This window comes from Chelonia mydas, chromosome 24 (assembly GCF_015237465.2).
Source record: "Chelonia mydas isolate rCheMyd1 chromosome 24, rCheMyd1.pri.v2, whole genome shotgun sequence".
Classification (NCBI taxonomy): Eukaryota; Metazoa; Chordata; order Testudines; family Cheloniidae; genus Chelonia; species Chelonia mydas.
This window is the reverse complement of record NC_051264.2, coordinates 15,315,096-15,456,637: the sequence shown is the minus strand read 5'-3', so window position 1 is coordinate 15,456,637 and position 141,542 is coordinate 15,315,096. Positions and strand designations below refer to the sequence as shown.

The window sequence follows — 141,542 nt, the reverse complement described above, 5'->3', positions numbered from 1 at the left end:
TCTCGGATTCAGAGAAGAGGCCCTGAATTTAAACACCTGACAGACCCTAGCAAATGTTGGGGAAGTTATTGTACCTTTGAGCTCCGCTCTAGCTCAACTCCCAGATCTGGGCTGGAGCAGAAAACCCTGAGGTAGGTTCTCCAGCCTGGGCTGGGCACAGAGCTAGCCATAAAGCTTTTGATAGAAAAAAGCTTTTTCTGTTGGAAAAGGCCGTTTAGTCAAAATCAAAATGTTTGGTGGGGACATGTTGGTTTTGACAGGGGAAAGTCTAAATGGATTATTTTGATCTTATTCCAGGGGCTATTCCTGGCCTGCTGGCTGAGTCCCTGTCTGTGCCTCAGTTTCCCTCATGTATGGTCGGGGTATTGATACTGAGGCGCTTGGAGATCTACAGATGAAAAACACCAGCTAGAGGGGAAGGATGGCCCAGTGATTGTTGGGCACTTGTCTGTGACTTGGGAAACTCAGGCAATTCTCTACTACAGTACAGACTTCTTGTATGGGTTGGGGCAAGTCACTTTAGGCACCTAGCTTCCCTTGAAATCAGTGACGTTGCCTGAGTCTGCAGAGAGCCTGAGCCAATTGCTCTGAAATCAATGGAAGTTAAGTGCTTTGAATTTCTGGGCTTCAGTTTCTCCATCTGTAGAATGGGGGTAATAGCCCTGCCCTATCCCCAGACGTGGTGGGAGGATAAAGACATTAATGAAGCCTGACGCGCTTTGAGCTCTACTAATGAAAAGCACTGCGTAAGAGCTAGATATCATTTATTGTTCCTGCTTTAATGGAGCTGGGCTACGTCAAGCGAGATGGGATCTGATCCCCACGGCCTTATTTTTACAAGAAATGGTAACTTGCAGCTTGGTCTGGAGTCATCTGAGCAGCTGATTCTCCTCCGGCTATGACAGCATGCAGATGGTCTTCAGGATGGTTTTGTTATACTCCTTGGAGGCTGGCTTGAACTCGCTCACCAGAGCCTTGAGCTCCTGAATCTTGTCTTCCAGTTGGTCTCTCTCTATGGCACCCAGGATCGCGCTGAGAATCAGGTCGACACCCACGCCCAGTAACATGCCAGCCACGGCGCCGATCACAGAGGCACCAACCTTGGCCAAGATCATGGTCGTTTGGCTCAGGACTCTGGTCACCACCTGCGATAACGCCAGCTTGATGAAGATCCCCATGGCCACTGTCCCAGTGAGCCCACTCACCACCGTGGCCACAGAGCGCAGAATCTGCATCTTCTTGGCATCTGGCTCCTGGAAATCGTGAAGCTTTCGGTAGAGATCTGGCTCCAGGTTGCTCTTCAACCTTGCGTCGATGGCCTGCAGAATGTCTTGGATGGACCTGATGGCTGAGAGGAGCAAGTCGCAGTTGTCCCGGATGGTGCCCTTCATGTTCATCTTAATGGGGTGCAACTTGCAATGACAGTGTTCGTTTAAGGCTCCAATCAGCTCGTTGGTGGTATCAAAATTGAGCTCTATGCAGTTGATCAGCTCCTGGTGTAACCGCACCACCGTCTCCCGCCGCTCTGGGTTGCTAGGGTACAGGATATCGCTCCAGGACATTCTTGAGAGAGCTGCCAGGACAGGAAGAAGACGGAGGCGTTAGCCAGCACTCCCCACTGCGCCCCCACCCCTCCAATCACAGACTTAACTAATGCAGAGACTCAGCTGCCATTAAAACAAAAAAGTCTCCAGGGCTCCAATCCCCAAAGGTCTTTAGGTGCCTAATTCCCTGTCAACCCGTGGGAGTTCTGCACCTAAACACCTTGGAGGTTCTAGGGCAGAAGGACTTGGCCAGTGGGCCCCCGCCCCCCAAAGCTCCCCACCTTACCAAATCACGTGGCCTTAGGAGGAAAGTGCAGCGAGGAGCCAGCCAGAGCCTCGGCTGGGAGAGGGAGAATCTGCCCAAGTAAGTTCGGGACTCTCAGCCCCACTCCCCAGCAGACCCTAAATTGCCAGAGATCCCCCTCACCCCAGCAGTGTCCCAGCTACTGCCCCAGACACCCTCAATTCTCCTCCTACATGTTACCTCCCCACATTCCCCAGACCTCTGTCCCAGCCCCCCGCCACCCCCAACACCTTCCAGCACCCCGAGTCCATCCACCCCAGAAGCACGGCAGCATGCCCCATCTACCCGGCCACCCCCTGCCCCAGCCATGGAGTTGCCCAGTACTCGGCATTGCATGACTTGCTCCCTCCCCTCTGCCGCCCGGGGGACCCTGCCGTGGGTCAGAAGCTGCAGTTTCTGGCTGTCTGCAAATTAGCCCATGAAGTAATTTGCACAAAATGCCAGGCCTGGAGCTGTGCGCAGCTGGGCAGCTTCAAGAGGCACCTGGGAATAGTTTCATTTTTCACCTCCTCCCCAGAGCTGGGTGCAGTCTCCAGTCAGGGTCTCCCGGCTATCCGGAGGGGATCCCACCTCCCGGCTCCTACTCGCTATTCACCAGTTTCCCCAGCCCAGGGTGGCTCTTGCCTGCCTAGCCACAGCGTTCCCTGGGGGGCTCACGGGAGGCTGGAACCACCAGGACACCTGGGTCCTTCCTAGAATTGCAGCTCACCAGGGTCCCCCCTTGGAAAGCAGAACTCCCCGCCCCATCGGTTACAGTCGGGACACCCCCCCCCCCCAGCCTGTGGGGGACTGATATTCTTTATCCCTAGACGTGGCACCTTGCCAGGGGCTGCATGAAACCCCCATTGTTAGAAGGGGCTCAGTTCACCTAGCGATCCGGGGGGCTCTCAGGGCACTACCCCTGCTCCCATGCGTGTCTCCTCTGCCCTGTCCGGTGGGGCGAGTTACCTGCTCGCTGGGTGCCTGGGAAGCTGACGAGCCGTTCACCTGGGCAGATCAACTCAGCTCCGCGGGCAGCAGCCTGGGCTCTCCAGAGAGGATCCCTTTGCTGTGATGCTGCAGCTCCCCGGCCGCTCTGTGCACAGCAGAGCAGGGACTCTCACCTTTATAGGAGAGCTGATCCTTGCTTTCACTTTCCCAGTCCTCCTCCCCACATTCCCGGAGCCCAGCTATGGTCAGGAGCACGCTGCCAGCAGACGTCACATTGTCCTTAAAGGGGCTGCTACTGGGGCTCAGCTGGTTGCTTAGTGCCTTCTGACTTCCAGTTCCCCATGTGGTTTCCAGGAAGCCGAGTCTGGCTGGTTTCCAAGTCCTGGTTTTCTTCTCAGTCACCAGGGGCGGAAAGATCCAGGATTTAATCAATCCATGAGCCAGCGAGCCCCAGGCAGTCCCTGGCTGCAAGCGCCTGCAGCCGGCCTTGTCCGGGGGAATTGCTTCCACCAGTGCACTCGGAGTCCATCCATCCTCCCTGGAGGGAGGCCCCAGGCTTCTCCCATCGCAGAACTGGACAGTGCAGGGAGAGAGGTGAAAGGGGGCAGACTCAGAGTCAGGACTCCTGGGTTCCATCATCCGCTCGGGAAGGGGAGTGGGGTCAAGTGCTTAGAGCAGGGAGGCTGGGAGTCAGGACTTCCCAGGTCACTGCATGACTGTAGGGAAGTCACCTTCACCTCTCTCTGACTCCCTGCAGCCCTGATTTGGGAGCCGAGCTAGAGCTCCCTTAACTCCACCCCTTTGTAGATTTCAGGCCTGTGACAGGTTCCTGGGGGTGCAAACTGCCCTACGGGGCCACTGAGCCCTTCGAATGCACCAGCCTGGGCTGCCTCTCACCCTGGGATGCTGATGCCAAACTACAACCCCCTGACAGGGGCTGCACTTGCAGAGCATCCACAGGCCCTGGGGACACACCCGGCTGGGTTCCATGAATGGTCTCCCAGCCACTCGTGAACCAACAACAGGGAGGCTCCAGCCAATTCCCCCCAGCTCCAGCCCTACACCCCAGAACTGTACCATCTTACACTGCTCAAGGCCCCCTTGGGTAGTGCTGGCTCCTTAAGTAGTTCACCACTACCTCAGGGTGGACTGGGCACATACCAACCTTTGTTAATTGAGCTGAGATTTCCCAAGCACTTAAATCAAAACACACGGATTTAGGTAAAATACAAAACGGATTTATTAACTACAGAAAGATCGATTTTAAATGATGATAAGTGGTAGGTAAAAGGTCAGAGGGTGTTACCTTAAAAAAATAAAAGGTAAACACCCATTCGAAATCCTAAACTTTTAATCTAAGTAAGAGGTAAATCAAGGACTGTCTCACCCTGGCAGATGGTCCAAGCAGGTGACAGTTCCTCAGTACACAGACTGGGACTCACTTCCAGCCTGGGACCAATCTCCCTAGTTCCAAGTCTTTGTCTTACCCAGACAATCTTCCCTGTGTTGAGATTGGGGGGTGGGGGGCAAGTGATGATGTCATTCTCCCTCTTTTATACCTTCTCCAAGATGCTAGAAAGAGCCTTGCTGTGATATGGAGGTCAGGGAATCCCCATTGGTCAAGCAGTTTCCATTGCCTACTTGCCTCTTTCAAGGAGTCTCTTGGATAGTGGGTTGGGTGTTGATGAGCCCTTAATGACCATCTACCTATTGACAGCTACTCCTTCTCTTGCCACTAAAAGGCTGGTTGTGGGTGTTCCCAACCTCACAATGTATGTCAGTAACACACACATAGCAATACTTCATAGCTCCTGTCATGGAGTCCCTGGGCGACGCTCTGGAACTGCTCCCCATGAAGCCAGGCAGGACTCTGGGGCAGTCGCCTTTCTGTGAGCAGCCTGTCTGCAGGACACACAGCTCACACGGCTTCCACCTTCCTGGGTCTGACCTCGGAGCATTCAGCATCCTCTGCCCCTCCCTGCGCTTCCCACAGCGAGTCCGCCCAGGCGGGGCTCCTGGGGAAGCCAGAGGGTCCTGCACCCCAACTTCGCAGACAGACGTGACTCTCAGCCAGCCAGTAAAACAGAGGTTTATTAGACGACAGGAACATGGTCTAACACAGAGCTTGCAGGTTCAGAGAACGGGACCCCTCAGCTGGGTCCATTTTGGGGGCCAGGGAGCCAGACAACCACGTCTGGGGCTCTGCAACGATCATACACCCTTATCCCACCACCTAGATACTTAAGAACTGCATAGGGGAAACTGAGGCACCCCCACACTATTCAGAGGGAACATTAAGAACAGTCCCACTTTGTTACAGCTCCCCATACAATGCTAGCACATACAACCCAACAGGATATTAATGTTCAACAGATCAAGACTTTTACAATGATACCTCACAAGGCAGACTTTGTACCCAACATACCTGGAGTGAGGCAGCGTGGCCTCCCTCCAGACTGGAGAGTGAGGGACAACTACATTCCCCCTGGTGGGCAGAGCTAAATGTGCCCCACCTTCCTCAGTCCAGGGGCGGGACAGGAAATATTAAAGGAGAACCCGGGAGCTTGGTGCTGAAGCTATGAGGGTTTTGGGCTGGGACCTGGTAGAGTAGGGTGGGCCTGGGTTCCTCTACCCCTCTGCCACTGACCTCACCCCTGCGGTGATGGCTGAAACCCCACCTTTTGGCCCAAAGGCCCGTGCTGTGTTGTTGGCTTACACCAGCCAGATGGCTGTGGACTCAAGACTGTTTGTGGCTGTGTCCTGCCCCGAGTGCCAGAGTTTCCCCATAGACTACTGATTACTGTCTGCCTGCAGTGAGGCGGAGCGGCCTCCCTCCCCACACAAGAGTGAGGAACCACTACAATATCAGAATGATATGACAGTGGTGATTGTGGGGGTCCCACGGTGCTACTTTGTGGTACAGAGTGTCACAAAGCCCATATCTGAGGGTTGAAGCTAGAGGAGAGTTTTTGAGAGATGCCCAATCTCAATGGAAAAACTCAGAGGGATGGAGACTCTGCCCCATTGCTGGGGTACTCATTCCCAGGGTTAATTCCCCTCTCGGGAGAAAATCTGCCCCTTATTTCCAGTCTGAATTTGTCTGACTTCATCCCCCAGCCGTGGGCTCGGGCTCTGCCCTTGTCTGCTAGGTCAAACAGCCTCTGCTCGCTCCCCAAAACCTCCTCCCCACAGACATAGTGATCGTCAGGAATCTCGTCCCGTCTGCACCTTCTCTGGGAGAAACTCAGTAGATCGGGCTCCTTCAGCCTCCGGCTCTCAGGCAGGATTTCGAGCCCCCATCGCTCTTCTCTGAGCCCTCCCAGTTTCCCGATGTCCTGTTTGCCATTTGCCCCCCCCTCCCCCGATCTCCCTTTCTCGGGGTGGCACTTGCCTGGAGCAGGGGGATGTGAGGAATAGGCATATCCCAAGGTAAGGAAGATGCTAATTCCCCAACCAGGGGTGTTGGCCACTGTCCAGAATAACCAGGGTGGCAATAAAGGCCCCTCACCCTCCTCTCCTGCCCTGCAGGCCGGCCTTTGCTAGGAACAAGGGGCTGGGGACAACCCTCCTCCCCTGACCTTCCCCCTCTGCCGCTGAGGACGCCCCGAGGGTAGCCCCAGGAGCGCAACCGCCAGCCACTGCAAAGCACATTGGCCAAACGGGGGGGAGCACGGTGCTGTCCCTTGGCCGCACGACCCACTGGTGGGGCTACTGGTGGAGACAAGGGCTGGCTTTTTGAAGGGATTCAGGGGCCTAAAGAGGCGCGCGCGGGGGGGGGGTGTGTGTGTGTGATGGGATTGTTCATAAGCACCTAACTCCTCACTGCAGAAACCCAGTTCCTGATTGCCGGGGGGGCCACTGACCCCGGGGACCCCCACTCCAGCTGCCTCCTGCTCTGGGGGGGAGCGGGGAGCGGGATCTCCCGGCTAGCAGGAGGCTGCTGGAAGATGGAAAGGCTGAGGACCGCTAAGGCAGCCAATCGCGGGATGGGGGTGTTGGGTTGGGGGGGGTGCTGGGTTGTTGGGGGGGGCTCCTGGCTTCCAGTTCCCCACGTGGTTTCCAGGAAACCGCGTCTGGCTGGTTTCCAAGTCCTGGTTTCGCCTCAGTCACAGGGGTGGGGGTGGGGGTGGGGGGGCTCCAGGAGCTAAATCAGGTCTGGAGCCAGCGAGCCCCGGCTGCTTGGGCCAACTTTCACTTTCCGGCCGAGCGGGAGCTTTATAAGGAGAGCCGGAGAGCGGGGCGCCGTCCGCTCCTCCGCCTGCCGGGCCAGCAGACGCGCCGCGCCGCTACAGGTGAGAGCCCCCGGCCCCTTTCTGGGGTCCCCCGGCTCGGAGCCGGCTGCGGAGGGCCGGCACCCTCCCCCCCCCGGCTCGGAGCCGGCTGCGGAGGGCCGGCACCCCCCCCAACACCCCCTCCCCCGGCTCGGAGCCGGCTGCGGAGGGCCGGCACCCCCCCCCCCCAGCACCCCCTCCCCCGGCTCGGAGCCCCCCCCCCTCCCCCGGCTCGGAGCCGGCTGCGGAGGGCCGGCGCCCACCGCCCCCCCAATCACCCCCTTCCCCACCTCGGAGCCGGCTGCGGAGGGCCGGCGCTCGCCCCCCCCCCCAACGCCCCCTCTCCCGGCTCGGAGCCGGCTGCGGAGGGCCGGCGCCCACCCCCCCCCAATCACCCCCGCCCCAGGCTCGGAGCCGGCTGCGGGGGGCCGGCGCCCGCCCCCGCCCCAGGCTCGGAGCCGGCTGCGGGGGGCCGGCGCCCGCCCCAGGCTCGGAGCCGGCTGCGGGGGGCCGGCGCCCGCCCCCGCCCCAGGCTCGGAGCCGGCTGCGGGGGGCCGGCGCCCGCCCCCGCCCCAGGCTCGGAGCCGGCTGCGGGGGGCCGGCGCCCGCCCCCGCCCCAGGCTCGGAGCCGGCTGCGGGGGGCCGGCGCCCGCCCCCGCCCCAGGCTCGGAGCCGGCTGCGGGGGGCCGGCGCCCGCCCCCGCCCCAGGCTCGGAGCCGGCTGCGGGGGGCCGGCGCCCGCCCCCGCCCCAGGCTCGGAGCCGGCTGCGGGGGGCCGGCGCCCCCCCTCTCCCGGCTCGGAGCCGGCTGCGGAGGGCCGGCGCCCCCCCCCCTCTCTCTCCCGGCTCGGAGCCGGCTGCGAAGGGCCGGCGCCCCCCCCCCTCTCTCTCCCGGCTCGGAGCCGGCTGCGGAGGGCCGGCGCCTCCCCCCCTCCGCCCCCTCCCCCCCTCCGCCCCCCTCCCCCTGGGTGCAGTGCAGGCCCTTGCGGGTATGTCTGCACTGCAATTAAACACCCGCGGCTGGCCTGCCAGGCTGCAAACTCGCCGTGTAGACGTTCAGGCTTGGACTGGAGCCCAAGTGCGGGGACTGTGCCTGGGGGGACGGTCCCAGGGCCCGGGCTCCAGCCTGAGCCCAGATGTCTACACGGCAATTTTTAGCCCCCCAGCCTGAGTCAGACCAGACGCGGGCCCTTCCACGGGGCTTTTATTCCAGTATCGACGTACCAGAGACTCCCCTGTCGTTTCCACACGCCCTCTCCCCGGGCTTCACCCCAATGGCGCGGCCTCCGGTTCGCAGCCTCGCTCTCTGGGGGCCCACGGCAGCCGCAAAGTGGGTAACTCACTGACAGGCTTTGCACACCCCCCTCTAGCCCAGCAGTGCCCCTGTACCTCACCATCACTGCCGCTGGCCTCTGCCGGGTGGGGCAGTCACCCTGGGAAGGAGGGACAGCCAGGTTTCTTTAATTGAATGCAGTCTTTGATTTTTGTTTCTTTTTTTAAATAAATGTAGTCCAGAGAGACCCAGGCATGAGATTCCCAATTCTTAGTCAAGAGCGAGAGACAGGCCCTGCCCCGGCTGAGATCAGGGCCCCGTCGTGCCAGGTGCTGCCCAGACACAGAGAGAGAGACAGGCCCTGCCCCGGCTGAGATCAGGGCCCCGTCGTGCCAGGTGCTGCCCAGACCCGGAGAGAGACAGGCCCTGCCCCGGCTGAGATCAGGGCCCTGTTGTGCCAGGCGCTGCCCAGACACAGAGAGAGAGACAGGCCCTGCCCCAGCTGAGATCAGGGCCCCCTCGTGCCGGCTGCTGCCCAGACACAGCGAGAGACAGGCCCTGCTCTGAATGGGTCGCAGTCCAGACAAGATAGACAAAGGCCGGGCGGGTCAGCAGAGAAAGGAGGGGGTTTCCCCAATGTCCATGTGTTAGAACTGGCAAGAGAACCCGTCCGCTCTGACTCCCGGCCCAGTGCCGTACCCACTGGACTCCTGGTATAGTGGGGCCTGCTCCAGCTCCTTCCCTGGCTCTGGGCAGCCCCTTGCTGCCTGAGGTTAAGGAAAAAACATGAGAGCGGCTGAAAAGCAGGAGATTTTAAGAAAGAATCCAGGTGGGGCTGGGCCTAGTGGTTCTTGGTGTCTGGGCTTCCTGGGGCTGCCCTGCCCTGTGGTTTTCCACACCGGGGCTGGGGCCACAAGCTGGGGTAACTGGGAGTTCCCCATCCCCCTGGGACTCCGGGCACTGGGGACAGAAGACAGAACTGTCACAACAAAGATACAAGAGGCTCCCCCCATCACCAAACTCAGCCTGCGCAGCTGTCAGCTTAAAGGGATTTTGGCTCCTCCTTTCTGGTGATTCCAAAGGGAGTTAGGAGCTGAAGTACCTCTGAAGGTCAGGACCCTTCTTTCCTTGGCAAAGATGACACTGCTGGGTGCTTTGGGAATCGGCCCCCAGCGTTTTCGAGTGGCGGAAAACATCTCGCTGTGGCAAGTTTGTGGTGCTTTGTTCTTTCCTCCCTTGCGCTGAAACTTGCTCAAAACATGCCTGAGCTGGAGATCCATAAACCACTGGCTTTCTTGTGAGGTCTTGGGCCTTCCTGGCTTTGTCTGGGCGCTTTCAGTGCATTGAAATCAGGAAGAGCAGTTGGACGACATTTTATTTTGCGCAACTAGGACTGTCGGACTGGCCAGACTGGCTCAGCCCAGAGGCCCTTTGACTGTGTCCTGTCTCTGATAGTGATGGTAGCAGATGCTTCAGAGAACCCCACAGTAGCAGGTTAGAGAGATTCTGACAGCAGGGACAGTTCCTGCCTGACAGCCGTTAGAGGTGGGGTCATGCCCTGGAGCATCAGACTGTTCAATCTTATCAAACTTAACAAAAAAAATTTATTTTCTAATGTCATTCTGGCTCTCCTCATTAGCCATATCAATGTCAGATCCCTTTCTGGGTCTTGCTGGGATCTTGGCATCAGCGAGATCATGAGGCAGTGAGTTCTACAGGCAAATCCCAGGGTTGTTGTGAAACAGCATTCCCTCTACTCCATTTCACAGGGGCTCCCTATCGGTTCCATCACACATCCCCTTGTCCTTGCTCTGGGGATCCTGGAGGGGAAACTCTTTCACTCCCTCACCCGCGCTCTCTGCTTTGTTTCCCAGCCCCGCGATGCTCTCCCTGTTCTCCGGCACAGAGAGTGAAAGGGAGAGGCTCGTGCGCGCCAGCCAGTCGCTGCTCGACTCCCTGCAAGGATGCATCTCGGCCACCCACGTGCTGCTCCGCATCCTCACCCAGCACCTTGACACCAGCGTGTCCCTGGAACCGGTGGGGGGCGACGTTGGCGTGGGGGAGAACCTGGAGCACCTGCTGCGGGCGGCGCAGGAGATGCATGCCACAGCGGAGCAGACGGACAGACACGTGCAGAAGAACACCAGCCGGGACCTGTACGCCCGCATGGCCTCCCCCCACACCTCGCTGCAGGAGAAGGGGGCCATTGTCCGGGACTTCCACCAGGCCACCCTGGGGATCTTCGGCAGCGTGGGTGGCCCCGTGGTGGCCGTGCTGCTGCGGAACGCCGGCCTCCCCGAGCGGCTGGAGGCGGCTCTGCGGGAGGCGGAGGCCTCCCCGGTGCTGCGCCTGCCGATGGACGCCCTGCGCCAGAGCAGTGAGGAGATCGCCAGGGCCGTGTCTGCTTGTGTCGCCCCTGGGGGCCCAGCTGGGGAAACGACTGCAGGGCCCCCCGAGAATGGCCCCTTCTCCGGGACTGGCGTGATGCAGAGCCTGGGCGACTACCTGCCCGATGCCCTCACGGGGCGCCGTGCTAGGAACGCCCTGGCAGCAGCCGCCGGGCACCTGGAGGAGGCGCTCCGGGCTCTGGCACCGGCCTGTAAGTCTTTCCAGTTGGCGGCTGCCGCAGCTGAGGTCTACATGGCCCTGATCACGGAGCAGCAGCCGGGAACGGGAGAGGGCCCCGGCCAGAATCCTCCCGGCATCGCCCATGGAGCTGAGCAGGCAAAGCCATGACAGCGCCCCCCTCGGCGTGGCACACGCACCGGCAGGCTCTGCCCTGGGCTCTGCGCTGGTTAACGAGCCCGGCACAGCCCAGCATGTGGGGCTGGCAGCCGGGAACCACAGCAAATAAAGGGAACTGAGCAAAACCGCGGGCCCGAGTCTTAGTGGTTTGTCCCAGCTGTCGTGCTGGCCCACCCGCCTTCGAACCAGACTCCCCTCCCGGCCCCTGGTGTAAATCAGGAGTGACTCGGGGGTGGGGGCGATTCCCCTCTCTGATGTAAATCAGGAGTAACTCCATGGGTGTCAAGGGGCTGATTCCCCCTCCCCCTGGTGTAAAGCAGGAATAACTCCCTTGGACTCAATGGGGCTGATTCCACCTCACTCACCCTGGTTTTAATCTGGTGTAACTCCAGGGGGTCAATGGGGCCAATTCCCTCTCTGTGATGTAAATCCAGAGTAACTCCATGGGTGTCAAGATGCCATTCCCGCCCACGGTGTAAACCAGGAGTAACTCTACTGGAGTCAATGGGCCCGATGCCCCCTCACTCATCCTGGTGTAAACCAGGAGTAACTCTACTGGAGTCAATGGGCCCGATGCCCCCTCACTCATCCTGGTGTAAATCAGGAGTAACTCCACTGGAGTCAATGGGCCCGATGCCCCCGCACTCACCCTGATGTAAATCAGGAGTAATGCAAAAAATGCCATTTTCGAAAACTATTTCTGGGTTCCACTAAAACAAAAACATTCGAGGTTTTGGTTAGAAATAGGGAAGAAAGGCAGCGAATATTCTCCTGCCACGTTCAAAAACTGAAACCTGCTGGGTTTTAACCGGAAAACAAAAACCTGAGCCACAAATGTTCTGGTTCCTGCTTTTCCCGCCTTTTTTTTTTTTTTTTTTTTGGTGCGGGGAGGGGCAGTGAAAAAACAAAAAAACAAAATTTTCCAAACCCGTTTTTGGTAAAAGAAAAACAGGTCAGGACGGGAGGAGGGTGGGTTGAAAGTTGGTGATTTGGGGTTTTTTAAAACTTCCCTTTTGGGGTTTTTTAAAACTCCACGGGGGGCAGTGTGGACTCCTGGCTCCCCTGCCCCCGTAACAATAGCATTGCACGGGCCTAACGCAGGCCAAGCCCAGCTCGGGCCCTCCAGTGGGGGTTACACAGACCCCTCCTGCCCCTTGGCTTGACCCACAATGACTCTTCCCCACCAACGCAGCCCCACACCCTGCCTTGCACTCCATGCGCTGGCAGCTCGCCCTGCTGGGCCTGTTCTGTGGTTTCAGCTCCAGGCCAGGCGTTTACATGGCATCCGCTTCAAGCAGCTCCTGGTTCGGATGCCCACTGCCCTCGCTCTGGGCTCCAGCCTTCTGCCCCCAATTCTGCCAGCATTTCCTCCCCAAATCTCCCGCGCTGCCCCCCGTCCCTCTCCCCAAATCTCCTCCTCTCCCCCTGTCCCGCTCCCCAAATCTCCCAGGCTGCCCCCTCCCCACACACCCCGTCCTGCTCTACTTCCGCTTGTTGGGTCAACACCCCCATCATTTTTGTGTTTGGCCAACGGCGGTGGGGTGGGGGGAAGGATTAAGAAGATCCTGGCCCACCCGCCATTTATTTAAGTTTTTGGAAACATATTTTTAATGGAACACCCACCATTTAAACCCAAAATGTCCCCGTTGCCAAGTGGTTGAAGATGGCCATCATTTAAATATCTATGTATGTATCTATCTATCCGCATACCCTCCCTCTCTCTATCTATCCCCATACACTCCCTCCTTCTATCTATCTATCTAACCAGAAATCTGAAGTTAGACCCACAAGTGTTCTTGGTCCAGTTTTTCACTCTGTGTGCCGGAGGGCGACCTGTGGCCAATTCTGGGACCTCCTACCCCCCCAGGCTGGGCAGACTCAGGAGTCCAGCCCCACAGGGCAGCCAGGGACGGGTGTGAGTCTGAGCTCATTCCCCAGTGGGGGATGTTCAGGTCTGTGCATTGACCCGGCCCGGGGCGCTTTGCCTGGCCTGGACCAGAACCCACCCGTCCTACAGCAGGCCAGCCCCCATTAGGGTCTCGCTGTGTCACCGGGGAAGCCACGCAGCTTCACCGTCTCCTGGGACCGAACCTCAGCACCTCCAGCCCCCTCCCTCCAGCGACTCCACTTGAGATGGGCACCTGAGGGAGACGTGAACACCCAAAGGGGGCACTGCCCCCCCAGCATCTGCTGGGGCTCCCAGCTGGTGGGGGAAGGGCAGGCAGGTTTCTCAGGTGGCTGCACCCAGCATGGCCAGTCCTCGGTCAGCCCAGAGAGCCGGAAGCTACAGCTTGGGCCGTGAGCAGCTCTGAGCCCCAGCCAAGTGTGTCCGCCCTTGGCTCCCGCTCTTCCAGCTGGCTTCCTGCAAGGGGGGGGTCACCCTGGGCGTTAGTTGCTAGGTCAGAAATGTCCCGGCAGGTTGGCTTTGCCATTGTCTTCATGGACTCACCAGTGACACTGGCCCCAAATCGAGACAGCCAGGGATCCTCTGGGTGGCAGCCTGCCCGAGAGAAAACAGCCCTTTTCCAGCCCCTAGGGGCCAGCGCAGCACATATGGGAAACTGAGGCACACACGGTCTTCATACAAAGTAGTGCAGACACTTTCCACTGTGCTACTCCATACAGGTGCAACCTGAGACTCACAGGAAACATGCGTGAGCAGAGCTCCCACGACTGCCGGCTGGCATGGACACAACCATGGGACTGAGTAACTCCCCCGCCGACACATGTCTTGGGTGTGAGGGAGCACACACACACACACACATACACACACACACACACACACACACAAACACACAGAGCAGGGCTTGTCTCCTCCAACACACACACACACACACACACACACACACAGCAACTCTATGTCCAAAGGGTTCTTATGTCACTGTGCATCAGATAAGTGCCTCCACCCCGGGAGATTCCCCTCATGTGACTGGGGTATGTGCCCCAGCCTGCTGGGTGAAGTGGTGTCCAATGAATCACAGACTATCAGGGTTGGAAGGGACCTCAGGAGGTATCTAGTCCAACCCCCTGCTCAAAGCAGGACCAATCCCCAACTAAATCATCCCAACCAGGGCTTTGTCAAGCCTGACCTTAAAAACTTCCAAGGAAGGAGATTCCACCACCCTCCTAGTGAAAAAGTTTTTCCTAATATTCAACCTAAACCTCCCCCACTGCAACTTGAGACCATTACTCCTTGTCCTGTCATCCGCTACCACTGAGAACAGTCTAGATCCATCCTCTTTGGAACCCCCCTTACAGGTAGTTGAAAGCAGCTATCAAATCCCCCCTCATTCTTCTCTTCCGCAGACTAAACAATCCCAGTTCCCTCAGCCTCTCCTCATAAGTCATGTGTTCCAGTCTCCTAATCATTTTTGTTGCCCTCTGCTGGACTCTTTCCAATTTTTCCACATCCTTCTTGTAGTGTGGGGCCCAAAACGGGGCACAGTACTCCAGATGAGGCCTCACCAATGTCGAATAGAGGGGAACGATCACGTCCCTCGATCTGCTGGCAATGCCCCTACTTATACAGCCCAAAATGCCATTGGCCTTCTTGGCAACAAGGGCACACTGTTGACTCATATCCAGCTTCTCGTCCACTGTAACCCCTAGGTCCTTTTCTGCAGAACTGCTGCCGAGCCATTCGGTCCTTAGTCTGTAGCGGTGCATGGGATTCTTCCGTCCTAAGTGCAGGACTCTGCACTTGTTCTTAGAATTATAGAACATCAGGGTTGGAAGAGACCTCAGGAGGTCATCTAGTCCAACCCCCTGCTAAAAGCAGGAACAATCCCAAATTTTTGCCCCAGATCCCTAAATGGTCCCCTCAAGGATTGAACTCACAACCCTTGGTTTAGCAGGCCAATGCTCAAACCCCTGAACTATCCCTCCCTTGTTGAACCTCATCAGATTTTTTTTGGCCCAATCGTCTAATTTGTCTAGGGCCCTCTGTATCCTACCCAATGGTTACAGCAGGGGGGCTGGGAGCCAGGATAACTGGGTTCTGTCCTGGCTCTGGGAGGAGAGGGGTCTAGTGGTTAGAGTAGGGGACTAGGTGAGAGGTTTATCGCAGGAGTGGGTGGGTGAGATCCGGTGGCCTGCATTGTGCAAGAGGTCAGACTAGATGATCATAATGGCCCCTTCTGACCTTAATATCTATGAATCTATGAAACTCCTACCCACATGAATCGTGTCCCCCTCTTATTAAACTGGTGCCCCTATGCCCAATGGCAGCCTGGGCTCGCAGCCTGGGTGGGGGACGAGGCAGCAAAGGATACCGACTCGCTCGGCCCTCCTCACGGCAGCGGAGAATCACAGTTCCCTGCCGTTCCATCCGTTTCTCCCATCAGCTCCCATCCACCCCCCGGCTCCTCGTCCACCCCTTTCCTGCCAGATAGATGGACAACGAGTTTCCATTTCTTTACTTCTGACTATTGAATGAACTAGTTTTAAGAGAACCCTCCAGCAAAATCAGAACCTTCCTGAGATATCAAATCCTTTGTGATGCCTAAAATCTTTGGAAACATATTTTTTAAAGTTGGTGATATTTCATAAACATGTCTATTGTTCTGGAGATCACACAAAGTAAATTAGGGTTCCCTTTTTCTAAAAGCAATGAACGTTGTTATGAACACCTGAAACCTCTGTGACTGATTAATTGAAAATAATGTCTTTGTTTCAGTGAGGTAAATGTGTAGTCATCGGGAATGATTACTTTCTGAAGGCTTAAGAGTACATTTAAAATATAAAATCAGCTTAGACAAACTGATTGAGACAATGTGAAACAGAGAAGAGCTGCATCATGTATTCCATAATATTTAATGTTGTATTCAGCAAGACGGCTGACTCGCCCTTACGACAAAGTTTTTGCAAATAAATTTCTGACAAACTTGAGTGCATATCAAAAAACCCGTGACTGACGTTTTTTATTCCCAAGTTTAGTGCTTTTAATTAGGTACTTTCTGCCTGTCCAGTCTTCCCCTTCTGGCATGCGGTGGGAAACATGCTCCATTTTCTTGACAAAGAAATGGCAGAAGAGTGTTTTTTTCAAATGTCATTTGCTTCATTTGGGTTCAGGAATTTGACTGGAAGGGGGTGATCAGGAAGGGGGAGGGAAGAGAGGAGGGAGACAGTGGGGAGAGGGCGGGGCCTGGGCAGAGTGGGGGCGGGGTCTGGGGCGGAGCAGGAGTGGAGTATGGGCGGGGCCAGAGGTGGGCTGGGGAGCTAACATCCCCGAGTGACAGTTTCACCCACCGCCCATGACAGCAGGTAAGAGCGGGTCGGCTCCCGCACACCCAGTGCGCGCTCCAGTCTCCTTAGGAAGGGCCCGTATTCACAGAGCCGAATGCGTCGGTGCTGCACATTCTGCGTGAGGGAGAGGGTACGAGGGTCTCTGCGGGGAACTGTGACTCTCCGCTGCTATGAGGCGGGCCGGGCGGCTCGCTATCCTTTACTGCCTTGTCCCTCCCCCCCGGGCTGTGCGCCCGGGCTGCTGTCGGGCATAGGGGCACCAGTTTAACAATACTGCGTAGGGCCCCATAAATCCTAAGGATGTCCCTGCTGAAGATGTTGCATCCAGCAGGGCAGCCAGTGGAGAGGAGTGGTGAGTGAGTGCCTGGGCAGCAGAGTGAGAAAGGGGCCTCTTTACCCCAGCCCCTGGGTGGGAGGTGAACTCTGCAGATGCACCTCTGAACTCTGGGGCTGCACTGACCAAGGACAGCAACTGTGAGTGGGGTGCAGAGAAGGGACAGGCAGGTTGAAGGGACTTTTGGGTTGCTGAACTTGAGGGAAAAGGACACTGGCCAGCCACTTGGGGGTGGGTCTTTTGCTCATGGTTTATGTGCATGAACTCTGTTTGTGGTGTTTTCCCAAATTAATGCCAAGTTACTTCCCTCCTTTTATTAAAAGTTTCTTTGCTACACTCAGACTCTGTGCTTGCGAGTGGGGAAGTATTGCCTCTTAAAGGCGCCCAGGGGGTGGTGTGTAATTGTCCCAGGTCACTGGGTGGGGACTCAAGCCAGTTTTGTGTTCTATTGTTGAAAAGGAACCCCCTCGATACTGAGCCCAGCCCTTTTTGCTGCCAATTCTGACTGGCAGAAGGGTTACATCTATCCACAGCTGCAGAGTGAATCATTCTGTCCTCAGCAATTGGAGGTCCTCTTCTCTTCTCCCCAGGGCAGGCTGGTAACCCCTTCCTCAGCCTTCTTCCAAGTAGAGAATAGACCCAAAACCCTGAACTCTCTGCCCCCACCCCGTGTTCGGTGCACAAAGAGAAACATGGGGAATTGGTCCCCTGGCAATCTGTCTCCTGCTTTGGAAGACCTGAGGCAATCAGGCACTGGGCTGATTCTCAGCCATAGAATCGTAGGACTGGAGAGACCTCAAGAGGTCATCTAGTCCAGTCCCCTGCACCGATGGCAGGACTAAGTATTATCTAGACCATCCCTGGCAGGGGTTTGTCTAATCTGATCTTGAAAACCTCCAATGCCCCTCTGCCATGTACATTGGCCAGACCAGACAATCTCTAGGCAAAAGAATAAATGGACACAAATCCAATGTCAAGAATTATAACATTCAAAAACCAGTTGGAGAACACTTCAACCTCCCTGGACACTCAATAACAGACTTAAAAGTGGCAATTCTTCAACAAACAAACTTCAGAAACAGAATCCAACAAGAAACTCCAGAACTGGAGTTCATTTGCCAACTGGACACCATGAAATTAGACCTGAAAAAAGACTGGGAGTGGATCATAGAATATCAGGGTTGGAAGGGACCTCAGGAGGTCATCTAGACCAATCCCCTACTCAAAGCAGGACTAATCCCCAAATGGCCACCTCAAGGATTGAACTCACAACCCTGGGTTTAGTAGGCCAATGCACAAACCACTGAGTTATCCCTCCCCCTACTCGATGGGTCACTACAAAAACTAAATTTCCCCATGCTAATTTCCCCCTACTGTTACTCACACCTTCTTGTCAACTGTTTGAAATGGGCCACCCTGATTACCACTACAAAAGTGATTTTTTCTCCTGTTGATAATATCCCACTTTAATTGAATTGTCTCGTTAGAACTGACCCCACACTTGGTAAGGCAACTCCCGTCTTTTCATGCACTATGTATATATATCTTCCTACTATATTTTCCACTCCATGCATCTGATGAAGTGGGTTTTAGCCCACAAAAGCTTATGCCCTACTAAATTTGTTAGTCTCTAAGGTGCCACAAGTCCTCCTCGTTGTTTTTTCCAGTGCTGGAGATTCCACAGCCTCCCTGGGCAAATTATTCAAGAGATTAACCACCCTGACAGGAAGGGTTTCCTAATGTTCAGTCTAAACCGCCCTTGCTGCAATTTAAGCCCATTTCTCCTTGTTCTATCCTCAGACGTTCAGAAGAACAATTTTTCTCCCTTCTCCTTGTAACAACCTTTTATGTACTTGAAAACTGTTATCATGTCCCCTCTCAGTCTTCTCTTCTCCAGACTGAACAATCCCAGTGTTTTCAATCTTCCCTCATAGCTCATGTTTTTTTTCTTGCTCTTCTCTGGACTTGCTCCAATATCTCCACATCTTTCCTGAAATGTGGGGCCCAGAACTGGACACAAGACTCCATTTGCGGCCTAATCAGTGCAGAGTAGAGCGGAAGAATTACTTCTCAGGTCTTGCTTACAACACTCCTGCTAACAGATCCCAGAATGACGTTTGCTTGTTTTGCAACACTGTTAACTCATCTTTAACTTGTGATCCCCTAGAACCCCGAGATCCCTTTCCGCAGTACTCCTTCCTAGGCAGTCACTTCTCATTTTGTGTGTGTGCAACTGATTGTTCTTTCCTAAGTGGAGCACTTTGCATTTGTCCTTATTGAATTTCATCCTGTTTACTTCAGACCGTTTCTCCAGTTTCTCCAGATCATTTTGAATTTTAATTCTATCCTCCAAAGCACTTGAAACCCTCCCAGCTTGGTATCACACAGAATACACAAAGTGTATAAATGTACTCTCCATGCAATTATCTAAATCATTGTTGAAGATATTGAACACAGGGAACAGAACCATCTTGTGTCGTCATTTGCACCAGTGCAAAAAGGGTCTGGAGCTGCTATTCTGGCTCAGTCGAGCTGTACGCTTTGCATTGGTGTGAATGAGTTTGCTATGTGCAGGCAATGGAGAATCTTTCCTCCTTCAGACAGTCCCATCTGACTGACAGGGAGCTTGTGACTCTCTCAGGAGCCAGTTTGTAGCCTGCATTTCCATCTGACTCTGATGGAAATGGAAGGCAACAGGCTGAGCTGCCCCTTTCCCAGAAATGGGAGAAAGCCAGGAAGCGGGCCTGGCTCTCAGTCAGTAAACAAAACTCTGGATGACCTTAATTCTTGCATAGAAACACAGGTGAGGGACGGCATTTGAAGCTGTTTAGCCTGGCGTCCATCCAACAGCTGCGTGAAAGCTTCTCTCCCTCCGCAGCAGAAGATGGTTCCATACAAGATATTACTGTGATGAGGTCCCTGGTGTGCAACATGAAGTGTGGGGCTGCTGAGCCCCTATTTCCCACCAGCCTAGGCTGCCTCTCACACTGTGATGCTGATGTCAAGCTATACACCTCTGATAGGCACTGCACTGACACAGCCATCCACAGGCAGGGAAATACCCAACTGAGTTCCATGAATGCTTCTCCCAGCCACTCATGAACCAACAATAGCGAGGTTCCAGCAGCTCCCCCACCCCCAGCTTCCCAGCCTTGCTCCTCACAGCTGTATGGTCTTGCCCTGGTCAGAAGCCTGGCAAGTGTTAGTTCATTACCCAGTTCAGCACTTCTACAAAGGAAACTGGATGTGCACCACCCTTTGTAACCTGAGCAGATTTTCCAAGCATTTCAACCAAAACACACTGTTTTAGGTAAAATATAGAAGAGGTTTATTAACTACACAAAGATAGATTTTAAGTGATTATAAGTGGCAAGCGTAGAGATCGGAGGTGGTTACTTAAGCAACAAAAATAAACTTGCAGTTTACACTGGACAAACTAAACAGGATTTGAATCAAGTGGTGTCTCCCCCGACAGATGGTACAAACAGGTCCTCAATATGTAGGCTGAAAGAAAAGGAGTACTTGTGGCACCTTAGAGACTAACAAATATATTTGAGCATAAGCTTTCGTGAGCTACAGCTCACTTCATCGGATGCATTCAGTAGAAAATATAAATCTCCCCACTTTATTTTCCACTGTATGCATCCGATGAAGTCAGCTGTAGCTCACGAAAGCTTATGCTTAAATAAATTTGTTAGTCTCTAAGGTGCCACAAGTCCTCCTTTTCGTTTTGCGGATACAGACTAACACGGCTGCTACTCTGAAGCCTGTCATTATGGAAGGCACTGAACTTAGCCATATGGAGTGGAAAGCTATCAACTTCATGAAAAAACTTGTACAGATACAGACAGACTTCATCTTCCTTTCCAAATGCAAACAGATGGACATCGTACCAAAAGGACTGAAGGTAAAAAATCCGTTAGAATCTCCTTACCACACAGACTATGCTGACAGCTTGTGCCACACGCTCTCAAAGAAACGGCGGAACCACCTCATCAACATCCTCTACAGCAAACAGGGAACGATTAAGAATGAGCTCTCAAAACTGGAAACTCTCATAAAAAACCATCCTTCCACACAAACTTCCTCATCAGATTGTTGAACCTCATCAGATTTCTTTTGGCCCAATCCTCTAATTTGTCTAGGGCCCTCTGTATCCTATCCAATGGTTACAGCAGGGGGGCTGGGAGCCAGGATAACTGGGTTCTGTGCCGGCTCTGGGAGGAGAGGGGTCTAGTGGTTAGAGTAGGGGACTAGGAGAGAGGTTTATCGCAGGAGTGGGTGGGTGAGATTCGGTGGCCTGCGTTGTGCAAGAGGTCAGACTAGATGATCATAATGGTCCCTTCTGACCTTAATATCTATGAATCTATGAAACTCCTACCCACATGAATCGTGTCCCCCTCTTATTAAACTGGTGCCCCTATGCCCAATGGCAGCCTGGGCTCGCAGCCTGGGTGGGGGACGAGGCAGCAAAGGATACCGACTCGCTCGGCCCTCCTCACGGCAGCGGAGAATCACAGTTCCCTGCCGTTCCATCCGTTTCTCCCATCAGCTCCCATCCACCCCCCGGCTCCTTGTCCACCCCTTCCCTGCCAGATAGATGGACAACGAGTTTCCATTTCTTTACTTCTGACTATTGAATGAACTAGTTTTAAGAGAACCCTCCAGCAAAATCAGAACCTTCCTGAGATATCAAATCCTTTGTGATGCCTAAAATCTTTGGAAACATATTTTTTAAAGTTGGTGATATTTCATAAACATGTCTATTGTTCTGGAGATCACACAAAGTAAATTAGGGTTCCCTTTTTCTAAAAGCAATGAACGTTGTTATGAACACCTGAAACCTCTGTGACTGATTAATTGAAAATAATGTCTTTGTTTCAGTGAGGTAAATGTGTAGTCATCGGGAATGATTACGTTCTGAAGGCTTAAGAGTACATTTAAAATATAAAATCAGCTTAGACAAACTGATTGAGACAATGTGAAACAGAGAAGAGCTGCATCATGTATTCCATAATATTTAATGTTGTATTCAGCAAGACGGCTGACTCGCCGTTACGACAAAGTTTTTGCAAATAAATTTCTGACAAACTTGAGGGCATATCAAAAAACCCGTGACTGACGTTTTTTATTCCCAAGTTTAGTGCTTTTAATTAGGTACTTTCTGCCTGTCCAGTCTTCCCCTTCTGGCATGCGGTGGGAAACATGCTCCATTTTCTTGAGAAAGAAATGGCAGAAGAGTGTTTTTTTCAAATGTCATTTGCTTCATTTGGGTTCAGGAATCTGACTGGAAGGGGGTGATCAGGAAGGGGGAGGGAAGAGAGGAGGGAGACAGTGGGGAGAGGGCGGGGCCTGGGCAGAGTGGGGGCGGGGTCTGGGGCGGAGCAGGAGTGGAGTATGGGCGGGGCCAGAGGTGGGCTGGGGAGCTAACATCCCCGAGTGACAGTTTCACCCACCGCCCATGACAGCAGGTAAGAGCGGGTCGGCTCCCGCACACCCAGTGCGCGCTCCAGTCTCCTTAGGAAGGGCCCGTATTCACAGAGCCGAATGCGTCGGTGCTGCACATTCTGCCTGAGGGAGAGGGTACGGGGGTCTCTGCGGGGAACTGTGACTCTCTGCTGCCATGAGGCGGGCCGGGCGGCTCGCTATCCTTTACTGCCTTGTCCCTCCCCCCCGGGCTGTGAGCCCGGGCTGCCGTCGGGCATAGGGGCACCAGTTTAACAATACTGCGTAGGGCCCCATAAATCCTAAGGACGTCCCTGCTGAAGATGTTGCATCCAGCAGGGCAGCCAGTGGAGAGGAGTGGTGAGTGAGTGCCTGGACAGCAGAGTGAGAAAGGGGCCTCTTTACCCCAGCCCCTGGGTGGGAGGTGAACTCTGCAGATGCACCTCTGAACTCTGGGGCTACACTGACCAAGGACAGCAACTGTGAGTGGGGTGCAGAGAAGGGACAGGCAGGTTGAAGGGACTTTTGGGTTGCTGAACTTGAGGGAAAAGGACACTGGCCAGCCCACTTGGGGGTGGGTCTTTTGCTCATGGTTTATGTGCATGAACTCTGTTTGTGGTGTTTTCCCAAATTAATGCCAAGTTACTTCCCTCCTTTTATTAAAAGTTTCTTTGCTACACTCAGACTCTGTGCTTGCGAGTGGGGAAGTATTGCCTCTTAAAGGCGCCCAGGGGGTGGTGTGTAATTGTCCCAGGTCACTGGGTGGGGACTCAAGCCAGTTTTGTGTTCTATTGTTGAAAAGGAACCCCTCGATACTGAGCCCAGCCCTTTTTGCTGCCAATTCTGACTGGCAGAAGGGTTACATCTATCCACAGCTGCAGAGTGAATCATTCTGTCCTCAGCAATTGGAGGTCCTCTTCTCTTCTCCCCGGGGCAGCCTGGTAACCCCTTCCTCAGCCTTCTTCCAAGTAGAGAATAGACCCGAAACCCTGAACTCTCTGCCCCCACCCCGTGTTCGGTGCACAAAGAGAAACATGGGGAATTGGTCCCCTGGCAATCTGTCTCCTGCTTTGGAAGACCTGAGGCAATCAGGCACTGGGCTGATTCTCAGCCATAGAATCATAGAATCGTAGGACTGGAGGGACCTCAAGAGGTCATCTAGTCCAGTCCCCTGCACCCATGGCAGGACTAAGTATTATCTAGACCATCCCTGGCAGGGGTTTGTCTAATCTGATCTTGAAAACCTCCAATGCCCCTCTGCCATGTACATTGGCCAGACCAGACAATCTCTAGGCAAAAGAATAAATGGACACAAATCCAATGTCAAGAATTATAACATTCAAAAACCAGTTGGAGAACACTTCAACCTCCCTGGACACTCAATAACAGACTTAAAAGTGGCAATTCTTCAACAAACAAACTTCAGAAACAGAATCCAACAAGAAACTCCAGAACTGGAGTTCATTTGCCAACTGGACACCATGAAATTAGACCTGAAAAAAGACTGGGAGTGGATCATAGAATATCAGGGTTGGAAGGGACCTCAGGAGGTCATCTAGACCAATCCCCTACTCAAAGCAGGACTAATCCCCAAATGGCCACCTCAAGGATTGAACTCACAACCCTGGGTTTAGTAGGCCAATGCACAAACCACTGAGTTATCCCTCCCCCTACTGGATGGGTCACTACAAAAACTAAATTTCCCCATGCTAATTTCCCCCTACTGTTACTCACACCTTCTTGTCAACTGTTTGAAATGGGCCACCCTGATTACCACTACAAAAGTGATTTTTTCTCCTGTTGATAATATCCCACTTTAATTGAATTGTCTCGTTAGAACTGACCCCACACTTGGTAAGGCAACTCTCGTCTTTTCATGCACTATGTATATATATCTTCCTACTATATTTTCCACTCCATGCATCTGATGAAGTGGGTTTTAGCCCACAAAAGCTTATGCCCTACTAAATTTGTTAGTCTCTAAGGTGCCACAAGTCCTCCTCGTTGTTTTTTCCAGTGCTGGAGATTCCACAGCCTCCCTGGGCAAATTATTCAAGAGATTAACCACCCTGACAGGAAGGGATTCCTAATGTTCAGTCTAAACCGCCCTTGCTGCAATTTAAGCCCATTTCTCCTTGTTCTATCCTCAGACGTTCAGAAGAACAATTTTTCTCCCTCCTCTTTGTAACAACCTTTTATGTACTTGAAAACTGTTATCATGTCCCCTCTCAGTCTTCTCTTCTCCAGACTGAACAATCCCAGTGTTTTCAATCTTCCCTCATAGCTCATGATTTTTTTCTTGCTCTTCTCTGGACTTGCTCCAATTTCTCCACATCTTTCCTGAAATGTGGGGCCCAGAACTGGACACAATACTCCATTTGCGGCCTAATCAGTGCAGAGTAGAGCGGAAGAATTACTTCTCAGGTCTTGCTTACAACACTCCTGCTAACAGATCCCAGAATGACGTTTGCTTGTTTTGCAACACTGTTAACTCATCTTTAACTTGTGATCCCCTAGAATCCCGAGATCCCTTTCCGCAGTACTCCTTCCTAGGCAGTCACTTCTCATTTTGTGTGTGTGCAACTGATTGTTCTTTCCTAAGTGGAGCACTTTGCATTTGTCCTTATTGAATTTCATCCTGTTTACTTCAGACCATTTCTCCAGTTTCTCCAGATCATTTTGAATTTTAATTCTATCCTCCAAAGCACTTGCAACCCCTCTCAACTTGGTATCACACAGAATATACAAACTGTATAAATGTACTCTCCATGCAATTATCTAAATCATCGTTGAAGATACTGAACACAGGGAACAGAACCATGTTGTGTCGTCATTTGCACCAGCGCAAAAAGGGTCTGGAGCTGCTATTCTGGCTCAGTTGTGTTGTACGCTTTGCATTGGTGTGAATGAGTTTGCCATATGCAGGCAATGGAGAATCTTTCATCCTTCAGACAGTCCCATCTGACTGACAGGGAGCTTGTGACTGTCTCAGGAGCCAGTTTGGAGCCTGCATTTCCATCTGACTCTGATGGAAATGGAAGGCAACAGGCTGAGCTGCCCCTTTCCCAGGAATGGGAGAAAGCCAGGAAGTGGGTCTGGCTCTCAGTCAGTAAACAAAACTCTGGATGACCTTAATTCTTGCATGGAAACACAGGCGAAGGAGCGGCATTTGGAGCTGTTTAGCCTGGCGTCCATCCAACAGCCGCGTGAAAGCTTCTCTCCCTCCGCAACAGAAGATGGTTCCATACAAGATATTACTGTGATGAGGTCCCCAGTGTGCAACATGAAGTGTGGGGCTGCTGAGCCCCTATTTCCCACCAGTTTAGGCTGCCTCTCACACTGTGATTCTGACGTCAAGCTATACACCTCTGATAGGCACTGCACTGACACAGCCATCCACAGGCAGGGAAATACCCAGCTGAGTTCCATGAATGCTTCTCCCAGCCACTCATGAACCAACAATAGTGAGGTTCCAGCAACTCCCCCACCCCCAGCTTCGCAGCCTTGCACCTCACAGCTGTATGGTCTTGCCCTGGTCAGAAGCCTGGCAAGTGTTAGTTCATTACCCAGTTCAGCACTTCTACAAAGGAAACTGGATGTGCACCACCCTTTGTAACCTGAGCAGATTTTCCAAGCATTTCAACCAAAACACACTGTTTTAGGTAAAATATAGGAGAGGTTTATTACCTACCCAAAGACAGATTTTAAATGATTATAAGTGGCAAGTGTAGAGATCGGAGGTGGTTACTTAAGCAACAAAAATAAACTTGCAGTTTACACTGGACAAACTAAACAGGATTTGAATCAAGCGGTGTCTCCCCCGACAGATGGTACAAACAGGTCCTCAATACGTAGGCTGAAAGAACAGGAGTACTTGTGGCACCTTAGAGACGAACAAATATATTTGAGCATAAGCTTTCGTGAGCTACAGCTCACTTCATCGGATGCATTCAGTGGAAAATATAAATCTCCCCACTTTATTTTCCACTGTATGCATCCAATGTGCCACACACTCTCAAAGAAACGGCGGAACCAGCTGATCAACATCCTCTACAGCAAACAGGGAACGATTAAGAATGAGCTCTCAAAACTGGAAACTCTCGTAAAAAAACAACCTTCCGCACAAACTTCCTCGTGGCCGGACTTTACAAAAACTAGACAAGCCATTTACAACGCACACTTTGCTTCTCTACAAAAGAAAAAGGACACTAAACTACCTAAACTACTGCATGCCACAAGGAGCCACAACAGTGATTCCCTTAACCCACCCAGCAATATTGTTAATTTATCCAACTAGACTCTTAGCCCAGCAGAAGAATCTGTCCTGTCTCGGGGCCTCTCCTTCCCCTCCACCCCCATGAACGTGATACAGTTCTGTGGTGACCTAGAATCCTATTTTCGACGTCTCCAACTCAAGGAATATTTCCAACACACCTCTGAACAACATACTAATCCACAGAGACCTTCCTACCAACACTACAAAAAGAAGGATTCTGGGTGGACTCCTCCTGAAGGTCGAAACAACAGACTGGACTTCTACAGAGAGTGCTTCCGCCGACGTGCACGGGCTGAACTTGTGGAAAAGCAGCATCACTTGCCCCACAACCTCAGCCGTGCAGAACGCAATGCCATCCACAGCCTCAGAAACGACTTTGACTTCATAATCAAAAAGGCTGACAAAGGAGGTGCTGTCATCATCATGAATAGGTCGAAATATGAACAAGAGGCTGCTAGGCAGCTCTCCAACACCACTTTCTACAGGCCATTACCCTCTGATCCCACTGAGAGTTACCAAAAGAAACTACAGCATTTGCTCAAGAAACTCCCTGAAAAAGCACAAGATCAAATCCGCACAGACAGACCCCTAGAACCCCGACCTGGGATATTCTATCTGCTACCCAAGATCCATTAACCTGGAAATCCTGGACGCCCCATTGTCTCAGGCATTGGCACCCTGACAGCAGGATTGTCTGGCTAAGTAGACTCCCTCCTCAGGTCCTACGCTACCAGCACTCCCAGCTACCTTCGAGACACAACTGACTTCCTGAGGAAACTACAATCCATCGGTGATCTTCCTGAAAACACCCTCCTGGCCACTATGGATGGAGAAGCCCTCTACACCAACATTCCACACAAAGGTGGACTACAAGCCATCAGGAACACTATCCCCGATAATGTCACGGCAAACCTGGTGGCTGAACTTGGTGACTTTGTCCTCACCCATAACTATTTCACATTTGGGGACAATGTATACCTTCAGATCAGCGGCGCTGCTATAGGTACCCGCATGGCCCCACAGGATGCCAACGTTTTTATGGCTGACTTAGAACAATGCTTCCTCAGCTCTCGTCCCCTCATGCCCCTACTCTACTTGTGCTACACTGATGACATCTTCATCATCTGGACCCATGGAAAAGAAGCCCTTGAGGAATTCCACCATGATTTCAACAATTTCCATCCCACCATCAACCTCAGCCTGGACCAGTCCACACAAGAGATCCACTTCCTGGACACTACGGTGCTAATAAGCGATGGTCACATAAACACCACCCTGTACCGGAAATCTACGGACCGCTATGCCTACCTGCATGCCTCCAGCTTTCATCCAGACCACATCACATGATCCATTGTCTACAGCCAAGCTCTATGATACAACCGCATTTGCTCCAACCCCTCAGACAGAGACAAACACCTACAAGATCTCTATCAAGCATTCTTACAACTACAATACCCACCTGCTGAAGGCTACCCTCCTAGTGAAAAAGTTTTTCACTAATCACATCAGCCACACTATCAGAGGCTCGTTCACCTGCAAATCTACCAATGTGATATATGCCATCATGTGCCAGCAATGCCCCTCTGCCATGTACATTGGCCAAACTGGACAGTCTCTACATAAAAGAATAAATGGACACAAATCAGATGTCAAGAATTATCACATTCAAAAACCAGTCAGAGAACACTTCAATCTCTTTGGTCACTCAATTACAGACCCCAAAATGGCAATTCTTCAACAAAAAAACTTCAAAAACAGACTCCAACAAGAGAATTGGAATTAATTTGCAAACTGGATACAATTAATTTAGGCTTGAATAAAGACTGGGAGTGGATGTGTCATTACATAAAGTAAAACAATTTCCCCATGTTTATTCCCCGCTTCCCCCGCCCCCACCCCCCGTTCCTCACACGTACTTGTCAACTGCTGGAAATGGCCCACCTTGATTATCACTACAAAAGTTTTTTCTCCCCATTCTCCTGCTGGTAATAGCTCACCTTACCTGATCACTCTTGTTACAGTCTGTATGGTAACACCCATTGTTTCATGTTCTCTGTGTATATAAATCTCCCCACTGTATTTTCCACTGAATGCATCCGATGAAGTGAGGTGTAGCTCACGAAAGCTTATGCTCAAATATATTTGTTAGTCTCTAAGGTGCCACAAGTACTCCTTTTCTTTTTGCAGATACAGACTAACACGGCTGCTACTCTGAACCTGTTACAATACATAGGCTGGGACTCTCCTCCAGCTTGGGACCACCCGCCCAGTTCAAAATCTTTGTCCACCAGACATGTTTCCAAGTGTTGTGTAGTGGGGGGAGTGAGGCCAAGTGATGATGTCTCTTCCCCTCTTTATAGTTTCTTGCAGCTTACTGAAAAGATCTATGCTGCTACATGGGGGTCAGTCAGTCCCCATGGGTCAAGCAGTTTCCATTGCTTACGTGATCTCTCTGAGAAGTCTCCATTGCATACAGTCTTTGGGATAGTGGATTCTTTCCTTGGGGGGTGTTGATGAGCCATGAACCGCTGTCCGGCTACTCCATTGTTGTGCCTGAAAGGCTGGTTGTGGGTGTCCCCAACCTCACAACATATTTCAGTAACACATCCAGCAATACTTCACAACTTCACATACAATCATAGCACATATAATCCAACAGGAGATTAATGTTCAACGGAGCAAGAGTTTTAAAAAATATACCTCACAAGGCAGACTGTGTACAAAACACATCACAATGATATGTCAGAGGTGAATATGAGGGTTCCAGGGTGCTGCTCTGAGGTAGAGAGTGTCACACCTGGCATTAAGAAAAATCCCTTTTGAACCTCACTCTGTGTCTGTGCAACACCCAGCAAGGACCCTGATCGAAGTCAAGGCCTGTGCAATGTGGTTGGTCCTTGATCTCTGTCAGGGTCCCGTGCAGCAGCGAGCACAATGGGTGCCCTGATATTGGCAGGATCTGTGCAGAGCTCGGCACAATGGGGTCCCAGATCTCGGATGGGTCTGCACCATGCCCCATACAATGGGAGCCCTGATCTCAGTCTGGGTCTGTCCCGCGCCTGGCACCATGGGACCCATATCTCAGTAGGTGCTACCCTGGTGCAAATAATAATAAAAGTTGTACCCTGGGAGGGTTTGGAAGCATCTGGCTGTTAAACCCCAACTGGAGACTAAATTCTTAAATTGCTCCTGTCAGATTTTTGTTTTATTCCTGAGCTGCGTTTTGAGCTACTGCTGCAGAGTTTATACACTGACTTGCTTGTTGAGGCTGAGCTTAGGGTTGGCCAGGTGTCTGGGAATTACTGACACTGCTTTGACTAGCCTGGGGCGTGCGGACTGTAGTTGCATTGAGCTCTGATAGTGGTTGGTTCATTTGATGCTATAAACCACTTTTTTGCAACAGATTGACTGTATTCTGCAATCAGGAACTGTAGTGAGGACTTATTGGAAATCCTGGGACTTCTAGAGGCCCCTCCCCCAGCCGAGCAGGAGGGACCACTGGACCCAGGAACCAAATAAAGACGGGGGACAACTAAGGAATAACAGGGACAGGAGTGAAGGTCATAGTTTCGAAACTAGGGGTACAGAGGGGTACACCGAGCAGAGAACCCTGGACAGCACCCACTGCTCCTCAAAGCTGTCAAGGGAGCCGGCGGATGCCAGCCAGAGGAACTCTGCCCAGATGTATGAGACCAGGGAGGAATGGAAATAGGCCACACAGTCACAGAGCACTCCCTTGTCCAGCACCTTCCTGCTGGTATTGTAGACTTTGGCCAGGGCCAGGAAGAGGTTCATAGAATCAAATCATAGAATATCAGGGTTGGAAGGGACCTCAGGAGGTCATCTAGTCCAACCCCCTGCTCAAAGCAGGGCCAATCCCCAATTTTTGCGCCAGATCCCTAAATGGCCCCCTCAAGGATTGAACTCGCAACCGTAGGTTTAGCAGGCCAGTGCTCAAACCACTGAGCCGGAATAGGGGCTGCAAGCAGGCACATTGAAGATAGGATTGCGCCAGGTTCTCCCTCACGACGCAGAAGGGGCAGGCCTCGGGTATGGGGGTGAACCGCGCCAGGTGGACGCCCGTGCTCATGGCTCCATGAAGGCGGAATAGAAGCTGGCCCTGGCAGGCCGTGAGACCAAGGTGGAATAAAGGCTGGCCCAGCGGGGCTCCTCACCCTCGACAGGTGGTAAATAGTCCCGCAATTTGGTATCGGGGCGGGACACGAGGGTGAGGAAATGCAGAGTGTGGAGAATGAGCATGTGCAGTTGGTCTCTGGGCACGGTCCGGAACCAAACTGGCTGCAGGGTGTGCAGCCGGCTTGGAGTGTGGGAGCGGGGAGGCCAGGGGTGGTGGTGGTCATGGAACGGGGGCTGAATAAAAAGGTCCGGAGGGCCTGGGGTAAGGGGTGGGTGGGGAACAGCCTCTCGCAGGGCCCGCTGCAGGAAGACGAGAGAAACGGATGACAAGGCAGCCCCCACCTCCTGGAGTACATGCAGGGGGGTCGGAAGGGTGGAGAGCCCCATGTGCTGACTGAGCACACGGGGATCCACCCAGTCCCCCCGTCGTAGTCCAGGAGCTCTCCGACCCTGGTGGTTTCTGCCAGGACCAACCTCCGGCTCATCGGGGTAATTGAGAAATCGCAAAGTGACTGGCGCAGCCCCATCGTCTTGGTCCCAAAACCAGGTGGGACGGTCCGCTTCTGCATCGACTTTAGGAGGGTCAGTAATATTTCAAAATGTGAGGCCTACCCAATGCCGCAGATTGATGTACTACTAGACTGCCTGGGGGACGCACAGTACATCAGTACTCTGGACCTCACAAAGGGGTATTGGCAACTCCCCCTAAGTCTGAGCTCTCGGGAGAAAACTGCCTTTGCTACCCCCACCAGGTGGTATCAATTCACCCGAATGCCTTTAGGTCTTCATGGGGCACCAGCCACTTTCCAGAGGTTGATGGACGGGGTCCTACAGCCACACAAATCCTTTGCGGCTGCGTACCTTGACGATGTGATAATTTACAGCCTCTGTTGGGAGGACCACCTCAACCAGGTCACTGCCGTCTAACGGGCCCTGTGGGATGCTGGGCTGATGGCCAACCCCAAGAAATGCAAAATTGGCTGGCAAGAGGCATGAACTGGTGTTCTTCAGCCCTGACTTTGACAGGGAGTTCCTGCTACAGACCGATGCATCGGAGGTGGGCCTGGGGGCAGTCCTTTCACAGGAGGTAAATGGGGAAGAACACCCTATATTATATATCAGCTGTAAACTGTTCCCCTGAAAGCGAAATTATGTGGTGGTTGAGAAGGAAGCACTGGCCGTCAAGTGGGCCATGGACGCCTTACTATATTATCGTGTAGGCAGCCCCTTCGTACTAGTAATTGACCACGCATCTCTGAAGTGGCTACAAACAGCAAAGGAGACAAACCCTCGAATTATGCGGTGGTACCTAACCCTGCAGCCTTATGCCTTCACCATTTGGCATTGCCCATGGAATCATAGAAGATTAGGATTGGAAGAGACCTCAGGAGGTATCTAGTCCAATCCCCTGCTCAAGGCAGGACCAATCCCCAACTAAATCATCTCAGGCAGGGCTTTGTCAAGCCTGACCTTCACCACCCTCCTAGTGAAAAAGTTTTTCCTAATATCCAACCTAGACCTCCGCACTGCAACTTGAGACCATTGCTCCTTGTTCTATCATCTGCCACCACTGAGAACAGCCGAGCTCCATCCTCTTTGGAACCCCCCTTCAGGTAGTTGAAGGCTGCCATCAAATCCCCTCTCACTCTTCTCTTCTGCAGACTAAATAACCCCAGTTCCCTCAGCCTCTCCTTTTAAGTCATGTGTCCTAGCCCCCTGATCATTTTTGTTGCCTTCCACTGGCCTCTCTCCAATTTATCCACTTCTCTTCTGCGGCGGGAGGACCAAAACTGGATGCAATACTCCAGGTAACTCGCAGAAGCTACTAGATCACACGCCCTGGTTCTCATGGGAGACGTCAATCACCCTGATATCTGCCGGGAGAGCAATACAGCAATGCAGCGGTGCACAGACAATCCAGGAAGTTTTTGGAAAATGTAGGGGACAATTTCCTGGTGCAAGTGCTGGAGGAACCAACCAGGGGCAGAGCTCTTCTTGATCTGCTGCTCACAAACCGGGAAGAATTAGTAGGGGAAGCAAAAGTGGATGGGAACGTGGGAGGCAGTGACCATGAGATGGTCGAGTTCAGGATCCTGACACAAGGAGGAAAGGAAAGCAGCAGAATACGGACCCAGGACTTCAGAAAAGCAGACTTTGACTCCCTCAGGGAACTGATGGGCAAGATCCCCCGGGAGAATAACATGAAGAGGAAAGGAGTCCAGGAGAGCTGGCTTTATTTTAAAGATTCCTTGTTGTGGTTCAAATGCAAGACAAACAAAGCTTTTAGCAAGCAAGCGGGAAGGTCCTCCGGGTCGGCTTTCCACCCTCTCTTTTATTCTCTCTCCACTCATGCGCATTACATACTCCAACCGCAAAAGGAAACAACAAAGGAAATAATATGACTTTGATTAATATTCTTATTTACCAGTTTCTATCTACTAAAGTCCTTGCTCTCAGGCCTTGAGCCCAGTCCAAGGAAGCTTCCCACGGTTCATGTCCTCTGGGCGACTTCCCATGGTCCATGTCCTTGGAAGGAGCAGTGTGTGCACACAACACTCAGGGTGTGCCCTGAATGTTTTCAGGTTCATGAACCCTGCATGACCCCTTCAAATCCTTATTGAGGTTACAAGGACAAACCATCCCGATGTGTAGAAAGAATAGTAAACATGGCAGGCGACAAGCTTGGCTTCACAGTGAAATCCTTGCTGATCTTAAACACAAAAAAGAAGCTTACAAGAAGTGGAAGATTGGACAAATGACCAGGGATGAGTATAAAAATATTGCTCGGTGATGCAGGAGTGAAATCAGGAAGGCCAAATCACATCTGGAGTTGCAGCTAGCAAGAGATGTTAAGAGTAACAAGAAGGGTTTCTTCAGGTATGTCGGCAACAAGAAGAAAGTCAAGGAAAGTGTGGGCCCCTTACTGAATGAGGGAGGCAACCTAGTGACAGAGGATGTGGAAAAAGCTAATGTTCTCAATGCTTTTTTTGCCTCTGTCTTCACGAACAAGGTCAGCTCCCAGACTACTGCACTGGGCAGCACAGCATGGGGAGGAGGTGACCAGCCCTCTGTGGAGAAAGAAGTGGTTCGGGACTATTTAGAAAAGCTGGACGAGCACAAGTCCCTGGGGCCGGATGCGCTGCATCCGAGAGTGCTAAAGGAGTTGGCGGATGTGATTGTGGAGCCATTGTCCATTATCTTTGAAAACTCATGGCGATCCGGGGAAGTCCCGGACGACTGGAAAAAGGCTAATGTAGTGCCCATCTTTAAAAAAGGGAAGAAGGAGGATCCTGGGAACTACAGGCCAGTCAGCCTCACCTCAGTCCCTGGAAAAATCATGGAGCAGGTCCTCAAGGAATCAATTCTGAAGCACTTAGATGAGAGGAAAGTGATCAGGAACAGTCAGCATGGATTCACCAAGGGCAAGTCATGCCTGACTAATCTAATTGCCTTCTATGACGAGATAACTGGTTCTGGGGATGAAGGGAAAGCAGTGGACGTGTTGTTCCTTGACTTTAGCAAAGCTTTTGACACTGTCTCCCACAGTATTCTTGCCAGCAAGTTAAAGAAGTATGGGCTGGATGAATGGACTTTAAGAGGATGGATAGAAAGCTGGCTAGATTGTCAGGCTCAACGGGTAGTGATCAATGGCTCCATGTCCAGTTGGCAGCCAGTATCAAGCGGAGTGCCCCAAGGGTCGGTCCTGGGACCGGTTTTGTTCAATATCTTCATAAATGATCTGGAGGGTGGTGTGGATTGCACCCTCAGCAAGTTTGCAGATGACACTAACCTGGGAGGAGTGGTAGATACACTGGAGGGTAGGGATAGGATACAGAGGGACCTAGACAAATTAGAGGATTGGGCCAAAAGAAATCTGATGAGGTTCAACAAGGACAAGTGCAGAGTCCTGCACTTAGGACGGAAGAATCCAATGCACCGCTACAGACTAGGGACCGAATGGCTCGGCAGCAGTTCTGCAGAAAAGGATGTAGGGGTTACAGTAGACAAGAAGCTGGATATGAGTCAACAGTGTGCCCTTGTTGCCAAGAAGTCCAATGGCATTTTGGGATGTATAAGTAGGGGCATTGCCAGCAGATCGAGGGACATGATCGTTCCCCTCTATTCGACATTGGTGAGGCCTCATCTGGAGTACTGTGTCCAGTTTTGGGCCCCACACTACAAGAAGGATGTGGAAAAATTGGAGAGAGTCCAGCAGAGGGCAACAAAAAATGATTAGGGGACTGGAACACATGACATATGAGGAGAGGCTGAGGGAACTGGGATTGTTTAGTCTGCCGAAGAGAGGAATGAGGGGGGATTTGATAGCTGCTTTCAACTACCTGAAAGGTGGTTCCAAGGAGGATGGCTCTAGACTGTTCTCAGTGGTAGTGGATGACAGGACAAGGAGTAATGGTCTCAAGTTGCAGTGGGGGAGATTTAGGTTGGATATTAGGAAAAACTTTTTCACTAGGAGGGTGGTGAAACACTGGAATGCGTTACCTAGGGAGGTGGTGGAATCTCCTTCCTTGGAAGTTTTTAAGGTCAGGCTTGACAAAGCCCTGGCTGGGATGATTTAATTGGGGATCGGTCCTGCTTTGAGCAGGGAGTTGGGCTAGATGCCCTCCTGAGGTCCCTTCCAACCCTGATATTCTGTGATTCTATGATTCTAGGTGTGGCCTCACCAGTGCCAAATAAAGGGGAAAAATCACTTCCCTCGATCTGCTGGCAACATTCCTATAAATACAGCCCAATATGCCGTTGGCCTTCTTGGCAACAAGGGCACACCTCTGACTCATATACAGCTTCTCATCACTGTAATCCCCAGGTCCTTTTCTGCAGAACTGCTGCTTAGCCAGTCGGACCCCAGCCTTTAGTGGTGCATGGGATTTTTCCTTCCTAAGTGCAGGACTCTGCACTTGTCCTTGTTAACCTCAACAGATTTCTTTTGGCCCAATCCTCCAATTTGTCTAAGTCACTCTGGACACTATCCCTCCCCTCCAGGGTATCTACCTCTCCCCCGAGCTTAGCTTGATCCGCGAACTTACTGAGGGTGCAATTCATCCCATCATCCAGATCATTAATAAAGATGTTGAACAAAACCGCCCCAGGACCGACCCCGGGTACCGGCTGCCAACTAGACACTACCCATTGAGCTGACGATCTAGCCAGCTTTCTATCCACCTTTATAGTCCATTCATCCAGCCCATACTTCTTTAACTTGCTGGCAAGAATACTGTGGGAGACCGTATCAAAAGCTTTGCTAAAGTCAAGATATATCACGGCCACTGCTTTCACCATATCCACAGAGCCAGTTATCTCACCTTCCTCTCCTCCAAGCGCTTCAAAATGGATTCCTTGAGGGCCCACTCCATGATTTTGCCTGGGACTGAAGTGAGGCTGACTGGTCTGTAGTTCCCCAGGTTCTCTTTCTTCCCTTTTTTCTTCCAGACAGAGCTGTGTGCCAAAGTGATCAACTTGGGCTGGTGTTGGGTTACAAATCACGTCAGTGCAGGGGTCATGAAATGTTGTTATCCTTATTGTGTGAGCAAAGGGCAGCAGAACTGTGCTTCGCCTGTCCGGACTGAGTGGGTCCCCTCAGCTGAACTGAACTCGCTAAGCAGCGGGTTGGGATGCCAGCGCCCAGTGCAGAGTGAGGGAGGGTGGGGAAGGTGGAGAAAGGCGTATTGCCTGGTGGTGCGGGCTCTGCTGACGAGTCCCATGTGCTATTAACCTGCCCCTCTCCACCGTTCAAAGACAGAGCTAACTAAGCTCCATTGAAAGTCTTTTGTTTTGTTAAATGAGCAATCGTCAGGTCTAAGTGCTGCTTAGGTCTGCTGTGGAAGAGACTGCCCGCCTGTATGAGCAGGGAGGTTCCCCCTGTGATGGGTTGGATCACAGAAAGCCCCTTGGGGTTGCCAATTGATGTGCCAAGACTACTTCTGCCCCTGCTTTCCTGCCCTGCCAGCTTGGGACTCCAGAGCCCTGCCTGGTTTGAGCCAGACTCGCTAGCCTGCTGCAAACCCAGACCCAGGTCTGAACCACGTCCCTAACAGCTGTAGGCTCACCTGGAAGAGGTTTGGGAAGTGTTCCTGTCTCTAACACTCAGATGCTCAACTCCCAATGGGGTCCAAACCCCAAATAAATGTGTTTTACCCTGTGTAAAGCTTATACAGGGTAAAATCATAGATTGTTCGCCCTCTATAACACTGATAGAGAGATATGCACAGCTATCCCCCCTCCCTCCGGTACTAATACATACTGCGGGTTAATTAATAAGTAAAAAGTGATTTTATTAAGTACAGAAAGTAGGATTTAAGTGGTTCCAAGTAGTAACAGACAGAACAAAGTGAATTACCAAGTAAAATAAAATAAAACACGCAAATCTATGTCTACCACAGTAGTAAAACTGAATACAGGTAAAACTCACCCTCAGTGATGTTCCAGTGCTTCCTTTTACAGACTAGTCTCCCTTTAGTCTGGGTCCAGCAATCACTCACCCCTCCCACCCACCCCTCCCATAGTTACTGTCCTTTGTTCCAGTTTCTTTCAGGTATCCTTGGGGGTGGAGAGGCTATCTCTTGAGCCAGCTGAAGACAAAATGGAGGGGTCTCCCAGGGATTTTTATAGACTTTCTCTTCTGGGTGGACACCCCTCCCTCCCCCTGTGTAGAATCCTGTTACAAAATGGAGTTTTGGAGTCACATGGGCAAGTCACATGTCCCTGCAAGACTCAATTCCTTACCAGCCAAGCCACATTCCTGGGAAAGCTCAGGTGTGGATTGGCGTCTCCAAATTCATTGTTGGCTCAAGTGGTTCTTGATTGGGCACTTACTGAGAATAGTCTTTTCTCAGAAAGCTGACCAAATACTTTTACTAAGGCTACTTAGAAATCAAGCAAGTATACAGCCAATATTCATAACTTTGAACACAAAAATGATACATGCATACAAATTGGAGGCATATATTCAGTAGATCATAAGCTTTACAGAGATATATTACATGGCATATGTAGCATAAAACATATTCCAGTTATGTCATATATATACATTTGTAAGCACATTTCCCTAAAGCCTTATGGGGTCCACCGTCACACCCCCACTCACAGCTGAAGTCACTGACGCCTGGGTGGAACCTCAAGAGACTGAAGTGGCAGCAGAAGATGGTGGAGTGGCAACTGTGATCAGCAGTGAAAGTGTTGCTTGATGTTTCTCCCCCCTCCCCTCTGAGTGGGAGGTGATCTCATGAGAATGCTCCTCGGGACTCTAGGTCTCCACTGACCAAGGACTGCCCCTGTGAGGGGGAGGGAGAGGGGAGTAGCTGCTTTCCACTTCAGATTCTCAACCAGTTCCTCCCTGTTTGTCAGAATCAACCCTAGAACAGCCTCTCCCCTAGTCACTTTCTCCACCTCCTGTAATAAAAAACTCGTCTCCAGCAGAGCAGGTCCCATGGGAACCTGAGCTTCTGTAACCAGTCACGTCTCACTTGCCCTTTCCTCTGCAGACACAGAGTCAGCTCAGCCCAGAGAAGTTGGGCTCTGCACGATGAAGCTTCTCCAGCAACAGATCCCAGATGGGCCAAGACTCCCAAAGGGACAAAGCCCTGCAGCCCCTTGTCCTCATTCACATCTCCTGTCCTTGGGATCTTGTGAGGGCTGTAGGCCAAGAGCCCTGTTCCTGCTGGCTTTAGGAGAGAGGTGGCTGGAGGCATCTGGACATCAGGAAACCTGGAGGAAGAGCAGGGGCATATTCCCACCAGTCACTGCTGCTCCATGGGAAATACGCTCTGTGCATCCCCCCAGCTAGCCACCAGGTGTCACTGCTGCTCCCATGGTAGGGTGGGGTGGGGGGAGGACACACTCTGTGCATTACCCTGACTGGCCACCAGGTGTCACTGCTGCTCCCATGGTGGGGAGGGGTGGGGGGGGGAGGACACACTCTGTGCATTACCCTGACTGGCCACCAGGTGTCACTGCTGCTCCGAGGCTGACGCTGCAGGATGGTGTGAATCGGAGCAGGGTCAGTTCCAAGGGTCAGATTTCCAGACCTGTGCAGGGCACAGCAGCCCCCCGTCAGGGACAAAGAGGATTTCTCCGTCCCCCCTGGGGAACAAGGGGAGCGGCTGGATGCCGGGGGGGTTTGGAGAATCCTGTGGGAATCGTGCATCTCGTGAGTGTGGTGTGGCCGCCCCAGTGGCCGAATGCGTCCCTGCTGTGCGCAGCGCGGCTGGGCCGAGTCCTCCCCTCCCAGAGCATCTGCCCCAGCGAGGGACCAGGCTCAGCTCCGAGCTGGCTGGAACAGCTCGTTCCCTGCCTTGTGCCTGGCGCAGCTCGCACTCAGCAGCACGGGCACAGAGGTACAGTGTCCCCCCGACAGCCAGTGCGTTCTGGGACTCCAGACGAATGTGTCCCTTAGAGCCCAGCACCATCACCGGGAGCAGGGGCTTTGGGGTAAGTCCCATGTGCAGAGCCCTGCATCATGGGAAGGAGTCAGGCAGCGGGACGGGCTGAACCATGACTGCCCGGTGGCTCCTCGCCCATCCTGGGAACCAGCGTCCAGGGCCTGGCACTGGGGGCGCTGGGCCTGCGCTGGAGACACCATCCCACGTGTCGCTACCAATCCTGTGACCAGCTGTGACAGCTGCAGTGTGGGGATCCCAGGTGCTGGGAGCAGGACACCAGCCCCGAATGTTCAGAAATTGCAAGTCAGACCCAAAAAATCATGAGATTTTTTACAAAACCCACAAGTTTGGGCCAAAAATCATGAGATATTTTTGAAAAGTTGACACTGTGGGTTTTGGTTTCTGAACTCCCCCTGCCCCGGTGTGTGTGTCAGAGACAATGACTGTGCCCGGCTCTCCCCGACGTACAGAGTAGGTGACTCTGGCTCTCGTGGCGGCTGGGTAGAAAGGAGCTTCTAGCTTCTCCCCAGACCCCCACATGATAATTTATTAGTTTTGTGCCCCACGTCTGCCCCTCCCCCAGACCAGCCATTAATTGCACACCCCCAGCCCCACATCGGCTCTGCCCCCCAAGTCCCACTGCCGCTCCTCCTGCAGCTCTCCGGGAGGGGGGGGGGGGGATGGTCTTGTCCCCTCTTCCCCTCCCCTACCCAAACACTCCTCTGCCTCCTGAGGGGAGGGGGAGAGAGCTGCCTGTCTCCTGCAGCAGCTCTGATTGGCTGCCCTTCCCCAGGAGGTGGGGCAGTGGGTATTTCTGATGGAGCAACATTGACACCTGGTGGCCAGTCTGGGTAACGTTTCCTTCAGTAGCACAGCAGTGACACCCGGTGGCTAATTAGGGTAATGCACAGAGTGTATTTTCTAGGTGGAACAGCAGGGACTGTGCATTGCATGTTACTGCTGCTTCATTAAGTAATAAAGTCTGAACGTAGAGCGGGAGCGCTGGGAACCAGGACTCCTGGTTTCCTTTGTGAGCTCCATGTCTGCAGCTGTTGTGCAATCTTGAGCAAGTCACTTATTTTCTCTGTGCTGCACTTTCCCGCTGTGAAAGGGGGAATCCTGCTCCTTTGAGGTCTGTGGCACAAATCCCGCCAGCTCCACTGGGAGCAGCGCTGCGCCCGAGAGGCCGACAGGGTTAATTCGTATGTAGAAAGCTCTGTGGTGAAAGGCTCAAGAATGAAGAGTTCATTATTAGGCAGGAATTATGGGGCTGTGGGAGCAAGACAAACAGTTCACAAGAGGGTGACAAATCGGGTGTGAGGGGAGGGGACCTTAATTTTGTCTTATGATTGAAGAACAAACCTGAGTACGCGACCGGGAGATTCTTCCCCTGAGACTCAGGTAAAGACCTGACCATTGTTGCTGGCGACGCTGCTGGTTCAGGGTTTCGCTTCTTCTCCTCACAAACACCCTACGGATGCATTCCTCCCCCCTCATTAACCCCCCAGTTAGTGACACTCGGAGGGAAGAGCTCCTGTCTAGTCACAGCAATGCCCTTAAACCATGGGCCTTTAGCAATGGCGAAATTCAGAGACACGGGCTCTTAGTCCAGATTAAACGCAAGTTTATTATAATTGAAATATTAAATCATTTCTACAAGACAAGAGCGGCCCGTTCTGGGGGGGTGAAAGGGGAGCAGAACCGGACTGCTAATCATTATGAGAACAAAAGCAACAAATGAATGGGTCATGGAGGGAAGGCAGAGGCTGACGCACTGGCTATACAAGTGGCCAAACCAGCTGCAATGTATCAGAGTCTCCAGTTGCTCAAATGAATTGTTCAATCATCGGCTCTTATAATAAACTACATAATCGGCTCACATTGAGAAAGCAAATCAAGGAGCAATAGATGTCCATAAACTCAGCATTAAACACGAAAGCCTCTCTCCACACAAACTCCCCAGCCGTGAATGGGAGCACAGCCCAGAGTATAAGTGACAGGTGCCACTCAGCTAGGTAATTATCAAGCATCCAACATGGGTTTATCAGCCAGATACATCTTGACCCTTCTCCATTTAAATCCAGGGCCATTCACAGGATTACTAGCACAGCCAGACACGGCTGCTTCCCTGGACAAATCTACCTTTGCATAAGGGGCTGGTTAAACCTATGAGCATAGAGACAGAATTACAAGGATCAGTCTAAGCATTTCTTAATCTATTCTTGTCTCAAAGGAGAACCTAGGACCCCTGCTGGGGGTGATGGCCCTGTTGCGCTAGGTGCTGTACAGACAGAGAACAAAAGGATGGGCCCTGCCCCCGGGAGCTGACAATCTAAGTCTAGACCCAGCAGGCGGGTGCTCCAGGCAGACAGGGGAACAGAAGGGAGCAGGGAGAGGGTTGGGATAACGCAATGGGCAGCGCTCCCAGAGCTTCAGCCGCGGGCCATTGTCGAGTTATCCGGAGGGTCCATGGCAGGGGTGAGGCTGAAGGAGGCATTTGCAGGAGGTCAGTCCGGGGGCTCTGTGGGAGGTTACAGGCAGCTCCTCCCCAGACAGGGGCAGCCTGGGGAAAAGTGTGAAAGCGTCTGTGCTAAAAAGCCTGTTTCCTTTGCCTTGGGCCCTGCAGTGACGAGGGAGGAGTTGGCACTGGGGGGTCGGCACCCAAGCCTTGGCTGGGATGATTTAATTGGGGATTGGTTCTGCTTTGAGCAGTGGGCTGGACTAGATGACCTCCTGAGGTCCCTTCCAACCCTGATATTCTATGATTCTGTCATTTCAAAATTTAGAGTTTTTACGATTGTCTCTGAGTGAATTTACCCACATGCCCAACGTGGCGCCTGCCAAGGCTGCAATTTCAGGGCAACGGGAACCAAGAAGTTGAAAATCTGTGGCTAGAATGAGTAATTGTTGGTGTCGCTCCCTGTCGTTTCCTCGTGAAGAGTTAGATGGGCTCTGCCCTGGCCCTGCTATCGGCTGGGGCCTGAAATAACCATTCCCTGAGCTCCCCTGCAGAGAGCGTAAGGCACTGGGGACCCTGGGGAGCTTTATCACAACTTGGCCTCATTCGCTGGTGAAATAAAGAAAACACAAAGAACAGTGTCAGTCAGGATCCCCCGCCTCTTTATGGCTGAATTAAATTCAATATGACGTCATTTTTAGGGTGGGTGGGGGAGCTCAGTGGAAATGGGGCTCAGAGCTCAGTTACGGTGAAGTTTCCCCCCTGATGGAGAAAGGCAGCATTTTCATGAGACTTCCCACAGCTCTGAGCTCCGAGCTCCGGCGGGGACAGGGTCTTTACTTGGATCCTTTCAGCCACGTCCTGACGTTTCTTCCTTTCAGGGGCTGCGGGAGTTTTTCTCTGAGTTTGAAACGGCTCCCTCCATAACCACCTCCAGCACTCGTAGAGCGTCAGCAGCAACATCATCCAGGAAGCTCTGCAGCATGAAGTATGTGGTAGGGAGCGAAACTGCTGCAGCTACCACGGAACCTAGCACAGGTATAAATTTTAAAAAAGTTGTTGAATATTGAATGGCCCCAGCTACGCACTTGGTCAGTACCTTTATTACAAGATCTTGTGTTATTGCCTCACTCAGTGGGGACTGTATAACGGCCTTCAGCTCTGCAATGGGCTTGTTATTCTGTCTAGCGAGTGCAGCCAGAGACTTTTCATCAAGGCCGAAGTCCCTGCAGAACCCTTTCAGGGACGTCACCAGCATGGCGACATCACAAACAATGGAGAGACCCGGGAGAGGAATGGCAGCGACTCCACATGACACCAGACTTTTCAGCCATATCTGCGTTTGCAGTTGTTCTTTTTTCTTCTCCACGGTTTCTTTCGAAACTTGGGACAGGGATCGTAGAAGAGCGAGTCTCTTTTCACTGGGGAGCTCATCCACAAGCGTTTCCTGCAATGTGGGAAAATCGTACTTGCCCAAGTCCCATCTAGAGACAAGAAAAACCCGTGGGGAGGCCACCCCTCCTTTTTCCAGGCCTTTGATGCAGTTCTCTCTGATGTCATCGAGGATCGCACTCTCACTGTACTGACGTGGCCTTTTCGTGGAAGCACTGCTCTGCTTCAGGATTCCCCTCTCGTCATACAGTTGTTTCTCATTTGCCAAATCCTGGTCCACCTTGGAGCGCACAAAGTAAAATTTCTTCCCCTGTCTCTGGATCTCCTGGGCGAGGCTAATGTCGTGGCATGTGAAGCGGTTGCAGGAGATGATGATGAAAAAGTCGTAGCAGCTGAACTTCACCTGCTCGAGGTACGTGTCTGGTTTAAATGTTGGGGTATCGATCCCTGGCAGATCCCAGACTATTACATTTGGGTATGTAGGATGTGGGTAAGCAGTGGGCACCACTGTCGTTTCAGTGACCCCTATCGCAGCAGCATGGTCATCTGTATCCCCCAGGCCCCGGATGGCGTTGACAAAGGATGATTTTCCAGAGCCTGACTCCCCCGTGACAGCAATGTTGAGAGTGATTTTATCAGCCATCTCCAGAGTCTCTTTCGCTTTAACAGCTGCTTCGATGAGGTTTCCTGTCCCAAGAGCAGCCTTCAGTGCTTCTATATCCTCTTCAAGTATCTTGGGAAGCTCTTTAGCATCTAACCCAGCCATGGCAGCTCCAGTGCACTGCTCGGTCTGCCTGCGAAAAGACAGTGAGATATTCCATGTACGGTTAGTTTAGACAGAAGAGAGACGTCAGCTCACATGAGTGAGTCCAGTGGAAGTCTGGGCAGGAAATGGAAAAGGTGAAGTTAAGGTGACACTTTCCACTCAGCTCAAGCACATAACCTTAATTCTGCCCCCATAGGAATGCCAGGAGAGACACCCCCTCTGGTTTTCTGGCGATGGAAGGGCCCACACAACATGTGACACGTGAAATCCCAGAAAAGGATTAGTATTTTCCCAACAGAAAGCCAAAGAATTTCCTTAGAGAAAGAAGAAGATTCCCATGAAGTGCTTGGAATGGGTAATGGCTCCCAATCAGCCTGCTGGGGCTTTCCCCACCCTGCAGAGCTCAGCGAGTCCACAGGGAAGGGAGGAAGAACTCCAGACCCCTCAAGCCTTCTGCTCACTACAGAATCTCTAGCCCTTCTTCCCACCTTTGATCTAGAGCAGGAATCTCTTCCTAGAGCTTCCAGGAGAGCCAGAGTGGGTGGGAGAGGGGACTGGGTGACTATCAGAGGCTTGGAAGAAGGCAGGGCCATTTTTCTCCCTTCCTGAGATCCTGTGTGCATGATGGGAGAACCTCCACGGGGCCTCAGGCTCATTAGTTCTAGCAGTGTCTACTCTGGAGCTTTGGTTGGCTGGATGTGAAATTTTTCACCGCCCTGAGCGATGTAATTAGGTCGACCTAACTCTGCAGTGTAGACCATCTCTTAGAGGAAGCAGAGGGACAGAGTTTCTTGGGCACAGAAGCCACTGGAGGGCAGGAACGGGGATTTTAGAGCGAGGAAACTGCCTGTGACTGTTTCTGCTGTGTTCAGAAACCACAACTGTGTGTGCGCTCTGTGCAAATAAACAGGATCACACCAAGAACAGACCTGACTTGTGTCTTCGATTTCTCTTCCCAATGCAAATAGCACTGCAAATAATGGTGAACCCCATGGCCCCAAGAGACAACAGTATTAAGTGGGACTTTCGTTTTCACAATCTCCCTCATTCATTCCCTGTCTTTTATGGAGAACCCCTGCTTGCCAGTCTGTAGGATGGCGTCGGAGATGGTATGAATTGTCCTTTTGGGGGAAAGTGGGACAGTTAGTTTAGACGAGCTGGAGCGGCTGCTGCTGTTGATGCTCTCACAGGCTGACCCTGCTTGGTTTTAGGCAAATCCAGACAAACACACACAAAAGGGGAGAGGAAAGAGCAGCAAAAGGAGAAAATGCAGCTTCTGTCCCTGGGACTGACTCTCACTTTCAGCCTCATGGCTGGAGAAACACAGCCCAGCCCATGGTCTGGCCAGCCATGCCCGCACCTGGCAAACTCATGCTGGCATCTGGCTGTTTAAGGCCTCACTTTTAGCTGCCTTATTGGTCACAGGCTCACAGCCCACGAGAAAAGGGTAGAATTGTCTTGGGCTGTGAAGCTGAATCCTGAGCAGACAGAGGCAAAAGTACAGAGAGCGAGAGAGGGGAGAAATAAGGCGCAGAAGGACAGTACCCCAGGATGGACGGGGTGTCCTCAAGAATCAATCTCACATCCCAGGTGGAGTTTAGTGGATTCAGCTGGAGCTGGTGGTGTCCTCTGGCTGCCTCTCTGACCTGGCCTGGTCAGCACGTCTCTGAGGACGCGAAGAACAAGGCCCAGTGGTGTCACAGTGGATCCTGGGCTCCCAGGAGACAGTGGGCATTGCAGCCATGCTGGTTAGGCTTATCTCTTTCAGTCCCCCCATCCTGATGCTCCCATTTAGTGACCCCCAGATACACAATATCCGGGTGGGAGGAGCCTTGTCCCATTGACATTAATCACTCAAAGGCGCGATGGGGATTTGAACTGTGGAGTGGTCCTCCCATTTCCGGACTCTCCCAGCTCATTGTCGTGCCAGCCTGGGACTTCACCCGGAGCCCTGCAGAGCCCGGAGCCTTAGCCCAGCTCTTTTCCCTCCCTCAGCTCCGTCTGTTGGTCTCCCGCTTTGCTGACTTTTGCAGTTGGTGTGACAGGCTAAGTTGGCCTTTTGTCACCTTGGACACGCCTCACTGTGTTAATGGGGCCAGCGCTGATGGCCGGGGGACAGTGCCCCCTACTGAGCACCGTGACCCCTAGCGCCATCCTAGGGCACTGGGCCAGCACTGACTCTGAGGAGAAAGCGCCCAGACAAAAAACTCCACCCCATTCCTGGCAGCACAGCACCCCCTACTGAGCCTCCACCCCACTCCCTGCAGCACAGTGACCCCTACTGAGCCGCCCACCCCACTCTCCCTGCAGCATGGTGCCCCCTACTGAGCCTCCCAGGTCCCTGCAGTACAGCACCGCCTGCTGAGGCCCCCCCGTTCCTATCCATGCTGCGTGGGGCTCTCTGCTGAACCTAAATAACGCTCTCCCTGCAGGAGCCCCTGTCCCATCCCTGCAGCCCGGCAGCCTTTAATGATCGTTGTAGCTACCACAGCTGAGATTTCTCTCCCCGGCCCTGTTAGCAGCTACACACTGTGACCGTTTCACCGCACGACCATTAACCCTAAAGGATAAAATTATGTCACAGAGCTCACGGATTCCATGACTTTCAGAGACCTCCGGGACATTTTTCACTTCAGCCCTAGGGTGTGGGGGGCGGGCCGGAGCTGTCAGCCAGCAGGGGCCCCGGAGCTCTGAGCTGCTGCAGGTGGTGTATGGGGGGGGACCCGGAGGCACCTGGGCAGGGACTTAGGGCCCTGAGGCACCGTGGGCCCTGGAGCTGTCAGCTGCAAAGGTGCAGGTGTTGGACCCCCCACTCACAGCGGGGCTCGGGCTCTCTTTCCCCACCACCGGGGGGCTCGAGCTTCAGTCATCCCCCCGTCAGCCCCTCCCCCCATTATTTTTGGTTACTGCCCCTGACCTGTCCCTGACTTTTACTAAAATTAACCGTGACAAAAGCTTAACCTTACTCCCACCCCACTGTAACACAATGTACAGGAGAGGAGAGGAGCCCTGAGGAATCACATGGCAACTGCGTGGCCTACTGGAGAGACCCCTGGACTGGGACTATTCCTAGCTCTGCCACTGGTCTGTTGGGTGACCTTGCACAAAACACTTCCCCTCCCCACGCCTCAATTTCCCATCTGTCTAATGGAGAGAATGATGTAAAGCTGTTTGAGATGTCCTGATGTAAAGCACCGTGTAACACGTAGCTGTTTTGATTGTTACCTAGGCACAGGAGCATGAAACTGCAAACCTAGGCGGGGACAACAGCTGTCTAAATGGCCACGAACTCCCACCAAGAACCATTTCTCTTTCGGTTTAAAACACTAGGAAGTTAGATAGCAAAAGCTTCACTGAGGCAGCGTTCAGGTTGCCCAGCGAGAGCTCCTGCCCTTCCAGAGCAGTGAGTTCAGCCGGACTCCAACTTCTGAAAAGCAGGAGTTAGGGCAAAGGCCCACCCCACCTTAGCTCTGCCCCCGTTGAGCGAGGCCCCCTGAGCTCAGAACATGCCCACGCCCACTCTGCCTGGTCGGTGTTATTCCCTGGCGCTACCTGCACTTGTCATATGCTCAGACACGGAGCCTGCTCCCCGACAGAACACCACGCCTGTAAACTTCGAACCCCCCGCATCCCCTTTTCCAGCCCCGTCACCCTCGCACACAGGATAGCCCCTAGACGTGTACTTTCCCCTGGTCATCATGAAATGCACAGCCTGCGCTCATATCCCACCTCGCTGCTGACAGTCCCCGTGGCAAGAAGACCCCAATGCCCTGCTACTGACCCAATCTGCTCAATTCTGTACGGAAACGATGCGGACCGGAACCTCCAGGGGCCGTGGGCACCTCGTTCCTTTGATCACCCTCCTGGGGGAATCAGACCCAGATCTCCTCAGATCACAATCACAGTTCTCCTAATCGGCTCCTGCTTATTCTTCCCTCATTCAGGAGAACTACACCTCATACAGTGACTGCAGCTGGAGTTCACATGGACAAGTCCCAGTGGCTATTGGCAGCACTGAGGGGTGGGGGCAGAGCTAAGATAAAGCATTTACCTTAACTCTGCATTTCATGGTCTTCAGACATTTGAGTTTTGCTGAACTTGACATTCTGGAAGGGCCCAAGGTATCGCTGGGCACCTTTTCTCTGTGTTAATGAAGGTTTTTGCGGCTTAATCTCCCAGAAACACAGCACTGCCCAATTATCCCCTGACCAGCTCCTTTCAGCACAGTGCCCCCTACTAAACTGTGGAAGGCATGTCACCCCCCACTACACCCTCCTCCCCTCCTGGTTGCACCTATGGATTAACAAGCCGCAACCCAGAAAAGAATCTCTCACCGTTAGTCCCAAAGCAATGCCCTTACTTATACATCCCAAAATGCCATTGGCCTTCTTGGCAACAAGGGCACACTGTTGACTCATATCCAGCTTCTCGTCCACTGTAACCCCTAGGTCCTTTTCTGCAGAACTGCTGCCGAGCCATTCGGTCCCTAGTCTGTAGCGGTGCATGGGATTCTTCCGTCCTAAGTGCAGGACTCTGCACTTGTCCTTAGAATTATAGAATATCAGGGTTGGAAGGGACCTCAGGAGGTCATCTAGTCCAACCCCCTGCTCAAAGCAGGACCAATTCCGAATTTTTGTCCCAGATCCCTAAATGGCCCCCTCAAGGATTGAATTCAGAACCCTGGGTTTAGCAGGCCAATGCTCAAACCCCTGAGCTATCCCTCCCTTGTTGAACCTCATCAGATTTCTTTTGGCTCAATCCTCTAATTTGTCTAGGGCTGTCTATATCCTATCCAATGGTTACAGCAGGGGGGCTGGGAGCCAGGATAACTGGGTTCTGTGCCGGCTCTGGGAAGAGAGGGGTCTAGTGGTTAGAGTAGGGGACTAGGAGAGAGGTTTATCGCAGGAGTGGGTGGGTGAGATTCGGTGGCCTGCGTTGTGCACGAGGTCAGACTAGATGATCATCATGGCCCCTTCTGACCTTAATATCTATGAATCTATGAAACTCCTACCCACATGAATCGTGTCCCCCTGTTAGCCAGTGCACTGGGCGCTCATGGTGCGTTGATTCTTGAAAATCTAGTGATTTGTCCCATGTCACAAGAGGAGTCGGTGGCGGATTCGAACCCAGATCTCCTGGATCTCTAAATGCGAGACTGGCTGTTATCAAGAGTCTGTAGCACAAGTAGGGATGTTATTGACTTACGTTCATGGGCAGTGCCAGGGCCGTCCTTAGGATTTATGGGGCCTTACATAGAATTATTAAACTGGTGCCCCTATGCCCAATGGCAGCCTGGGCTCGCAACCTGGGTGGGGGACGAGGCAGTAAAGGATACCGAGCCACCCGGCCCGCCTCACGGCAGCAGAGAGTCACAGTTCCCTGCCGTTTCATCCATTTCTCCCATCAGCTCCCGTCCACCCCACAGCTCCTCGTCCACCCCTTTCCTGCCAGATAGATAGACAATGAGTTTCCATTTCTTTACTTCTGACTATTTGATGAACTAGTTTTAAGAGAACCCTCTAGCAAAATCAGGACCTTCGTAAGATATCAAATCCTTTAATATGCCTAAAATCTTTGGAAACATATTTTTTAAAGTTGGTGAAATTTCATAAACATGTCTATTGTTCTGGAGATCACACAAAGTAAATTAGGGTTCCCTTTTTCTAAAAGCAATGAACGTTGTTATGAACACCTGAAACCTCTGTGACTGATTAATTGAAAATAATGTCTTTGTTTCAGTGAGGTAAATATGTAGTCATCGGGAATGATTACTTTCTGAAGGCTTAAGAGTACATTTAAAATATAAAATCAGCTTAGACAAACTGATTGAGACAATGTGAAACAGAGAAGAGCTGCATCATGTATTCCATAATATTTAACGTTGTATTCAGCAAGACGGCTGACTCGCCCTTACGACAAAGTTTTTGCAGATAAATCTCTGACAAACTTCAGGGCATATCAAAAAACCCGTGACTGGGGTTTTTTATTCCCAAGTTTAGTGCTTTTAATTAGGTACCTTCTGCCTGTCCAGTCTTCCCCTTCTGGCATGCGGTGAGAAACATGCTCCATTTTCTTGAGAAAGAAATGGCAGAAGAGTGTTTTTTTCAAATGTCATTTGCTTCATTTGGGTTCAGGAATTTGACTGGAAGGGGGTGATCAGGAAGGGGGAGGGAAGAGAGGAGGGAGACAGTGGGGAGAGGGCGGGGCCTGGGCAGAGTGGGGGCGGGGTCTGGGGCGGAGCAGGAGTGGAGTATGGGCGGGGCCACAGGTGGGCTGGGGAGCTAACATCCCCGAGTGACAGTTTCACCCACCGCCCATGACAGCAGGTAAGAGCAGGTCGGCTCCCGCACACCCAGTGCGCGCTCCAGTCTCCTTAGGAAGGGCCCGTATTCACAGAGCCGAATGCGTCGGTGCTGCACATTCTGCCTGAGGGAGAGGGTACGGGGGTCTCTGCGGGGAACTGTGACTCTCCGCTGCCATGAGGCGGGCCGGGCGGCTCGCTATCCTTTACTGCCTTGTCCCTCCCCCCCGGGCTGTGCGCCCGGGCTGCTGTCGGGCATAGGGGCACCAGTTTAACAATACTGCGTAGGGCCCCATAAATCCTAAGGACGTCCCTGCTGAAGATGTTGCATCCAGCAGGGCAGCCAGTGGAGAGGAGTGGTGAGTGAGTGCCTGGGCAGCAGAGTGAGAAAGGGGCCTCTTTACCCCAGCCCCTGGGTGGGAGGTGAACTCTGCAGATGCACCTCTGAACTCTGGGGCTGCACTGACCAAGGACAGCAACTGTGAGTGGGGTGCAGAGAAGGGACAGGCAGGTTGAAGGGACTTTTGGGTTGCTGAACTTGAGGGAAAAAGACACTGGCCAACCCACTTGGGGGTGGGACTTTTGCTCATGGTTTATGTGCATGAACTCTGGTTGTGGTGTTTTCCCAAATTAATGCCAAGTTACTTCCCTCCTTTTATTAAAAGTTTCTTTGCTACACTCAGACTCTGTGCTTGCTAGTGGGGAAGTATTGCCTCTTAAAGGCGCCCAGGGGGTGGTGTGTAATTGTCCCAGGTCACTGGGTGGGGACTCGAGCCATTTTTGTGTTGTATTGTTGAAAAGGAACCCCCTCGATACTGAGCCCAGCCCTTTTTGCTGCCAACTCTGACTGGCAGGAGGGTTACATCTATCCACAGCTGCAGAGTGAATCATTCTGTCCTCAGCAATTGGAGGTCCTCTTCTCTTCTCCCCAGGGCAGCCTGGTAACCCCTTCCTCAGCCTTCTTCCAAGTAGAGAATAGACCTGAAACCCTGAACTCTCTGCTCCCACCCCGGGTCCGGTGCACAAAGAGAAACATGGGGAATTGGTCCCCTGGCAATCTGTCTCCTGCTTTGGAAGACCTGAGGCAATCAGGTACTGGGCTGATTCTCAGCCATAGAATCATAGAATCGTAGGACTGGAGGGACCTCAAGAGGTCATCTAGTCCAGTCCCCTGCACCCATGGCAGGACTAAGTATTATCTAGACCATCCCTGGCAGGGGTTTGTCTAACCTGATCTTGAAAACCTCCAATGCCCCTCTGCCATGTACATTGGCCAGACCGGACAATCTCTAGGCAAAAGAATAAATGGACACAAATCCGACGTCAAGAATTATAACATTCAAAACCCAGTTGGAGAACACTTCAGCCTCCCTGGACACTCAATAACAGACTTAAAAGTGGCAATTCTTCAACAAACAAACTTCAGAAACAGAATCCAACAAGAAACTGCAGAACTGGAGTTCATTTGCAAACTGGACACCATGAAATTAGACCTGAAAAAAGACTGGGAGTGGATCACAGAATATCAGGGTTGGAAGGGACCTCAGGAGGTCATCTAGACCAATCCCCTACTCAAAGCAGGACTAATCCCCAAATGGCCACCTCAAGGATTGAACTCACAACCCTGGGTTTAGTAGGCCAATGCACAAACCACTGAGTTATCCCTCCCCCTACTGGATGGGTCACTACAAAAACTAAATTTCCCCATGCTAATTTCCCCCTACTGTTACTCACACCTTCTTGTCAACTGTTTGAAATGGGCCACCCTGATTACCACTACAAAAGTGATTTTTTCTCCTGTTGATAATATCCCACTTTAATTGAATTGTCTCGTTAGAACTGACCCCACACATGGTAAGGCAACTCCCGTCTTTTCATGCACTATGTATATATATCTTCCTACTATATTTTCCACTCCATGCATCTGATGAAGTGGGTTATAACCCACGAAAGCTTATGCCCAACTAAATTTGTTAGTCTCTAAGGTGTCACAAGTCCTCCTCGTTGTTTTTTCCAGTGCTGGAGATTCCACAGCCTCCCTGGGCAAATTATTCCAGTGATTAACCACCCTGACAGGAAGGGTTTCCTAATGTTCAGTCTAAACCGCCCTTGCTGCAATTTAAGCCCATTTCTCCTTGTTCTATCCTCAGAGGTTCAGAAGAACAATTTTTCTCCCTCCTCTTTGTAACAACCTTTTATGTACTTGAAAACTGTTATCATGTCCCTTCTCAGTCTTCTCTTCTCCAGACTGAACAATCCCAGTGTTTTCAATCTTCCCTCATAGCTCATGTTTTTTTTCTTGCTCTTCTCTGGACTTGCTCCAATATCTCCACATCTTTCCTGAAATGTGGGGCCCAGAACTGGACACAAGACTCCATTTGCGGCCTAATCAGTGCAGAGTAGAGCGGAAGAATTACTTCTCAGGTCTTGCTTACAACACTCCTGCTAACAGATCCCAGAATGACGTTTGCTTGTTTTGCAGCACTGTTAACTCACCTTTAACTTGTGATCCCCTAGAACCCCGAGATCCCTTTCCGCAGTACTCCTTCCTAGGCAGTCATTTCTCATTTTGTGTGTGTGCAACTGATTGTTCTTTCCTAAGTGGAGCACTTTGCATTTGTCCTTATTGAATTTCATCCTGTTTACTTCAGACCATTTCTCCAGTTTCTCCAGATCATTTTGAATTTTAATTCTATCCTCCAAAGCACTTGCAACCCCTCTCAACTTGGTATCACACAGAATACACAAAGTGTATAAATGTACTCTCCATGCAATTATCTAAATCATTGTTGAAGATATTGAACACAGGGAACAGAACCATCTTGTGTCGTCATTTGCACCAGTGCAAAAAGGGTCTGGAGCTGCTATTGTGGCTCAGTCGAGCTGTACGCTTTGCATTGGTGTGAATGAGTTTTCCACGTGCAGGCAATGGAGAATCTTTCCTCCTTCAGACAGTCCCATCTGATTGACAGGGAGCTTGTGACTGTCTCAGGAGCCAGTTTGGAGCCTGCATTTCCATCTGACTCTGATGGAAACCGAAAGCAACAGGCTGAGCTTCCCCTTTCCCAGAAATGGGAGAAAGCCAGGAAGTGGGCCTGGCTCTCAGTCAGTAAACAAAACTCTGGATGACCTTAATTCTTGCATAGAAACACAGGCGAGGGACTGGCATTTGAAGCTGTTTAGCCTGGCGTCCATCCAACAGCTGCGTGAAAGCTTCTCTCCCTCCGCAACAGAAGATGGTTCCATACAAGATATTACTGTGATGAGGTCCCCGGTGTGCAACATGAAGTGTGGGGCTGCTGAGCCCCTATTTCCCACCAGTTTAGGCTGCCTCTCACACTGTGATGCTGATGTCAAGCTATACACCTCTGACAGGCACTGCACTGACACAGCCATCCACAGGCAGGGAAATACCCAGCTGAGTTCCATGAATGCTTCTCCCAGCCACTCATGAACCAACAATAGCGAGGTTCCAGCAGCTCCCCCACCCCCAGCTTCCCAGCCTTGCACTTCACAGCTGTATGGTCTTGCCCTGGTCAGAAGCCTGGCAAGTGTGAGTTCATTACCCAGTTCACCACTTCTACAAAGGAAACTGGACGTGCACCACCCTTTGCAACCTGAGCAGTTTTTCCAAGCATTTCAACCAAAACACACTGTTTTAGGTAAAATATAGAAGAGGTTTATTACCTACACAAAGATAGATTTTAAGTGATTATAAGTGGCAAGCGTAGAGATTGGAGGTGGTTACTTAAGCAACAAAAATAAACTTGCAGTTTACATTGGACAAACTAAACAGGATTTGAATTAAGCAGCGTCCTCCCCTGACAGATGGTACAAACAGGTCCTCAATACGTAGGCTGGGACTCTCCTCCAGCTTGGGAGCACCCCCGCAGTTCAAAATCTTTGTCCACCAGACATGTTTCCAAGTGTTGAGTCGTGGGGGGAGTGAGGCCAAGTGATGATGTCTCTTCCCCTCTTTACAGTTTCTTGAAGCTTGCTGAAAAGATCTATGCTGCTACCTGGGGGTCAGTTAGTCCCCATAGGTCAAGCAGTCTCCATTGCTTAGGTGATCTCTTTGAGAAGTCTCCATTGCATACAGTCTCTGGGATAGTGGATTCTTTCCTTGGTGGGTGTTGACGAGCCATGAACTGCTGTCCAGCTACATCATTGTTGTGCCTGAAAGGCTGATTCTGGGTGTTCCCAACCTCACAACATATTTCAGTAACACATCCAGCAATACTTAACAACTTCACATACAATGATAGCACATATCTGCAGAAAAGGACCTAGGGGTTACAGTGGACGAGAAGCTGGATATGATTCAACAGTGTGCCCTTGTTGCCAAGAAGGCCAATGGCATTTTGGGATGTGTAAGTAGGGGCATTGCCAGCAGATCAAGGGATGTGATTGTTCCCCTCTATTCGACATTGGTGAGGCCTCATCTGGAGTACTGTGTCCAGTTTTGGGCCCCACACTACAAGAAGGATGTGGAAAAACTGGAAAACGTCCAGCAGAGGGCAACAAAAATTATTAGGGGACTGGAACACATGACTTATGAGGAGAGGCTGAGGGAACTGGGATTGTTTAGTCTACGGAAGAGAAGAATGAGGGGGGATTCGATAGCTGCTTTCAGCTTACCTGAAAGGGGGTTCCAAGGAGGATGGATCTAGACTGTTCTCAGTGATAGCAGATCACAGAACAAGGAGTAATGGTCTCAAGTTGCAGTGGGGGAGATTTAGGTTGGATATTAGGAAAAACTTTTTCACTAGGAGGGTAGGTGAAACACTGGAATGCGTTACCTAGGGAGGTGGTGGAATCTCCTTCCTTAGAAGTTTTTAAGGCCTGGCTTGACAAAGCCCTGGCTGGGATGATTTAATTGGGGATCGGTCCTGCTTTGAGCAGGGGGTTGGACGAGATGACCTCCTGAGGTCCCTTCCAACCCTGATAGTCTATGATTCTATGATTCTATGACCCTGATCTAAGTCAAGGCCTGTGCAATGTGGTTGGGTCCTTGATCTCTGTCAGGGTCCCGTGCAGCAGCCAGCACAATGGGGGCCCCGATATGGGCAGGATCTGTGCAGAGCTCGGCACAATGGGGTCCCAGATCTTGGATGTGGACTGCACTGTGCCGCATACAATGGGAGCCCTGATTTCAGTCTGGGTCTTTCCCGCGCCTGGCACAATGGGACCCATATCTCAGTAGGCGCTGCCCTGGTGCAAATAATAATAAAAGTTGTACCCTGGGAGGGTTTGGAAGCATCTGGCTGTTAAACCCCAACCGGAGACTAAATTCTTAAATTGCTCCTGTCATATTTTTGTTGTATTCCTGAGCTGCAGTTTGAGCGACTGCTGCAGAGTTTATACACTGATTTGCCTGTTGAGGCTGAGCTTAGGACTGGCCAAATGTCTGGGAATCACTGACACTGCTTAGACTAACCTGGGGCGTGCGGACTGTAGTTGCATTGAGCTCTGACAGTGGTTGGTTCATATGATGCTATAAACCACTTTTTTGCAACAGATTGACTGTATTCTGCAATCAGGAACTGTAGTGAGGCCTTATTGGAAATCCTGGAACTTCTAAAGGCCCCTCCCCCAGCCTAGCAGGAGGGACCACTGGACCCAAGAACCAAATGAAGACGGGAGACAGCTAAGGAATAACAGGGACAGGAGTGAAGGTCATAAGTTCAAAACTAGGGGTACAGAGGGGTACACCAAGCAGAGAACCCCGGACAGTGCCCACTGCTCCTCAAAGTTGTCAAGGGAGCTAGCAGATGCCACTCAGAGCAACTCTGCCCAGATGTATGAGACCAGGGAGGAAAGCAAATAAGCCACACAGACATGGAGCACCCCCTCATCTAGCATCCTTCTGCTGATATTGTAGATGGTGCCTTTGGCCAGGGCCAGGAAGAGGTTCATAGAATCAAATCATAGAATATCAGGGTTGGAAGGGATCTCAGCAGGTCGTCTAGTCCAACCCCCTGCTCAAAGCAGGGCCAATCCCCAATTTTTGCACCAGATCCCTAAATAGCTCCCTCAAGGATTGAACTCACAACCCAGGGTTTAGCAGGCCTATGCTCAAACCACTGAGCTGGAATAGGGGCTGCAACTTGGCACATTCAAGATAGGCTTGCACCAGGTTCTCCCTCACGACGCAGAAAGGGCAGGCCTTGGGTATGGGGGTGAACCGCACCAGGTGGACGCCCATGCTTATGGCTCCATGAAGGTGGAATAAAGGCTGGCCCAGCGGGTCTCCTCACCCTCGACAGGTGGTAAATAGTCCCGCATATTGGGCGGGACACGGGGGTGAGGAAATGCAGAGTGTGGAGCATGAGCATGTGCAGTTGGTCTCTGGGCACGGTCCGGAACCAAACCGGCTTCACGGTGTGCAGCCGGCTTGGAGTGTGGGAGCGGGGAGGCCAGGGGTGGTGGTGGTCATGGAACAGGGGCTGAAGAAAAAGGTCCAGAGGGCCCGGGGTAAGGGGTGGGCGGGGAACGCCCTCTTGCAGGGCCCGCTGCAGAAAGACCAGAGAAATGGGTGACAAGGCAGCCCCCACCTCCTGGACTACGTGCAGGGGGGTCGGAAGGGTAGAGAGCCCCATATGCCGACCAAGCTCACGGGGATCCACCCAGTCCCCCCTGTCGTAGTCCAGGAGGTCTCCGACCCTGGTGGTTTCTGCCAGGACCAACCTCCGGCGCATCGGGGTAATTGAGAAATCGCAAAGTGACTGGCGCAGCGCCATCGTCTTGGTCTCAAAACCGGATGGGACGGTCCGCTTCTGCATCGACTTTAGGAGGGTCAGTAATATTTCAAAATGTGATGCCTACCCAATGCTGCAGATTGACGTACTACTAGACTGCCTGGGGGACGCACAGTACATCAGTACTCTGGACCTCACAAAGGGGTATTGGCAACTCCCCCTAAGTCTGAGCTCTAGGGAGAAGACTGCCTTTGCTACCCCCACCAGGTGGTATCAATTCACCCGAATGCCTTTCGGTCTTCATGGGGCACCAGCCACTTTCCAGAGATTGATGGACGGGGTCCTACAGCAACACAAATCCTTTGTGGCTACGTACCTTGACGATGTGATAATTTACAGCCGCTGTTGGGAGGACCACCTCAACCAGGTCACCGCCGTCCTACGGGCCCTGCGGGATGCCGGGCTGATGGCCAACCCCAAGAAATGCAAAATTGGCTGGCAAGAGGCATGAACTTGTGCTCTTCAGCCCTGACTTTGACAGGGAGTTCCTGCTATAGACCGATGAGTCGGAGGTGGGCCTGGGGGCAGTCCTTTCACAGGAGGTAAGTGGGGAAGAACACCCTATATTATATATCAGCCGTAAGCTGTTCCCCCTTCTCAACCACCCGAAGTTATGTGGTGGTTGAGAAGGAAGCATTGGCCGTCAAGTGGGCCGTGGACGCCTTACTATACTATCTTGTAGGCGGCCCCTTCATACTAGTAACTGACCACGCATCTCTGAAGTGGCTACAAACAGCAAAAGAGACAAAACCTCGGATTATGCGGTGGTACCTAACCCTGCAGCCTTATGCCTTCACCGTTCAGCATTGACCATAGAATCATAGAAGATTAGGGTTGGAAGAGACCTCAGTAGGTTATCTAGTCCAATCCCCTACTCAAAGCAGGATCAACACCAACTAAATCATCCCAGCCAGGGCTTTGTCAAGACGGGCCTTAAAAACCTCTAAGGATGGAGATTCCACCTCCTGCCTAGGTAACCCATTCCAGTGCTTCACCACCCTCCTAGTGAAAAAGTTTTTCCTAATATCCAACCTAGACCTCCCCACTGCAACTTGAGACCATTGCTCCTTGTTCTGTCATCTGCCACCACTGAGAACAGTCGAGCTCCATCCTCTTTGGAACCCCCCTTCAGGTAGTTGAGGGCTGCTATCAAATCCCCCCTCACTCTTCTCTTCTGCAGACTAAATAACCCCAGTACCTTCAGCCTCTCCTTCTAAGTCATGTGCCCCAGCCCCTAATCATCTTTGTTGCCCTCCGCTGGACTCTCTCCAATTTATCCACATCCCTTCTGCAGTGGGAGGACCAAAACTAGACACAATACTCCAGGTGTGGCCTCACCAGTGCTAAATAGGGAGGGAAAATCACTTCCCTCGATCTGCTGGCAACATTCCTATAAATACAGCCCAATATGCCATTGGCCTTCTTGGCAACAAGGGCACACTGCTGACTCATATCCAGCTTTTCATCACTGTAATCCCCAGGTCCTTTTCTGCAAAACTGCTGCTTAGCCAGTCGGTCCCCAGCTTGTAGCGGTGCATGGGATTTTTCCTTCCTAAGTGCAGGACTCTGCACTTGTCCTTGTTGAACCTCATCAGATTTCTTTTGGCCCAATCCTCCAATTTGTCTAAGTCACTCTGGACCCTATCCCTACCCTCCAGCGTATCTACCTCTCCCCCGAGTTTAGTGTGATCTGCGAACTTGCTGAGGGTGCAATCCATCCCATCATCCAGATATTAATAAAGATGTTGAACAAAACTGGCCCCAGGACCGACCCCGGGTACCGGCTGCCAACTAAACATTACCCATTGAGCCGACGATCTAGCCAGCTTTCTATCCACCTTTATAGTCCATTCATCCAGCCCATACTTCTTTAACTTGCTGGCAAGAATACTGTGGGAGACCGTATCAAAAGCTTTGCTAAAGTCAAGATATATCACGGCCACTGCTTTCACCATATCCACAGAGCCAGTTATCGCACCTTCCTCTCCTCCAAGCGCTTCAAAATGGATTCCTTGAGGGCCCACTCCATGATTTTGCCAGGGACTGAAGTGAGGCTGACCGGTCTGTAGTTCCCCAGGTTCTCTTTCTTCCCTTTTTTCTTCCAGAAAGAGCTGTGTGCCAATGTGATCAACTTTGGCTGGTGTTGGGTTACAAATCACATAAGTGCAGGGGTCATGAAATGTTGTTATCCTTATTGTGTGAGCAAAGGGCAGCAGAACTGTGCTTCGCCTGTCCGGATTGAGGGGGTCCCCTCAGCTGAACTGAACTCGCTAAGCAGCGGGTTGGGATGCCAGCGCCCAGTGCAGAGTGAGGGAGGGTGGGGAAGGTGGAGACAGGCGTGTTGCCTGGTGGTGCGGGCTGTGCTGACGAGTCCCATGTGCTATTAACCTGCCCCTCTCCACCGTTCAAAGACAGAGCTAACTAAGCTCCATTGAAAGTCTTTTGTTCTGTTAAATGAGCAATCGTCGGGTCTAAGTGCTGCTTAGGTCTGCTGTGGAAGAGACTGCCCGCCTGTGTGAGCAGGGAGGTTCCCCCTGTGGTGGGTTGGATCACAGAAACCCCCTTGGGGTTGCCAATTGATGTGCCAAGACTTCTTCTGCCCCTGCTTTGCTGCCCTGCCAGCTTGGGACTCCAGAGCCCTGCCTGGTTTGAGCCAGACTCGCTAGCCTGCGGCAAACCCAGACCCAGGTCTGAACCACGTCCCTAACAGCTGTAGGCTCACCTGGAAGAGGTTTAGGAAGTGTTCCTGTCTTTAACACTCAGATGCTCAACTTCCAATGGGGTCCAAACCCCAAATAAATGTGTTTTACCCTGTGTAAAGCTTATACACAGCTTTACACTGGTCTCCCAGGGATTTTTATAGACTTTCTCTTCTGGGTGGACACCCCTCCCTCCCCCTGTGTAGAATCCTGTTACAAAATGAAGTTTTGGAGTCACATGGGCAAGTCACATGTCCTTGCAAGACTCAATTCCTTACCAGCCAAGCCACATTCCTGGGAAAGCTCAGGTGTGGACTGGCGTCTCCAAATTCATTGTTGGCTCAAGTGGTTCTTGATTGGGCACTTACTGAGAATAGTCTTTTCTCAGAAAGCTGACCAAATATTTTTACTAAGGCTCCTTAGAAATCAAGCAAGTTACAGCCAATATTCATAACTTTGAACACAAAAATGATACATGCATACAAATTGGAGGCATATATTCAGTAGATCATAAGCTTTACAGAGATATGTTACATGGCATATGTAGCATAAAACATATTCCAGTTATGTCATATATATACATTTGTAAGCACATTTCCCTAAAGCCTTATGGGGTCCACCGTCACACCCCCACTCACAGCTCAAGTCACTGACACCTGGGTGGAACCTCAAGAGACTGAAGTGGCAGCAGAAGATGGTGGAGTGGCAACTGTGATCAGCAGTGAAAGTGTTGCTTGATTTTTCTCCCCCCTCCCCTCTGAGTGGGAGGTGATCTCATGAGAATGCTCCTCGGGACTCTGGGTCTCCACTGACCAAGGACAGCACCTGTGAGGGGGAGGGAGAGGGGAGTAGCTGCTTTCCACCTTCAGATTCTCAACCAGTTCCTCCCTGTTTGTCAGAATCAGATCTAGAACAGCCTCTCCCCTAGTCACTTTCTCCACCTCCTGTAATAAAAAACTCGTCTCCAGCAGAGCAGGTCCCGTGGGAACCTGAGCTTCTGTAACCAGTCACGTCTCACTTGCTCTTTCCTCTGCAGACACAGAGTCAGCTCAGCCCAGAGAAGTTGGGCTCTGCACGATGAAGCTTCTCCAGCAACGGCTCCCAGATGGGCCAAGACTCCCAAAGGGACAAAGCCCAGCCTTGTCCTCATTCACATCTCCTGTCCTTGGGGATCTTGTGAGGGCTGTAGGCCAAGAGCCCTGTTCCTGCTGGCTTTAGGAGAGAGGTGGCTGGAGGCATCTGGACATCAGGAAACCTGGAGGAAGAGCAGGGGCATATTCCCACCAGTCACTGCTGCTCCAAGGGAAATACGCTCTGTGCATCCCCCCAACTAGCCACCAGGTGTCACTGCTACTCCCATGGTGGGGGGGTGGGGGGGGGAAGGACACACTCTGTGCATTACCCCGACTGGCCACCAGGTGTCACTGCTGCTCCGAGGCTGACACGCTGCAGGATGGTGTGAATCGGAGCAGGGTCAGTTCCAAGGGTCAGGTTTCCAGACGTGTGCAGGGCACAGCAGCCCCCCCGTCAGGAACAAAGAGGATTTCTCTGTCCCCCCTGGGGAACAAGGGGAGCGGCTGGATGCTGGGGGGGTTGGAGAATCCTGTGGGAATCGTGCATCTCGTGAGTGTGGTGTGGCCGCCCCAGTGGCCGAATGCGTCCCTGCTGTGCGCAGCGCGGCTGGGCCGAGTCCTCCCCTCCCAGAGCATCTGCCCCAGCGAGGGACCAGGCTCAGCTCCGAGCTGGCTGGAACAGCTCGTTCCCTGCCTTGTGCCTGGCGCAGCTCGCACTCAGCAGCACGGGCACAGAGGTACAGTGTCCGCCCGACAACCACTGTGTTCTGGGACTCCAGACGAATGTGTCCCTTAGAGCCCAGCACCATCACCGGGAGCAGGGGCTTTGGGGTAAGTCCCATGTGCAGAGCCCTGCATCATGGGAAGGAGTCAGGCAGCGGGACGGGCTGAACCATGACTGCCCAGTGGCTCCTCGCCCATCCTGGGAACCAGCGTCCAGGGCCTGGCACTGGGGGCGCTGGGCCTGCGCTGGAGACACCATCCCACGTGTCGCTACCAATCCTGTGACCAGCTGTGACAGCTGCAGTGTGGGGATCCCAGGTGCTGGGAGCAGGACACCAGCCCCGAATGTTCAGAAATTGCAAGTCAGACCCAAAAAATCATGAGATTTTTTACAAAACCCACAAGTTTGGTCCAAAAATCATGAGATATTTTTGAAAAGTTGACACTGTGGGTTTTCGTTTCTGAACTCCCACTGCCCCGGTGTGTGTGTCAGAGATAATGACTGTTCCCGGCTCTCCCCGACGTACAGAGTAGGTGACTCTGACTCTCGTGGCGGCTGGGTAGAAAGGAGCTTCTACCTTCTCCCCAGACCCCCACATGATAATTTATTAGTTTTGTGCCCCCTGCCGAGCCCCACATCTGCCCCTCCCCCAGACCAGCCATTAATTGCACACCCCCAGCCCCACATCGGCTCTGCCCCCCAAGTCCCACTGCCGCTCCTCCTGCAGCTCTCCGGCGGGGGGGGGATGGTCTTGTCCCCTCTTCCCCTCCCCTACCCAAACACTCCTCTGCCTCCTGAGGGGAGGGGGAGAGAGCTGCCTGTCTCCCGCAGCAGCTCTGATTGGCTGCCCTTCCCCAGGAGGTGGGGCAGTCGGTATTTCTGATGGAGCAACATTGACACCTGGTGGCCAGTGTGGGTAACGTTTCCTTCAGTAGCACAGCAGTGACATCCGGTGGCTAATTAGGGTAATGCACAGAGTGTATTTTCTAGGTGGAACAGCAGGGACTGTGCATTGCATGTTACTGCTGCTTCATTAAGTAATAAAGTCTGAACGTAGAGCGGGAGCACAGGGATCCAGGACTCCTGGTTTCCGTTGTGAGCTCGATGTCTGCAGCTGTTGTGCAATCTTGAGCAAGTCACTTATTTTCTCTGTGCTGCACTTTCCCGCTGTGAAAGGGGGAATCCTGCTCCTTTGAGGTCTGTGGCACAAATCCCGCCAGCTCCACTGGGAGCAGCGCTGCGCCCGAGAGGCCGACAGGGTTAATTCGTATGTAGAAAGCTCTGTGGTGAAAGGCTCAGGAGAGAAGAGTTCATTATTAGGCAGGAATTATGGGGCTGTGGGAGCAAGACAAACAGTTCACAAGAGGGTGACAAATCGGGTGTGAGGGGAGGGGACCTTAATTTTGTCTTATGATTGAAGAACAAACCTGAGTACGCGACCGGGAGATTCTTCCCCTGAGACTCAGGCCGGTTTCTGTGATTCCCAGACCAGCCTGGATTCTCTCCAAGGTCCGATCCCTACCTCATCCCCCGGGGATCCGAGCACTCTCCGGTCGGGTGCTAACTGAGGTGACGGACGTCTGTCACGTGTGATTCGGTGCCTCTCATCCTCTCTCTGCGCTGTGCGTGCAGTGGGGTGGTTTGTTCTGGGAGGTGTCACAGGCTGGCCGGCCCTTTGAGGCAAGCCAAGCTCAGCCTGGCCTGCGAGCTGGCAGCTAGCCCCCCGCTGGTGGTGATAGGGTGACTTAATGATAATTAGTGACCCCAGCTGGGCCAGGGCCAGGAGGAGATGATACAAGGGAGGGGGAACCCAGTTAGGGGCAGACCCAGGGGGGAGGAGTGGGAGCCCTGGGGTCTGAAGTCCATGAGAGAGGCAGGTACCAGAGGGAGCTCTCTGCTGGCTTCTGCTGGAGGGCAAAGGGACTGAGTGAGGCCGTAGCTCGTTTACATATCAAGTGTGGATGGTTTGGGGACATCAGGGTTAAATGTGGCTACGTTTTGTACTTGGGCTGATACTCTGGAGGGTTCCCTGGTGGGAACCAGCTGGGCAAAGCCTGAACAGTGACTGGGTTCAGGGTCTACGTTCACCTAAAGACTCTGGTGCAGGCTCCCTGTCCGAGCTGCTGAAATCATCCTAACAGCCCCAGAACGGCGGAGCGGTGGCAGCGTTAGGTTTAAGGTCAAACCCCACACAGGTTTATACCCACCTCTGACATCATCAGAGCAGGACGGGGGTAGAGCCCCAGGGACCCTGATTCTCCTGCAGCCACAGACTGTGAGCGAGGGGCTGGGAGGCAGAACAAACTGGATCAGCCGCTCAGGGGCCAATTGGTCAGGCTGTGACAGATGCGCCCTGAGACAGTAGCTGGGGGAAGGTGTTGAACTGTAAACGTTTGTCCCAGCTCACCCCGTCCTTCCTCTTTCCTCCACCAGCAAAGTTCTTCTGTTGAACCCTCTGTTGACTGTGCTGGCGAGTGGGTGCAGATTTGCCCAGCAAAGGTGCCCAGAGGGGATACAGTTTCCTAGGTTACTGGGTGGGGGCTCGAGTCACTGTGAAGAAACTGTAGAGAATCCCCCAAGGTAAAGACCTGACCCTTGTTGCTGGCGACGCTGTTGGTTCAGGGTTTCGCTTCTTCTCCTCACAAACACCCTATGGATGCATTCCTCCCCCCTCGTTAACCCCCCAGTTAGTGACACTCGGAGGGAAGAGCTCCTGTCTTGTCAGAGCAATGCCCGTAAACCATGGACCTTTAGCAGTGGTGAAATTCAGACACGGGCTCTTAGTCCAGATTAAATGCACGTTTATTATAATTGAAATATTAAATCATTTCTACAAGACAAGAGCGGCCCATTCTGGGGGGGTGAAAGGGGAGCAGAACCGGACCGTGAATCATTATGAGAACAAAAGCAACAAATCAATGGGTCACTGGGGGAAGGCAGAGGCTGGTGTACTGGCTATTGACTGGAATAGATGTGGCCAAACATTCCACTCAGCACAAGCACATAACCTTAACTCTGTCCCCATAGTAATGCTGGGAGAAACACCCCTCTGGGGAAGGAACGGCCCAGAGAATGTGTGTCATCATTTTTAGAGTGGGTGGGAGACCTCAGTGGAAATGGGGCTTAGAGCTCAGTTATGGTGAAATTTCCCCCCTGATGCAGAAAAGCAGCATTTTCATGAGACTTCCCACAGCTCTGAGCTCTGAGCTCCAGCGGGAACAGGGTCTTTACTTGGATCCTTTCAGCCACGTCCTGATGTTTCTTCCTTTCAGGGGCTGCGGGTGTTTCTCTCACTTTGAAACGTCTCCCTCCATAGCCACCTCCAGCACTCGTAGAGCGTCAGCAGCAACATCATCCAGGAAATTCTGCAGCATGATCTTTGTGGTAGGGAGCGAAACTGCTGCCGATACCACGGAACCTACCACAGGTACAAAATTAAAGAAATATGTAGAATATTTGATTGCCCCAGCTGCGCACTTGGTCAGTAGCTTCATTACAAGATCTTTTGTTATTTCCTCACTCAGTGGGGACTTTATAACGGCCTTCAGCTCTGCAATGGGCTTGTTAGTCTGTCTAGCGAGAGTAGTGAGAGAGTTTTCATCAAGGCCGAAATCACTGCAGAACCCTTTCAGGGACGTCACCAGCATGGCGACATCACAAACAGTGGAGAGACCCGGGAGAGGAACGGCAGCGACTCCGCATGACAGCAGACTTTTCAGCCATATCTCCGTTTGCAGTTGTTCTTTTTTCTTCTCCAAGGTTTCTTTAATCATCTTGGTCAGGGATCGTAGAAGAGTGCGTCTCTTGAGACTGGGGAGCTCAGCCACAAGCGTTTCCTGCAATGTGGGAAAATCGTACTTGCCCAAGTCCCATTTAGATACAAGAAAAACCCGTGAGGAGGCTACCTTTGCTTCTTCCAGGTCTTTGATGCACTTCTCTCTGATGGTATCAAGGATCGCACGCTCCCTGTACTGACGTGGCCTGTTCACAGGAGCACTGCTCCGCTTCAGGATTCCCTTCTCGTCATAGCGTCCTTTTTCATTTGTCAAATCCACATCCACCTTGGAGCGCACAAAGTAAAACTTCTTCCCCTGTTTCTGGATCTCCTGGGCGAGGTGAATGTTGTGGCGTGTGACGCGGGGGCTGGAGATGATGATGAAAAAGTCGTAGTCGCTGAACTTCACCTGCTTGAAGTATTTGTCTGGTTCAAATTTTGGGGTATTGATCCCTGGCAGATCACAGACGATTACATCTGGGTATCTAGGATGTGGGTAAGAAGTGGGATTCGCTGTCGTTTCAATGACCCCTATCGCAGCAGCCCCATCATCTGTATCCTTTATGCCCCGGATGGCGTTGACAAAGGACGATATTCCAGAGCCCGCCTCCCCCGTAACAGCGATTTTGAGAGTGATTTTATCAACCCTCTCCAGAGCCTCTTTCGCTTTAGCAGCTGCTTCGATGAGGTTTCCTTTCTCAAGAGCAGCCTTCAGTGCTTCCATACCCTCTTCAGGTATCTTGGGAAGCATCTAACCCAGCCGTTGCAACTCCAGTGCACTGCTCAGCCTGCCTGGGAAGAAGCAATGAGATATTCCATGTATGGTTAGTTTAGACAGTAGATAGACACCAGCTCACATGTGAAGGTGCAGTGGGAGTTTGGGCAGGAACAGGGAGAGGTGGAGTTAAGGTGACACTTTCCTTTAACCACAAGCACATAACCTTAATTCTGCCCTTATAGTAATGCCAGGAGAGACACCCTCTGCTTTTCTGGGAACAGAAGGGCCCAGACAATGTGTGACATGTGAAATCCCACTAAAGGGTTTGTATTTTCTCAACAGGAAGCCAAAGAATTTCCTTAGAGAAAGAAGAAGATTCCCATGAAGTCCGTGGAATGGTTAATAGCTCCCAATCAGCCTGATGGGGCTTCTCCCACCTTGCAGATCTCAGCAAGTCCACAGGGAAGGGAGGAAGAACCCCAGATGCCTCAAGCCTGCTGCTCTCTACACCATCTCTGATCTAGAGCAGGAGTCTCTTCCTAGAACTTCCAGGAGAGACACAGGGTGTGTGTGGGGGAACTGGGTCACAATAAGGGTCTTGGAAGAAGGCAGGGGCATTTTCCTCCCTTCCTGTGAGCCTGTGTGCATGAGGGGAACCCCCCCACGCTCCCTCCGGCTTCCGGCTCATTAGTTCTTCTGTCGACCTGGCTGTGTCTACAGTGGGGCTTCGGTCGGCTTGACTACATCGCACAGGATGTAATTAGGTCGAACTAACTCTAGTGTAGACTTGGAGGGAGCAGAGGGACAGAGCTTCATGGGCACAGAGCTCACTGGAGAGGCAGGCTTGGGGATTTCGGAGCATGGAAACTGTCTGCGGCTGTTTCTTTCTGCTGTGTTCAGCAAATCAGGACAGGGTGTGCGCTCTGTGTAAATAGACAAGATCACACCAAGACCAGACCTGTCTTGTATCTTTGATTTCTCCTCCCAGTGCAAACAGCCCTGCAAGTACTGGTGAACCTCTTGGCCTAAAGGGGCAATAGCGTGAATGGGGCTTTCATTTTAACGATCTCCCTTATTCCATCAATGGCTATTAGCCATGATGGGCAGGGATGGTGACCTTAGCCTCTGTTTGCCAGAAGCTGGGAATGGGCGACAGGGGATGGATCACTTGATGATTCCCTGTTCTGTTCATTCCCTCTGGGGCACCTGGCACTGGCCACTGTCAGAGGACAGGATACTGGACTAGATGGACCTTTGGTCTGACCCAGTCTGGCCGTTCTTATGTTCCCTGTGGCTGTAGAGAGCCCCCTGCTTGCCAGTCTGCAGGGTGGCGTCAGAGATGGTATGAATTGTCCTTTTGGGGGAAAGAGGGACAGTTAGTTTAGACGAGCTGGAGCGGCTGCTGCTGTTGATGTTGTCACAGTTGGATCCTGCTTGGTTTTAGGCAAATCCAGGCAAACACACACAAAAGGGGAGAGGAAAGAGCAGCAAAGGGAGAAAATGCAGCTTCTGTCTCTGACTCTCACTTCCAGACTCAAGGCTGGAGAAACACAGGCCCAGCCCATGGTCTGACCAACCACGCCCACACCTGGAGTGCCTGAAGAAGTGGGTTTTTTCCCACGAAAGCTTATGCCCAAATAAATCTGTTAGTCTTTAAAGTGCCACCGGAAACCGTTGTTTTTGTGGATACAGACTAATACGGCTACCCCTCTGATTTTTCATCCCACGCCTGGCAAACTCATGCTGGCATCTGGTTGTTTAAGGCCTCGCTTTTAGCTGCCTTATTGGTCACAGGCTCACAGCCCACGAGCAAAGGGTAGAATTGTCTTGGCCAGTGAAGCTCAATCCTTAGCAGACAGAGGCAAACGGACAGCGGAAGCACGAAAGCGAGAGGCAGGGGAGCCAGAACAGGGGGTACCGGGGGGCCATGGCCCCCACACTTTTAAAAATGGGAGGGTTTATACCTCCCCCTTTTTAACGGCTGTAAGGGTGAACGACGGTGGGAGGAGGCAGAGAGGAGCGAGCAGGGCCGTGGTGTTGGGGGGAAGAGGCGGTGCAGGGTGGGGCCTCAGGGGAAGAGGCGGAGTGAGGGCAGGGGCTCAGGGAGAAGGGGCGAGGGTGGGATCTTGGGGGGAAGGGGCAGTGCAAGGGGCAAGGGTTTGGGGGTAGGGGCAGCATGGGGGGGCCACGGTTTGGGTGTTAGTGGCCCCCCCACTTTTAGGGACCTTCGGTCACCCCTGGCAAAAGGAGAAATTACGTGGAGAAGGGAAATAACCAGGAGGGAGGGGGTGTCAGTAGGAATCCATCTCTCATCCCATGTGGTGTTTAGCGGATTCAGCTGGAGCTGGTGGAGTCCTCTGGCTGCCTCTCTAACCTGGCCTGGTCAGCACGTCTCTGAGGACGAGGAGAACAAGGCCCAGTGGTGTCACGGTGGATCCTGGGGTCCCAGAAGACAGTGGGCATTGCAGCCATGCTGGTTAGGCTTGTCTCTTTCAGTCCCCCCATCCCGATGCTCCCATTTAGTGACCCCCAGATACACGATATCCAGGGGTGGGAGGAGTCTTGTCCCATTGACGTTAATCACTCAAAGGCGCAATGGGGATTTGAACTGTGGAGTGGTCCTCCCACTTCTGGACTCTCCCAGCTCATTGTCGTGCCAGCCTGGGACTTCACCCGGAGCCCTGCAGAGCCCGGAGCCTTAGCCCAGCTCTTTTCCCTCCGACTGTCCCGTCTGTTGGTCTCCCGCTTTGCTGACTTTTGCAGTTGGTGTGACAGGCTAAGTTGGCCTTTTGTCACCTTGAACATACCGCACTGTGTCAATGGGGCCAGCGCTGATGGCCGGGGGACAGTGCCCCCTACTGAGCACCGTGACCCCTAGCGCCATCCTGGGGCACTGGGGCCAGCACTGACTGTGAGGGGAAAGCGCCCCATACTATAAATCCCACCCCACTCCTTGCAGAACAGCACTGCCCGTCAAGCTCCCTGCCCCGCTCCCCATAGCACGGCGCCCCCTACTGAGACCCCTGCCCCACTCCCTGCAGCACGGCGCCCCCTACTGAGACCCCTGCCCCACTCCCTGCAGCACAGCACTGCCCGTTGAGCTCCCTGCCCTGCTCCCCACAGCACAGCACCCCCTAGGGAACCCTCACCCCACTCCCTGCAGCACAGCACCCCCTGCTGCACCCCCATCCCGCTCCCTGCAGCACAGCGCCCCCTACTGAGTCCCCTCCACATTCCCTGCAGCACAGCGCCCCCTGCTGAGCCTCCCGCTCCTATCCGTTCAGCACGGCGCTCTCTGCTGAATCTCAGTAACACTCTCCCTGCAGAACAACCCATCATCAGCCACTGTCCCATCCCTGCAGCCCGGCAGCCTTTAATGATCGTTGTAGCTACCACAGCTGAGATTTCTCTCCCCGGCCCTGTTAGCAACTACACACTGTGACTGTTTCACCGCACGACCATTAACCCTAAAGGATAAAATTATGTCACAGAGCTCACAGACTCCAGGACTTTCAGAGACCTCCGGGACACTTTCCGCCTCAGCCCTGGGGCATGGGGGGGCCGGAGCTGTCAGCTGGCGGGGGCCCTGGAGCTCTGAGCTGATGCAGGTGGGGGGAAGAGGGGGGAACGGACCTGGAGGCGCCTGGGGAGTAACTTAGAGCCCTGAGACACAAGCGGGCCCTGGAGCCGTCAGCCGCCATGGTGCAGGTGCTGGACCCTCCGCCCACAGCGGGGCTCGGGCTCTCTTTCCCCCACACCCTGGGGCTCCAGTTCAGTCATCCCCCCATCAGCCCCTTCCCCCAATTATTTTTGGTTATTGCCCATGACCTGTCCGTGACTTTTACTAAAATTAACCGTGACAAAAGCTTAACCTTACCCCCACCTCACTGTAACACAATGTACAGGAGAGGAGAGGAGCCCTGAGGAATCACATGGCAACCGTGTGGCCTAGTGGAGAGACCACTGGACTGGGACTATTCCTAGCTCTGCCATTGGTCTGTTGAGTGACCTTTGGCAAGTCACTTCCCCTCCCTGTGCCTCAGTTTCCCATCTGTCTAATGGAGAGAATGATGTAAAGCTGTTTGAGATGTCCTGATGTAAAGCACCATGTAACACGTAGCTGTTTTGATTGTTGCCTAGGCACAGGAGCATGGAACTGCAAACCTAGGCGGGGACAACAGCTGTCTAAATGGCCACGAACTCCCACCAAGAACCATTTCTCTTTCGGTTTAAAACACTAGGAAGTTAAATAGCAAAAGCTTCACTGAGGCAGCGTTCAGGTTGCCCAGCGAGAGCTCCTGCCCTTCCAGAGCAGTGAGTTCAGCCAGACTCCAACTTCTGAAAAGCAGGAGTTAGGGCAAAGGCCCACCCCACCTTAGCTCTGCCCCCGTTGAGCGAGGCCCCCTGAGCTCAGAACATGCCCACGCCCACTCTGCCTGGTCGGTGTTATTCCCTGGCGCTACCTGCACTTGTCCTATGCTCAGACACGGAGCCTGCTCCCCGACAGAACATCACGCCTGTAAACTTCGAACCCACCGCATCCCCTTTTCCAGCCCCGTCACCCTCGCACACAGGATAGCCCCTAGACGTGTACTTTCCCCTGGTCATCATGAAATGCACAGCCTGCGCTCATATCCCACCTCGCTGCTGACAGTCCCCGTGGCAAGAAGACCCCAATGCCCTGCTACTGACCCAACCTGCTCAATTCTGTACGGAAACGATGCGGACCGGAACCTCCAGGGGCCGTGGGCACCTCGTTCCTTTGATCACGCACCTGGGGGAATCAGAGCCAGATCTCCTCAGATCACAATCACAGTTCTCCTAATCGGCTCCTGCTTATTCTTCCCTCATTCAGGAGAACTACACCTCATACAGTGACTGCAGCTGGAGTTCACACGGACAAGTCCCAGTGGCTATTGGCAGCACTGAGGGGTGGGGGCAGAGCTAAGATAAAGCATTTACCTTAACTCTGCATTTCATGGTCTTCAGACATTTGAGTTTTGCTGAACTTGACATTCTGGAAGGGCCCAAGGTATCGCAGGGCACCTTTTCTCTGTGTTAATGAAGGTTTTTGCTGCTTAATCTATCCCTGCCCACCTCCCTGCACCACAGCGCCCCCTCCTGACCTTCCCAAACGTCTTCTCAGCCCTGCCCCCCTGCAGCATGGCACCCGTACTGAGCCCCCTGCCCCACAGCAGGCACCCCAGACTGAGCCCCCTGCCCAGCTCCTTGCAGAACAGCGCCCCCTACTGAGCCCTCATCTCACTCCATGCAAAATGACGCCCGTAACTGATGCCCACCACCCTTCTCCCTGCAGCCCAGCTCCCCTGATTAACATGCCAGCTGGCTACCTGCAGACCAGTGCTCCCAGCTAAGCCTCCTGCCACGTTCCCTGGGGCACTGCGCCCCCTGTGAGTCCACCAACCTCTCCTTGCAGCACAGCGCCCCCTACTGAGACCCTACCCCACTCCCAGAAACACAGCACTGCCCAATTATCTCCTGACCAGCTCCTTGCAGCACAGTGCCCCCTACTAAACTGTGGAAGGCATGTCACCCCCCACTACACCCTCCTCCCCTCCTGGTTGCACCTATGGATTAACAAGCCGCAACCCAGAAAAGAATCTCTCACTGTTAGTCCCGAAACTCTTCAGTTCTTCTGAGCTTTATTGAAGTAGAACAGATGGGCCAGTCTCCAGCTGTGATATCTTGACACACAGACACACCTCTCCTCCTTATATACTGAGCGGAGACATTGTTCTGATTAATATCGAAAGTGAAGGTAACAAGTCACAGATCGGCTGCAAAGCTCCTCCCTGGCCCCGCAAGACAGACTGCCTCAGCTGGCCTGTTTGCTTCCTCTTCAGAGAGGGTAAACAGTGTAATTGCCACAGTTATGTTACCACACAGCTCTTTCTCAGCAGCACATTTATTCTTAAGCTAAATACAATACAGATAAACCATATTAAAAACAATAAAAAACCTTCACACATGCCAATAAGCTCATCAGAGATCCTCCCACCTCCAACAAGAGCTGAGCTCTGGCTGGTGAGCAGCCCTTCAAACCCCACCCACGGGTTTCTCTGGGGTCACACATTCATAACAGCTTTTGCTCAGAATAAGCACTGTGTCTTATGGGCCTCAGAAGGCGCAGTCCTTGCAGCCCTTCCCTAAGGATTGGGGAACCCTTGGACTGGAGGTCCTGTCCATTTGCTGGATCCAAAAGAAGGCCCAGAGTCAGTTAAAACTCAGGTTATTTATTCCAAAATTCTTTCTTTGTCTTTTAGTCCCTGGAGAATCCACTTTGAGCCAATGAATGCCAACTTCTGCAGGTGGCGGTGCTGCTCTGGAGACGTTACAACCTGACTGGCTTTGCCAAAACATCCCCACTGTTCTCAGGCACTGTAGTTACCCCACCTCATGCTGATACAGACAATCCCTGGTCTACATGGATCTATGAACAACTGCATTTCATACAACACACTCCAAAGACAATAAACTTAATTCCAGAAGCTTCGTCCAGGATATTGCCATCTCTGTCACGGTTGTTATTACAGGTGTTGTCTGTGATTGATGAAATGATGACTTGTTGACATGCCTTTAATGTAACAATTATACAGAAGTAACAGAGGAGGAGAGGGACCTTGGAGTATTGGTTGATCACAGGATGACTATGAGCCGCCAATGTGATATGGCCATGAAAAAAGCTAATGCGGTCTTGGGATGTATCAGGCGAGGTATTTCCAGTAGAGATAAGGAGGTGTTAGTACCGTTATACAAGGCTCTGGTGAGACCTCATCTAGAATATTGTGTGCAGTTCTGGTCTCCCATGTTTAAGAAGGATGAATTCAAACTGGAACAGGTACAGAGAAGGGCTACTAGGATGATCCAAGGAATGGAAAACCTGTCTTATGAAAGGAGACTCGAAGAGCCTGTCTTGTTTAGCCTAACCAAAAGAAGGCTGAGGGGAGATATGGTTGCTCTCTATAAATATATCAGAGGGATAAATACAGGGAGAGAGACAGGGCCGGCCCACAACATTTTGGCACCTGAGGCGGGGAGCTCAAATGACGCCCCCATGCCCCCTCGCTTGGGCCAAAACTTTGAAAAGTCTCAATTCTGCCTTCTTCCTGGTCTACTACTCTCATAGTACTGCTCTGCTGCCTACCCCAATAAAGGAGAACTAACAACTTAAAACGCCTTGTTCAAAAATTTTAAGTAACACTTAACTTTCAAACGCCTGAACAGCAAATGTAACTTTGTCTGCATAGTAGACACTGGCATTTTTATCTGTTGAATAATCAAAGTCGTGCTTTCCGTGCCTTCTTGGTTGCAAAGATTTGAACTGCTTCTTGAAGGTCCACAGTCTGGGCCAGCTCATGTTCTGTTGAGATGGTTGCAAGGCCGACCAGCCTCTCCTGTGTCATTGTGGAGCGTAGATGTGTTTTTATTAACTTCAGCTTGGAGAAGCTGCATTCTCCACTGGCAACTGTTACAGGAAGTGTTAGAAGTATGCGAAGAGCAACAAAAGCATTTGGAAAGAGGGTGGTCATGTTATGTGTGCACATAGATTCCAGAACAGCCTTTGGAGTTGATCCTGCTGAAATGTATCTTGAAAGGGCTTTCAGTTCATCACCTAAATCACTCCCATCAATATCGTGCATGTCATCATGTGTCAACACTGTCTCTAGTGCCCTGCATTGCTGGTGTAGATCTTCTTCAGGTATAGTGAGCAGTTTTGGAATATCATACAATATCTCAAATATACTGCTGTGTTCCTTGAGCTGCATGAAATGTTCTTCAACTGACTGTATTGCACAATCTAGCACCTGGTTAAAGAATTCAACTTTGAATTGTTGTTTGAGGTCTCATGGGATTATCCCATGCCTCATAATCAAAATGTCTTCTTCTTCAGTGACTCTTGTATTCTTGAATGGGTGGGAAAATAGCTTCAGTGTGAAGTCTTTAAACCACGATTTAAACCACGATTTGAGGACTTCAGTAGCTTAGACATAGGTCAGGGGTTTGATACAGGAGTGGGTGGGTGAGATTCTGTGGCCTGCGCTGTGCAGGAGGTCAGACTAGATGATCATAATGGTCCCTTCTGACCTTAAAGTCGATGATTCTAAGTTCCTCTGCCAACTACTGTGCACTCTTCAGAACATTTTGAAATCCCTCATCTGACCGGAAAGACTGTAGGTATGACTTTGCTTTGTCCAGTTGTTCTATTGCTCGAGATATATCAAGGTCAACACCTTGGAGTCTCTTGCTTACAACATTTATTTCAAACAGTATGTCATGCCACAACACTAAGCCACACCGAAATTTGAAGTGATGTGTGTTTCTGGTGATTCCATTTCCCTCTGCCACTGTTCTCCCACGAACAGTTCCTGTCATAGCATTATCCTCCATAATGGCAACTATGGCATCATCTATCTTCCCAATTTGGTGTTTGATAGGCTTTGTCGCCTCCACTTGACTTTCCCATCGTGTGGCACTCAGTGGTTTCAGTGTCAGAGAGGATGTTCCCAGATGTTGCTTCAAAATTTGCCATCAATGAGTTGATGCAGAGAAAAATACAGAGATGCTTTGAATTACATTCAAAAATTCAGCAGCCTCACTGCATCACTGACCACCAAGTTCAATGAATGAGAACTGCATGGGACAAAAAAAGCTCGAGGGTTTAACTCTCGGATCTGTGTCTGCACTCCTCTCTTCTTTCCTCTCATGTTGGCACCATTATCGTAGCCCTGACCTCTCATGTCAGCTATCGCAATTCCCATATCTTCCAGCTTTTTAAGAAGCACATTTGTCATACCAGCTCCTGTAGTATCATTAATGTCAATAAATTCTAGAAAATGCTCTCTGACAGTCAGCATTGCAGGGACATTTTCACTCGGTTCTGTGGTTGTTACAAAACGCACTATTAAAGTCATTTGTTCCATATGGCTGATGTCAGGTGTGCAGTCCAGAATAACAGAGTAATATCTTGCTGACTTCAGATCTGCCACAATCTTTTGTTTGACTTTTGTTGCCAGTAACTGTTTGATCTCATTTTGAATTCTTTTTCCAAGGTAGTGGTGTGTGTACATTTCTTGGGTGGTGACTCTTCTTAGATTCTCCTGGAGTACAGCATCAAAGTCAGCCATCAGCTCCACAATTTTAGGGAAATTTCCATTGGTTGGCACATACGGCTGATCTGAAGTGCCATGCAGTGCTAGGGTTTGGGTAGCAAGCATTCTCACCATGGCAATGAGCCTTTTCAGAACATTTTGACAGTAAAGAGACTCTGATGCAATCTTCTCTTGATGCTGATCATCTATGGTGGCCTTTAACCTTAGTCTCATCTCAAGCTCTTTCCACCTATGGAAAGCTCTCTGGTGATTTGCTGCCTTCTCATGGCATGCCAGATTTCCAGCCTGATTTTTCCAGTCCTTTGTTCCTGTAGAACCCAGTGTGGCTGGAACATTAGACCGGAAGAGTTTGCAAAAAAGCCCAAAAAACAGTATGCACCATTCTGGGTGTTTGAGTACATAAGCCATGGTCTGTCCACTTTGTCACCTTTGGGGATTTCATGCCAGTAATGTGTTGGATGGAAACTTCTATTTTCATTGTCTTTGGGGAACATGAAGATTTCCACTTGCTGTGGCCCGTGCAGTACCAGGAAGTCCCTCAGGCTACTGCTCAGGGGGGTCCACAGTCCTGGATCATCTAGACTTAAGGAACTAAACTCAGCAGCAGCTGTTTCTTGTGCCCCCACCACACTCTTCTCTGATCTACACTTTTCTTCAGGAACGTGCATGGTTACATCCATTTGAGATGGAGATATGGATGCTGCAGTAGCTGCCAGGTCACCTGCCCTCTGACTAACTGGAAGATCGGGCATCTCTTCACCACTCACATCCTCACTGGGGCCGGAAGGTTCACAGTGAACATTAGTGTCTATGAATCTCAGGAGAGCTCCTTCCTGCTTAGATAGAAAAGCTTCCTTTGCTTTCTTTCTTTTTCTGAATGCTGCCCCAGAGGGGCGTTTTCTTCTTTCACTCATGGCTGCTGTTCTGTGCCAGCTATAGTGGCTCTCAATATCAGTTGAAAGAGACAAATAAGCAGGCTGGTAACAGGGCCTGAGTGAGGGAAGATATCAGCGTCTTAAGGGCCTAACTGGCTCCTACTGCTTCAATTCACTGCCTGTTCTCCTCAAGTAGGTTCAGGGAAGCAGCAGGGAACAGGAAGCTCCCTGAGAAGCTGGGGTTAATCAGTCCAGGCTGCTGGGGGTGCTCGAGAGGTACATAAGAGGCTCCTCCTCCTCTCTCTCCCTGCAGCTCCTGCTGCTTTCTGTTATTCCCTCTCCCCTTTTCTCCTGCCTCCCTGTTCTGTCTCTTGTGCCCTCCTCCCTCCAGCCCAGCACTCCACCATCTCTGTGCATCTCGAGCACAGAGAATACAGATGCACCAGCAGCAGACACAATTTTCTACACTCTGGGTCCTAGTGGTGCCCCCCACCCCACAGTCTGGAACCTGAGGCGGCCCCCTCAGTTCGCCTCATGGTTAGGTCAGCCCTGGCTCAGGGAGAGGAATTATTTAAGCTCAATACCATATAGACACAAGAACAAATGGATATAAACTGGCCATCAGGAAGTTTAGACTTGAAATTAGAAGAAGGTTTCTAACCATCAGAGGAGTGAAGTTCTGGAACAGCCTTCCAAGGGGAGCAGTGGGGGCAAAAGACCTATCTGGCTTCAAGACTAAGCTTGATAAGTTTATGGAGGGGATGGTACGATGGGATAGCCTAATTTTGGCAATTAATTGATCTTTGACTATTAGCGGTAAATAGGCCCAATGGCCTGTGATGGGATGTTAGATGGGGTGGGCTCTGAGTTACTACAGAGAATTCTTTCCTGGGTGTCTGGCTGGTGAGTCTTGCCCACATGCTCAGGGTTTAGCTGATCACCATATTTGGGGTTGGGAAGGAATTTTTCTCCAGGGCAGATTGGCAGAGGCCCTGGAGGTTTTTTGCCTTCCTCTGCAGCGTGGGGCACAGGTCACTTGCTGGAGGATTCTCTGCACCTTGAAGTCTTTAAACCATGAGTTGAGGACTTCAATAGCTCAGACATAGGTTAGGGTTTATTACAGGAGTGGGTGGGTGAGATTCTGTGGCCTGCATTGCGCAGGAGGTCAGACTAGACGATCATAATGGTCCCTTCTGACCTTAAAGTCTATGAGTCTAAATAAATTGAGATGCCATGAAAGGAATTCCACAGGTCAGTCAGTCATGAGAAAGGAATTTTCATTGCCCCTTTGTCCATAAACAAGCATGGTTTATAAAGGGGGGATATTCTGGCAGGTAGCTGGAATGGTTCAGGTTGCAGTACCACTTCCCTGGATCAGTGATGTATTTACACTCCTGTATCGTGCTGATTAATCTTTGACCAATAATCTTTGATTAATAACCTGATTGATCCTGGTTATCTGACCTCTTATTAATAGAATTGAACCTGTAGCCCTACCTAGATACCAAGGGTATTAGTGCCTGGGAGCAAATGGAGATAAATGTGTGCACCTCCCCTGGCCAGCGCCCTCTGCTGGTGGGGCTCCTAGCTATGGAGCAATCCCATTGTTAAGGTTCTGGCTGAATTTCCATTACAAGCCTGATTTTGACCCCTTCTAAAACGCACACAAAAGGCCTGATAACTATTGTGTTAGTTCAGTTTTAGGCCAGCGTGAGCCCTTCCAATGTAAAATTGCGGTAACATTGGGTGAATAAGGGCCAACAGGTCACATCTCCCTCAAAACTACCCCAGACCTGAAGAAGAGCTCTGTGCAGCTGGAAAGCTGGTCTCTTCCACCAACAGAAGTTGGTCCAATAAAATATATCACCTCACCCACCTTGTCTCTCAAAACTAGTATGTTGCTTCTGGGCTTAAGGTAGAAATTTACAATAGAATTTTAAATGTATCTGCTAAAGGGATCCTGAGTGAGAACACACTAAAAAAGAGAGGGGTTCAGCAGGGGTAAAAACGTCTGTTATTGGAGGGGCTGGGGTGTTTTTAGCACTTGGTAGCAAAAAAAGAGAGAGCAAGTCAAAGCAGGGCAGAAAGCTGTTCCAGTGGTTAGGCTGTGAGCCTTGGAGCCCGGTGACCTGAGTTCAGCTTTGTACGCTGCACGCTCTTGGGACAGCGACAGATTTTCCCATGGTATTTAGGCACTGAAGAAGCCGATAGGTGCCTTGTGGGATTTTCCCATTGGGAGATAGGCACCTAACCTGCCAGGTGCTTTTGAAAATCCTCCCAGGCACCTATCTGCATTGCTGGGTGTCTACATACCCATTGCAAGTATGTCCTCCACCAAAGATCAGTTATTTACAGTCTAATTTCCGGCATTCCTCGCGTTTGAATTTATGCTGCTACGGTGGGTCACTGGCTCTGATGCCCTTCGTGCAGGGTGTCAAATGACTGCTGGGCACCGAGCCGTTCATTTGATTCAAATACTTAGTAGTCCTTTTTCCGACAGAGAGAGAGAGAAATCAAATACCTCCCAAAAACTAGGAAGGCTTGTCAATGGAGAAGGAAGGTTGTATTTCAAAAGCAAGGTACCGAATCTCCTTAACTCTGCCCCTCGTCGAGATGCCAGTCTGTTATCTTCCCTTTGCACAAACGTGCACCACCAAACACTGGTTCTAATGACTTGTTTCACATGTATGTGTCCAGCACTAAGTGGGTTGATGGTCACCAACCATTGTTCTTTTCCTCTAACTGCTCTCATTTCCTGACTGGGGCCACAGAGATTAGTAAATGGGGACACACTAATGAGGATCCAGAGTGCCGAGGAAGGCTGACGCCTGCCGAAAGAAACACACCCGGTCCAGGCCCTTGTTCGGGGCATAGACGTTGACCAAGTTCAATGCCAGTTCCTCTGCGTGATCCCGGATGTGCAGCAGGCGGCCTGGCCCGAACTTGGCGACTCCCAGCACCTCGGGTCGTAGCTCGGGGGAGAACAGGGTGGCCACCCCAGCCGAATGGGCTCTGAGGTGGCTGAAATAAACCCCGTCCCCTCACTCCAGCCTCCAGCTAGCCTCGACGGCTGGGGCTGTGTGGGTCTCTTGCAGGAAGATCACAGAGTACCGCCCTTCCCAAAGGAAGGAGAGCACCTGGCTCCTGCAGAGACCCACCCTACAGCCCCGGGTGTTTAATGTAGCCAAGATGGTAAATTTCATAGGGAGGGCTGGGGCGAATCCTCATGGGTAGGATGATCAACAGCCTCCAGCGGGCCCTGCAACAACCCGCTTTCGACCCCAAAGGTCAACAGGGAGTTGCGGAACTTGTGGGCCCGCTGGTAGGCCGCGATGTTCTGCCTCCCGGTCCCTCTCCCCTCCCCCAAAAGGGCCTTCACGGCCCGGAGGACGCGATGGAAGTCCCCCCAGCGCTGGAGGGCGAGCTGCACCTTGCCCTTCGAGCCACGGGTGTCTGTTAGGAAGCGGCGCAGCTCATCCCTCAGCGCAGAGGGGGACATGGCACCCACCCGCTGCCGTCCTCCGGAGGGGCCCCTGAGAGAACCTCATGGCCTGCAGAGACGGGCAAACAAGGGGCCGAGCCCCGGTGCGGCTGCTCCGTGCAGCCCGTCCCCATCCACGGCAAGGGAGGGGTCGGCGGAGGGAATAGTGCAGCCCCCACAATGTCGGGAAGGGGAGACACGAAAACTGCCCCCTGAGGGTTGTCCGTGGGCAGCGGAAACGAGACAACCTCGGCGATGGCAGCAGCATGGGAAGTGGAGAGGAGAGTGGCTGTCAATGTATTGGGGGCAGGAGTGGGGCCAGGAGCGGGATCAGGGGCAGGGATTGGAGCAGGAGCAGGGACTAGGGCAGGAGAAGGGTTGGGAGCGAGATCAGCGGCAGGGACTAAAGCGGGAGCAGGATCTGGGGCAAAGAACGGGGCAGGAGAGGGGACACGATAAGGATCGGGGACAGGGATGGGGAGGGAGCGGGGACAGAGACGGAGAAGGAACCTCAAGGGTCGATGGGCACCTCGTTCCTTTGATCACACACCTGGGGGAATCAGACCCAGATCTCCTCAGATCACAATCACAGTTCTCCAAATCAGCTACAGCTTATTCTTCCCCCATTCAGGAGAACTACACCTCACACAGTGACTGCAGCTGGAGTTCACACGGACAAGTCCCAGTGGCTATTGGCCGCACTGAGGGGTGGGGGCAGAGCTAAGATAAAGCATTTACCTTAAATCTGCATTTCATGGTCTTCAGACATTTGAGTTTTGCTGAACTTGACATTCTGGAAGGGCCCAAGGTATCGCTGGGCACCTTTTCTCTGTGTTAATGAAGGTTTTTGCTGCTTAATCTATCCCTGCCCACCTCCCTGCACCACAGCGCCCCCTCCTGACCTTCCCAAACTTCTTCTCAGCCCTGCCCCCCTGCAGCATAGCACCCGTACTGAGCACCCTGCCCCACAGCAAGCGCTCCAGACTGAGCCCCGCTCCCAGCTCCTTGCAGAACAGCGCCCCCTACTGAGCCCTCATCTCACTCCATGCAAAATGATGCCCATAACTGATGCCCACCACCCTACTCCCTGCAGCCCAGCTCCCCTGATTAACATGCCAGCCGGCTACCTGCAGTCCAGTGCTCCCAGCTGAGCCTCCTGCCACGTTCCCTGGGGCATCGCACCCTCTGTGAGACCACCAACCTCTACTTGGAGCACAGCGCCCCCTACTGAGGCCCTACCCCACTACCAGAAACACAGCACTGCCCAATTATCCCCTGACCAGCAAGCCTCCATTTATCACCCCCAGACGGACGGGCTAGTGGAACGCTTTAACCGAACGTTGAAGGAAATGTTGTGGAAGTTCCCCTTGAAAGAGATGCACCAGTGGGACCAGCTGATTCCCCTTCCCCCCGACCCCCGTTCCTGGCCCTTTGGGAAGTACTCCAAGCCTCAACTAAGTTCTCCCGGTCACGGAGTCAATGCTTTTGACACGGTCTCCCAGAGTATTCTTGCCAACAAGTTAAAGAAGTATGGGCTGGATGAATGGACTATAAGGTGGATAGAAAGTTGGCTAGATTGTCAGGTTCAACGGGTAGTGATCAATGGCTCCATGTCTAGTTGGCAGCCGGTATCAAGTGGAGTGCCACAAGGGTCAGTCCTCGGGCCGGTTTTGTTCAATATCTTCATAAATGATCTGGAGAATGTTGTGGATTGCACCCTCAGCAAGTTTGCAGATGATACTAAACTGGGAGGAGAGGTAGATACGCTGGAGGGTAGGGATAGGATACAGAGGGACCTAGACAAATTAGAGGATTGGGCCAAAAGAAATCTGATGAGGTTCAACAAGGACAAGTGCAGAGTCCTGCACTTAGGACGGAAGAATCCCATTCACCGCTACAGATTAGGGACCGAATGGCTCGGCAGCAGTTCTGCGGAAAAGGACCTAGGGGTTACGGTGGATGAGAAGCTGGATATGAGTCAACAGTGTGCCCTTGTTGCCAAGAAGGCCCATGGCATTTTGGGATGTGTAAGTAGGGGCATTGCCAGCAGATCGAGGGATGTGAGCATTCCCCTCTATTCGACATTGGTGAGGCCTCATCTGGAGTACTGTGTCCAGTTTTAGGCCCCACATTACAAGAAGGATGTGGAAAAACTGGAAAGAGTCCAGCGGACGGCAACAAAAATGATTAGGGGACTGGAACACATGACTTATGAGGAGAGGCTGAGGGAACTGGGATTGTTTAGTCTGCGGAAGAGAAGAATGAGGGGGGATTTGATAGCTGCTTTCAACTACCTGAAAGGGGGTTCCAAAGAGGATGGCTCTAGACTGTTCTCAGTGGTAGCAGATGACAGAATGAGGAGTAATGGTCTCAAGTTGCAGTGGGGAAGGTTTAGGTTGGATATTAGGAAAAACCTTTTCACTAGGAGGGTGGTGAAACACTGGAATGCGTTACCTAGGGAGGTGGTGGAATCTCCTTCCTTAGAAGTTTTTAAGGCCAGGCTTGACAAAGCCCTGGCTGGGATGATTTAGTTGGGAATTGGTCCTGCTTTGAGCAGGGGGTTGGACTAGATGACCTACTGAGGTCCCTTCCAACCCTGATGTTCTATGATTCTATGATTCTATGATATTATCCAACAGGATATTAATGTTCAACGGAGCAAGAGTTTTAAAAAAGATACCTCACAAGGCAGACTGTGTACAAACACATCACAATGATATGTCAGAGGTGAATATGAGGGTCCCACGGTGCTGCTCTGAGGTACAGAGTGTCACACCTGGAATTAACAAAAATCCCTTTTGGACCTCACTCTGTGTCTGCGCAACACCCAGCAAGGACCCTGATCTAAGTCAAGGTCTGTGCAATGTGGTTGGGTCCTTGATCTCTGTCAGGGTCCGTGCAGCAGCCGGCACAATGGGGGCCCCGATATGGGCAGGATCTGTGCAGAGCTCGGCACAACAGGGTCCCAGATCTCGGATGGGGACTGCACCATGCCCCATACAAAGGGAGCCCTGATCTCAGTCTGGGTCTGTCCCGCGCCTGGCACAATGGGACCCGTATCTCAGTAGGCACTGCTCTGGTGCAAATAATAATAAACGTTGTACCCTGGGAGGGTTTGGAAGCATCTGGCTGTTAAACCCCAACCGGAGACTAAATTCTTAAATTGCTCCTGTCACATTTTTGTTTTATTACTAAACTTTTTTGAGCTACTGCTGCAGAGTTTATACACTGACTTGCTTGTTGAGGCTGAGCTTAGGGTTGGCCAGGAGTCTGGGAATCACTGACACTGCTTAGACTAGCCTGGGGCGTGTGGTCTGTAGTTGCATTGAGCTCTGATAGTGGTTGGTTCATATGATGCTGTAAACCACTTTTTTGCAACAGATTTACTGTATTCTGCAATCAGGAACTGTAGTGAGGCCTTATTGGAAATCCTGGGACTTCTAAAGTCCCCCAAGTGGTCCCCCCAGCCTAGCAGGAGGGACCACTGGACCCAGGAACCAAATGAAGACGAGGGACAACTAAGGAATAACAGGGACAGGAGTGAAGGTCATAGGTTCAAAACTAGGGGTACAGAGGGGTACACCGAGCAGAGAACCCCGGACAGTGCCCACTGCTCCTCAAAGCTGTCAAGGGAGCCAGCGGATGCCACCCAGAGGAACTCTGCCCAGAAGCATGAGACCAGGGAGGAATGGAAATAGGCCGCACAGTCACGGAGCACCCCCTCGTCTAACATCCTCCTCCTGGTATTGTAGATGGTGACTTTGGCCAGGGCCAGGAAGAGGTTGACGGGGAGGAGCCGGAATAGGGGCTGCAACCAGGCACATTCAAGATAGCTTGCACCAGGGTCTCCCTCACGACGCAGAAGGGGCAGGCCTTGGGTATGGGGTTGAACCGCAGCAGGTGGACGCCCGTGCTTATGGCTCCATGAAGGCGGAATAGAAGCTGGCCCTGGTGGGCCATGGGACCAAAGTGGAATAAAGGCTGGCCCAGCGGGGCTCCTCACCCTCGACAGGTGGTAAATAGTCCCGCAATTTGGCATCGGTGCGGGACACGAGGGTGAGGAAATGCAGAGTGTGGAGTAATGAGCATGTGCAGTTCGTCTCTGGGCACGGTCCGGAACCAAACTGGCTGCAGGGTGTGCAGCCGGCTTGGAGTGTGGGAGCGGGGAGGCCGGGGGTGGTGGTGGTCATGGAACGGGGGCTGAATAAAAAGGTCCGGAGGGCCTGGGGTAAGGGGTGGGTGGGGAACAGCCTCTCGCAGGGCCCGCTGCAGGAAGACGAGAGAAACGGATGACAAGGCAGCCCCCACCTCCTGGAGTACGTGCAGGGGGGTCGGAAGGGTGGAGAGCCCCATGTGCTGACTGAGCACACGGGGATCCACCCAGTCCCCCCGTCGTAGTCCAGGAGCTCTCCGACCCTGGTGGTTTCTGCCAGGACCAACATCCTCTTGGTCCCAAAACCAGGTGGGACGGTCCGCTTCTGCATCGACTTTAGGAGGGTCAGTAATATTTAAAAATCTGATTCCTACTCAATGCCACAGATTGATGTACTACTAAACTGCCTGGGGGATGCACAGTCCATCAGTAATCTGGACCTCACAAAGGGGTATTGGCAACTCCCCCTAAGTCTGAGCTCTCGGGAGAAGACTGCCTTTGCTACCCCCACCAGGTGGTATCAATTCACCCGAATGCCTTTAGGTCTTCATGGAGCACCAGCCACCTTCCGGAAGTTGATGGATCGGGTCCTACAGCAACACAAATCCTTTGTGGCTGCGTACCTTGACGACGTGATAATTTACAGCCGCTGTTGGGAGGACCACCTCAACCAGGTCACCGCCGTCCTACGGGCCCTGCGGGATGCTGGGCTGATGGCCAACCCCAAGAAATGCAAAATTGGCTGGCAAGAGGCATGAACTGGTGCTCTTCAGCCCTGACTTTGACAGGGAGTTCCTGCTACAGACCGATGCATCGGAGGTGGGCCTGGGGGCAGTCCTGTCACAGGAGGTAAATGGGGAAGAACACCGTATATTATATATCAGCCGTAAGCTGTTCTCCCGAGAGTGAAATTATATGGTGGTTGAGAAGGAAGCACTGGCCATCAAGTGGGCCGTGGACGCCTTACTATATTATCTTGTAGGCAGCCCCTTCGTGCTAGTAACTGACCACGCATCTCTGAAGTGGCTACAAACAGCAAAGGAGACAAAACCTCGGGTTATGCGGTGGTACCTAACCCTGCAGCCTTACGCCTTCACCATTCAGAATTGACCATAGAATCATAGAAGATTAGGATTGGAAGAGACCTCAGGAGCTATCTAGTCCAATCCCCTACTCAAAGCAGGACCAACACCAACTAAATCATCCCAGCCAGGGCTTTGTCAAGCCTGACCTTAAAAACCTCTAAGGAAGGAGATTCCACCACCTCCCTAGGTAACCCATTCCAGTGCTTCACCACCCTCCTAGTGAAAAAGTTTTTCCTAATATCCAACCTAGACCTCCCCCACTGTAACCATTGCTCCTTGTTCTGTCATCTGCCACCACTGAGAACAGCCGAGATCCATCCTCTTTGGAACCCCCCCTCCAGGTAGTTGAAGGCTGCTATCAAATCCCCCCTCACTCTTCTCTTCTGCAGACTAAATAACCCCAGTACCTTCAGCCTCTCCTTCTAAGTCATGTGCCCCAGCCCCCTGATCATTTTTGTTGCCCTCCGCTGGACTCTCTCCAAATCATCCACATCCCTTCTGCAGTGGGAGGACCAAAACTGGACACAATACTCCAGGTGTGGCCTCACCAGTGCTAAATAGAGGGGGAAAATCACTTCCCTCGATCTGCTGGCAACATTCCTATAAATACAGCCCAATATGCCGTTGGCCTTCTTGGCAACAAGGGCACACTGCTGACTCATATCCAGCTTTTCATCACTGTAATCCCCAGGTCCCTTTCTGCAAAACTGCTGCTTAGCCAGTCGGTCCCCAGCTTGTAGCGGTGCATGGGATTTTTCCTTCCTAAGTGCAGGACTCTGCACTTGTCCTTGTTGAACCTCAACAGATGTCTTTTGGCCCAATCCTCCAATTTGTCTAAGTCACTCTGGATCCTATCCCTACCCTCCAGGGTATCTACCTCTCCCCCCAGCTTAGCGTGATCCGCGAACTTGCTGAGGGTGCAATCCAACCCTGGGTACCGGCTGCCAACTAGAGACTACCCATTGAGCTGACGATCTCGCCAGCTTTCTATCCACCTTTATAGTCCATTCATCCAGCCCATACTTCTTTAACTTGCTGGAAAGAATACTGTGGGAGACCGTATCAAAAGCTTTGCTAAAGTCAAGATATATCACGGCCACTGCTTTCACCATATCCACAGAGCCAGTTATCTCACCTTCCTCTCCTCCAAGCGCTTCAAAATGGATTCCTTGAGGGCCCACTCCATGATTTTGCCAGGGACTGAAGTGAGGCTGACCGGTCTGTAGTTCCCCAGGTTCTCTTTCTTCCCTTTTTTCTTCCAGACAGAGCTGTGTGCCAATGTGATCAACTTTGGCTGGTGTTGAGTTACAAATGACGTCAGTGCAGGGGTCATGAAATGTTGTTATCCTTATTGTGTGAGCTAAGGGCAGCAGAACTGTGCTTCGCCTGTCCGGATTGAGGGGGTCCCCTCAGCTGAACTGAACTCGCTAAGCAGCGGGTTGGGATGCCAGCGCCCAGTGCAGAGTGAGGGAGGGTGGGGAAGGTGGAGACAGGCGTGTTGCCTGGTGGTGCGGGCTGTGCTGACGAGTCCCATGTGCTATTAACCTGCCCCTCTCCACCGTTCAAAGACAGAGCTAACTAAGCTCCATTGAAAGTCTTTTGTTCTGTTAAATGAGCAATCGTCGGGTCTAAGTGCTGCTTAGGTCTGCTGTGGAAGAGACTGCCCGCCTGTGTGAGCAGGGAGGTTCCCCCTGTGATGGGTTGGATCACAGAAACCCCCTTGGGGTTGCCAATTGATGTGCCAAGACTACTTCTGCCCCTGCTTTGCTGCCCTGCCAGCTTGGGACTCCAGAGCCCTGCCTGGTTTGAGCCAGACTCGCTAGCCTGCGGCAAACCCAGACCCAGGTCTGAATCACGTCCCTAACAGCTGTAGGCTCACCTGGAAGCAGCTTAGGAAGTGTTCCTGTCTCTAACACTCAGATGCTCAACTCCCAGTGGGGTCCAAACCCCAAATAAATCCATTTTACCCTGTATAAAGCTTGAATACCAATGCTTCACAATTGTGTCACTCACACAGGAATCTGGCTTTGGTTCTTGGCTGGACATTCAGCTTAGCATGGTTCCTTGCATGCCTGCGGTACTGCCCGGGCCTGTGGACCTCTGGCTCCTTGGGATCCTGTTGGAAGGCGTCTCCACGGGGGAGCAAGTAGCAGCTGTCAACAGCAGGAACCTGGAGTCAGGGCCAGGCCAAGATGTTTTGCTGCCCAGGGTGTGTCTGTGCCATGCGCCGAGCGTGTCCGGTCTCTGCACTGTGTGTCTGTGCCCTGCACTGAGCGTGTGTGCTGTCTGCACTCTGTGTCTCTCCCATGCACCAGTGTGTGCATGTAGGTGTGTATGTTAGGGTGAGCAGACAGCAAGTGTGAAAAATCGGGACAGAGGGTGGGGGGGAATAGGAGCCTATATAAGAAAAAGACCAAAAATCGGGACTGTCCCTATTGGTCACCCTAGTGTATGTGCATATTTCCCTGCTGCCCCATGCTGGAGGGGCTGAGTTCTGCTCTCTCTCGCTCGCTCGCTCTGTGGGTATGGGGTGTGTGTGTGTGTTATAAGTACACACTGTCACCCCCTGACTGCATTGTGACATTTAGGGCTGTGTGTCCACCTGGAAATGTGCTGGGGGGGGCAGGTATCTAGGCTCCGCTCTGCCCCACCCCTATTACCCCCCCAGCCGGCTGGGGTGAGGCCCTGCCCTGCTTCCTCAGCCAGCTGCTGCTTTCACTTTCCCCGTTCGCTGATCAGGAGCGAGCCAGAGCTGGAGGAAGGCAGCAGGAGAGAGCCGGGGGCCCAGCCAAAGGCAGGCAGGGGAGGCCCCGCACAGACAGGGGGCGGCAGGAAGAGGGGGAGCGAGGCGCCCACAGACGGTGACAGCAGCTGAGACACTGTGGGCGGGACGGGGTGAGCCGTGTGCCCACAGATTGCTGCCCCTTCCCGGAGACCATCAACCCCCCCTGAGCGCAGCCCAGCCTGGGGGACGGTAAGAGATTCCCCCTGCTTGGGATTTTCCTCCCCATCCTCAAATTCCTCTTCCTCCCCCCACCGTCAGTTCCTGGGGAACACCCAGCACCTGGGCCCCCTTTGTGCCTCCCCTGGTGTGGCTGCAGTTTGGGGCTGTGTTTGGGGTAGCAGCTAAGCCGCCCTGCAGAGGAACTCGTGCTAGGGACGGTGTCCGGCCTGTGGCCCGCGGTCGGGTGGATTAGGTGGCCCGCAGGGCAGTCCCCTTCCGGCTCTGGAGTTGATGAATCTGCGTTTTTCACCTGCAAAAGCTGTGGCTGAAAAGACTGGGCCCGGCTCTGGTTCCTCAGACTCTCCCTTGGCATCAGTAGAAATAGCCGGGACCCAATGCCGGTGTCCTCTGTTCCTGTGCGCCGAGCTGGGATGGGGTCCGAGAAAGCTGTGTGCCCCCCGTCTTCCTGCCAGGCCTTTCGGGCGAGCGAGAGCAGCTGCAGGGCTCCCCACGGCTCCTCTGACCTAGAGAGCAGCCAAGGGAGAAGGCTGGGTCTGAGCATGGCTCTGCCTATTCACAGATGACATATTGTCCCCGTCAGCAGCAGTGCGCTGGGTTGGCTCGAAAATCTCCCCGCTCATTTCCAGGAGTTCATAGGAGCTGAGATCTTGTGAAAACTCTCACCTGTGGGGCTGCACAATGCTCAAAATAATGGAGGCCCTGATCTCAGCCAGGGGCTGTGCAGCTCCTGGCACAATGGGGGCCCTGAGCTCAGTCAGGGTCTGTGCAGCACCTGGCCCAATGGGGTCCTGATCTCGGTCGGGGTTCCTATGCACTACTGTGCTACAAATAATAAATAATGATTAAAACCAAACAACTCCTGTTTTTTCCACACTGCCCCTGCCTCATTCAGTGCACGGGTCGGATACGTAAGGGGCAGAGTTAAGGTTGCATGGGCCACCATAAATGTGCCTTTTCCTAACTTTTGAGGGCTTGACACTGCGCTGTTGGCGCAGGATTTTCTGGACATAGCCTTAACTAGGAGCTGAAATGTTTCTTCTTCTATGCCGCAGACTGAGCGCCATGGCTGTCAATGAGTTTAAAGACGCTGTCTATAAAGGGACGCTGACACGTGCGATTTCTAATGTGCAGCAGAGACCGCTGGAGTCGTTTAACAGCCACACCCTCAGCATCGCCATCACGGGGGAGTCGGGCTCCGGGAAGTCCTCCCTCATCAATGCCATGCGGGACCTATGTGCTGATGATGAAGGCGCTGCTGAAACCGGGATGCTAGATACTGTGATGCGAGATACCAAGCCGATGGCTTATCCAGATCCCATCCTTCCAGGCGTCACGCTCTGGGACCTGCCAGGGGTGGGGACGTTCTATTTCCCTCTCGACACCTACTGTGAGCAGCTCAATTTGAGCCAATACGAGTTCTTCATCATCGTCGGCTCCCAGCGCTTCCGCTCCGACCACGCCAGGCTGGTCCGTGAGATCCAGAGAATGGGCAAGAGGTTCTACTTTGTGCGCTCCAAAGCCGACGTGGACCTGGATGCTTCCAGGAGGCAGCGTCCCTCCAGCTACAACCAGGAGAGGATCCTGCAGCAGATCAGGGAGGACTGCAGGAGAGGCGTAGCCGCTGAGGGAGTGGGCCACCCACAGGTTTTTGTCATTTCGAGTAGGGAACCCAACTGCTACGATTTTCCCCTCCTGCGACAAACTTTGCAGACGGAGCTGCTGAGCCTGAAGAGACACGCCTTCCTGCTTAGCCTGCCAGCTGTCGCCTCCCCCATTGTCAACCAGAAGAAAGCCGCCCTGAAGGGGGAGATTTGGAAAACAGCCCTTTTCTCATGTCTTCTCACTGCCATACCTGTCCCAGGCCTCGCTTTCTTGTGCACCTTCTTCCTTTTCAGAACACACCTGTTCAAATACTACAGCAGCTTTGGCGTGGACGACAGGTCCCTCTCTGCTCTCGCCCGGCAGGTTGGGGAGCCCGTGCGGGAGCTCACGGCTGTGATGACGTCCTTGGGAACGACCCCCATGATGGCTCTGAAGCTGTTGTCGGATTCGGTGGGGGCCGCCGTGATGGTAGCGGAATATTCGTGGAAGCGCCTCCCCGTATTTGGTGCCATGGTGTCAGGAGGGGTGGCGCTGGTTACCACCTACTTCATGCTGCGGAAGTGTTTGGCCTCTGTAGCTGACGACACCCAGCGGGTTCTCAGCAAAGCTCTGGAGGCCGAACGGGAAAACACCATCTAGGATTTGGTGTTGCCTTGGATGAGTCTGCTGCTGTCTAGAAGACACAGTCTTGGACTTCAAGCAGGAAAGATTCCTGCTTCTTCATCCAGGAGTTGATGTGTAGGCCAGAAGCCTAATGGGAAGAAATTGTCTTAAGTAAAATTTTGCTTATTTTGCCTTATACTCCATTTTGCTAGCTTTGAATTAGTACGAAGAAATTATTCTTAGTTTATTTTTTGCTGATTGTGTTAACATTTGCTCTTTGAAGGATAGATGTTTTATGGCTGTAATTGCCTCATTTACGGTTTGGTGTGAGTGAAGAACGTATGGTAATTAACTGAGAAAGGACAACTGGGCCGGATGGTCAAGAAGGGAGTGGAGGAGTCAAGAGGCACCAACTTTATGATAAATCACCCGGATGGCAGATTAATGACCCTAAAGCAAAGGCATACGCCCCAAGGACGAGATAAGGAGTTGAGCCAAAGGGATGAGAAAGAAACAGCTGCGGATCCTCCCGGTAACAACTCAAAATAATGCTAATTAAGAGCAACCTTGTATAACTCGTGATTGGCAGCTCTGGTGTAACACAGGTATGTCCATAGATTTGTATGGGAATTTATCACTATATAAGAAGGGTGTATTGCTATGGGACTTTGGGTTCATTCTCCATCAACATTGGAGCTTCGAATGCGTTCAACAGCCCAGCTCCCCTCCCTCGTGTGCAGGTTCAGCTGGCCACTGGAACTGTCCGAGCAACACTAAGGACTGGTAACTGTATGATCCAGCTGCAGAACCTTTTGGGTGTGTGTGAATGGAAGCACATGCTGATTTTAATACTTAAATTGTACTCTCAATAAACGCGGTGTATTGCCTTATCCCCTTTAAAGGATTCTGTGTGATTCTTATATGCATAACACACGTTCAGTCCCCATAAACCATCTGGGGCGTCGTTGCACACCAGTCAAAGCACCCACAATGAATGAGACAGAGTCAGTGACAGCTCAGTGCTCCTGAGGTTTTACCCCACAAGGAATGGGGCAGCTTCCTTCTTCACATTCATACAACAAAAATAAAATTATACTGAATCCGGTTCTATCAACCTAGGTCCCGCTGGGCTCCTCCATCCCTTCGGTATCTGAGCACCTTACAAACATGAATGGACTGGATCCCCGCACTGGGGCAAATCAGCTGTCATTCCACTGGAGTCAACGGGGCCAGATCCCAGCTGGGGCCAATCAGCTGGAGCTCCATTGCAGCTTAGAAGCTGAAGGCCTTGTCCTCATGGGAAAGTTTTTCGGTATAACCTAAGGTGTGAATTTAAACCGATAGAATGATCCTGGTGTAACCTTGTGTGTGGACGCTCTCACACTGGCAGAATAGTGGCTTTTTTCAGTTTCGTTTATGTCACTTGGGAGGGGGTTTAAGCTGAACCGGAGAATGTCACTGTTCTACCGGCACAAGAGCGTCCATGGGGTAGGGGGTTAAAGCCGTGGATCCAGTAAACCTGGCCTTTGAAGACAAGGCCCAAAAGCCTCATTAGAATCCTGCCCTGTGAATCTGGTCAGTTGCATTAACTGCAATGCTGGGGCAGTGGGTTTGCTGTGAGTGTGGTTTTCCATGCTGACCAGTATCGTCTTGTTGTTTCCTTGCTCTTTTTCTTGGCCTGTTTGTTGAATCTACCTATTGCCAATAGTCTTACACTTAGATTGAAAGCTCTTCTGGGAGGGCCTGTCTTTGTGTTATATCTTCGTACAGCACCTGGCACAATGGGGCCCTGGTTTCTATTTGCTACCGTAATACAAACAACTCACAATAATTGGCTCATAATATGGCCCATCGCCATATAAACAGGCTGACAGTCAATATCGATTCTAATCACGGCATCTTGCGATCATGTGACGCTTTATTGACTCATTCACTCCCTGCCACAGATCATGTTTAACGTAATAACGTTGTTAGATTCCACACCCGCCAGGCAGCGCGTATCCACGCTTACCTTCATTCACTAATCTCGGTATTTGTTGCCTTTGGGTTCACAGTCACCGCGCTGGTTTAATAAAGGTACATTGAACACATGCCGCTGCCTGCACCTTCCTGGGCATCTCTGCTCAGGCCTCCCGCCCAGGGTAAGTGGAGGGACCCAGGCTCCCCCCAGCTGCCAGCGCAGCTCTCCCCAGCCCAGCTCTGGAGGCTGCAGGTGGGAGGGGGTCGGATCCGCAGCCTGGCCACAGAAAGGGCCAGGTGGGCAGCTGTGTGGAGCTGCCGCGGACCCTCCACCTGCCTCCACCTGCCCTGGGTGGATTAGATGGGCCCCAGGGCAGTCCCCTTCTGGCCCTGCAGTCGATGAATCTGCGTTTTTCACCTGCAAAAGTTGTGTCTGAAAAGACTGGGCCCGGTTCTGGTTCCTCAGACTCTCCTTGGCATCAGTAGAAATAGCCGGGTCCCAATGCCGGTGTCCTCTGTTCTTGTGCGCGGAGCTGCGATGGGGTCCAAGAAAGCCGTGTGCTCCCCGTCTTCCTGCCAGGCCTTTCGGGCGAGCGAGAGCGGCTGCAGGGCTCCCCACGGATCCTCTGACCTAGAGAGCAGCCAAGGGAGAAGGCTGGGTCTGAGCATGTGTCAAGGTTCCTCCCCCACTCTGAACTCTAGGGTACAGATGTGGGGACCTGCATGAAAAACCTCCTAAGCTTATGTTTACCAGCTTAGGTCAAAACTTCCCCAAGGTACAAAATATTCCACCCTTTTGTCCTTGGATTGGCCGCTACCACCACCAAACAAATACTGGTTACTGGGGAAGAGCTGTTTGGACACGTCTTCCCCCCCAAAATACTTCCCAAAACCTTGCACCCCCCCCTTTCCAGGGAAATGTTGGATAAAAAGCCTCACCAATTTGCATAGGTGACCACAGACCCAAACCCTTGGATCTGAGAACAATGAAAAAGCATTCAGTTTTCTTACAAAAAGACTTTTAATAGAAATAGAAGTAAATAGAAATAAAAAAAAAAGATCCCCCCTGTAAAGTCAGGATGGTAGATACCTTACAGGGTAATTAGATTCAAAACATAGAGAATCCCTCTTGGCAAAAAACCTTAAGTTACAAAAAAGATACACAGACAGAAATAGTTATTCTATTCAGCACAATTCTTTTCTCAGCCATTTAAAGAAATCATAATCTAACACGTACCTAGCTAGATTACTTACTAAAAGTTCTAAGGCTTCATTCCTGGTCTATCCTCGGCAAAGACAGAATATAGACAGACACACATACACTTTGTTTCTCTCACTCCTCCCAGCTTTTGAAAGTATCTTGTCTCCTCATTGGTCATTTTGGTCAGGTGCCAGCGAGGTTACCTTTAGCTTCTTAACCCTTTACAGGTGAGAGGAGATTTCCTCTGGCCAGGAGGGATTTTACAGGGGTTTACCCTTCCCTTTATATTTATGACAGCATGGCTCTGCCTATTCACAGGTGACATATTGTCCCCGTCAGCAGCAGTGCGCTGGGCTGGCTTGAAAATCTCCCCGCTCATTTCCAGGAGTTCATGGGAGCTGAGATCTTGTGAAAATTCTCACCGGTGGGGCTGTGCAGTGCTCAGAATAATGGAGGCCCTGATCTCAGGCAGGGTCTTTGCAGCTCCTGGCACAATGGGGGCCTTGATCTTGGTCGGGGTCTGTGAAGCACCTGGCACGATGGGGTCCCGATCTCGGGAATCGGCCAGTGGGAGCTGTGGGGGTGGCGCTTGCGGGCACGGTCAGCGCAGAGACACGCTGTCCCCCTCCCCACAGGCACAAGCAGAGATGTGCCAGCAGCCAGCCGCTTCCAGGAGTGGCGTGGGGCTATTGCAGGCTGGCAGCCTGTCTGAGCCCTGCTGTGCCACCGGCCAGGAGCCACCTGTGGTAAGCGCCTCCTGGCCAGAGCCTGCACCTCACACCCTCTACTGCACCCCAACACTCTGCACCACCCAGGAGCTCCCTCCTGCACCAAACTCCCTCCCAGAGCCCACACCCCTCTGTGATGCTCTGTACCTCAGGTAACACCCGGCACCCCCATGTTCATCCTTGTAAAATGATTGTGTGGTATCCAATGCAAAGTTTGTCATGTCGGGTGTCTTTGGAAGGCTCACGATGTACTGAACATTGTTGTTACAGTGATGTTATAGGTTATACTTTCATGTATATAGTTATGAGGCTGAAAATGTATCCTCATGGCTTAAAGCATGCCCAGACAAAAACTCTCCAAGAGCAGAGGGGCACTTCACACCTCATCAGGACAGGCATGGGACAAGCCCAGCCCAGCCTCACTGGAACAATGGACACTGGCCTAGGCAGCAACAACAGAATCTGTTAGACCCTCGAGGGAGTCACCCCCCTTCCTTTGGTCAGTTTGGATCTGCGATGAGGTAGTGCTCACCTGACTCTGAAGGGTCGGGGGGGGAAAGCCAATAGTGAAGAAAGAACATGATAAAAGGGAGAGACGTTTGCCATGCTCTTCCTCTCTCTTGCACCTACATCTACAGACACCACACCACGCGACTGAAGCACTGAGCAAAGGGGAGAGCCTGGCTAAAGAGCAAGCAGCCAGCCTGTGGTGAGAAGCATCGAAGTTTGTAAGGACATTGCAAGTGTTCAGATCAGCTTAGAATGTGTTTTGCTTTTCTTTCATTTGACCAAATCTGACTTGTTATGCTTTGACTTATAATCACTTAAAATCTATCTTTATATTTAGTAAATCTGGTCGTCTATTCTACCTGAAGCCGTGTGTTTGGTTTGCAGTGTGTCAGAGACTCCCCTTGGGAGAACAAGCCTGGTACATATCAATTTCTTTGTTAAATTGACAAACTCATATAAGCTTGCAGCATCCAGCGGGCATAACTGGACACTGCAAGACGGAGGTTCCCAGGTTTGTGTCTGGGACCAGAGATATTGGCTAGTATCATTTGGTTGCAAGTAGCTGGGAGCAGCTTACATGCCAGAGGGTGTGCGTGAACAGCCCAGGAGTGGGGTTCTCACAGCAGAGCAGCGTGAGGCTGGCTCCCAGAGTCAAGGATTGGAGTGACCCAGCAGATCACCAGTCCGGATAATACCAGAGGGGAACTTCACACCCTCTCCGGCACCCCAATCCCCAGGTTTATTTTATTGTCCCCGCTAATAATAAAGATTTCTTTGTTGAACTCCCAAGAGGTGCCGACTTCCCCAGTTCCCAAGGGGTTCTCGACCCCCACTCCGCCCTGGGCCCCACCCCCGCTCCAACCCTTCCCCCAAGCCCCCTCCCCTGCCCTGCCTCTTCTCATCCCCGTGTCTCCCCCTCCTCCTGTATATCCGGAACGCCATTGGACAACTGATTGCAGCAGCTGGGAGGTGCTGATCCATGGGGTGCCAGTGGGTGCTAAACACCCACAATTTTTTCCATGGCTGCTCCAGCCCCAGAGCACCCACGGAGTCAGCGCCTATGGACCCTGCCAGGAGTCAATGCTTCAGTGGGGTGCCTTGACCATCACGGGTGCCCCGAGCGGCATACACAGGGCAGTACAGATACTTTCCTAGGTTTCTGGGTGTGGCTCAAGTCGATTTTAAGTTTGCAGAAGGAACCCCTCGGAAATTGAACCCCTTTTGGCTGCCAGCACTGGTGGAAGGGTTACACTGATATCCTTATAAACATCGACTCCCTTTCCAACATACAAAGATCCAGTCCAAACACTCAACCAGCAAGGCTGACACTTGGGTCCATTTTATGCCCTTTAATCCGTGTTTCCTAACTGCAATAAACCTCAGATGCATCAAGTGCCAGATCAAATTCCTTGGGCATTTATTAAAGTTTAAAAGCATTTCTATGGGGGGAGGGGGCAGCTGAATGATGATAAAGCCACAAGCAATGAGCACACATTGCAATTGAATCCACATTGCCCATTGCCTGCACAATACAGATGTGACCAGTTCCCAGGAACCTGGAACTGGGGCACCGCTGAGCCCTCTGTCTTACCAACCTGGGCTCCCTCTCACACTGTGATGCTGTGACAAGCTGCAAACCCCTCCAGGTCCTTAACACAGCCATCCACAGGCAGGGACACACCCAGCTGAGTTACTTGAATGCTTCTCCCAGCCACTCATGAACTATCAATAGAGAGGCTCCAGTCAATTCCCCCACCTCTCTCCCTAGGACTCCAGGGCTGTACCATCCTGCTCTGGTCAGAAGCCTGACCAGTGTAAGTTTATTACCCAGTCTGCCCCCCCTCGATGTGGAGAGGCCATGCAACAGCTTTAGTTCCTGAGCAGATTCCCCCAAGCACTTTAGGCAAGACACACTCAGCCCTGGTCTACACTACGAGTTTAGGTCGAATTTAGCAGCGTTAGATCGATTTAACCCTGCACCCGTCCACATGACAAAGCCATTTTTGTCGACTTAATGGGCTCTTCAAATTGATTTCTGTACTCCTCTCCGACGAGGGGATTAGCGCTGAAATCGACATCGCTGGGTCGAATTTGGGGTAGTGTGGATGCAATTCGACGGTATTGGCCCCTGGGAGCTATCCCACAGTGCTCCATTGTGACCACTCTGGACAGCACTCTGAACTCGGATGCACTGGCCAGGTACACAGGAAAAGCCCTGTGAACTTTTGAATTTAATTTCCTGTTTGGCCAGCATGGCAAGCTGATCAGCACAGGTGACCGTGCAGATCTCATCACCAGAGGTGACCATGGAGTCCCAGAATCGCAAAAGAGCTCCAGCATGGACCGACCGGGAGGTACTGGATCTGATCGCTGTATGGGGAGACGAATCCGTGCTATTAGAACTCCGTTCCAAAAGACTAAATGCCAAAATATTTGAAAAAATCTCCAAGGGCATGAAGGACAGAGGCTATAACAGGGTCCCGCAGCAGTGCCACGTGAAACTTAAGGAGCTTAGGCAAGCCTACCAGAAAACCCAAGAGGCAAACGCCCGCTTGGGGTCAGAGCCCCAGACATGCTGCTTCTATGTCATGTCACTTCTAGTCAGCGGTACCGCACTGGAGATTAGGAAACCTGGCCTGTACCCCTGGCTCTGGGAGAGGAGGGTTGTTTCTTTGTAGTGATTAGAGATAACTCTAAAGGGTTGCACATTTTGTAACTTCTGCAGGCCGAGCTCATTGCACCCCTCCATTCCCCCCACCTACTCCCTGTGTGCCACCCTCCCATCCCCCTCTATTTCTGGGGCTCCCTGCAGTGCCTTGCAATCTCCTCCCTGCACTGTGTGTCCCCCATCCCCTCTTGCCAGGGTTCCCCATTCTCCACCCATACCAGGGTCTATGTGTGCTCCCCCGTCCCACTACCCTAGGGCCACCCATTGTCCATACTGTGCCTGGGTCTGTGTGTGTCTTCCCCAGCTCCAAAGTACCTTCCTTCCCCCCATAAGGCAAGCGAGATGCAGACAGCTGGTGCTTTCTCTTCCTTGCCTTGAGCAGGCTTTGAGGTGGCAGGAGTTTAGGAAGGAGGTACGGATGAATGCATGGCCGTCCCTAGACATTGTGGTGCCCTACACAGGCCATCTGCGGGGGGGGGGAGCTGGCCCAAGGCATCCAAGGCGGGCCTGCGCCCAAGGTCTGTGCGGGCAGGAGCAGGCTTGGGGCTTCGGGGGCAGGGGAGAAACCACCCCCCAGCACGAGCCGGTGGTGCAGGTTGGGGCTGGGTCGTTCCACTTCCTGCTGCCCAGTGAGTGCAGGGAGGGCCCAACCCTGCACTCACAGGGCAGCAGGAAGTGGAGTGACCTGGCCCCAGCCCGCTTCGCTCTGCTCCTCCGGCTCTCAGCCTCGGGACTTGGGGGGTAGGGGAGAACTGCCCCCCAGCACTCACCGGCGGTGTGGCTGGGAGCCGGAGGAGCGGACCTGGCTGGGGCAGGGTCACTCCACTTCCCGCCTGACCCCTGCTGCAGTCCCCCAGGACATAGCTCAGGGGAAGGGGTGGAGTGGGGGCAGGTCTTGTGTGGAGCAGGGGTGGGAAGAAGCACCGTGGGGGCGGAGCAGGGGCAGGGGCTTTGGGGAAGGGGTAGAGTGGGGGAGGGACTGGGGCGGAGCAGGGGTGGGAAGAGGCGGCGTGGGGGAGGAGCAGGGGCGGGGGCTGCTTTCCTGGCCGGCTCAGCCGGCCGGGGAATCGGGCTGGCCGCTGGAGCAGCACGCAGCTGCGTAGGGCACCAGGAAATTTGGGGCAATTTGGTGCCCCAAATTTCCTGGTGCCCTACAGAGCTGCATAGTTTGCATATGGGTAAGGATGGCCCTGGATGAATGAAGCCTTCTCTCTCCAGCTGCCCTTGCTGGCTGAATATTTCTCCCTTGGGTTCCAAACAGGGTTAGTTTGTCATTTAGGGTGTTGACACATTACTCTATTGGAAGGATGAGCAGGGGTATTGTTACGCTGCAAGGTGCTAATGGCTGCTATTAAAATGAGAGTGACTCCATATGTCACCCATTTCCCCATCTTTCAGTGTTCTGAATATCCCCCAAATCAATAGCGTTCTGGCCACTGATGCCTAGAATATGCCCTGAAATTCTGGAATCCATCAGATCCAGCATTCAAAATTTATCACATCCAATGCCAGACGGGAGTGTGGATCGGTGGCTAAGGCTTGGCACTGGTACGCTTTCAAGAATTGGAGTTCCACCTGCTGTCTCCTGTCTTGGGCCACGTCTACACTACAGAGTGGAGTCCACTTAAGTTCCACTGACGATCATAAACTACCGTAATTACATCACTTGCGCATGTCCACACAATGCTCCTTATGCTGGCGGAGCACGTCCACAGTTGGTGCTTTAGCATCGACACAGAGAGCAGTGCACTGGGGGTAGCTATCCCACAGTGCAAATCGCCACTTTCTGTTTCTCAGCATTTTGGCAATGGATTGCAGTGCATCATAGGGATGGGCTTCTTGGGAGATATATATCCATGGGTATATATAATCCATATACCCACGTAATATGTTATAGGTCATTGAGGCCTAGTGTGGATGGAGTGTGCTTGACATGAGTATTTGCGTTGCGTGTTGGCAACTGAACCGAGAACTTAAGGTTTCAAACGGTCAAGAATTGTTTGTGCAAAACAACTTTGTTATGTCCCTGGGAAAGAAGAATCAGCAGACAAGGAAATAACACCAGCTGGACTGCTATTCAAATGTATAAGGATTGGAAGAAATGGCACGCCTTGGATCATGGCAGCCTGCCCTGGACTGTCTCCTTAGAGTTGTGGGTGAAAGGCCCAGACAACAGAGACAGAAGACTAATGATGTCACGAAGTGGATTATAAATGCATGTTTGATGTGTTTGCAATTTGGAGTCTTTCATCGATCCAGAGTCCTGTTTGGATGTTGGTGGGTAATGTTGGCTCCCCGCACCATGTCATTGAACTGAACCTCGACGGGCCCTCAGGACTTCATTCTGATCTTCGGACTCTGGTGTAGTAGTTTGGGGCATGAATGTGGAGTGAGTGAGATTCATTTTGTAAGCAATAAAGAGCACTTAAAGTATTACATACCAACACCGTGTCTGGTGTCTGCCTGCTCCCCCATCCCAAAGGGAAACCCCTGTTGTGGGTCTAACAGTCTCACCATCTCATGATGTAGTTTACTCTGTCCCATCCTCCCAGGGGTTTCCAACTACATTTTGCGACATTTTTCAACTGCCCTTGTAAACTGTGCGCCCACCATCTCTGCCTGAATGTATGGATCCTGCACGGCTCACCAGTCCTGTGATGAGCATTCTGAATAAAACGTGGCTGATCCTGCAGTATTTCATGAACTGAAAATCTGAAAGAAAAACTGTGGCACCTGCCCTCTGTGTGCCATGGAAAGAAGCAATTCAAGATTGACGTTGGCATTCACGGAGCAGCTGCATACGGTAGACCATTGCTCCTGGACTCGGGAACGGCACTGAGTGGAGGGATCAGATCATGATGCGGGTCTGGGATGATGAGCAGTGGCTGCAGAACTGTCAGATGCACAAAGCCACCTTCCTGGAACTGCGTGCAGAGCTCGTCCCTGCCCTGTGGTGCCAGGACACCAGAATGAGAGCTGCCCTCATGGTGGAAAAGTGAGTGGTGATCACTTGGTGGAAGCTGGCAATTCCAGACTGCTACCGGTCAGTTGCAAATCAGTTTGGAATTGGGAAGTCCATCGTGGGGGTTGTGGTGATGCAAGTGTGCAGGGCCATTCATTGCCTCCTGATATGAAGTCCTGTGACTCTGGGTAATGCATGGGGAAATAGTGGAAGGCTTTGTGGCAATGGGATTCCCTAACCGCAGCGGGGCAATAGATGGCAGGTGTATCCCAGCTTTGGCCCCGACCATCTTGTGATGGAGTACATCAACAGAAATGGCTACTTCTCTGTGATTCTGCAGGTGCTAGTGGATCACTGGGCGCATTTCACTGACATCAGTGCAGGGTGGTCAGGGAAGGTGCATGACGCACACATCTTCAGGAAGACTGGCCTGTATAGAAAGCTGCATGCAGGGACTTTCTTTCCAGAACAGAAGATTCCAATAGGGGATGTGGAAACGCCCACAGTGATCCTGGGAGACCCAGCCTACCCCTTACTCCTGTGGCTCATGAAGCCTTACACCAGGCATTTTCCAGCACCTGCATGACCCACTGTCCGGCTTTCCCCCTCCTTGCCTCCCGTCTCTCTGCCTGCCCAGCACACCCTGGGCCTGGTATCTGGTTGTCAGAGGTTTACATTTAGCCACTCTCCACATTCTGGAAGGGCACCTCTGGGCCACCAAACTGCCACACTTATAAAGTTTTGGGAAGTTCATTTCCTTGGGGTTTTTTCAAAGATCATTTTCAGCATGTGGAATAGGAGCAGTAATTTCACATGTGGGGGCAGATAGGGCTGAAAGGCCTTTGTCTTTGTACTAGGCTCACACTGAGGAACTCTGACTTTAGTCTGGGAAGCGAAAGCATTTCACCAATCGCTCTTTTGAGCTTTAAATGGTAAGTGTAGACATAGCCTAAGAGCCCATTCAAGATGGAGTGGCCTGTTAACACCTCTGCAGTTATAGGACAGAAAGAGGTCACTGGGTTACAGATTGTTGCAGTAAGACATAAATCCAGTGCCTTTGTTCAATTCATGATTTTTAGTGTTTAGCAGAGTTATGAATTTATGCTCCCAAGAGCGTCTTTTGAAAGCATTGTGCAGGTTTCCGTTGAGGTTGAGGACTGATAGGTGAGATACAGAGTGATCACGCTGTGAAAAGTGCTCACCCCCAGGTGATAGGGTGTTTTTGTCTGTTATCATTTTCCTGGGTGAGTTCACTTGAGAGAGTAGTGATTGTCTGGCTTCACCCACATAGTTGTTATTAGGACATTTAGTGCACTGGATGAAGTGCATATGTTGTGATAGGCGTGTGTAGGATCCATGGATCTTGAAAGGTGAGTGGTGGAGGGTACTGATAATTGAAGCAATGGGGTTACGGCTGCAGGTTTTGGATCTGTTGTTCTGGGAGGGTCTGGTACCGCTTTGAGCTTGTGTGTCCTGGTCTCGAGGGAGTTTGTTTCTGATGATGAACTTGGAGAGGCTGGGGGGTTCTTTGAAGGCCTGAAGTGGGTGTCCAAGAAAGATTTCTTTCAGGATGGGGTCCCCATGGAGTCTGGGTTGTAGTTATTTGATGATACCCTGTATGGGTTCCAATGTGCGGTTGTAGGTGACCACTAGGGGTGTGGGTGGCCTGTTTCATGACCTGCTGACATATCTCTATCCCCATCACCTTTCCCCCATGTTTTTACCTGTGGATCTGAAAATCATCACATATCATGTCCTCTAGTCCCCAGTCCATATGTGGGGATATCTTATTGCCAGCACTACACAGGCACATACGTTCCTGTATTGTTTTCCCGTCCCTTATGTTATTTTCTGCCCCAGTGTTTCTTTTCTCCTATCCTGTCTCACTCTCTTGCCTTTTGATTGAATTCTGAAGTTAACTATGCTGTATTCATCCAAGCCGGCCTTGTCCAGAATATAAGTCACAGGTGTCAGGGTTGACTTGCCAGCCAAAGCATCCACTCATAATTGGCCAGCTGTCAATTGTTCCCAAAACAACAAAACCCATATTTCACCCATCTTTTCTACCTGTCTCCTCCCTCATATGTCTGTCTATTTGTTTAGAACAGGATGAGTAAATGCCCTCTAAACACATCAGGATTGAGAGTAAAATTAACTCTTTCCTTTTCATCAAAAAAGGTGGTTCTGAAAATAAGAGACTGGTAATTTGCCTCCAAAAGGAGAATGGTTTTGACTGTTTGTTTTGCATAATCACTCAACCACAGTTTCAATATAAATGCTTGTTTTAGTTTTGTGTTCTTTCTTGTGTTTGATCAATACATTTTAACTTGAATGAATGCCTTTGGGTATTTGCCAAGTAACCAAGAAGAACTAAGGTCTCTGTTTAAAATAATCCCGAACCGACCTATCACCATTTAATGTTGGACAGTGAAGAAGTTTATAAACACCCATAACTCTTCAGGCCTTTGAGATGAGTATCAGTAAAATACAACAGATACCAGCCTGATCCATGTGAGATCCTGCTGTGTCTTCCCTTCTGTTTGGTATTCCTTTCCAACCCCCACTATCTACGTCCTCTCCCCTCTCTCTCTTTTGGCTTTTTCACCTGATCCTGAAACCAACTGCGCTGCACAGAACTAGCACAATGAGATGACATGGCCCATCCAGCTCTGCCTGGCCTGAGAAGGACCATGAAGGAGAGGGACATGACCAGATGAAGTCGTTAACAATGGACCTGTTATTCCTTGACTTTAGCCAAGCTTTTGATACGGTCTCCCACAGTACTCTTGCCAGCAAGTTAAAGAAGTATGGGTTGGATAAATGGACTCTAAGGTGGATAGAAAGCTGGCTAGACCATTGGGCTCAACAAGTAGTGATCAATGGCTCCATGTCCAGTTGGCAGCTGGTATCAAGCGGAGTGCCCCAAGGGTCGGTCCTGGGGCTGGTTTTGTTCAATATCTTCATTAATGATCTGGAGGATGGCGTGGATTGCACCCTCAGCAAGTTTGCAGATGACACTAAACTGGGAGGCGAGGTAGATACGCTGGAGGGTAGGGATAGGATACAGAGGGCCCTAGACAAACTAGAGGATTGGGCCAAAAGAAATCTGATGAGGTTCAACAAGGACAAGTGCAGAGTCCTGCACTTAGGACGGAAGAATCCCATGCACTGCTACAGACTAGGGACCGAGCGGCTAGGCAGCAGTTCTGCAGAAATGACCGAGGGGTTACAGTGGACGATAAGCTGGACAGGAATCAACAGTGTGCCCTTGTTGCCAAGAAGGCCAATGGCATTTTGGGATGTATAAGTAGGGGCATTGCCAGCAGATCGAGGGATGTGATCGTTCCCCCCTATTCGACATTGGTGAGGCCTCATCTGGAGTAGTGTGTCCAGTTTTGGGCTCCACACTACAAGAAGGATGTGGAAAAATTGGAAAGAGTCCAGCGGAGGGCAAAAAAAATGATCGGGGGCTGGGGCACATGACTTATGAGGAGAGGCTGAGGGAACTGGGATTGTTTAGTCTGCAGAATTGAAGAGTGAGGGGGGATTTGATAGCTGCTTTTAACTACCTGAAGGGGGGTTCCAAAGAGGATGGAGCTCGGCTGTTCTCAGTGGTGGCAGATGACAGAACAAGGAGCAATGGTCTCAAGTTGCAGTGGGGGAGGTTTAGGTTGGATATTAGGAAACACTATTTCACTAGGAGGGTGGTGAAGTACTGGAATGGGTTCCCTAGGGAGGTGGTGGAATCTCCTTCCTTAGAGGTTTTTAAGGCCCAGCTTGACAAAGCCCTGGCTGGGATGATTTAGTGGGGGATTGGTCCTGCTTTGAGCAGGGGGTGGGACCATTGCTCCTTTTTCTGTCATCTGCCACCACTGAGAACAGCTGAGCTCCATCCTCACTGGAACCCCCCTTCAGGTAGTTGAAGGCTGCTATCAAATCCCCCCTCACTCTTCTCTTCTGCAGACTAAATAAGCCCAGTTCCCTCAGCCTCTCCTCATAAGTCACGTGCTCCAGCCCCCTAATCATTTTCGTTGCCTTCCACCGGACTCTTTCCAATTTGTCCACATCCCTTCTGTAGTGGGGGGACGAAAACGGGATGCAATACTCCACGTGTGGCCTCACCAGTGCCGAATAGAGGGGAATAATCACTTCCTTCCATCTGCTGGCAATGCAGCCCAGTATGCCGTTGGCCTTCTTGGCAATGACGGCACGCTGCTGACTCATATTCAGCTTCTCGTCCACTGTAATCCCCAGGTCCTTTTCTGCAGAATTGCTGCTTAGCCAGTCAGTCCCCAGCCTGTAGCAGTGCATGGGATTCTTCCTTCCTAAGTGCAGGACTCTGCACTTGTCTTTGTTGAACCTCATCAGATTTCTTTTGGCCCAGTTCTCCAATTTGTCTAGGTCACTCTGGACCCTATCCCTACCCTCTAGCTTAGTGTCATCTGCGAACTTGCTGAGGGTGCAATTAATCCCATCATCCAGATCATTAATAAAGATGTTGAACAAAACCGGCCCCAGGACCAACCCCTGGGGCACTCTGCTTGATACCGGCTGCCAACTAGACATGGAGCCGTTGATCACTACCTGTTGAGCCCGACAATCGAGCCAGCTTTCTATACACCTTATAGTCCATTCATCCAATCCATACTTATTTAACTTGCTGGCAAGAATACTGTGGGAGACCATCAAAAGCTTTGCTGAAGTCAAGGAATAACACGTCCACTGCTCTCCCCTCATCCACAGAGCCAGTTATCTTGTCATAGAAGGCAATCAGGTTGGTCAGGCATGACTTGCCCTTGGTGAATCCATGTTGACTGTTCCTGATCACCTTCCTCTCCTCCAAGTGCTTCAAAATGGATTCCTTGAGGACCTACTCCATGATTTTTGCCGGGGACTGAAGTGAGACTGACCGGTCTGTAATTCCCTGGGTTTTCTTTCTTCCTTTTTTAAAATATGGGCACCATATTTGCCTTTTTCCAATCAACCGGGACCTCCGCTGATAGCCACAAATTTTCAAAGATAATGGCCAATAGCTCTGCAATCACATCAGTCAACTCCCTCAGCACCCTCGGATGCATTAGATCTAGACCCATGGCCTTGTGCATGGACTTGTGCACGTCCAGCTTTTCTAAATAGTCCTTAACCTGTTCTTTCTCCACAGAGGGCTGGTCATCTCCTCCCCATGCTGTGCTGCCCAGTGCAGCAGTCTGGGAGCTGACCTTGACCGTGAAGACCGAGGCAAAAAAAACATTGAGTACTTCAGCTTTTTCCACATCATCTGTCACTGTGTTACCTCCCCCATTCAGTAAGGGGCCCACACTTTCCCTGACCTTCTTCTTGTTGCTAACATACCTGTAGAAACCGTTCTTGTTACCCTTCACAACCCTTGCTAGCTGCAACTCCAATTGTGCCTTGGCCTTCCTGATTATGCCCCTGCATGCTCTAGCAATATTTTTATACTCCTCCCGAGCAGTGGTGAGCTGGAGCCGGTTCGCACCTGTTCGCGCGAACTGGTTGTAAAATTTTGCAGCCGGTTAGAACCAGTTGTTCAACGGGTGGGCAAACTCCGGCCTGCGGGCCACATCCGGCCTGCAGGCCACATCCGGCCTGCAGGACCATCATGTCCGGCCCACCTGAGCTCCCGACTGGGGAGGATCCTCTGACTGAGAATCCCTTTTGAATTTTCACTCACCCGGCGGTGCTCCGGGTTGTCGGTGGCACTTTGGTGGCAGGTACTTCAGTACTGCCAAAGACCTGGAGCAAGTGAAGGAACCGGTTCTTCAGGTTTTGGCAGCTCATCACTGCTCCCTAGTTATCTGTCCAAATTTCCGCTTCTTGTAAGCTTCCTTTTTGAGTTTAAGCTCCCCAAAGATTTCACTGCTAAGCCAAGTTGGTCACCTGTCATATTTGCTATTCTTTCTGCACCGTGGGATGGTTTGTTCCTGTGCCCTCAATAAGGCTTCTTTAAAATACAGCCAGCTCTCCTGGACTCCTTTCCTTCTCATATTAGCCTCCCAGGGGATCCTGCCCATCAGTTCCCTGTAGGAGTCTAACTCTGCTTTTCTGAAGTTCAGGGTCCATATTCTGCTGCTCTCCTTTCTTCCTTTTGTGAGGATCCTGAACTCAACCATCTCGTAGTCACTGCTGCCCAGGTTGCCACCCAGTTCTACTCCCCCTACCAATTCTTCTGTGTTTGTGAGCAGCAGGTCAAGAAGAGCACGGCCCCTAGTCGGTTCCTCCAGCACTTGCACCAGGAAGTTGTCCATACAGGGGTGGCGAGCTGTATGGGCCTGTGGTGCCCGGGCTTCAGGAATATTCAGGGCCCAAGGGCCCAGCTCCACCAATGCTTGGGGCTGGGTCTCTCCCCCAGCCCCGCCTGCCGGCCCCGCCTGCCACCCCAAGGTGATTTAAAAGGGCCCAGGCTGGGGTCCCGTGGCTGCCACCGCCACCAGCACCAGTGCAGCAGGACTAAGGCGGCTAACTGCCTGCCCACGCCGCGCCGCTCCCGGAAGTGGCTGGCACGTCTCTGCAGCCCCTGGGAGAGGAGGGTGTCTCCCTGCACTGCCCCAGCCCTGAGCACCGAGCTGCTGCCAGAGGGGTGTGCGGGTTGCTTTTGGGAGCCGGCACCACCTGAGGTAAGCACCAACCCCATGACCCCCTCCTGCACCGCAACCCCCTGTTCCATCCCAGAGCCCACACCCGGCACCCAAACTCCCTCCCAGAGCCCCAAACCCCTCCTGCACCCCAACCCCCTGCCCGCAACAAGCACCCAAGCTCCCTCCCAGAGCCTGCACCCCTTCCGCACCCAAACTCCCTCCTAGAGCCTGAGGCAGGTGTGTGTGTGGTGGTGGGGAAGGAGAGGGGGCGGGACTTGGACCCTTTCTGGGCACCACCAAAAATTATCCAAACCTGCTGCTAGTGATGCCATATAATGTGTCAGCGCTGACCAGGCCTTACAGGATATGTCTACAGTGCAATAAAAGTCCTGCAGCACTGAATGTCAATTGACTTGGGCTCCAGGGGGCTTGGGCTGAGGGGCTAAGAAGAACAGTGTAGACTTTCCAGCATGGGCTCTGAATGAGGAGGGAGGGTCTCGGAGCTCGGGCTCCAGCCTGAACATCTCCCCTGCTGTTTGTAGCCCCACGGCCTGAGCCCTGCGAGTCCGAGTCAATTGACCCGGGCTCAGACTTGGCACTGTGGGTTTTCCTTTGCAGACTAGACATACCCACAGTGTATCCCCAGTGGCTCTTGCCCATCAGCTGATGAGGCGGAAAGCTAGCAGAAGCAGATCTGAGCATGACCCTGAGAAGAACCAGGGACATGAATCTCACAGTAGCCAGGCTGGGGGCACGTGTAGTTCGGTGGGTATGTTAACGATAGAAAGGTGAGGGAGGCGTCATTTGCGTCGTGCACATCTACAGAACCATAATTTCAATGGTGCAGCATTCCCTGCTCCCCAGCTCCAGGTCCTCCAGTTGATGGAAATTTGACAATACAGTGTTGCCGGAAATGGGTCGAGTTGGGTATCACTCAAAAGCCCTTTGTCCCACAGACACAATGGCGGCAACCACGACTAATCTAGATAATTATTTGTAGCTTCCCAGAGTCATAACAGTAGGACTGGAAGGGAGGTCGCTAGGTTTTCTAATCCAGTCCTCTGCGCTGCGGCAGGACTAAGCATTATCATTCCAGACCATCCCTGACAATTGTTTGTCCAACCTCATCTTAAAAACCTCCAGTGACAGAGATTCCACAACTTCCCTAGGGAATTTGTTCCAGTGCTTAATTTACCCTGACAGTTAGGGAGTTTTTCCTAATGCCTCACCAAAAAAATCTCCTTTGCTGCAATTTAAGCCCATTGCTTCTTATCCTGTCCTCAGTGATGAAGAACAATTTATCACTCTCCTCTTTATAACAACCTTTTACGTTCTTGAAGGCTGGTATCAGGTTCCCCCTCATTTGTCTCTTCTCCAGACTAGACAAACCCATTTTTTCAATCTTTCCTCATAGGTCATATTTTCTAGACCTTTAATCATTTTTGTTGCTCTTTGCAGAACTTTCTCCAATTTGTCCACATCTTTCCTGAAGTGTAATGCCAAGAAATGGACACAATACTCTAGCTGAGGCCTTATATGTGCCGAGGAGAGTGGAAAAATCACACAACACTCCTGCTAATGCATCCCAGAATGATGTTTGCTTTTTTGGCAACAGTTTGACATGGGTGACCCATATTTAGTTTCTGATCTTCTATAACCCCCGGCTCTTTACTGCAGTGCTTCTTCCTAGGCAGTCATTTCTCCTTTTGTATGTGTGCAACTGATTAGTCTTTCCTAAGAGTGGTACTTTGCATTTGTCCCTGTCAAATTTCATCCTGTTTATTTCAGACCATTTCTCCAGTTTCTCATGATAATTTTGAATTTTAATTCCACCCTCCAAAGTGCTTGCAACCCCTCCCAGCTTGGTATCAACCGCAAACTTTATAGGTGTACTCTCTATGCCATTACCCAAAGCATTTATAAAGGATCCAGAGCAGATCCCTGCGGGACCCCACTCGATATGCCCTTCCAGCCTGACTGTGAACCACTGAGAACTACTCTCTGAATACGGTATTCCAACCAGTTGTACACCCACCTTATAAATGGTTCATCTGAGCAGTATTTCTCGAGCTTGCTTTTGAGAAGGCCATGTGAGAGAGTTACCAAAAGACTGTATATTCGAGGAAATGTTTAAAAATCTGTGTTGATTTAATTATACTTGAACACAGGCATGTCCAACATGGAGCCCTCACAAATTTAAATTGTGGCCCTCGGCTGGCAGTGCTGTGTTAGCCATTAAGGCTCGGAACATGAGACCTGATGAATGTCTGTAATGTTACAGATCACTGTCAATGGAGGGAGTGCTTCAGACTGGTTTGCCATCATCAGCAAAATGCAAAGGGGTTCAGTTGTATAGATTATCAGCTTTGTGCTTTATGCCAAAAGAATTAAGAGGCACTGCTTGAGATGTCAGCATCCAGCCAGATGTTACCGGCTGGACGCAGGAAAGTACTGGAATCTGTCCACAAATGGTATAGACACAGTTATATAACATACATGTAACATAAGACTACATGGCAAATTTCTGAACAAGAAAACTGCCTGCTGTTTGTTTCTCCTGTGTCCAAAGAAACTGGCTTTTGTGCAGATCTACAAAGCTACCCGATTATCCCCCTGCACTCCTCTCCTTTGCCATCGTGCCTACAAACAGCTTGACACTTGTTAGGGTGCAGGGGTGCTCAGACACCTCCCTTCCCCCGTCTCTCATGCTGACTGACAATTGATCGCTCAGTTTGCTGGTGGCTCAGAAAAAGATCTGATGGAAACATTTAGACTTTTTTGGCATTTTTAGGGGGGTTTTGGTGTGACTGAAACAATTGGCTGAAATCAACGTGCGTTCGTTATGAGTTTTAGTCTAACTGAATCTGCATTTTTCAACAAAGAACATTTTGCCAAAACATTTCACCGAGTGAACGCTGACTGATATTGTCTTATCGTTTCCGTGGGCTCCTCTGTCTGTTTCCATCCATCACCGCTTGTCTTATACTCAGGGTGTAACAGCTCTTCGGGGCAAGGACCATATTTTTATTCTGTGTTTGTGCAGCACCTGGGACAGTGGGAGTCCTGGTCTGTGACTGGGGCACCTGGGTGCTACCGTAATGCACCTAATAAATAGCAATAATAATAAAAACAAAAATTCTCATGGAAAGTGTTGTCTTTCCACAATTTCCCCCTCTCTCCCCTCCCCCCACAGGAAAACTGAATACTGAAGATTTTGGGCTGAAATCTGAAATCTGAAAATTTTTCAATGTTTGGTAAATTTAGGCTGCAAGATTTGGGGTGGGGGGGGTTCGGCAGGATTATTTTTCTGGATGAAACTGTCAGCAATCTTATTTTCATCTAGTTCCCTGGTAGGGTCTTGATGCACTTTAAGGACAGCTACACTATTCAGTTGCATCTGTCCCACTGATGATGGGGGATAATTTTTAAATCTTCTGAAGCTGGAGAATGAGTTCAGGATGATTCAGGCACAGTGAGAAGAATTCTTATAAATTTGCAGTACTCTGGAAAGATAGTGCTTCCAGAGTACTGCAAATGACTCCAAGATCTTTTTCTTGATGGATAACAGCTAATTTAGGCACCATCATTTTGTATGTGTAGTAGGGATTATATTTTGCCATGTGCATTACTTTGCATTTATATTGAATTTCAACTGCCGTTTAGTGGCCAAGTCATCCAATTTTGTGAGATCCCTTTGTAGCTCTTTGCAATCAGCTTTGGACTTAACTATCTTGAGTAGTTTAGTATCACTGTTTACCCCTTTTTGCAGATCATTTATGAATATGTTGAATACGACTGGTCCCAGTACGGACCCCGGGGGGACACCACTATTTACCTCTCTCCATTCTGAAAACGGACCATTTATTCCTACCCTTTGTTTCCCCTCTTTTAACTGGAGTGCCTGGTGAAGCTTTCAGGATCATCTAATGATCCTTAATTTAATTTAATGACAAGACTTTTGTTATCTTAATCACCCTGCCTCTGTTTAGAAACATACTCCCTGCCCCAAGGGCAGAATTTGTTAATAGCAAGAACCGATCACATTCCACACTCAAGCTCTGGCTCCTGGGTGGTGGACACCCACTATTTTCTTTCTGTGGGTGCTTGGGCCCCGGAACACCCACGAAGTCGGCACCTATGCTGGAGCCCCTGGTGGGTCGGGGGAACCAATCTTTGCTGCTGGAACAAAATCAGCTGCTGAGGGAAAACTTTCCAGGACTTTGCTTCAGGAACTGAAACAAAGAGAAGGAACTGACTTTTCTCTAATAACTAAAGAGTTTCCTGTTTTTCTTGAGGCACGGGTCAGGGCTGAGCAGGGAGAGGTTTCTTGTAGCCTGCGGTAGAACAAGATTCAGTCCCTCCCCTTATTGGGAAAAGATCCTAGATTAAACCTCTTCCGTTTTTCTGTTATTTTCCCCGTTCTCTATTTACAGCTGCAGTGAATCCTCAGCAATTTCAGGTCCTCTTCTCTTCTCCCTCAGCCCTCTGCCAAGTGGAGCATACACCGGAAACCTCAAACTCTTTCTCCACAAGCACTGCCTAGTACAGAAAGAGAAACATGGAAATGTTCCCTTTGCAAGCTGTCTCCTCCTTTGGGATGATTCTCCACCATGTTGTGTGTCATCATTTACACCAGCGCAAAATAGATCTAAAAAGCTGCTATTCTGGCTTGGTAGAGTTGTATACCTGCTTTGCACTCTTGTGTATGAGTTTGCAAGGTGGAAGCAATGGAGAATTTTTCATTGCTCAAACTGCCCCGTATGATTTACAGAGGGTTTTGAGAAAAGGAGGACTCGTGGCACCTTAGAGACTAACCAATTTATTTGAGCATAAGCTTTCGTGAGCTACAGCTCACTTCATCGGATGCATTCAGTGGAAAATACAGTGGGGAGAGATAGTCTCAGGAGCCAGGTTGGAGGATGAATTTGCATCTGACTCCTGTGGAAACAGAAAGCAAAAGTCTGAGCTGCTCTTTTCCCAGAAATGGCAGGAAATCAGGAAGTAGGGCTGGCTCTCAGTCAGCAAACAAAACTCTGACAGGGAAGGGAACGGCATGTGGCCCGGTTTAGCCTGGCGTCCATCTGACAGCAGCTCGAAAACTCATTTCTCTCCCCAATAGAAGTTGGTTCAGTAGAATATATCACCTTACCCACCTTGTCTCGCTCATAAACTCTGGCATCATGATCTGACTTTTGTCACATTTTCCTAGGTGAAAAAATGTAAGAGAAAGTCGGGAAACTCCCCTTTATCTCTATGTTCTACCTCTACCTGCCACGCCCATGTGTTGGATTGCTCAGAGAATTCGACAAAAGGAGTCTCCAGAAAAGCCTACCCATAAAATCAGTCAATGTTTATATTTGGTAATTTTGCTTGAATCTTTGATTGTGTTTGTATTATCTGCATTTGTTATTTAGGTTCATAGTGGTCTATTTTCTGCAATGAGAGAAAAGGGAGCGGCCCATAGGGCGGGGCAAGCGGTGGAGCAATTACCACCTTCCAGTAATACAGACCTGTTCCCAGGACACCGTGTGCTGATGTGTTAGCCGGGCACTGGGCAGGGCTGGAGGTCTGGAGGAAGGTTAGATCCCAAGCTGTGCCCCTGAAGGTGTAACAATAAAATAATCAGATCCCCTAATTCACCACTGGAACATAGGGATTGCCAGACAGGGTCAAAGCCAAGGTTGCCCTACTCTGGTATCCTGTCTTTGACAGTGGCTAGCACTGGAGATCCAGAGGAAATGGAAAGAACTTCACAGTAGGGAGAACCTCCTGTTATGGACTTCCCTGGGACTGGGGTACCACTGAGTCCTCTGGCTTACCAATCTGGCCCCCCTCTTAACTTGTGAGGCTTTGACAAACTGCAGTCCTCTCCAGGTCTGGCACTTACACAGCCATACACAAACAGGGACACACCCAGCTGCAGTTACACGAATGCTTTTGCTAGTCACTCATGAATCAACAATAGAGGCTCCAGGCAGTCCCCTAGCTCCCTAGCCTAGGACCTCAGAGCTGTACCATCCTGCCCTGGTCAGAAGCCTGACCAGTATACATTTATTACCCAGTTCTCCACTCTCTCAGTGTGGAGAGGCAATGCACCAGCCCCTGTTCCTGAGCAGATTTCCCTTTGCATTTCAAACAACACACTGTTTTAAGTGAAAAATATCAAACAAGATTAAGCACAAAAAGACAGATTTTAAGTGATTATAAGTCTTAAGCATACAGCTCAAAGTAGATTACTTAAGAAACAAAATCATATGAAAATCTAAGTTTTATAAACTAGACAGGATTTGAATCAAGCAGTGTCTCACCCTGAGAGTACAAGCAGTATGCAGATCTTTCAGACACAGTCTGGGATACCTTCTTTTCCTCCTTATGACCATCTTCCCCCATTCAGTCTTTGTTCCTGAGATGTTTCCAGGTGTTGAGTTGTGGGGGGAGTGAGGCTAAGTGACGATGTCACTTCCTCCCTTTACAGCTTCTGCCATGTGCAGAGAACTTCATTGTCCGAAACAAAAGCCCCCAGCACAGTTTAGTTAGCATAAAAGTACAGGTACAAGATGGAGTCCAGCATGCTTCGATGAGTCATAGTTGGGACCATTACTCATATTCTGGCTAGAACATTCACAGGAATGTCCATCAGTTGGGGATGAGCTTTTTCTGTGGCCCATTGTGTTCATTGATGGGCCATTATCTTGGATAGTCCATTCACAATATGCTGGCTAGACTGGATATAGTTACCTTGTGGGACTTACCCAGGAGCAAACACATTTGAAATACAAGTACATGGTTATTATTCATAACTTCAGATATGAAGATGATATTTGCATACAAATAGGATAATCAGATTCAGCAAATCATAACTTTTCCATTGACACTTCGCATGAAATATTTTGTACAAGACATATAATCATATCACTATGGTAAATACGGAGGTGCTAGGATGTTGTTTGGGGTACACACTCCCCCTATATTATGTCTCAGTCCCGCTCTCTAATTAAGATCAGTTTACGCCTTGACGCACAAGGTTCAATGTCCCTTCCCACATTTTTGTGATAATTAATTATGACAACTCTGGATATTCCTGGTGTCCAATTGAATATCTACTCCCTTCCCACCATATCAATATCCAGTGTCCAGGGCTGAAGCTGCCCCTTAATCTGTGGTTTTTGAAGAGCAATAAAGATCAGATGCACAAAGTGCCAGATCACATCAGTTTATTAAAGTATAGAAGTATTTCTGCAAGAGTCAGAATAATAAAAGCACGGGCAATGAGTACATGGAGCAGTGAGATAGAATGCACACTGGTTCCTGATTGCAGAATACAGAGCAAATCTGTTGCAACCAAGTGGTTCATAGCATCATATGAACCAACCACTATCAGAGCTCAGAACAATGCAACTACAGTCCGCACGCCCCAGGGTAGTCTAAGCAGTGTCAGTGATTCCCAGACTCCTGGCCAACCCGAAGCTCAGCCTCAACAAGCAAGTCAGTGTATAAACTCTGCAGCGGTAGCTCAAACTGCAGCTCAGGAATAAAACAAAAATGTGACAGGAGCAATTTAAGAATTTAGTCTCCGGTTGGGGTTTAACAGCCAGATGCTTCCAAACCCTCCCAGGGTACAACTTTTATTATTATTTGCACCAGGGCAGCACCTACTGAGATATGGGTCCCATTGTGCCAGGCGCGGGACAGACCCAGACTGAGATCAGAGCTCCCATTGTATGGGGCATCGCCAAGTCCCCGTCTGAGATCTGGGATCCCGTTGTGCCGAGCTCTGCACAGATCCTGCCAATATCGGGGCCCCCATTGTGCCGGCTGCTGCACGGATCCTGACAGAGATCAGGGACCCAACCCCATTGTGCTAGTGATTGCACAGACCTTGACTTAGACCAATGGAGACTGTATGGGGGATATTCAGACTTGTGTTAACGCAGCCCTTAACAGTGGACTTCCCCAATGAGTGGCAGCAGTCTGGAATCACCAGCTTCCACAGGGGTATCACCATGTGCTTCTCCACTGAGCGAGTAGCTCTCATTTGGCTGTCCCTGTGCCAGAAGGCTGGGGGGAACTCAGCACACAGTCCCACGAATGTGGCTTTCCTCATCCGAAAGTTCTGCAGTCGCTGCTCATCATCCCAGACCTGCCTAACGATGTGATCCCACCACTGAGTGGTTGTTTCATGAGCCCAAAAGTGACGGTCCACCATGCTTGGTTGTTCCGTGAATGCCAAAAGTAATCTGGTGTTGTTTCCTTCCATGGCACTCAGCTGGTCAGGAAACTCAGATAGGGAGCTGATGATACACTGAATAACCATCCGTGATGTGTTCATAACAGTGACCACAACGGTAGAGAGCAGTGTGGGATCTAACCTTTCAGACAGAGATGGCGGGCACACAGTAAACAGGGGCCGTAGAGAAATGCTGTGAAATGCAGAAGTGCCTGGAATGCTGGGACAGAAAAAACTGCATCGGGGACATCAAGCTCGCACCCATAATGCCCTGCAATCCACTCAGCCTTCCCACAACTCCTTGCGGCAGAAGGTGGTGAACTGCACAGTGGGATGGCTACCCCCAGTGCACTGCTCTCACTGTCGATGCTAAAGCACCAAGTGTGGATGCGCTCTGTCAGCACACGGAGTGTAATGTGAACATGCGCCACCAATGATGTTATAATGCTTTTTGGTTGTCGATAATATTTTTGTCGACAAAACTCGAGTGGAGACAAGTCCTGAGTTTGCAAGGCGCAAGCAATGGAGAATCTTAAATCGCTCAGACAGCCCCGTCTGATTTACAGGGAGCTTCATAGAATCATAGAATATCAGGGCTGGAAGGGACCTCAGGAGGTCATCTAGTCCAACCCCCTGCTCAAAGCAGGACGAGTCCCCCACTATATCATCCCAGCCAGGGCTTTGTCAAGCCTGACCTTAAAAAACTCTAAGGAAGGAGATTCCACCACCTCCCTACGTAACCCCTTCCAGGGCTTTACCACCCTCCTAGTGAAAAAGTTTTTCCTACTATCCAACCTAAACCTCCCCCACTGCAACTTGAGACCATTGCTCCTTGTTCTGTCATCTGCCACCACAGAGAACAGTCTAGATCCATCCTCTTTGGAGCCCCCTTTCAGGTAGTTGAAAGCAGCTATCAAAACCCCCCTCATTCTTCTCTTCTGCAGACTAAATAATCCCAGTTCCCTCAGCCTCTCCTCATAAGTCATGTGCTCCAGCCCCCTAATCATTTCCGTTGCCCTCCGCTGGACTCTTTCCGATTTTTCCACATCCTTCTTGTAGTGTGGGGCCCAAAACTGGACACAGTACTCCAGATGAGGCCTCACCAATGTCAAATAGAGGGGAACAATCACGGCCCTCCATCTGCTGGCAATGCCCCTACTTAGACATCCCAAAATGCCATGGGCCTTGGCAACAAGGGCACACTGTTGACTCATATCCGGCTTCTCGTCCACTGTAACCCCTAGGTCCTTTTCTGCAGAACTGCTGCAGAGCCATTCGGTCCCTAGTCTGTAGCGGTGCATGGGATTCTTCCGTCCTAAGTGCAGGACTCTGCACTTGTCCTTGTTGAACCTCATCAGATTTCTTTCGGCCCAATCCTCTAATTTGTCTAGGGCCCTCTGTATCCTATCCCTACCCTCCAGTGTATCTACCACTTCTCCCAGTTTAGTGTCATCTGCAAACTCGCTGAGGGTGCAATCCACACCATCCTCCAGATCATTTATGAAGATATTGAACAAAACCGGCCCCAGGACCGACCCCTGGGGCACTCTGCTTGATACCGGCTGTCAACTAGACATGGAGCCATTGATCACTACCCGTTGAGCCCAATGAGCTTGTGACAGTCCCAAGAGCCAGTCTGAAGCATGCATTTGCATCTGACTCCAATGGAAACCGAAAGCAACAGGCTGTGTACAGGGAGATTTTAGCAGACCCGTAAAGTCCCTCAAACCACTATTGCTTATTGCTAATAGTAGTCAAGTCAGCAGGTTGTAAATTGGTCATGCAGCAGCCTCAGCGTAACCAAGGCAGGAGGGGAGGGGGTTTTGGGTGCCACACACAGGGCAGCTTGACCCCGTGTCCTTCCTGCTAAGAATGTTGAAATTGCTGATCTGTGTCTTTTAGAAAAAGAGGAAGTCTGTCTATATGTTCCCCCGGGAATGTTTGTCACAGACCCAAGGCATGGACACTCTGAAAAAAATATATCTGGTAAATTGATGACCATAAGGAAATCTCTTGCTTGATCTTTAAAAACTGCTTGCTTAGCAAGTTTTCTTTATGGGATATGTAATTATGTTACTAATGTATAAATAAGGGGGAAAAGTTTGAGGTAACCGGACTTCTTGGAAGGGGCTCTTCAGGGATGCTCCTTCTGGACGCATCTTGGGGTCCCCACCGACAGACGAAAGTTTGGCCAGCGGAAGCCTGTCATGGTGCCACTCGAAAGCCACGCTCAGCTTCGGTAATTATCGAGGGTTGGGGGGTGTTTTACTAGCCTGTTGTGGACCTTTGTAAGTGCTTGAGACTAAGTAAAGTTTAGCTTTAAGTGAAAGCACTCTTGTGTTGTCCTGTTGTACAGTCGGACGGCCGTGTCTCCCTTGATTTATTTCCTGACACCACCTCGCACAGAGTAAAAGTTACCGAGAGCTTTGGGTTGAAAGAAGCCCGGGTAATAGCTGAGCTGCCCCTTTCCCAGAAATGGGAGAAAGCCAGGAAGCAGGCCTGGCTCTCAGTCAAACAAAACCCTGGCAGCCCTTATCTTGCAAGGAAACACAGGCGAGGGAACAGCATGTGGAGCTGTTTAGCGTTCTTCAAACAGCAGCTCAAAAGCTTGTCTCTCTCCCCAACAGAAGTTGGTCCTATGAAAGACATTACCTCACACACTTTGTCTCGCTCATACACTCTAGCATCGTTTTCTTTTGTCACATTTTCCCAGGTGAAAAAACAAAAGCAAAAGTAGGGAAACCCCCTTTCTCACTATATTCTACCTCTGCCTGCCACCCCCATGTGTTGGATCGGTCAGACAATTCAGCAAAAGGGGTCTCCAGAAAAGCCTACCCATAAAATCACACAGTGTTTATATTTAGTAATTTTGCTTCAATCTTTGAATACGTTTGTATTCTCTGCAGTTGTTATGTGGGGTTCACAGCTGTCTATTTTATGCAATGAGAGAAAAGGGAGCAGCTCATAGGGTGGGGGCAGACAGGGGAGCCGTTAACACCTTCCAGTAACACAGATCTGTGCCCAAGTGCCGTGTGTGCCGATGTGTTAGCCGGGCACTGGGCAGGACTGGCAGTCTGGAGGAAGGTTAGATCCCAAGCCATGGCCCTGATGGTATAACAAATAAAGTAATCTGGTCCCCAAATATATCACTTGAATGTAGCCATTCCCAGATGGGGTCAGAGCTGAGGTCCATCTACTTGTGGGGAGCCAGGACAAGAAACTCAGCTCCTTCAGCTCCAAAACACAGGCCTGTAGCACCTGTGCTAAGGGAAAACTCCCTTAACGAGCAGCAGTATCAAGCCCCTTATCCTGTGTGCGGGCTGCAGTCACACGAGGGCACTATGATCTCTCTTACACGCACGCACAGCTGGTACATTACAGGAGCCTGGCACCACTTTGTTCTGCTCCCATGGATCCCACTCATCGCTAGCACAGCCTAGTTCTTTGCCCAGCGAAGTCTGATCAGGCTCTTCTGTTCACCAGCCCCTGATGTGAGAACAAGGGGTCGCTGAAATTAACAGCTGGGACATTGAGAACGAACAGAAGAAAATGCTTCTTCACACAGGTCCAAAGTCAGGCCTAGCATGAGCAGAGGCAACTCCCATTGCTCTGGAGCCATTTGATCCAGCACCCTGTGTAGAGTCTCCAGACCTCAGCCACGTGTCCCTGTGAGCTAGTGTGTCCCCATTTACTAACCTCTGTGGCTTGGTCAGGAAATGAGAGCAGTTAGAGGAAAAGAAAAACGGCTGGTGACAATCAACTCACTTAGTGCTGGACACATAAATGTGAAACAAGTCATTAGAACCAGTGTTTAGTGGTGCACGTTTTCGATGCTCTTTGTGCAAAGGGAAGTGTGACGGGTGTCGGTCAGTCCTCCGAGCCCCTAGGGGCGATGGAGGGCCGTGGTCTTTGTAGCAGGCCTCGGCCCCACCTCCCGGGCGTTGGGGAATTAGCGGGGAGGTGGGCCAGCCGGAGTCAGTAGCGCGCCCCTCGGGCAGGGCAGCGCCGGCCGGAGTCAGTAGCGCGCCCCTCGGGCAGGGCAGCGCCGGGGTAGGGGAACACAGGCCCACCCAACTCCACTGCGTTCCAGCCCAGGGCCCTGACAGTGGCGGGAGGCAAAGGTCCCACTGCTGGGTCAGCGGGCAATCCGCACCCGCTGACCAAACACACCCACCCCACGGTGTAGTTGGGCCCCTGGGCTACTTCCTACCCGGGCTCTCTCAGGCGGGTCGCTCCGGTCCCTCCATCTCCTCCGGGTATTCCGCTGCGGGCAGCTCTTGAATCTCCATCTCCTCCGGGTAATCCGCTGCGGGCAGCTCCGGTTCTTCCGGATAATCCGCTGCGGGCAGCCCTGGTTGCCACAGGCCTTCCCCCCGGTAAGGCTCCTCCTTACCTGGGGGTTCGCCTGGGTCAGCAGCAGGCTTGCGAGGGAGCAGCCGGCAGCCTGTGTCTGTCTCCCTCCCTGGTGCTCTCCTCACTGGGCAGAGGGCCCCGCCCTTTGTACTTCCTGTCCCACCCTTCCCCTTCCGGGGATTGGGGGGAGCTTGGCCTGGCCCCGCCCACTCAGGCCCAGAGGGTGGCTCCTTACCCTCTGGTTCGGAGGGGAGCCACACTGGCTCCCTACAGGAAGATAACAGACTGGCATCTCGACGAGGGGCAGAGTTAAGGAGATTCGGTACCTTGCTTTTGAAATACAACCTTCCTTCTCCATTGACAAGCCTCCCTAGTGTTCGGGAGGTATTTTGATTTCTCTCTCTGTCAGAACAAGGGCTGCTAAGTATTTGAATAAAATGAACGGCTAGGTGCCCAGCAGTCATTTGACACCCTGCACTAAGGGCATCAGAGCCAGTGACCCAACATAGCAGCATAAATTCAAACGCTAGGAACGCCGGAAATTAGACTGTAAATAACTGATCTTTGGTGCTGAGGACATACTTGCAATGGGTATGTAGACACCCAGCAATGCAGATAGGTGCCTGGTGGGATTTTCAAAAGCACCTGGCAGGTTAGGTGCCTAACTCCCAATGGGAAAATCCCACAAGGCACCTATTGGCTTCTTCAGTGCCTAAATACCTTGGGAAAATCAGTCACTGAGGGCTCAGGGCTGATCAGGCAGAGTGGGCATGGGCATGTTCTGAGCACAGGGGGCATCGCTCAAAGGGGGCAGAGCTAAGGTGGGGTGGGCCTTTGCCCTAACTCCTGCTTTTCAGAAGTTGGAGTTCGGCTGAACTCACTGCTCTGGAAGGGCAGGAGCTCTCGCTGGGCAACCTGAATGCTGCCTCAATGAAGTTTTTGCTATTTAACTTCCTAGTGTTTTAAACCGAAAGAGAAACGGTTGTTGGTGGGAGTTCGTGGCCATTTAGACAGCTGTCGTCCCCGCCTAGGTTTGCAGTTCCATGCTCCTGTGCCTAGGTAACAATCAAAACAGCTAAGTGTCACATGGTGCTTTACATCAGGACATCTCAAACAGCTTTACATCATTCTCCCCATTATACAGATGGGAAACTGAGGCACAGGGAGGGAAAGTGACTTGCCCAAGGTCACCCAACAGACCAGTGGCAGAGTTAGGAATAGTCCCAGTCCAGGGATCTCTCCACTAGGCCACGTGGTTGCCCTGTGATTCCTCAGGGCTCCTCCCCTCTCCTGTATGTTGTGTTACAGTGGGGTGGGGGTAAGGTTAAGCTTTTGTCATGGTTAATTTTAGTAAAAGTCAGGGACAGGTCGTGGGCAATAACCAAAATAATGGGGGGAGGGGCTGACCGGGGCAGGTGACTGAAGCTCGAGCCCCACGGTGTGGGCCGGGGGTCCAGCACCTGCACCGTGGTGGCTGACAACTCCAGGGCCCGCAGTGCACTGGACTCCAGGACTTTCAGAGACCTCCGGGACACTTTCCGCTTCAGCCCGGGGATGTGGAGGGGCCGGAGCTGTCAGCCAGGAGGGGCCCTGGAGCTCTGAGCTGCTGCAGGTGGTGTGGGGGGGACGGACCCCGGAGGTCTCTGAAAGTCCTGGAATCTGTGAGCTCTGTGACATAATTTTATCCTTTAGGGTTAATGGTCGTGCGGTGAAACGGTCACAGTGTGTAGCTGCTAACAGGGCCAGGGAGAGAAATCTCAGCTGTGGTAGCTACAACGATCATTAAAGGCTGCTGTGCTGCAGGGATGGGACAGGGGCTCCTGCAGGGAGAGGGTTATTTAGGTTCAGCAGAGAGCCCCACGCTGCATAGATAGGAATGGGGGGCTCAGCAGGGGGCGCTGTACTGCAGGGAGTGGGGCAGTGGGCTCAGTAGGGGGTGCTGTGCTGCAGGGAGTGGGGTGAGGGTTCCCTAGGGGGCGCTGTGCTGTGGGGAGCGGGGCAGGGAGCTCGACGGGCAGCACTGTGCTGCAGGGAGTGGGGTGGGATTTATAGTATGGGGCGCTTTCCCCTCACAGTCAGTGCTGGCCCCAGTGCCCCAGGATGGCGCTAGGGGTCACGGTGCTCAGTAGGGGGCACTGTCCCCCGGCCATCAGCGCTGGCCCCATTGACACAGTGCGGTGTGTTCAAGGTGACAAAAGGCCAACTTAGCCTGTCACACCAACTGCAAAAGTCAGCAAAGAGGGAGACCAACAGATGGGACAGTCGGAGGGAAAAGAGCTGGGCTAAGGCTCCGGGCTCTGCAGGGCTCCGGGTGAAGACCCAGGCTGGCACGACAATCATAGAATCATAGAATCATAGAATATCAGGGTTGGAAGGGACCTCAGGAGGTCATCTAGTCCAACCCCCTGCTCAAAGCAGGACCAATCCCCAACTAAATCATCCCAGCCAGGGCTTTGTCAAGCCTGACCTTAAAAACTTCTAAGGAAGGAGATTCTACCACCTCCCTAGGTACTAAGAGCTGGGAGAGTCCGAAAATGGGAGGCCCCCTCCACAGTTCAAATCCCCATAGCGCCTTTGAGTGATTAATGTCAATGGGAAGAGACCCATCCCCCCACCCGGATATTGTGTATCTGGGGGTCACTAAATGGGAGCATCGGGATGGGGGGACTGAAAGAAACAAGCCGCATCAGCAAGGCTGCCACCCCCACTGTCTCCTGGGACCCCAGGATCCACCGTGACACCACTGGGCCTTGTTCTCCTCGTCCTCAGAGACGTGCTGACCAGGCCAGGTCAGAGAGGCAGCCAGAGGACACCACCAGCTCCAGCTGAATCCGCTAAACACCATATGGAATGAGAGATGGATTCCTGCTGACACCCCCTCCATCCCGGTTATTTCCCTTCTCCATGTAATTTCTCTTTTTGCCAGAGGTGACCGAAGGTCCCTAAAAGTGGGGGGGCCATTCACACCCAAACCATGGCCTCCCCATGCTGCCCCTACCCCCAAATCCCTGCCCCTTCCCTCCAAGATCCCACCCTCGCCCCTTCTCCCTGAGCCCCTGCCCTCACTCCGCCTCTTCCCCTGAGGCCTGTCAAAGTTTGACTCAGACTCACAATTTATCAGACCACTCTGTTTTATTAGCAAAGCTGCTCTGCCAATACATTTAGAAGTGAGCCCCCCTAGTGGGGCTTGTGTCTCTTAATTTATACAGTTTTTTGGAGAACAAGTTACAGAGAAGTTACAGACAAAAGAAGAAAAAGATTTTAGTCACCACCCTTCGAGATCCCTGAGACCAGTCACGTATCTTCAATTACCTGCCACCCTTAACAATCTCCTTTAACAGCTTCCAGTTAACTTAACTAATTGCCCTTCACACCTTCCATTCTGATGCCTGCTTCTTAGACGTGCCGGCTCAATCTTAATTGCTTCTCCATTCAAAAGCTAACTGTCCCTACGTGTGCTCCCTCAGATACTTTGTAACATGTTTTGCCATGCCCTCTCATATACAATGTATCCAGCATGTCCCCTTATACAACGTTATACTTATACAATGTTATACTTCCACAGTCCCCCCTTTTGGTCAAGGCTACGCCCATGACTTACTGGATTCCATACATCAATCGTTCTTTTTCATTACTTTCACTGGTGACATTTAACAACATTAGATTAGCACTCTGGTTAGGGGTAACCTGATGGATGGTGTGTCTTGTGCAGTTTTGGATACAACAAGAAATCAATTGAAAACACACAAAGATTATTAGAATTCCAAATAGGATAGTCAGGATTCCTTGAAACAACCAGTTTCCCAGACTAGAGAAATTGAATAAGTTACTTATCCATTTCCACAAGGAACTTGGTTCTTCATGGGGAAGGTATGCAATTTGCTCCAGATGGCTAGCACGATTTATTACCTCATTAGTATTATCAGGTATGTATACACAGCATTCTGTTCCAATTAAAGCACACGTCCCTCCTTTGGCTGCCAGTATTATATCTAATGCCCGACGGTTTTGGAGGGCCACTTGTCAGACCGCTCCTGCTTCTTTGACTAGAGCTTTTAAGCTCTCTCCTGTTTCATTGGCCATGATCTCAGCCACCGCTTGTAACCTTAAAAGCCTTTTTGCATGGTGGATTACCCCCCCTACTGGGACTAAAGAAATGCCAACAGCTTCTTCCCAAGTTAGGGGGCTTATGTTATCCACATTCCATTTAGCATCTGGCAAGTCCCTCCTTTTTCGCCTGAAATTACGGAGGCGATTTCATGGGAGGGATTGAAGCACCTGGAATTGTGGGAAAAGCTGAGCAGGATAACAGATACCTGACCAATTTGCTGGTAACACAGTGTAAGCATTTTCCCCACAAACCCAATGATGTCCCATTAAAGCTGGGAAGGGTTGACTGCAACCCTTTGACATGTAAGAATTTATGGAGGAGGAATAGTATCCCCCAAAGGGCACAGGATGATTTTCACTGGGAGAAGAGGTAGCATTCACATGACATTTGTAGATGGTGCTGTTTTTCTCAGGGAGGCTGTAGGGGGAGCAAGAGATTGAATCTTTGGTTTGATCCCAGGTTGAGAGGAAGTTTATCTTTCCATACCTGATTCGCCATTCTCCAACCTTGTTTGAATAGTCCCATACACCATGGGACACGATGTATTGCAGACAGCTGCTCCTCCCTAGATTCAGCCCTGTCCCATTACACACCCAGCACCAGTGGCCCTTTCCTTTCACCACACTTATAAGTTTAGGAACATATGTTTTTCCCAGCCCCCAAGTGTCATTTTCCTTCCATGTCCTTTTAAGTGGGTAGGGTTCTCCAGCAAGCTCAAAGGGATTGCCATGGTGGGGATACTAGCTTGTGAGTGAGCTGGGATGTGGCTGCAGACCCAGCAATTAGAAATATTCAGGATCTGGGCTATCTGCACCTGTTGTTGGAGGAAAGAATTGTCACTGTCACTCTGGATTCCCCAGACCCTCAGGACACAGTAGCTGAGGATTAAGCTTCTCAAAGGACACATGTTGGAAGCAGGACCCTTTCTGGTTCCGACAACCCCTTTCGAGGGAACCGCAGTCACGGTTTTACGTCCACCAGGCAGCAGGCGCTAGGCTCACTACTGCTTCTTGTTTGTTGGGTCCTGCTGTCTGCTTACCCTCTGCTTCTGGCAACCCTTACGAGAGCGCAGATTGTGAGGTATTGCAGGCTGTTCCTCTTTGTCTTCTGGGGTTGAAGCTGGTTCTGCGTGGTCTTGCAGAGGTGCTTGGTCCCCTTGAGGTGGCGCTGGCTTACACTGTGAGGCGTGGATCCATGCAGCGATGCCGGATAATTTCACGGCTGTCTGGGTGGTGAGCATGGTATGGACCCTTCCACCGGGGTTCCAGGCGTGCTTCCAAAGGTGGTGCCGCAGGTAGACCCACTCACCAGGCTCAAGAGTGTGACAGGCAGCAGAGGTGGGTTCCCTCGGCCACGCTGCTCGCACCTGCGAATGGAAGGAGCTCACAGCTTGCATTAACCCTTTGCAGTACTGGAGGAGCGTGCTGTGAGTTAGGTTTAGGTCTGGGGCTGGGGTAATAGTAGCCATTGTTCGCATAGGGCGTCCCATGATGATTTCAAATGGACTCAATTTGTGTCTCTGGGATGGGGATGACCGAATTTCCATAAGGGCCAGTGGTAAAGCAGCTGGCCAGTTTAACCCTGTGGAACTACAGATTTTTGCCAGCTTATTTTTAAGCCCACCATTTCGCCTTTCAACTGCCCCTGCACTCTGTGGATGGTAAGGGCAGTGCAACAGGTGGGTGACATGTAATACCTGGTTTAGATGTTGAACAATTTTTCCAGTAAAATGTGTTCCCCGGTCACTAGACAAAGTGGCAGGAATTCCCTTGGTAGGGATAATGTGGTTTAACAGACATTTTGCAACGGACAATGAATCAGCTTTGCGACAGGGAAAGGCTTCAATCCAACCCGAAAACAGACATATTATAACTAAAATGAATTCATATTTCTGACACTTTGGCATTTGTACAAAATCAAGTTGCCAGTGCAGGAAAGGTGCTTGAGGCAAACCCCAGAACCCTTGTGTTACTTTTACAGATTTGCCTACATTGTGGCTTTGACAAGTAACACAAGCGGCACAGTGGCGGGTTGCAAAGGAGCTGAAATGGGGAGCCCACCACCCCGCCTTACTCATAGCAGAGACCATCCCCTCCTTGCCGACATGCGAAACACCACGTAGCAGGGCGGCTAGAGACAGGTAGAGTGAGAGGAGAGCGGAGGACAAGGGACTCAGACATCTCGACCAGGCGTGCTGCAGCAGCTCCAGCGTGTAGGCAAGGGGGTAAACCCTGGGCTACAGGGCCCAAGGTTGCAGAAAAATAAGCCACCGGGCGATTTCTGTCACCGTGCTCCTGAGTAAGAACCCCGAGGGCACAAGCAGATTGTTCGTGACAGAAAAGGGTAAAAGGCTTGTCATAGTTAGGTAACCCTAAGGCAGGGGCAGAGGCTAAATTCTGCTTAAGGGAGATGAAAGCAGCATTTGCTTCAAGTGGCCATGGCATGGGGTTAGGTACAGAGGATCGAGTGAGTTCTTGGAGTGGTTTAGCCAGAGAAGCATATTGGGGAATCCATTGCCTACAGAACCCTGTCATGCCTAAGAATTTTCTGACCTGGCGTGGAGAGCAAGGCTGGGGAAAGCTAAGGATGGCTTGTACCCGGGCTGGAGAGAGTGTACGGGAGCCCTGGGAGAGAAGGAAGCCTAGGTATGTGACAGAGGTTTGGCAGAGCTGCAATTTTGTGTGAGAAGCCTTATGACCCTTGTTCGCTAAAGCTGTGAGAAGTGTTAGTGAATCAGTTTCTGAGGCAGACAGAGAGGGGGAGCACAGGAGTAAGTCGTCCACATATTGGATCAGTGTGGATCCTGATGGGAAAACCAGATCAGCGAGATCCCTGGCTAGGGCTTGAGAAAAATAGGATGGACTCTCTGTATACCCCTGGGGAAGGGTAGTCCATGTATATTGCTGACCCTTGTAGGAGAAGGCAAAGAGATACTGGGATTCAGAGTGAACTGGGACAGAGAAGAAAGCGGAGCACAAATCTACAACAGTAAAGTGGGTTGCATTTGGAGGAATAGACGCTAGTATTGTAGCAGGGTTAGGAACCACTGGAAAAGAAGGTATGACAATACGGTTAATAGCTCGAAGGTCTTGAACAAATCGCCACGATTTGCCATCAGCCTTTTGAACTGGGAGGATAGGGGTGTTACAGGGGCTGGAACAAGGGACAATAATTCCTTGTTCTTTTAATGCAGATATAACTGGAGCAATCCCAGCCTCTGCCTCAGGATTCAAAGGATACTGAGACAGGCGAGGCAGAGGTTTGGAATTGTCTACAGTAATCCGAACTGGGTCAGTATTTAATCGGCCCACTTCAGATGGGTGAGATGGCCATAGGGAGGAAGGAACCTGAGAGATTAGGTGCTCTAGGGATGGAGTTAAGGGACAGCAAGGGACCGGAGTGGAGAGGGAAGTTTCAGACAGCAGGGAGGCTACAGAATCACATAAGGAAGACTGAGGGATTTGCAGATAGACACCATCTGGGGAGCAGTAAATAGAACAGCCAAGTTTGCATAGCAAGTCCCGTCCCAGAAGGTTTGCAGGGGTGGAATCAGAGAGGAGGAATGCATGCTCCTCAGAGAGGGGACCGACCTGAACAGACAAAGGTTTTGAGAGGGGAAAAGAGGTAGGGATCCCTGAAATGCCAACAGCAGACACAGATTTTCCAGATCGGGGAACCTCAGGCAAGTCAGTGGTGTGGATTGTAGAAAGAGAAGCTCCAGTATCAACAAGGAAAGGGAGAGAGAGATCATTTACAGTCAGGACACATTCTCCAGTAGGGGACAGAGGTAATAAGGGAGCTAAAACTTTGTGAGGTTCCCCAGCATCCCGTCATTGTTGGGGTGAAAAATAGGGTTGGGGATCAGCTGGAGGAACCAGCGGGGGTTCACTTGATTTCCCATACAATTATTAGGTCGTCTTGGACACTCTTTTTTCCAGTGTCCAGGCTGTTTACAGTAGTTACAAACCCCAGTTAATCCAGCCCCCCGCCACCTTCCGCAACCCCATCCCTGTCCCCGGTGTGGTCTGCTTAGTCCTGAATAATGCTGTATCTGCAGAGCCATTAACTTTTGGGAGGACTGTTCCTCCTTTCCTTTTAAAGTGCGGTGGCAATGCTCTGCTACTGCCAGCAATTTGTCCATGGTTTCAGTCTCCCATCCCACACTTATTCCTTTTAACATGCTGCCTGTGGCAGGGAGAAAACCATCAACAAATGCATGTGCCAAGGCCCCCTGCCCATTTACATCAGGCTCTTGTATTCCTGAATGTTGTAGGAAAATATCAGTTAGCCGGGACCTATAGTCGCCTGGGCTTTCTCCTTGCCCTTGCTTACAGCAACGTATTGCTGTGCAGTTTGTTTTAGGAGACCACACTTTGGGAATGGCTTGATGCAGGCGCTTCCAAAGAGCCATACACCGGTCTCTGTATGCCGAATCTGGGCCAGTACTTTTTATGGTTGAGTGGCGTGCCTCAGCTGGCCAGTCTGCGGCAGCCAACCATTTTTCATAATAACTGGCAGGAGCTAACAATTTACACAGTTGGAGGAGATCTGTCTCAGAGGGTTCATAGGTTTCACAGATTAACAGAAACTCCTCAGCAAATTTGACAGAGTTTTCCTGTGGTTTGGGAAAACTTTTAACTATAGATAAAAGTTCCATACGAGTCCAGGGCTCATAATCCCATATGGACTCACTTTCTCCCATCTTAAGGACTCGTAAGGGTGCCACAACAGTTTGATCAGAGTCTCTCATTAACCTCCCATCAGGTTCTCTTTTCCAAGAAGAGATGTCAAGAGAATCTTTGCAATCTGCTTTGGATTTCTTCTTCATAATATTTTGCAGAGCTGCGAGGCCAATGAGGGTATCTTCTTCACTTTCATTATCTGTAGTCACTGAAGATTTTTCCTTTTCTGATTTCTTATTTGCGCAGGAGTATGGTGGGGGTCGGGTTTGATCCGGATCATTGCACAGGACTGGGCAAAGGGGAGCGCTCGGACTAGTGGTGGGAGAGACTGCATCCAATTGAACTGTTAGTTTTTTGATAGAATTTTTAAGAGAGGTGAGTTTTGACTCAGTCCATCTACGATTTGCCTCTTCCCACCACTGCATGAAGCAGTCTACTTCTCCTCTCTCCAATTTGGTTTTTGGGAGGACGAGTTTGCTTTTTAAAGCGTCCACTCGATCCTTGTCCCAAGAACCTAACAGTGGCCACTGTAATTTGGGGTTCTCTAGAGCTAATTTGGACCATTTTTCAAGAAACCTACAAGAGTCCGGACCCCTCCTAAAATACATAAAATAAGCTGGAGTTCCCTTAGGGAACTGTTCTACCTTAGACTTCTGATTACCCATCCAGGAGGACTTCACACAGCACTCACGCAAGAAGGAAATTCGGGCTCAGCAGAGCGGTACCCGGTGCAACACACAGAAAGGAGCCCAGAGGCTACTGCCTCAACTGCCCTTGCTTTCACACCAGGGGTTATACCCAAGGCGTGGTGCTGCTGCAGCTGTGCAGATTCCACTTATTCAGACCGTGGGGACGGGGACCCCTTGGTCAGCCAGTCTCCGGACAGAGATGGCTCCCAGATTCACACACACACCACGGGGAAGACGGAGAGACGCAAAGACAAGACAGTCCTCAAACCGGTTAAAGCACAAAAATAATAATTACCTGAGACGTCTGATTCCAGAAGCTGGATCCAAAGACCCCTACCTGAACAGAGTGGGAACCAACAAGTTCAATGGCGTAGACTGCGCTGCTGCTGTGTACCTTTCTGTCTTGTGGAGGATCGCTTGGACTAAGCGTCCAGGCGCCGGCTGCCACGATCGTCCTGCAAGGCAGTCAGGGATCACACAGCCTCAGTGAAGCCGCTTGCCATCTTGGTGGGACCTCCAAATTGTCAAAGTTTGACTCAGACTCACAGTTTATCAGACCACTCTGTTTTATTAGCAAAGCTGCTCTGCTAATACATTTAGAAGTGAGCCCCCCGAGTGGGGCTTGTGTCTCTTAATTTATACAGTTTTTTGGAGAACAAGTTACAGAGAAGTTACAGACAAAAGAAGAAAAAGATTTTTAGTCACCACCCTTCGAGATCCCTGAGACCAGTCACGTATCTTCAATTACCTGCCACCCTTAACAATCTCCTTTAACAGCTTCCAGTTCACTTAACTAATTGCCCTTCACACCTTCCATTCTGATGCCTGCTTCTTAGACGTGCCGGCTCAATCTTAATTGCTTCTCCATTCAAAAGCTAACTGTCCCTACATGTGCTCCCTCAGATACTTTGTAACATGTTTTGGCATGCCCTCTCATATACAATGTATCCAGCATGTCCCCTTATACAACGTTATACTTATACAATATTATACTTCCACAATAACCACCCTCACAGGAAGGTTTTCCTAATGTTCAGTCTAAACCGCCCTTGCTGCAATTTAAGCCCATTTCTCCTTGTTCTATCCTCAGAGGTTCAGAAGAACAATTTTTCTCCCTTCTCCTTGTAACAACCTTTTATGTACTTGAAAACTGTTATCATGTCCCCTCTCAGTCTTCTCTTCTCCAGACTGAACAATCCCGGTGTTTTCAATCTTCCCTCATAGCTCATGTTTTTTTTCTTGCTCTTCTCTGGACTTGCTCCAATTTCTCCACATCTTTCCTGAAATGTGGGGCCCAGAACTGGACACAAGACTCCATTTGCGGCCTAATCAGCGCAGAGTAGAGCGGAAGAATTACGTCTCATGTCTTGCTTACAACACTCCTGCTAACAGATCCCAGAATGACGTTTGCTTGTTTTGCAACACTGTTAACTCATCTTTAACTTGTGATCCCCTAGAACCCCGAGATCCCTTTCCGCAGTACTCCTTCCTAGGCAGTCATTTCTCATTTTGTGTGTGTGCAACGGATTGTTCTTTCCTAAGTGGAGCACTTTGCATTTGTCCTTATTGAATTTCATCCTGTTTACTTCAGACCATTTCTCCAGTTTCTCCAGATCATTTTGAATTTTAATTCTATCCTCCAAAGCACTTGCAACCCCTCTCAACTTGGTATCACACAGAATACACAAAGTGTATAAATGTACTCTCCATGCAATTATCTAAATCATTGTTGAAGATATTGAACACAGAGAACAGAACCAGGTTATGTCGTCATTTGCACCAGTGCAAAAAGGGTCTGGAGCTGCTATTGTGGCTCAGTCGAGCTGTACGCTTTGCATTGGTGTGAATGAGTTTGCCACATGCAGGCAATGGAGAATCTTTCCTCCTTCAGACAGTCCCATCTGATTGACAGGGAGCTTGTGACTGTCTCAGGAGCCAGTTTGGAGCCTGCATTTCCATCTGACTCTGATGGAAACCGAAAGCAACAGGCTGAGCTTCCCCTTTCCCAGAAATGGGAGAAAGCCAGGAAGTGGGCCTGGCTCTCAGTCAGTAAACAAAACTCTGGATGACCTTAATTCTTGCATGGAAACACAGGCGAGGGACTGGCATTTGAAGCTGTTTAGCCTGGCGTCCATCCAACAGCTGCGTGAAAGCTTCTCTCCCTCCGCAACAGAAGATGGTTCCATACAAGATATTACTGTGATGAGGTCCCCGGTGTGCAACATGAAGTGTGGGGCTGCTGAGCCCCTATTTCCCACCAGCCTAGGCTGCCTCTCACACTGTGATGCTGATGTCAAGCTATACACCTCTGATAGGCACTGCACTGACACAGCCATCCACAGGCAGGGAAATACCCAGCTGAGTTCCATGAATGCTTCTCCCAGCCACTCATGAACCAACAATAGCGAGGTTCCAGCAGCTCCCCCACCCCCAGCTTCCCAGCCTTGCACTTCACAGCTGTATGGTCTTGCCCTGGTCAGAAGCCTGGCAAGTGTGAGTTCATTACCCAGTTCACCACTTCTACAAAGGAAACTGGACGTGCACCACCCTTTGCAACCTGAGCAGATTTTCCAAGCATTTCAACCAAAACACACTGTTTTAGGTAAAATATAGAAGAGGTTTATTACCTACACAAAGATAGATTTTAAGTGATTATAAGTGGCAAGCGTAGAGATCGGAGGTGGTTACTTAAGCAACAAAAATAAACTTGCAGTTTACATTGGACAAACTAAACAGGATTTGAATTAAGCAGCGTCCTCCCCTGACAGATGGTACAAACAGGTCCTCAATACGTAGGCTGGGACTCTCCTCCAGCTTGGGAGCACCCCCGCAGTTCAAAATCTTTGTCCACCAGACATGTTTCCAAGTGTTGAGTCGTGGGGGGAGTGAGGCCAAGTGATGATGTCTCTTCCCCTCTTTATAGTTTCTTGAAGCTTGCTGAAAAGATCTATGCTGCTACCTGGGGGTCCGTTAGTCCCCATAGGTCAAGCAGTCTCCATTGCTTAGGTGATCTCTTTGAGAAGTCTCCATTGCATACAGTCTCTGGGATAGTGGATTCTTTCCTTGGTGGGTGTTGACGAGCCATGAACTGCTGTCCAGCTACATCATTGTTGTGCCTGAAAGGCTGATTCTGGGTGTTCCCAACCTCACAACATATTTCAGTAACACATCCAGCAATACTTAACAACTTCACATACAATGATAGCACATATCTGCAGAAAAGGACCTAGGGGTTACAGTGGACGAGAAGCTGGATATGATTCAACAGTGTGCCCTTGTTGCCAAGAAGGCCAATGGCATTTTGGGATGTGTAAGTAGGGGCATTGCCAGCAGATCAAGGGATGTGATTGTTCCCCTCTATTCGACATTGGTGAGGCCTCATCTGGAGTACTGTGTCCAGTTTTGGGCCCCACACTACAAGAGGGATGTGGAAAAACTGGAAAACGTCCAGCAGAGGGCAACAAAAATTATTAGGGGACTGGAACACATGACTTATGAGGAGAGGCTGAGGGAACTGGGATTGTTTAGTCTACGGAAGAGAAGAATGAGGGGGGATTCGATAGCTGCTTTCAACTTACCTGAAAGGGGGTTACAAGGAGGATGGATCTAGACTGTTCTCAGTGATAGCAGATGACAGAACAAGGAGTAATGGTCTCAAGTTGCAGTGGGGGAGATTTAGGTTGGATATTAGGAAAAACTTTTTCACTAGGAGGGTGGTGAAACACTGGAATGCGTTACCTAGGGAGGTGGTGGAATCTCCTTCCTTAGAAGTTTTTAAGGCCTGGCTTGACAAAGCCCTGGCTGGGATGATTTAATTGGGGATCGGTCCTGCTTTGAGCAGGGGGTTGGACGAGATGACCTCCTGAGGTCCCTTCCAACCCTGATAGTCTATGATTCTATGACCCTGATCTAAGTCAAGGCCTGTGCAATGTGGTTGGGTCCTTGATCTCTGTCAGGGTCCCGTGCAGCAGCCAGCACAATGGGGGCCCCGATATGGGCAGGATCTGTGCAGAGCTCGGCACAATGGGGTCCCAGATCTTGGATGTGGACTGCACTGTGCCGCATACAATGGGAGCCCTGATTTCAGTCTGGGTCTTTCCCGCGCCTGGCACAATGGGACCCATATCTCAGTAGGTGCTGCCCTGGTGCAAATAATAATAAAAGTTGTACCCTGGGAGGGTTTGGAAGCATCTGGCTGTTAAACCCCAACCGGAGACTAAATTCTTAAATTGCTCCTGTCATATTTTTGTTGTATTCCTGAGCTGCAGTTTGAGCGACTGCTGCAGAGTTTATACACTGATTTGCCTGTTGAGGCTGAGCTTAGGACTGGCCAAATGTCTGGGAATCACTGACACTGCTTAGACTAACCTGGGGCGTGCGGACTGTAGTTGCATTGAGCTCTGACAGTGGTTGGTTCATATGATGCTATAAACCACTTTTTTGCAACAGATTGACTGTATTCTGCAATCAGGAACTGTAGTGAGGCCTTATTGGAAATCCTGGAACTTCTAAAGGCCCCTCCCCCAGCCTAGCAGGAGGGACCACTGGACCCAAGAACCAAATGAAGACGGGGAACAGCTAAGGAATAACAGGGACAGGAGTGAAGGTCATAAGTTCAAAACTAGGGGTACAGAGGGGTACACCGAGCAGAGAACCCCGGACAGTGCCCACTGCTCCTCAAAGTTGTCAAGGGAGCTAGCAGATGCCACTCAGAGGAACTCTGCCCAGATGTATGAGACCAGGGAGGAAAGCAAATAAGCCACACAGACACGGAGCACCCCCTCATCTAGCATCCTTCTGCTGATATTGTAGATGGTGCCTTTGGCCAGGGCCAGGAAAAGGTTCATAGAATCAAATCATAGAATATCAGGGTTGGAAGGGATCTCAGCAGGTCATTTAGTCCAACCCCCTGCTCAAAGCAGGGCCAATCCCCAATTTTTGCACCAGATCCCTAAATAGCTCCCTCAAGGATTGAACTCACAACCCAGGGTTTAGCAGGCCTGTGCTCAAACCACTGAGCTGGAATAGGGGCTGCAACTTGGCACATTCAAGATAGGCTTGCACCAGGTTCTCCCTCACGACGCAGAAAGGGCAGGCCTTGGTTATGGGGGTGAACCGCACCAGGTGGACGCCCGTGCTTATGGCTCCATGAAGGTGGAATAAAGGCTGGCTCAGGGGGTCTCCTCACCCTCAACAGGTGGTAAATAGTCCCGCATATTGGGCGGGACACGAGGGTGAGGAAATGCAGAGTATGGAGCATGAGCATGTGCAGTTGGTCTCTGGGCACGGTCCGGAACCAAACCGGCTTCAGGGTGTGCAGCCGGCTTGGAGTGTGGGAGCGGGGAGGCCAGGGGTGGTGGTGGTCATGGAACAGGGGCTGAATAAAAAGGTCCAGAGGGCCCGGGGTAAGGGGTGGGCGGGGAACGCCCTCTTGCAGGGCCCGCTGCAGAAAGACCAGAGAAATGGGTGACAAGGCAGCCCCCACCTCCTGGACTACGTGCAGGGGGGTCGGAAGGGTGGAGAGCCCCATATGCCTACCAAGCGCACGGGGATCCACCCAGTCCCCCCTGTCGTAGTCCAGGAGGTCTCCGACCCTGGTGGTTTCTGCCAGGACCAACCTCCGGCGCATCGGGGTAATTGAGAAATCGCAAAGTGACTGGCGCAGTCCCATCGTCTTGGTCTCAAAACCGGATGGGATGGTCCACTTCTGCATCGACTTTAGGAGGGTCAGTAATATTTCAAAATGTGAGGCCTACCCAATGCCGCAGATTGATGTACTACTAGACTGCCTGGGGGACGCACAGTACATCAGTAATCTGGACCTCACAAAGGGGTATTGGCAACTCCCCCTAAGTCTGAGCTCTCGGGAGAAAACTGCCTTTGCTACCCCCACCAGGTGGTATCAATTCACCCGAATGCCTTTAGGTCTTCATGGGGCACCAGCCACCTTCCAGAGATTGATGGACGGGGTCCTACAGCTACACAAATCCTTTGTGGCTACGTACCTTGACGATGTGATAATTTACAGCTGCTGTTGGGAGGACCACCTCAACCAGGTCACCGCCGTCCTACGGGCCCTGTGGGATGCTGGGCTGATGGCCAACCCCAAGAAATGCAAAATTGGCTGGCAAGAGGCATGAACTTGTGCTCTTCAGCCCTGACTTTGACAGGGAGTTCCTGCTATAGACCGATGAGTCGGAGGTGGGCCTGGGGGCAGTCCTTTCACAGGAGGTAAGTGGGGAAGAACACCCTATATTATATATCAGCCGTAAGCTGTTCCCCCTTCTCAACCACCCGAAGTTATGTGGTGGTTGAGAAGGAAGCATTGGCCGTCAAGTGGGCCGTGGACGCCTTACTATACTATCTTGTAGGCGGCCCCTTCATACTAGTAACTGACCACGCATCTCTGAAGTGGCTACAAACAGCAAAAGAGACAAAACCTCGGATTATGCGGTGGTACCTAACCCTGCAGCCTTATGCCTTCACCGTTCAGCATTGACCATAGAATCATAGAAGATTAGGGTTGGAAGAGACCTCAGGGGGTTATCTAGTCCAATCCCCTACTCAAAGCAGGATCAACACCAACTAAATCATCCCAGCCAGGGCTTTGTCAAGACGGGCCTTAAAAACCTCTAAGGATGGAGATTCCACCTCCTGCCTAGGTAACCCATTCCAGTGCTTCACCACCCTCCTAGTGAAAAAGTTTTTCCTAATATCCAACCTAGACCTCCCCACTGCAACTTGAGACCATTGCTCCTTGTTCTGTCATCTGCCACCACTGAGAACAGTCGAGCTCCATCCTCTTTGGAACCCCCCTTCAGGTAGTTGAAGGCTGCTATCAAATCCCCCCTCACTCTTCTCTTCTGCAGACTAAATAACCCCAGTACCTTCAGCCTCTCCTTCTAAGTCATGTGCCCCAGCCCCTAATCATCTTTGTTGCCCTCCGCTGGACTCTCTCCAATTTATCCACATCCCTTCTGCAGTGGGAGGACCAAAACTAGACACAATACTCCAGGTGTGGCCTCACCAGTGCTAAATAGGGAGGGAAAATCACTTCCCTCGATCTGCTGGCAACATTCCTATAAATACAGCCCAATATGCCGTTGGCCTTCTTGACAACAACAAGGGCACACTGTTGACTCATATCCAGCTTCTCATCACTGTAATCCCCAGGTCCCTCTCTGCAGAACTGCTGCTTAGCCAGTCGGTCCCCAGCTTGTAGCGGTGCATGGGATTTTTCCTTCCTAAGTGCAGGACTCTGCTCTTGTCCTTGTTGAACCTCATCAGATTTCTTTTGGCCCAATCCTCCAATTTGTCTAAGTCACTCTGGACCCTATCCCTACCCTCCAGCGTATCTACCTCTCCCCCAAGTTTAGTGTGATCTGCGAACTTGCTGAGGGTGCAATTCATCCCATCATCCAGATATTAATAAAGATGTTGAACAAAACTGGCCCCAGGACCGACCCCGGGTACCGGCTGCCAACTAAACATTACCCATTGAGCCGACGATCTAGCCAGCTTTCTATCCACCTTTATAGTCCATTCATCCAGCCCATACTTCTTTAACTTGCTGGCAAGAATACTGTGGGAGACTGTATCAAAAGCTTTGCTAAAGTCAAGATATATCACGGCCACTGCTTTCACCATACCCACAGAGCCAGTTATCTCAGCTTCCTCTCCTCCAAGCGCTTCAAAATGGATTCCTTGAGGGCCCACTCCATGATTTTGCCAGGGACTGAAGTGAGGCTGACCGGTCTGTAGTTCCCCAGGTTCTCTTTCTTCACTTTTTTCTTCCAGACAGAGCTGTGTGCCAATGTGATCAACTTGGGCTGGTGTTGGGTTACAAATGACGTCAGTGCAGGGGTCACGAAATGTTGTTATCCTTATTGTGTGAGCAAAGGGCAGCAGAACTGTGCTTCGCCTGTCCGGACTGAGGGGGTCCCCTCAGCTGAACTGAACTCGCTAAGCAGCGGGTTGGGATGCCAGCGCCCAGTGCAGAGTGAGGGAGGGTGGGGAAGGTGGAGACAGGCGTATTGCCTGGTGGTGCGGGCTATGCTGACGAGTCCCATGTGCTATTAACCTGCCCCTCTCCACCGTTCAAAGACAGAGCTAACTAAGCTCCATTGAAAGTGTTTTGTTTTGTTAAATGAGCAATAGTCAGGTCTAAGTGCTGCTTAGGTCTGCTGTGGAAGAGACTGCCCGCCTGTATGAGCAGGGAGGTTCCCCCTGTGATGGGTTGGATCACAGAAAGCCCCTTGGGGTTGCCAATTGATGTGCCAAGACTACTTCTGCCCCTGCTTTCCTGCCCTGCCAGCTTGGGACTCCAGAGCCCTGCCTGGTTTGAGCCGGACTCGCTAGCCTGCGGCAAACCCAGACCCAGGTCTGAACCACGTCCCTAACAGCTGTAGGCTCACCTGGAAGAGGTTTAGGAAGTGTTCCTGTCTTTAACACTCAGATGCTCAACTCCCAGTGGGGTCCAAACCCCAAATAAATCTGTTTTACCCTGTGTAAAGCCCCTCCCCCCCGTAGTTACTGTCCTTTTTTCCAGTTTCTTTCAGGTATCCTTGGGGGTGGAGAGGCTATCTCTTGAGCCAGCTGAAGACAAAATGGAGGGGTCTCCCAGGGATTTTTATAGACTTTCTCTTCTGGGTGGACATCCAGAATGATTTGTAAGCATATTTCCCTAAAGCCTTATGGGGTCCACCGTCACACCCCCACTCACAGCTCAAGTCACTGACACGTGGGTGGAACCTCAAGAGTCTGAAGTGGCAGCAGAAGATGGTGGAGTGGCAATTGTGATCAGCAGTGCAAGTGTTGCTTGATGTTTCTCCCCCTCCCCTCTGAGTGGGAGGTGATCTCATGAGAATGCTCCTCGGGACTCTAGGTCTCCACTGACCAAGGACAGCACCTGTGAGGGGGAGGGAGAGGGGAGTAGCTGCCTTCCACCTTCAGATTCTCAACCAGTTCCTCCCTGTTTGTCAGAATCAAACCCAGAACAGCCTCTCCCCTAGTCACTTTCTCCACCTCCCGTAATAAAAAACTAATCTCTAGCAGAGCAGGTAACTCTCCCATGGGAACCTGAGCTTCTGCAACCAATCACATCTCACTCACCCTTTCCTCTGCAGACACAGAGTCAGCTCAGCCCAGAGAAGTTGGGCTCTGCACGATGAAGCTTCTCCAGCAACGGCTCCCAGATGGGCCAAGACTCCCAAAGGGACAAAGCCCAGCCTTGTCCTCATTCACATCTCCTGTCCTTGGGATCTTGTGAGGGCTGTAGGACAAGAGCCCTGTTCCTGCTGGCTTTAGGAGAGAGGTGGCTGGAGGCATCTGGACATCAGGAAACCTGGAGGAAGAGCAGGGAGTCAGTCAAGAAAAAAACACCCTATCACCTGGGGGTGAACACTTTTCACAACGTGATCACTCTGTATCTGACTTATCAGTCAACTTCAAAGGAAACCTGCACAACGCTTTCAAAAGACGCTCTTGGGAGCATAAATTCATAACTCTGCTAAACACTAAAAATCATTAATTGAACAAAGGCACTGGATTTATGTCTTACTGCAACAATCTGTAACCCAGTGACCTCTTTTTGTCCTATAACTGCAGAGGTGTTAACAGGCCACTCCACCCTGAATGGGCTCTTAGGCTATGTCTACACTTACCATTTAAAGCTCAAAAAGTCCCTTTTTTGCACTAAAATCACACGAGCGTCTACACTTGTTAATGACTTTTGGCGGTGAAACTCGAAAGTTCTTACCGCTGTTCTTTTTGCGCTGTTGTGAAAGTGAAGACACGTTCTATCAGTGTAAACACCTTTTGGCCTCTGGAGGATATCCCACAGTTCCAAAAGTGACCACTCTGGCCATCATCTCCGCTGCTCTGACACCAGGTAAACGGACGTCCGTCCCTCCGCCTGTAAGCCCTGAGAAGTTTGAAACTCCATTTCCCTTTGCTTGTAGATGTGGCGGGGAAAGCAGCCAGACAGCAGGGGAGTTAAAAAAAAATGCCATGAAAGAAACAAGGAAGTAATGGGGCTGCTGGGACCTGAAGCAGGGCAGCACAGGGCACTGAGCAGGGACCCAGAATGCCTTCCGCTCACCCCCCCTTCCCACAAGACCTATAGAGAGAGCTGCACTGTGGGATAGCTGCCCCACAGCGCGGCTCTCATCGGGGATGGAAGTACTCTAAGGTGCCACAAGTACTCCTTTTCTTTTTGCGAATACAGACTAACACGGCTGTTACTCTGAAACCTGCTTGTGTAAACACTCTCTGATGCCTGAGGAATTAAGTGAGAACACAAACCAGCACTTTACTTTCACTGGTTCCCTGTCACCGGTGAAACTTACAGTGCAAAAACTCTGCAAGTGTAGACAGACCCTTTGAATATGTACTAACTACTTATGCTAAACAATGTGTTCCACCTTGCATTTATCTGTGACACTGTGGCTTGGTCTATACTATAAATTTTTGGTAAATGCAAGTGTAGTTTGTCTGGAAGGTTGGTGGTGAGGGAGGCTTTCAGAAATGATCACTTTCATTTTTTCATTATCAGTACCCTCCACAACTCACCTTTCAAGATCCATGGATCCTACACACACCTATCACAACATATGCATCTCATCCTAAATGTCCCAATAACAACTATGTGGGTGAAGCCAGACAATCACTACTCTCTCAAGTGAACTCACCCAGGAAAATGATAAAAGACAAAAACACCCTATCACCTGGGGGTGAGCACTTTTCACAACGTAATCACTCTGTATCTGACCTATCAGTCCTCAACCTCAAAGGAAACCTGCACAATGCTTTCAAAAGACGCTCTTGGGAGCATAAATTCATAACTCTGCTAAACACTAAAAATCATGAATTGAACAAAGGCACTGGATTTATGTCTTACTGCAACAATCAGTAACCCAGTGACTTCTTTTTGTCCTATAACTGCAGAGGTGTTAACAGGCCACTCCATCTTGAATGGGCTCTTAGGCTATGTCTACACTTACCATTTAAAGCTCAAAAGAGCGATTGGTGGAATGCTTTAGCTCCCCAGACTAAAGTCAGAGTTTCTCAGTGTGAGCCTAGCTACAAAGACAAAGGCCTTTCAGCCCTATCTGCCCCCACATGTGAAATTACTGCTCCTATTCCACATGCTGAAAATGATCTTTGAAAAAACCCCAAGGAAATGAACTTCCCAAAACTTTATAAGTGCAGCAGTTTGGTGGCCCAGAGGTGCCCTTCCAGAATGTGGAGAGTGGCTAAATGTAAACCTCTGACAATCAGATACCAGGCCCAGGGTGTGCTGGGAAGGCAGAGAGATGGGAGGTGAGGAGAGGGAAAGCCGGGCTGGGGATCATGCAGGTGCTGGAAAATGCCTAGTGTAAGGCTTCATGAGCCACAGGAGTAAGGGGTAGGCTGGGTCTCCCAGGATCACTGTGGGCGTTTCCACATCCCCTATTGGAATCTTCTGTTCCGGAAAGAAAGTCCCTGCATGCAGCTTGCTATACAGGCCAGTCTTCCTGAAGATGTGTGCATCATACACCTTCCCTGACCACCCTGCACTGACGTCAGTGAAATGCGCCCAGTGATCCACTAGCACCTGCAGAATCACAGAGAAGTAGCCATTTCTGTTGATGTACTCCACCACAAGATGGTCGGGGCCAAAACTGGGATACACCTGCCATCTATTGCCCCGCTGCAATTAGGGAATCCCATTGCCACAAAGCCTTCCACTATTTCCCCATGCATTACCCAGAGTCACAGTCCTTCATATCAGGAGGCAATGAATGGCCCTGCACACTTGCATCACCACAACCCCCACGATGGACTTCCCAATTCCAAACTGATTTGCAACTGACCAGTAGCAGTCTGGAATTGCCAGCTTCCACCAAGTGATCACCACTCACTTTTCCACCATGAGGGCAGCTCTCATTCTGGTGTCCTGGCACCACAGGGCAGGGACGAGCTCTGCACGCAGTTCCAGGAAGGTGGCTTTGTGCTTCTGAAAGTTCTGCAGCCACTGCTCACCATCCCAGACCCACATCATGATCTGATCCCTCCACTCAGTGCCGTTCCAGAGTCCAGGAGCAATGGTCCACCGTATGCAGCTGCTCCGTGAATGCCAACGTCAATCTTGAATTGTTTCTTTCCATGGCACACAGAGGGCAGGTGCCACAGTTTTACTTTCAGATTTTCAGTTCATGAAATACTGCAGGATCAGCCACGTTTTATTCAGAATGCTCATCACAAGACTGGTGAGCCGTGCAGGATCCATACATTCAGGCAGAGATGGTGGGCGCACAGTTTACAAGGGCAGTTGAAAAATGTCGCAGAATGTAGTTGGAAACCCCTGGGAGGATGGGACAGAGTAAACTACATCATGAGATGGTGAGACTGTTAGACCCACGACAGGGGTCTCCCTATGGGATGGGGGAGCAGGCAGACACCAGACACGGTGTTGGTATGTAATACTTTAAGTGCTCTTTATTGCTTACAAAATGAATCTCACTCACTCCACATTCATGCCCCAAACTACTACACCAGAGTCCGAAGATCAGAATGAAGTCCTGAGGGCCCGTCGAGGTTCAGTTCAATGACATGGTGCGGGGAGCCAACATTACCCACCAATATCCAAACAGGACTCTGGATCGATGAAAGACTCCAAATTGCAAACACATCAAACATGCATTTATAATCCACTTCGTGACATCATTAATCTTCTGTCTCTGTTGTCTGGGCCTTTCACCCACAACTCTAAGGAGACAGTCCAGGGCAGGCTGCCATGATCCAAGGCGTCCCATTTCTTCCAATCCTTATACATTTGAATAGCAGTCCAGCTGGTGTTATTTCCTTGTCTGCTGATTCTTCTTTCCCAGGGACATAACAAAGTTGTTTTGCACAAACAATTCTTGACCGTTTGAAACCTTAAATTCTCGGTTCAGTTGCCAACACGCAACACAAATATTCATGTCAAGCACACTCCATCCACACTAGGCCTCAATGACCTATAACACATTACATGGGTATATGGATTATATATATATCTCCCAACAAGCCCATCCCTATAATGCACTGCAATCCATTGCCAAAATGCTGAGAAACAGAAAGTGGCGATTTGCACTGTGGGATAGCTACCCCCAGTGCACTGCTCTCTGTGTCGATGCTAAAGCACCAACTGTGGACATGCTCCGCCAACATAAGGAGCATTGTGTGGACATGCACAAGTGATGTAACTACCGTAGTTTATGATTGTCAATGGAACTTAAGTGGACTCCACTCTGTAGTGTAGACGTGGCCCAAGGCAGGAGACAGCAGGTGGAACTCCAATTCTTGAAAGCGGTCAGGAAAAAGCTGACACACACAGGCATCCTTCTCCCATTTTTTTAAATGAGTTAACAGAGAGGATA

At 51.2% G+C, this 141,542-nt stretch overlaps 4 protein-coding genes and 1 long non-coding RNA gene across 9 annotated transcripts; 2 read left to right on the top strand and 3 right to left on the bottom strand.

Moving 5' to 3' along the window:
- Positions 1 to 747: 747 nt before the first annotated feature.
- LOC102941683 (single-pass membrane and coiled-coil domain-containing protein 3) lies at positions 748 to 3,432 on the bottom strand. Its single transcript, XM_027819131.2, has 2 exons — positions 2,952 to 3,432; positions 748 to 1,573 (listed from the first exon to the last, which is right to left on the bottom strand). Exons 1-2 carry the CDS (start codon positions 3,415 to 3,417, stop codon positions 897 to 899), a joined length of 1,143 nt encoding a protein of 380 aa, XP_027674932.2. The 5' UTR covers positions 3,418 to 3,432; the 3' UTR covers positions 748 to 896.
- A 3,471-nt stretch (positions 3,433 to 6,903) lies between these two features.
- On the top strand, positions 6,904 to 11,190 carry LOC119564169. Of its 2 annotated transcripts, none has more exons than XM_037883106.2 (2): positions 6,904 to 7,070; positions 10,195 to 11,190. In XM_037883106.2, exon 2 carries the CDS (start codon positions 10,202 to 10,204, stop codon positions 11,054 to 11,056), a length of 855 nt encoding a protein of 284 aa, XP_037739034.1. In that variant the 5' UTR covers positions 6,904 to 7,070; positions 10,195 to 10,201; the 3' UTR covers positions 11,057 to 11,190. The 2 variants fall into 2 exon arrangements, with proteins under 2 accessions (XP_037739034.1, XP_037739033.1); XM_037883105.2 differs by lacking the exon at positions 6,904 to 7,070 and adding an exon at positions 8,114 to 8,377.
- Positions 11,191 to 40,504: 29,314 nt separating this feature from the next.
- On the bottom strand, positions 40,505 to 71,598 carry LOC102934975. The gene is made up of 4 exons (XM_043535596.1): positions 71,191 to 71,598; positions 64,363 to 65,635; positions 47,848 to 47,872; positions 40,505 to 43,537 (listed from the first exon to the last, which is right to left on the bottom strand). Exons 2-4 carry the CDS (start codon positions 65,592 to 65,594, stop codon positions 42,233 to 42,235), a joined length of 2,562 nt encoding a protein of 853 aa, XP_043391531.1. The 5' UTR covers positions 65,595 to 65,635; positions 71,191 to 71,598; the 3' UTR covers positions 40,505 to 42,232.
- Positions 71,599 to 86,994: 15,396 nt separating this feature from the next.
- LOC102931213 (interferon-inducible GTPase 5) lies at positions 86,995 to 90,357 on the top strand. 4 transcript variants are annotated; one of them, XM_037882958.2, is made up of 3 exons: positions 87,024 to 87,260; positions 88,304 to 89,404; positions 89,796 to 90,357. In XM_037882958.2, exons 2-3 carry the CDS (start codon positions 88,314 to 88,316, stop codon positions 89,806 to 89,808), a joined length of 1,104 nt encoding a protein of 367 aa, XP_037738886.1. In that variant the 5' UTR covers positions 87,024 to 87,260; positions 88,304 to 88,313; the 3' UTR covers positions 89,809 to 90,357. The 4 variants fall into 4 exon arrangements, with proteins under 4 accessions (XP_037738885.1, XP_037738886.1, XP_043391083.1 ...); XM_037882957.2 differs by having other exon boundaries at positions 86,995 to 87,260; positions 88,304 to 90,357; XM_043535148.1 differs by lacking the exon at positions 89,796 to 90,357 and having other exon boundaries at positions 87,024 to 87,181; positions 88,304 to 89,789.
- A 1,588-nt stretch (positions 90,358 to 91,945) lies between these two features.
- Positions 91,946 to 112,642, bottom strand: LOC122463724. The gene is made up of 3 exons (XR_006287322.1): positions 112,389 to 112,642; positions 111,591 to 111,679; positions 91,946 to 92,046 (listed from the first exon to the last, which is right to left on the bottom strand). It is a non-coding gene; the product is annotated as an uncharacterized LOC122463724 (long non-coding RNA).
- Positions 112,643 to 141,542: the final 28,900 nt, after the last annotated feature.

Excerpts from the sequence above, each read along its gene's own strand:
- LOC102941683 (XM_027819131.2), bottom strand. The coding sequence starts at position 3,417 with ATGATGGAACCCAGGAGTCCTGACTCTGAGTCTGCCCCCTTTCACCTC. Across the intron at positions 1,574-2,951 it reads GGATCAGCTCTCCTATAAAG|CTCTCTCAAGAATGTCCTGG; the intron begins GTGAGAGTCCCT and ends CTGTCCTGGCAG.
- LOC119564169 (XM_037883105.2), top strand. The coding sequence starts at position 8,184 with ATGTCTACACGGCAATTTTTAGCCCCCCAGCCTGAGTCAGACCAGACG. Across the intron at positions 8,378-10,194 it reads GGGCCCACGGCAGCCGCAAA|CCCCGCGATGCTCTCCCTGT; the intron begins GTGGGTAACTCA and ends TTTGTTTCCCAG.
- LOC102934975 (XM_043535596.1), bottom strand. The coding sequence starts at position 65,594 with ATGCTTCCCAAGATACCTGAAGAGGGTATGGAAGCACTGAAGGCTGCT. Across the intron at positions 47,873-64,362 it reads ATGGAGGGAGACGTTTCAAA|TAAGGGCATTGCTTTGGGAC; the intron begins GTGAGAGAAACA and ends GGGATGTATAAG. Across the intron at positions 43,538-47,847 it reads GCATTGCTTTGGGACTAACG|ACCGAGCAGTGCACTGGAGC; the intron begins GTGAGAGATTCT and ends TTTCGCAGGCAG.
- LOC102931213 (XM_007056013.4), top strand. The coding sequence starts at position 88,281 with ATGTTTCTTCTTCTATGCCGCAGACTGAGCGCCATGGCTGTCAATGAG.